This window comes from Thamnophis sirtalis, unplaced genomic scaffold (assembly GCF_051295495.1).
Source record: "Thamnophis sirtalis isolate CommonGarterSnake01/CBP01778 unplaced genomic scaffold, rThaSir2_p1.2 scaffold_7, whole genome shotgun sequence".
Taxonomy (NCBI): domain Eukaryota; kingdom Metazoa; phylum Chordata; class Lepidosauria; order Squamata; family Natricidae; genus Thamnophis; species Thamnophis sirtalis.
This window is the reverse complement of record NW_028261387.1, coordinates 11106274-11248030: the sequence shown is the minus strand read 5'-3', so window position 1 is coordinate 11248030 and position 141757 is coordinate 11106274. Positions and strand designations below refer to the sequence as shown.

The 141757-nt window shown below is 40.9% G+C and overlaps 2 protein-coding genes across 6 annotated transcripts; both read right to left on the bottom strand.

The window, feature by feature from the left end:
- Nucleotides 1–1459: 1459 nt before the first annotated feature.
- Nucleotides 1460–2488, bottom strand: GFI1 (growth factor independent 1 transcriptional repressor; the record flags this gene model as incomplete). The annotated part of the gene is given in 2 exon segments (XM_087720779.1): nt 1460–1651; nt 2353–2488. Coding segments are annotated over 2 exon segments (307 nt in total), but the record flags the coding sequence as incomplete, so codon positions are not given.
- Nucleotides 2489–44731: 42243 nt separating this feature from the next.
- Nucleotides 44732–129281, bottom strand: EVI5 (ecotropic viral integration site 5). 5 transcript variants are annotated; one of them, XM_087719304.1, is made up of 20 exons: nt 129107–129230; nt 113131–113348; nt 101920–102109; nt 101111–101335; nt 99115–99189; nt 97603–97728; nt 96779–96922; nt 96481–96570; nt 96288–96385; nt 95116–95176; nt 93680–93733; nt 89809–89841; nt 89137–89283; nt 82612–82746; nt 80354–80494; nt 78526–78684; nt 71135–71281; nt 67581–67676; nt 63167–63262; nt 44732–45983 (listed from the first exon to the last, which is right to left on the bottom strand). In XM_087719304.1, exons 2-20 carry the CDS (start codon nt 113277–113279, stop codon nt 45681–45683), a joined length of 2469 nt encoding a protein of 822 aa, XP_087575430.1. In that variant the 5' UTR covers nt 113280–113348; nt 129107–129230; the 3' UTR covers nt 44732–45680. The 5 variants fall into 5 exon arrangements, with proteins under 5 accessions (XP_087575430.1, XP_087575431.1, XP_087575432.1 ...); XM_087719305.1 differs by lacking the exon at nt 129107–129230 and adding an exon at nt 116714–117001; XM_087719306.1 differs by lacking the exon at nt 97603–97728.
- Nucleotides 129282–141757: the final 12476 nt, after the last annotated feature.

The following is a 141757-nucleotide window of genomic DNA, read 5'->3' as shown; positions in this document are numbered from 1 at the left end:
CCAAGACAAGGAGGGGAGAGGGAAACGGAGGGAAAAACGGCTTGCTAAGAGATCGGCCTTGGCGAGCGGCTTCCTCCCGCGTCTCGCCACATCAAAGGCCGAAGGAGCCACCCGAGACGGCGCTTCTCCGGAACGGTCGCCAGAAAGAGCCGCGGTCACCGTCGAGGCTTCTTCTGGGACCGGCGAGGGGGCGAAAGGAAAGACGCCTGTCAATCAGAGGCGCCTTTTTCTTTCTCACTTTCCCACCAAAGAGGAAAGTTGGGCTCTTTTCAACGCTTTCCTGATAGGGAACGCCAGCCCGTCGCTTAAACCCACCTGCACGCGTCTACCACCACCCCTCCGTGGCTTTGCGGCTTTCCCCAACCCGCCGGGGGCATTTCGCCAGGAGAGTCCGGTCCGATCTAATGTGGCGCAGTGGGTTCCAAGATAGCAATAGGTCTTAGATTTATATACCGCTTTAGGGTGCTTTTACAGCCCTCTCTAAGCGGTTTACAGAGTCAGCCTATTTCCCTCAACAATCTGGGTCCTCATTTTACCCACCTCGGAAGGATGGAAGGCTGAGTCAACCTTGAGCCGGTCAGGATCGAACTCCTGGCAATGAGCAGAGTCAGCCTGCAATACTGTATGCAGGGGCTTCGTTCATTTTTTTCGCCCCAATGTGCCTCCTCTTCTTTTCCCTATCCCCAACCATACCCTTTTCTTTCGAGGAGATGGGTTCCCACGATACACCAAAACTTAAGTATGTAGGCTGAGGGTTCTTTGAAGAAAGAAACGCTCTTGGGAACCTTTTGGGGGGCAACAAGGGAAAGCCTCGTTCCCTCCCTCGCGGTCCCTGGAGGACAGGGGAGGGCTTCTTGCATAAGGAGGACTCCAGGCACCTGAGGTTCAAACCCCACCCCCCCACAATTCCAGCCAGGCTCCTCTGGCAGAGACCCTCGCTGAACTCAACGACGTGGTCCTCTCAGAGGAAACCGAAGACCACCCTTTAACGTAGACCTTTAAGGAGCCCCTGGCCCAAAGACGGAAGCACCATTCATTGCGCATTTCAAAGGATGAAATGGATCGACGCTGAAGCGATCCAACTAAACCGCTTAACGACGACCAGCACGACTTGAGACATGGACTTCCACCAATTCAAGAACAACGGAGAAAACGACTACCTTGACATAGGACGCAGCGAAAAGTCGGGTTAAGCTCTTTAAAGCTCCCTCTCTTCTCTCTCCTCCCCACCCCCCAAATTGTAAAAAAGACCCATCTATTATGATTTTCTCAAAACAGCCCTCCGGGTGGCTTTTTCAAATATGCTAGGTTGGCCAGCTTTAATCACGGTCTTCTGAATTAACCCAACCGTCTCAGGTACGCGGATCGCAAGCGACTGGCTACTTCGGGGTTCATCCACCGGGAACGCGCCCTCGTTCAATGCGCCCGTCTCCCCTCCGCCGCCTCTTTCCATCCCTACCTGGGGAGGCCGAGGGGGAGGGCGGTCTCCAAAAATCCTCCATCTCGGCGGCCGGATCACAAACGCTGCTGCTTTCACAGCTGGGGGCCGAATCGGAGCTCCTGTCCGCCCCATCGGGCAGCTGAGAATCCGGGGAGAGGCGATCCGGGGGGAGACTCCGTTCGGGGAGAGCCAGGTGCGAAACCGTGCTATCTGTCCAGGAAGGAGAAAAGAAGAAACCGTTGGTATTTTTTCCCCCGCCCGAAGATCCTGTTGATCCCTGATTTGGGATTTCGTTGAATGGGAGGGGGGAGAAATCAAAGAATATAGCAATAGCAATAGCAGTTAGACTTATATACCGCTTCATAGGGCTTTCAGCCCTCTCTAAGCGGTTTACAGAGTCAGCATATCGCCCCCAACAACAATCCGGGTCCTCATTTTACCCACCTCGGAAGGATGGAAGGCTGAGTCAACCCTGAGCCGGTGAGATTTGAACCGCTGAACTGCAGAACAGCAGTCAGCTGAAGTAGCCTGCAGTGCTGCATTTAACCACTGCGCCACCTCGGCTCTTCGGAAGGGAATCGAAGCAGTTAAACTCGGGTTCCCACGACCACTTCCAACCCATGAGTCTGCTACACTAATCCTTAAAGAGGTCGGGATAGCAGGACGCGTGTGATTAAAATGTGACCGGCCGCTTGGTGGGTCAGCGCGTCGTGCCAACTCAGCCAGCGCAAGTAAGACGGGGCGGCAGATGCAGCTTCGCGGCTGTTCAGTCAACCGCGCCTGTCAAAACCCGGACCTTCTCCGGGATCTCAGCCAGCGGGAAGCAGGTGCCCGGAGGCGATGGCCTCGAGCCTCCCCAGGCAGGCGGCCCGGAAGGGAGAATCGTCCCCCGGAGGGCTTTTGCCTCTTACCTGCGCAGATCTGAGCCAAGACGCTCTCCAGGGTGCCGCCGTAGTCGCCGTCGGGGGCGCGGGGCTGGTGGTAGCTATGAGCCTTCTTGCTCTTCACCAGGAACGACCGAGGCATGGCGAGGGGCCTAAGGCTGGCCGCCCCCTTTCTCGCCTCCCCCCCGCCCGGGCTGGCTCTTGTCACGCCTTCGGACCTCTTCGACTGAACAGTCGCAGCGGCCGCCGCGCTGGTTCCTCTGCGCGCCACCAGCAGCCAAGCTCTCCAACGCCCCGGCCGCGCTGCGAGGGACCTAGGCGGAGGGGGAAGGAGGCATTGGTCACCGATCTCAGGGGGAAGGCGGAGGGGAGGAGCGCCGGGCCGGGAAGACGCCCTACCATCCACCAGGTGGCATTCACACAGGTGGCCCCAGCCCGACGACGGGAGCGCGGCTCCAACCGCCTGGCACTTTCTCAACCTCTCCCCCTGGTCGTCCCCCCCACCCGTTTCGCCGGCGCGGCCTTTCGGGCGGTGGGCGGGGTGGGGGTAATTTAATTCAAGAGGAATAGACGGTTCTACAAAAAAAAAAGAAAAAGCATGGCCCTCCTCCAGAAAGCCCCCCCCCCATGTCCCTCCAAGCTATTTCTTTCTAAGCAATCTAGCAGAGGGGACAGTATCCGGTCTTCTGATCCGCTTGTCATATTCCATCCAATACTGGACAGTGTGTGTGAGAGAGGAGGGAGGGAGAGGGAGGGAGAGAGAGAGAAAGGAGGGAGAGGGAGGGAGAGGGAGGGAGAGAGAGAGAAAGGAAGGGAGGGAGAGGGAGAGGGAGGGAGAGAGAGAGAGAGAAAGGAAGGGAGGGAGAGGGAGAGGGAGGGAGAGAGAGAGAAAGGAAGAGAGGGAGAGGGAGGGAGAGAGAAAGGAAGGGAGGGAGAGGGAGGGAGAGAGGGGGGGATTTCAAATGTCAAGCTTTCTTTCGCAGGTGAGCGAGATTTTCAACCACGTCCAACGTTAGTCCGTCCGTCTGTCTCCCCCCCTCCTCTCCCTCTCTCTCTCCCCCCCCCCACATACCATACATAAAAACGCACACCTCGAACGCAAGGAAAACTCCGGTGTAGGATGAGTTGCGCTTTTCTATTGAGCAGTGCGTTCGCGCACGTTTTTGGACAGCGGGGATCCTCGAAGTCGCCTCGGTCCGCGCCCCTAGCCGTTTACCTGAGAGGCGCAGGTATAACTGAGCACGCGGGGCTTGGATTCCCTTAGTGACGGCGGCCGCTCTCTAGAAGCCTCCTTAAGCCCTCGCCTTCCCCGTCCTACGACTCTCTTGATTAAGCATTGCTACCATGGATGGGCATTTCTAGGGAAACGCGAGCTTCTAAACCCCGCGCACGGCGCGCCATTCCTTGGAGAATCGTGGGCTCTTTTTACATCGCCGTCCTGGAAAAGGGAGGGACGCGTAAGCTTCTAGGCAGCTGGCTTGAGGCTTATTTCGGGGATATCCCCAAACGCCGCATCCTCCAAACCCTCCTCCCTCCCTCAAAGGTGGTTTAAATCCTTACAATCCGAGGCGGAGATGTAAATAAACTAAGATTGGAGAGAAGGACGCTTTAAAGTCGGTCAAACGGCATCCAGGGCGACAGGATTCGCTCTTCCGTTGTTGTTGTTTTTTAAAGGGAGAAGGTTAAACGGCGAGTCAATCTTCCACAGCTGTGGGTAATTCCAATATTTTCACTTCCTGATTTTAAAACCAGTTTCGCTAATCTCGGCCTTTGCAGGACAAATAGGGTTTGAAACTGCAAGCAACTGCACGCAAGGGAATCCCGAGGACGCGAAGATGGGAAACGTCGGAATGTCCTGTTTCAACTCAAGGACCATCAAACCATCGCCCAGCCGCCCAAGTATATCCGTGTTTAACCGAAATGTGTGGCTTACGCAAGTCACCCAATCTTCTGACTTTACAGGGCACTTCTAAACCAGCTTGTTTCAAAAATTGCTGCATTTCTTTAAACATGGTTAAGTCTGCTGGCTTTCATCGTGGCTACTGTCGTTGTTTTGTGATTTGGAGGAATTTATAGTGCGATGTATTGTGCCAATACAGAAATGGGTTAATGCAGTAACCAGGTTAGCTGTGTTTGGCTAAGGCATCCCTACAGGCATAAATAAAGCACAAGAATTGAATAGGTTAGTTTTAAAAATTTGAGGTATGGCTTAGTATGTCCTTTAAATGCACTGATTTCTCACGATGAAATGATAGGAATGATAGCAACCCTAACGGGGGCGGGGGGGGATTGATGGTGACCAAAATTATGCTAGATCAATTAATTTTATGTGTATGCAACTAAAATTAATTTCACCACTGACCTGGAAGGGAGTTCATCCGGTCCTTTGGGGCATACAGAAAGGAGAATATTTATAGCTCAGGATTGAAATGAGGGATCCTTGGTACTCTCTGAGCTTGGTTGCTTTCATTACCAATAGCAATAGCAATAGCAGTTAGACTTATATACCGCTTCATAGGGCTTTCAGCCCTCTCTAAGCGGTTTACAGAGTCAGCATATTGCCCCCAACAACAATCCGGGTCCTCCTTTTACCCACCTCGGAAGGATGGAAGGCTGAGTCAACCCTGAGCCGGTGAGATTTGAACAGCCGAACTGCAGAACTGCAGTCAGCTGAAGTAGCCTGCAGTGCTGCATTTGGTGTTACCAAACTAGGTAACACCATCAGTGCTTTAACCCTAACCCTAACTCTTGCTCAGAGAACACCAACGATCTCACATATCCGAGTACACATGGATAGAATTGCAATCCTAGTGTTTAAATGATCTTTCACACAATATATTAGATCAGAGGTCTCCAACCTTGGCAACTTTTAAGACTTGTCAAAGTTGTCAAGACAACTGGAGTTGAAGTCCACAAGTTTTGAAGTTGCCAAGGTTGAAAACCCCTGTATTAGTTTATTCTGTGGGTATTAGCGAGAGATCTTCTCAAAAGAATAAATCAATTCAGGGCTGAGATGGATTGTTAAACTGACTTAGGGACCAGCAAATCTTTAGCTCTTTTGCATTACCCCACTTTTCTCTCCTGTGTCGGAAATGGTGGTTGGTGCTTTGGACAACCAAAATTCTCCAGGAGGAAGAGAAAAACGGATAATTTAAAACGATATGTTTATTCAGTGCGGCCAAAATAAACCAAGAGCCTCAATGAAATTTTGTGGTCTTTTCGCTGTCTTTAGGGTTGCTGGATTTTAGAGACTAATTTATGCTAATTTATACAGTCGGTGTTTACTCAGCATTGGCTTCTGACACAAATTGTCCTTCATTGGAGGGAGGGATTAAAAATTGCATTCTAAGAATTAATACACTGCAGTGTCATTTTATCCTAACAGAGAATGAAGAAACGTTCACCTTCGCTTCTGAAAGCAGCCAGTAGTCCCCACAAGAAGCAAAATTCAGGAGCATTTGGAATTGACTGCTTCTTACCCCTTGTGGAGCACTGCATAAAATGTAGGAGGGTAGAATATTCTCATCCAGGGCCGAGTTAAACTTGGAAGTCATCAGATGCTTTAGAAAGTTGCTATGAATTCGGAAGAGCGAGGCTTCTTAGAGACAAAAATGAATCATTACCTCTTTTTTCTGTACTGTCCAGTCCTCTGCCAAAACTCTCCAATTGTAGGGATAGAAAATATTTTGGAAAAGCTACACATACACACACAAAAAAAAACTAGGGTGGAATCCTTCGGGTCCATCTCAGCTTTGCAGCAGCCCAAAGTGTGTTTAAAGCATTTAGGATTGCAAGCTAAGAGGTCAACGCATTGATATTTACTTAGTTATCATTCCAACTGTACTCAGAGGGTTAGATTCAGATTTGAGTCAAATCGTTTTCAGGCAGTTTTTGTTTGGTTAGCCTTCAGATCAATACGGATACCGTTTGTTTGTTTGTTTCTTTCTTTCTTTCTTTCTTTCTTTCTTTCTTTCTTTCTTTCTTTCTTTCTTTCTTTCTTTCTTTCTTTCTTTCCCTCCCCTCAGGGTTCTTTTTCCTGCATCCAGAATAAATAGAGGTTAAAACGCCCTTTGGAGATAGTAAAGGAGAACGCGCGTGCGTTCACCCAACAAAGTCAACCCACTTGCTGAATTCTGGATTCACACGTTAGGTCAACAATTAACTAAATGGGCTGAGCGTTCTCCCACAACCTGAGCCACCAGGTGTCTATGGACACTCTCAGCCATCCAGGCCACGGTTGTCCCAAAGGTGCTTTTTCAAGAGGCAACTGGACTTTCTGGCTTTTCTTTGAAGACGTTTTGCTTCTCATCCAAGAAGCTTATTTAGCTGCGAGCGGCTAAAAGTGGGAGGGGCTAAAAAGTTATTGGATGAGGTCACTTAACCAGAAATGAAAGATCCTGAGAATTACACCTATAGAATTCCGCTTTGAAATGTGTTTTGGTCTGTTTGTGTGCGTTGTTTCTGGCTGGTGGGTTGAATTTTACGCAGTTGAACTCTTAAGCCAACCAACTGGTTTTATCCGTTATTGAAATAAATACGTGTTTGGGAACTATGCATAAGCAGAAAGAAGAGTATTTCCTATTCCATTTACAACAAGAACTGAAGTTATTGTGGAGAAAATGCCTACAAAAATACCGTTGCACCCAGCATACTACTCACCTATATATCCTCTGCACTTGCTTTCAACACATACACATACACATACACATACACATACACATACACATACACATACACATACACATACACATACACATACACATACACATACACATACACATACACATACACATACACATACACATACACATACACATACACATACATATACACACAGTCCAGAGGTGGTATTCAGCAGGTTCTGAAGAACCGGTAGCGGACATTTTGAGTAGTAGTTCGGAGAACCGGTAAATACCACCTCTGACTGGGCCCACCCCCATCTATTCTCCGAGCCCCAAGCTGATCGGGATGAAATGGAAATTTTGCACTAACCCCCTGGAGTGGGAAGGGAAGGGAGATTTTACAGTATCCTTCCCCTGCCACGCCCAACAAGCCACGCCCACAGAACCGGTAGTAAAAAATTGAACCTCTCCAACCTCGGCAACTTTAAGCTTGGCGGACTTCAACTCCCAGAATTCAAAGCTGTCTAGGGAATCCTGGGAGTTGAAGTCCTCCAGGCTTAAAGTTGCCAAGGTTGGAGACCCCTGGCTTAAGCCAGTGTTTCTCAACCTTGGCAACTTGAAGATGTCTGGACTTCAACTCCCAGAATTCCCCAGCCAGCGAACGCTGGCTGGGGAATTCTGGGAGTTGAAGTCCGGACATCTTCAAGTGACCAAGGTTGAAAAAGACTGCTCTAGGCTGTGTTTTGAATCCAGGATTGGTTGAGTTCTCAGATGCCATGTGGTGTTGAGTAAAGGGCCAATATTATCACGCTTTAATCCATCTCCCTGGAGCTGAAGTGGAGAGGTCTTTATTATGTAAAGGGACTAGCTTGCCCTTCTTAATGATCCATTGACAAAGTGGGGCTGGGGAATTCTGGGAGTTGAAGTCCGGACATCTTCAAGTGGCCAAGGTTGAGAAACACTGTGTTAGGATCTTGGCACGTTTCCGCTCTGCGCGCTTTTACTCCACGCCCCCACCCTTAAAAAGGATGAGCGCTGCAGAGATGATTTACAGATCTAAGACGAACAGGGCAGAAAAAAGTGTGATGCGTGGCATTATCATTAAGAAGCTAATATACATCTTATCCACCCACCCGTGACTTCTCCCGCCTCGTAAGTCTAAGGGGGAAACGCGAGTGGGCTTCCATACAACAATCCACACAAGGAAAAAGCGCCCTTCCCAGCGGAGCCATCGCGCCCCCCTTTAGGGTCGAACGTCCCCCGGGATGCTTCTTGGGAGGAGGCCTAAGTTTTAATCAAAAGAGATGTGGCATAAGAGAGAAAGGTGCCCAGAATGCCGATATCTGAGGATCTGGAATGCGCTGGCTTGGAACCCAGCATGGAAATCGGCCGCGCTCGCCACCCCTTTGGATGGCGGTGGGAGAATACCGCCCGCCCCACACCTGCCGTCTCTTTCATCCTTGAGAAGGAGACGGCGTGGCGGAAAATTGGGAAAGGAAATCAAAGCGCCTTGATAGATTGGCTGCCTTATCTGGCCCAGCCACCCAGTCAGTCCCTCGGTCGGTCAGTCAGTCAGTCAGTCAGTCAGTCAGTCAGTCAGTCAGTCAGTCAGTCTCTCTCTCTCCCTCCCTCCCTCCCCCCCTCTCTCTCTCCTCACTGAGGAACCACATGAAGCAAGTAAGATGACAGAAGGGGATACGTTTACCTTTTTTATCACATGGTGTATCTTCTCTTTTTTTCATTTCATTTGAATCCTAATCAATTTTTTCATTCCCTTTCTCCTCTAGTTTTTTTTTCTTCATATATCTTATACATACTGTATCAAGAGTTCAGGCGTAGAAAATTATGGTGACAACATCAAATAAGGTGAAATATTGCAGGAATGAAATAAGTTGTTAGAATGATTGTTTTTGGCTCCTATCTCCTCCAAAGCTACTTTTAAAAGAACTTCATGGGGCTCTACCATAGTGGGATAGAGGCTCTTTTCAAGAAACCTCCCTCCCCCCCCCTCTCTCTCTCTTTCTCTCTCTCTCTCTCTCTCTCTCCCTCCCTCCCTCCCTCCCTCCCTTCTCTCTCTCCCCCTCCTTCTCTCTCTGTCTCCCTCTCACACACAAACACATCTTTCTTGACCTGTAATGGGCAATAATGACAAAAAAGAGATGAAAGTTTTCTAAATATCAGCGGGTCACAAGTTTAGTGCTCGAGGTAGACAGAGGACATAGGCTAGGAAACATGGATAAGATGCCCTCCCTCTCTCCCTCTCCCTCCCTCCCTCTCTCTCTCCCCATCCCTCCCTCTTTCTTTCCCTCCCTCCCTCCCTCCCCCTCTCTCTTTCCCTCCCTCCCCTCCTCTCTCTTTCACACACACCTCCCTCGGTTGAATTAGAGGAAGAAACTCGGAGGCGGGAGGGCATTCCAGAGGAGCGCCCAGCTCCGCCTGTTCTCTCCCGCCCCCGCCCGGTTTCCCCAGATGTCTCAGACTGTGTAGCAGCCACCCCCTCTACCCCTCCTCTGCCAAGGTTCAAAAAGTGAGAGGCACGTAGGCAGCCCGAGAGATGCCCTCTTCTGATGCTGGCCCGCTTCAACGCGAGTCTCTCTTTCTGGGGTGGCTCCTACTTCTCTTTTCCTAATTGTTGCCGGTTTGTAACAGAAGCTCGGGCTGAAAAAAAGTCTCAGAAGGTTCCTTGGGCTGGCTGATTCCGACTTGTTCAGCCGGAGCTTGGTGACTTTCGGGCTATTTATATCTAATTTCTCCATTACTAAACAGAAATTGTGTACGGCGTGTGTTCAACCAAGGGGTCGATTTGAGATAAGGGAGATGTGTATCTGCTTGAGAGACATTCACACACGGTTCTTAAAACCCACATTCGCAACACAAAATAAGCCTCGCTGAAAATAAAACCCTAAAGCTACCAGACCTAAAGTTGGTCTTAACTACTCCCCCCCCCCCCCCCGGGCGCGCTTCCGTGTACCAAATCTGGATTCTGTCCTGTCGTCTCAGGCTACCTTAAAATATTGGGGGAAGGGGGCGGGTTTGCGGGAAAGTGAATTTATATCGTCTAAATTAAACTTAAAACATTTGGATTAGAATAGAAATATACAAAATTGGGTATTTTAGGAGGCGCCCTGTTGCCCTCTTGTTGTTGAACCTTTATCTCATTATCACTCATCTCCTCCCACTTATGACTGCAGGACTGTAACTTTGTTGCTTGTATCCTTACGATTTATATTGATATTGATTGTTTCCTGATTGCTTATTTGTACCCTATGACTATCATTAAGTGTTGTATCTTTTTATTCTTGATGAATGTATTTTATTCTCCTTATGTACACTGAGAGCATATGCACCAAAGACAAATTCCTTGTGTGTACAGTCACACTTGGCCAATAAAGAATTCTATTCTATTCTACTCTATTCTATTTTCCTCTATTCTATTCTATTCTATTTTCCTCCATTCTATTCTATTCTCCTCCATTCTATTTTCCTCTATTCTATTCTGTTCTATTCTATTCTATTTTCCTCCATTCTATTCTATTCTCCTCCATTCTATTTTCCTCTATTCTATTCTGTTCTATTCTATTCTATTTTCCTCCATTCTATTCTATTCTCCTCCATTCTATTTTCCTCTATTCTATTCTGTTCTATTCTATTCTATTTTCCTCCATTCTATTCTATTCTACTCTATTCTATTTTCCTCTATTCTATTCTGTTCTATTCTATCCTATTTTCCTCTATTCTATTCTATTCTATTCTATTTTCCTCCATTCTATTCTATTCTCCTCCATTCTATTTTCCTCTATTCTATTCTATTCTATTCTCCTCCATTCTATTCTATTCTATTCTATTCTATTCTCCTCCATTCTATTTTCCTCCATTCTATTCTATTTTCCTCCATTCTATTTTCCTCCATTCTATTCTATTCTCCTCCATTCTATTTTCCTCTATTCTATTCTATTCTATTCTATTCTATTCTCCTCCATTCTATTTTCCTCCATTCTATTCTATTTTCCTCCATTCTATTTTCCTCCATTCTATTCTATTCTCCTCCATTCTATTTTCCTCTATTCTATTCTATTCTCCTCCATTCTATTTTCCTCTATTCTATTCTATTCTCCTCCATTCTATTCTATTCTATTCTCCTCCATTCTATTTTCCTCCATTCTATTCTATTTTCCTCCATTCTATTTTCCTCCATTCTATTCTATTCTCCTCCATTCTATTTTCCTCTATTCTATTCTATTCTATTCTATTCTCCTCCATTCTATTTTCCTCTATTCTATTCTATTTTCCTCCATTCTATTCTATTCTATTCTATTCTATTCACCTTTATACGCGTCTAAGGACGAATTAACACAACAAAGTATCTACCGCTGGTCAACCTACGGGTGACAACTCTCTTCCGAAGTCAGGCAACTTCCAGTCTAAAGCTGTTGGGCGGCTGAGGACTCGAGATCCTTTCCAAGGGGGTGAAGGAAAAAGACCCTCACATCACATTTCCCCCCCCCCCCCAGCCAATAGGAAAGGAGCCGAGGGGCCGGGAAACCCCGCTACTCCGCGGTTGCCTTTCGGGATTAATCACAACTCAGCTCTCTGCAGGGCCCCGGCCTTGCTCGCCCGCCCTGAAACGCTCCCGAAACCAAAGTTTTGATTTGGGGAGAAGTAGAAGTTTCGTCCGAAGGCGCGCTTGGGGAAAAAAACCGGCGCCGCTTTTACGCATGCGCGCGCGCAAAATCCCAAGCCCAGTTTTCGCAGGGATTTATTTCGAGGTGGGGGAAAACAACTACCGCCTTCTCCTTTCTCGTTTCATTCCGTAAATCCGATCGTTTAACCCCCGCGGGGGAGGCGAGTTCCTGGTAAAAGGCCGAGGACGAGGTCTGAAAGCGGCCGGGAAATATTTAACCTCCACTAGAACAGGGGTCTCCAACCGTGTCAACGTTTAAGACTTGTGGACTTCAACTTGCTGGCTGAGGGATTCTGGGAGTTGAAGTCCATAAGTCAAAGTTAACAAGTTGCAGGGGGTCTCCAACCGTGTCAACTTTTAAGACTTGTGGACTTCAATTCCCAGAATCCCTCAGCCAGCAAGTTGGAGTCCACGAGTCTTAAACGTTGACACGGTTGGAGACCCCCCTGCAACTTAACTTTAAGACTTGTGGACTTCAACTCCCAGAATCCCTCAGCCAGCAAGTTGTAGTCCACAAGTCTTAAAAGGTGACACGGTTGGAGACCCCCCCTGCAACTAGAAGTTCCCTACCCAAACTTCCCTCAACTCCACAAGGTTCTCTCTCCGTAGAGAACGTGGCCTTCCTGAACTCGCGTTTCCACAAAGAATCCTGCCTGTAGGGCAAGCCGTCGTATCTCGGGAGGTGCCCAAGCCGCCCGGAGACCCGCCTTCCCGACCTCTCTGGACTTTGGGCGAGCATAGGATCGTCCAGACAGAGCGCGGGTTGAGGGGATGGGAGGCGTGGACCTGGCACACACACAGCCCTGATCCGTTTCCAAGAAAAGCTCATCCCGGTCCGCCAGTTGGTTCTCTCTTATTTGCCCCCAATTGAGGGATTTAGAAAGGCGGGAAAAAATGGTGAAAAAAAATAAGCCGGCGGAGGGAAACCGGACGCCTCCTCTACCTCCGCCACCTCCCTGTAATCTAGGGCAGTGTTTCTCAACCTTGGCCACTTGAAGATGTCTGGACTTCAACTCCCAGAATTCCCCAGCCAGCGAATGCTGGCTGGGGAATTCTGGGAGTTGAAGTCCAGACATCTTCAAGTAGCCAAGGTTGAGAAACACTGATCTAGGGCAGTGGTCTCCAACCTTGGCAGCTTTAAGACCTGTGGACTTCAACTCCCAGAGTTCCTCAGCCAGCTTTGCTGGCTGAGGAACTCTGGGAGTTGAAGTCCACAGGTCTTAAAGTTGAAGGTTGGAGACCACTGATCTAGGGTGTGTGTGGTGGGGTGAAGTCTCCCTCCTGCAAGTGTAGGCTCGCATCCCAGCTAGTTTAATCAATGGGGAGGGAGTGGGGTACGTCCGTGGGATGGGGGGGAACGCTCTGGACCACATTAGGGTGTGGGAAGAGGGTCCCAAGTGCGTCACGGATACCTCAAAGGGCCGGAGTGGAGTCCCGCTGCCCTCGAGGCAGGACAGGTGTAAAAGGCCAATTTTTTTGCGCCCCGAGGCAGACAGCAAACAGTAAGAGAGTTGGAAGGGACCTTGGAGGTCATCTAGTCCAACCCCCCGAGACCTGCCCTAGGGATTCGAACCGCCGACCTTTCTGATCCACAAGCGCGGTGTCTTAGCCCCTGAGCCACCTATAGCCATGCTGAGCCAAACACAAACCAGACAAACAAGCCCCGAGACAGCATCGGAGGGGTGGGGTGGGGTGGGGGGGTTGAGGAAGAGAGGATGGTTTCATTTACCGTGGGGAAGGACGGTGGAAGGACGACGGTTTTTCTCCCACGGGGACTTAACTACATAAAGCGCTCTCTCTCCGTTTCCTCCAGACTGAAGAATGGCAGTATCTGGACTAGCCTCTTTTTAGTTCTTTCTCTTTCTTTCTACACACAACTTACTTTCAGAGCTCAGCCCCTCAAACCACAAACCTCATTTCCTGAGCGTTAAGGGTGCTTTTCTGCTGAAACACCAGTGACATTTGCTTTTGCTTCCCTTCCCCTAAAAAAAATAGCCTGGCGTTCTTCTTTAGTTTTATTCTATCCTTAGCCTGAGAATTCTTTTTAAAGGTATGAAGTTAACTTGGATTTAGGTACTGCGATGGCACACGGAAACCCATTTCTAAATCTCTCTGGCTGAAGACTAATGAGCAGAAAGGGCTAAAAATGAAAAAAAAAAATATGTTCAAATGCAAAAGCATCTCAACACATATTTCAAACATTAAGACATTGGGCTGATGTTTATTTCTTAGTTTAAGCCCATTTGGATTTCTACTGCAATTGAAAAATCTGGAGAGTTTTAAAAGTGAGCTGAATTAAGAATTGATCAGGAAGAATATATCTTTAGATCCAGTGCAGAGGTGGGTTCCTACCAGTTCGCACCTATTCGGTAGAACCGGTTCGTCAAATCTACTGAACTGGTTAGAAGAGGTTCCACCAGTGGACCCGGAAAGCAAGCCACACCTACAGAAGAGGTTCCAAAAATTTTTGAAACCCACCACTGCCACATACAGACAGACACACACACAGAGACTGACACAGAGAGAGAAAGAGAAAGAAAGGAAAAAATAAATAAAGAAAAAAGAAAGAAAAAGTGAGAGAGAGATGAAAGAAAAAAAGAAAAAAGGGACAGAGAGACAAAAGGAAGGAGAGAGAGAGAGAGAGAGAGAGAAAACACATGGCCGGCAAGCCACTCCCACAAAGGAGGCCACACCCACAGAGTAGGTTCCAAATTTTTTTGAAACCCACCACTGATCCAGTGCCAACATTGAGTATTATTTGGCATACTTCTGATGTTAAATATAACAGCAGATATGAAACCCTTCCCTTTTTACAGTTGCTCCAAAGCTGCCTCCTCAGAAAACTAACTTTGCTTATCCAAATAAGCATTGTGCATTTTTATCATAGATTTCTAAATAGGTTGGTGTTATTAAGAAGTATTCCTTTTACAGCTCACTTCTATGTATGTTTTATTCCATCTAGTCCCATGAATGTAAAGCCCAGATGCAACCATGGCTTTTTTTTGGGGGGGGGGGAACATGCTCTTGACTGGAACACAAAGATGTAACCCCGTGAATATAACAAAAAAAATAGGTAGAATCATGTTTTGAGGCTATTTTCGGCAGAATCCTTTCCAATCTGTCCAGACTTTGTAAAAATTGCTAGAGTTAGTCAGAAGCAGATGAAAAGATAAATGAAATGTTGGACCAAGAATTGGTACCTTCTGTAGAACATATCGTGTTTCCCCGAAAATAAGACAGGGTCTTATTTTCAGGGAGGTCTTATTGTTTTTGAGGTGCAGGCAGTGGTGAGCGTGGCCACCTCGTGGCTGCTGCTGTGCTGCAATGTTTTTGGAGAGGGCTTATTTTCAGGGGAGGGCTTATTTTAGCACATGCACTCAAAAGCCCAATTGGGCTTATTATCCAAGGAGGTCTTATTTTCAGGGAAACAAGGTATGTACCCTTAAATTAGAATTGTGTGTTTCTTCTCAGTGGATACAACTTCTCGGTCCCTAACATTCTTTATGGATAAGGATAAGGAAAAGTTAGATGATGGGAATGATATGGATGGAATGTGCACAAATAAATTGTTGTGCAAGTTTTAAAAAATCTTGCACCCTTGAATATACAAGCCTTCACAGTATAAAGCATCTTTCTAGCATCAAGTCAAACACATTCTTCTGGACTAGTTTGCCCAGTGAAGAATAGAATGTAATTCGGAAGCTAATCTCTCTAAATGGATTTCAGTCTTCCAGTCCTTATAAGAATCCTGTTTTGGGAAATGAACTGTTTGCAGTAAAAACCTTCCAAAATTACAGTATATTTGCTCAAAATATTAGATTGCTTGACCCAGTATATGAAACAGCCTATTTTGGGTTACATTAAAATGACAGTAATGCACAATGGATAATGAATTATTTTCAGCTACAATAGCTGATATAATAGAATATTCCTACTTGGAAGGAATGGAATTGTACTCCTAAAGGATACTTTTTTGAAGATGCAACCAAACAGATGACCACCCGATGGTAGCAAAGAGTTTTCTGCATCTCTTTGCTACCATCTAGTGGTCCTCTGAATTTTTGCAGCCCAGATATGTCTATTCAAATGGAATCACCTAAAATGGTATTCCTATAACCTTTCTTATTGTTTAAAATAGTAAAAAGTTATTGTTAACTGTTTAAACTTTAAATGACAGAATTGCTTGAAATTTATTTTAAATCAAGCCTTGTCTAGTATTTCCACAACTGACTTTTACACCCTAGGACCAGTGGTGGGGTTTAAATTTTTTTACTGCCAGTTTTGTGGGCGTGGCTTGGTGGGCATGGTGTGGCTTGGTGGGCGTGGCAGGGGAAGGATACCGCAAAACCCCCATTCCCTCCCAACTCCTGGGAGAAGATTACTGCAAAATCTCCATTCCCTCCCTATCCCACTAACCTGTTTTCCAGATCCGTTCTCCTGTTCAGGGCAACAAAAGAAAATCAGCTGGGAAGCAGTGGGGGCGTGGCCAGCCTATCTGCTGGTTCTCCAGAACTACTCAAAATTTCCGCTACCGGTTCTCCAGAACCTGTCAGAACTGGCTGAATATCACCTCTGCCTAGAATCCTTGCCTAAGCTTGCTACGTGCACATAATGCCATATTTAGTTCTGTCCCCCTGGAGTAACAAAAAGAGCAGTGAGGGATAAAATAGGGAACAAACGGTCTTAAAAATGTCTCTAGGCCTGTGAATTAGGAAGCTTGCAGGCAGCAATTGAAGATAACTTCCCTTCTGCTGCTAAATACAGGTAGTCCTCAACTTACGACCACAATTGAGCCCAAAATTTATGTTCTTAAGTGAAAAATGTATTGAATTTTGCCCCATTTTGTGCCTTTTTTTGCCACACCCACTAAGTGAATCCCTGCAGTTGTTAAATTATTAACATGGTGGTTAAATGAATCTGGTTTCCCCATTGACTTTGCTTGTCAGATCGCAAAATATGAGTCAGTTGTCCAGCATCTGAATTTTATTCATGCGATCGTAGGGATCTGCAACAGTCCTAAGTGTGAAAAACGGTCATAAGTCACTTTTTCAGTGCCGTTGTAACTTTGAATGGTCATTAAACAAACTGTTTCAGTCAAGGACCACCTGGAGCCAGCCAGGTTATCATGTCTCTTCTCTTAAAAGCTCTACTTTACAGCTCCCAGACCCCATTCAATATTTGCCACCAATTATCATTTTTAAGGTTTCAGAAGGGAGAAATTATTTAATCATTTAATTACACGAGCAAAATGTAATCCTAGTTATTTTTTATCGTATTTAAATTAAATCTCAAGGTTGACTCAGCCTTCCATCCTTCCGAGGTGGGTAAAATGAGGACCCGGATTGTTGGGGGCGATATGCTGACTCTGTAAACCGCTTAGAGAGGGCTGAAAGCCCTATGAAGCGGTATATAAGTCTAACTGCTATTGCTATTGCTATTGCTAAATGAAACCAATGGTTATTATTTCTCCCCATCCCCGTCTGACCTCTCATGGAAAAGCCAGGTTTGCACCCTCAACCAAAACAAATTGCACATTCTTATTTTGCAGGCCAAGGCTTTTGATACTGGCTCAAATTAAAACTAGCCTGCAATATTTTACAATTAGGCACAAAGGCCGAGATGGCTGTTATCTCCATTTGACACAGAGGAACCAACTTTGAAACAAATTTATTCACCGTTGGCAACTGGTTAGCATCCTCTTCCATCTATTAGTGCAGCAAGACGACTATCCAACCTTTTGGGGCTAAACGTATGATTTGGGAGAGGATGGGGGGAGAAGGGCATGCTGCAATAAACAGGAATACCTCAAAGTGATAGGTTGACTTATTATACTGTAGTTTATTTGGGTTTTCTCCTATGGAGGCAGGCAGGTTTTTGGTTGGAAACACTTGTTATAAAGCCCCCGTTAAGCCTTAAGCTATTTCAACACAGTAGTTCCAACCTCAGGATGGAAAAAAAAAATGATTATCAACCATTTTGACTGGTGGAGGGTGGAGGGGGCCTCTAAAAGAAGCCAAAAACCAACAAAAACCACCAACCCACACCTGGATGCAGCTCTAAAATGTGATGTTGTCAACCCCTGCTTTAGGAAGGCCAAGGAAATGTGGCAGCACTTTCATTCAACACAGGGTGGTGGTGGTGGTGGAAATCTTCCACCTGTATGGTGGGAAGTTGTATTAACCAAGAAGCAAAGTGAAGCAACTCAGCTGAGATCACCTGTGTGTTATTTTATTAAGTTGGACAACTATGGAAAACTTTCATTTGGATCCCCTATGTCAAGCAGGGCATCTTATCCACGTTTCCTAGCCTATGTCCTCTGTTTACCTCGAGCACTAAACTTGTGACCCGCTGATATTTAGAAAACTTTCATCTCTTTTTTGTCATTATTGCCCATTACAGGTCAAGAAAGATGTGTTTGTGTGTGAGAGGGAGACAGAGAGAGAAGGAGGGGGAGAGAGAGAAGGGAGGGAGGGAGGGAGGGAGGGAGGGAGGGAGGGAGGGAGAGAGAGAGAGAGAGAGAGAGAGAGAGAGAGAGAGAGAGAGAGAGAGAGAGAGAGAGAGAGAGATGTTTCTTGAAGAGAGCCTCTATCCCACTATGGTAGAGCCCCATGAAGTTCTTTTAAAAGTAGCTTTGGGGGAGATAGGAGCCAAAAATAATCATTCTAACAACTTATTTCATTCCTGCAATATTTCACCTTATTTGATGTTGTCACCATAATTTTCTACGCCTGAACTCTTGATACAGTATGTATAAAATATATGAAGAAAAAAAAACTAGAGGAGAAAGGGAATGAAAAAATTGATTAGGATTCAAATGAAATGAAAAAAAGAGAAGATACACCATGTGATAAAGAAGGTAAACGTATCCCCCTTCTGTCATCTTACTTGCTTCATGTGGTTCCTCAGTGAGGATTAAAAACAAAATAAAACAAAACAAAAATGAACACCTGCCTCAGAGACCCATGTTGGCTTTCTATCACACCCAAATCTAGAATAGAGTAGAAGAAGAACGGTAACTTTGAACATACACTAAACGGCGATACATTAAAATGAAATTTCATTGCATACAGTACAGCTTTCAAAGGGTCGCCACCTCTGTACTAGCTAATTTGTGTGAACCCTCCAATAAAAGTAGCTAATGAAGTTACTAGCCTACTAACACAATGGCGACTTTTGATATCACTCCCTCCTGCTTTTTCAAACATGGCTTATACTCTAAGCAAAGATTCTGTACCTTCTGGTGTAGCACAGCAAACAGGAGTTCTAGAGCAGAGGTCTTCAAACTTGGCAACTTTAAGACTGGTGGACCTCAACTCTCAGGATTCTCCAGCCAGCTCTGCTGGCTGGAGAATCCTGGGAGTTGAAGTCCACCAGTCTTAAAGTTGCCAAGTTTGGGGACCCCTGTTCTAGAGGAATAGCTCAACTCGGGGGCTCAGCCAGTTGATTTTCTTATACGAGCCTAAGTGGTTAGAGTGCAGTACTGCAGGCTACTTCTGCTGACTGCCGCCTGCCTGCAATTTGGTAGTTCGATTCTCCCCAGGCTCAAGGTTGACTCAGCCTTCCATCCTTCCCAGGTGGGTAAAATGCGGACCCAGATTGTTGGGGGTCAGGAGGCTGACTCTGTAAACCACTTAGAGAGGGCTGAAAGCCCTATGAAGCGGTATATAAGTCTAACTGCTATTGCTATTGCTGTAAAGGATTTCTTATTGCAGGAGATCGAGCAAGGTGAAGCGAAGGGAGCAACAGAGAGAGGGGCTTTGGAAGACCCGGATGTTGGTGTGCGGAAGGGGACTTTATTCTAGTGAGAGAACGCTCGCTCGGGCCACGCCCACCACAGAACTCTGGCAGTAAGTAAGTAAAAACTTTATTACGGTCAAAGACCAGCAATATACATTAGTTTTTACACTATATTAAAAAAATACTAACATTAAAATATAATTAAAAAGTATTGACATTAAAAATGGATAACAACATAATGGTCCAAAGATTGTTAAAGGTATGTCCAGATAATTGGTGCAAGATGGTACTATATAAGAGCCGAGGTGGCGCAGTGGTTAGGGTGCAGTACTGCAGGCCACTTCAGCTGACTGTGATCTGCAGTTCAGCGGTTCAAATCTCACCGGCTCAAGATCGACTCAGCCTTCCATCCTTCCGAGGTGGGTGAAATGAGGACCCAGACTGTGGGGGCAAGTTGCTGACTCAATTTGCTAAAAAAAATTGTAAACCGCTTAGAGAGGGCTGAAAGCCCTATTAAGCGGTATAGAAGTCTAATAAATAAATAAATAGATAGATAGATAGATAGATAGATAGATAGATAAATAAATAAATAAAAATACTTCTGTAGCCATTTTTTTTTCTTATGGACATTGCAGCAGCACAGAACTTTGCCAGTGCATACGTGGTAACCGGGTTAGTGTCCTGGAGGAGAAAGCCTAGATAAAAATGGTCTGCCCTCCCTGGCAATCTCTCTAATAAGGGGAGAATATGTGCAGACCTACAAGCTCTGTATAGCTCACAGTGTAATAGAACATGTGAATTATCTTCCACTTCTCCTTTACCACATACACAAACCCGTTCTGCTATAGGTGTTCTCTTATACCTGCCCTGGAGGAGTGCTGAAGGAAGAATGTTAGGTTCCACCACAAAACCGTGGAGGACAAAATCGCGCTCGACGAAAGCGCGCATTTGACATCATCACAGCGCGACGAAAACATCGCGCTGTGATCGAAAAATGTAAAAATAAAGCGAAAACCTTACCCTAACCCCCCCAAACCTAACCCTAACCCTAACCCTAAAGCTAACCCTTAACCTAACCCTAAATCTAACCCTAAACGTAACCCTTAACCTAACGCTAAACCTAACGCTAACCCTTAACCTAACGCTAAACGTAACCCTAACGCTCTAAACCTAACCCTAACCCTTAACCTAACCCTAACCCTAACCCTAACCCTAACCCTTACCTTTATGTGAATCGGCTTGCTTTAATTTTAATTTTATTTCAATTTTTAATTTTTTTCGTCACGCTGTGATGATGTCAAATGCGCGCTTTCGTCGAGCGCGATTTTGTCCTCCGCGGTTTTGACGGGTCACGGAATGTTCAACCTGGCTCTGAAGAAAGCTATTCTTTGTTTTGGGGAGATCAGGTCATTTAGATATCTTGCCGATTCCCACACACACCCTGTTTGATTCTGTCCCTACTGTGGAGAGGCAACCTATTTAGTTCTTCTTGGAAGAACTCTGGCAGTGATTGACGCGGAGTGGTTTCCCCCCCACCCCACCTGGGTAAAAAGTCATGGCAGTTTTAAAACAATAAGTAAATAAAATCCTCCAGGGCTGGAATTAACCGGAGGATGACCATGACCTCTCCCGATCTCTTAATAGCCTGTTGTGGAAAGCTGAAAATACCTTGACCCCCCCCCCTCACCCCACCCCGGTCTCCCAGCTTGCTCATTTCCCTCGGGAACTTAGGTCAGGGTTTAAATTTGGAAGAAGTGGGAGGCTTTCTCCGTCGGAGATCGGTGCATCCAGGGAGGGATTTTTGTCTGCTAAGAAAACAAGGGGTGCTGAGCCAAGGTGGCGCAGTGGTTAAATGCAGCACTGCAGGCTACTTCAGCTGACTGTAGTTCTGCAGTTCGGCTGTTCAAATCTCACCGGCTCAGGGTTGACTCAGCCTTCCATCCTTCCGAGGTGGGTAAAATGAGGACCCGGATTGTTATTGGGGGCAATATGCTGACTCTGTAAACCGCTTAGAGAGGGCTGAAAGCCCTATGAAGCGGTATATAAGTCTAACTGCTATTGCTAACTGCTATTGCTGAGAGGGGTGGGGGAGGCAGCCCCCAACCCCCACAATAAGAGAAGCCAGGGTCTATAAAAACCCAGGTCCCCTCCCCTCCCCTCCCCTTCGCCTTTCCGGGGCTTGCAAAGGACACGCTCTCTCTCTCCAAAGGTGGCTGCGGTTTGTGCAAGCCGGCCAAAATCAGCAAGGCTCTGGAGACAGAAGTTTGTGTGCGTGCGTGTGTGTGTAGCGTTGTGACTGCTCTCTCTCTCTCCCCCCCACCTGCCCTTAGCCCAGCTTTGGTTAAAAAACTGCATGAAATCACACCGCCTGTAAAATTAGCAGAAAGCTCCCAACCGCAGAGTTCACAAGAAGAAAAAAAACAGACGCAAGATTTTTTTCTCCCCCCTCCCATTAGCAGCAGTCGGTTGCTTCCCCACCCCCGTAGCCCAAGCTGAAGGAAGGATGGAGGGATGGGAAACCTGGGCTCTGCCCCCCCCCACTCCCAGCACCTCCTCTCTCCCCCCCTCCACCCCCATTATAAGAGCCCTCCAGGCACCTTTCAGCAGCAACCGGTCCTCACTAGTGATTTATTTATTTCCTCGCTGCGGTTTCCTAGCTCATCCAGCCATAGAGATGCAAAAAAAACGTAAGCATGTCCTCATTCTTTGGCAGGCAATAGCAGTAGACTTATATACCGCTTCATAGGGCTTTCAGCCCTCTCTAAGCGGTTTACAGAGTCAGCATATTGCCCCCAACAACAATCCGGGTCCTCATTTTACTCACCTCGGAAGGATGGAAGGCTGAGTCAACCCTGAGCCAGTGAGATTTGAACAGCCGAACTGCAGAACTGCAGTCAGCTGAAGTAGCCTGCAGGGCTGCATTTAACCACTGCGCCACCTTGGCTCTTACACAGCAAGAAGACAACAGGTAAAACCTCGCGAGCCAATGTGATAAAAGGACTGGATAGTCCTTGGTGTTTAATCGTGGTTTAACTACACAACCCACCGGGCCACCTTTGAGCCAATCCTTGTCTCTTACCCCCCAATCCATTTTGCAGGGGGACTTGGAGGCCTCTGTGTTAAGCATGATGCTACTTTGAGCTAATGAAAGAAATGTCCTTCTGGGTTCGGCTCCAAGTGGGGGAAAAAGACACTGGAGACATGGAGGCTGCTTGGAAAGATGGTTTTAATGAATTTGAATTTGAATTTACTTTATTTGTATGCCGCCCTTTTCCCTGAAGGGGACTCAGGGCGGCTCACAAGTCAAGGAGGGGGAAACAAACAAAGTTACAAAATATAAAGACAATACACAGTTAAAAACACAACAACCATACCATTCGAAGTGGGGCTGCAAGTCTTTAGCCCCAGGCCTGTCGGAACAGCCAGGTTTTAAGGGCTATGCGGAAGGTCTGGAGGGTGGTGAGGGTACGAATCTCCACGGGGAGCTCGTTCCAAAGGGTCGGAGCAGCCACAGAGAAGGCCCTCCTCCGGGTAGTCGCCAGTCGACACTGGGCGGCGGATGGAATTTGGAGGAGGCCTAGTCTGTGGGATCTTATTGGTCTAGTGGAGGTAATTGGCAGTAGGCGGTCTCTCAAGTACCCAGATCCAATACCATGAAGGGCTTTGTAGGTGACAACTAGCACCTTAATGGTGGACAGGACCACATGGCTTGAGCCCTGAACAGAAAAGGTGATCACATGCTTCAATGTTGGTGGAGAAGAGAAGAGAAGGGAAAGCAAAGAAGGAAGAGAAGCTGAGACCCTGGTTTTATGCCCCCTCTGGCCTTTGATCTTGAGCTTGTATTCTGATTGGTTGTCAGACTCCCATGGGCCCATGCAGGGGCAACTCTCTAGGCCAGTGTTTCTCAACCTTGGCAACTTGAAGATGTCCGGACTTCAACTCCTAGAATTCCCCAGCCAGCGAATGCTGGCTGGGGAATTCTGGGAGTTGAAGTCCAGACATCTTCAAGTTGCCAAGGTTGAAAAACACTGCTCTAGGCTGTGTTTTGAATCAAGGATTGGTTGAGTTCTCAGATGCCATGTGGTGTTGAGTAAAGGGCCAATATTATCATGCTTTAATCCCATCTCCCTGGAGCTGAAGTGGAGTAGTCTTTAGTATGTAAAGGGACTAGTTTGCCCTTCTTAATGATCCATTGACAAAGTGGGGATGGGCAGGAAGCTACAGGCAGCTATTCTGTCTTTTAAAACATGTTTCTTTCTCTTCACATCCAGAGAAATATTCTGCCTTTTCAATATTTCCTAGGATATTTCATTTTTCTGGGAGAGGGCTAGGTGATAACTTCCTATAGAGCATTCAGGCAAAGGGTGAGATTAGAGTGCAATGGAACTGGTTCACTAGTGCTTGGAAATTCTTGGCTGGGAGCAATTGTCATGCTCAATGCAATGATAAGGTAAAGGTTCCCCTTGCACATATGTGCTAGTCGTTCCCAACTCTAGGGAACGGTGCTCATCTCTGTTTCTAAGCTGAAGAGCCAGTGCTGTCTGAAGACATCTCCGTGGTTATGTGGCCGGTATGACTAAATGCCAAAGGCGCACGGAACGCTGTTACCATCCCGCTAAAGTGGTCCCTATTTTTCTACTTGCATTTTTTACATACTTTCGAACTGCTAGGTTGGCAGAAGCTGGGACAAGTCATGGGAGCTCACTCCATTATACGGGCGCTAGGGATTCGAACCGCCAAACTGCTGACCTTTCTGATTGACAAGCTCAGCACCTGGCCACTGAGCCACCGCGTCCCTCCAAACAATGATATTAGCAGATAAATAACTAGATTTAGGTTTAATCTACATGTCAATGTAGCAGGGAACATTTGATCTTCTGTCACTAGGTCTACCTGAGAATTTCAGGATTTAAACAGGATAGATTCTATGTGCCAAATATATGCCACACTATGCCATGGGCTTTTATTCCCCACTGCTTGTGCTATCCGCCATCCATCCCATCCCATCCTTGAGTCAGTGTAAAACTACACTCAGTATGACATTTCCATTCTCCATGACCAATCCCATCCTTAATTCATGAAGTCATCTCTCAAATAATGTGACTTAAAAAGTACCATGCTTCATTTCCTAAATGTATTATGTGGGTGATGATGAACATGATATATAGCAGAGGTGGGTTCCTACCAGTTCGCACCTATTCGGTAGAACCGGTTCGTCAAATCTACTGAACCGGTTAGAAGAGGTTCCACCAGTGGACCCGGAAAGCAGGCCACACCTACAGAAGAGGTTCCAAAAGTGTTTGAAACCCACCACTGACTTGCATGCTTCAATGGCAGAATTTCTGAGCCAACATGACTGGAGGAGGAATTCTGGGATTTGAAGTCCACAAGTCTTAAAGCTGTCAGGTTTGAAGACCCCTAGTTTTTTTTTCTAAAGGGTTAGGAGTGCAAGGATCTTGTAACTTGACAGCTTTAAGACCTGCATGCTTCAATGCCAGAGTTTCTGAATAGCTACTTGGACCGACCTAAGTACTAATTCATAATTTCATATCCAGTCACATGGGTGGCAAGCCACTCCCACCTGGTCACATGGGTGGCAAGCCACTCCTACAAAGGAGGCCACACCCACAGAGTAGGTTCCAACAATTTTTGAAACCCACCACTGATATATAGATATCATTTTGAAGGGACCTTGGCTTCTAATGGACTCTTCTGTTCTATTCCCAGGCCTTCTGGTTTCCCTGTTAAGCAGAGGTCTCCAGCCTTGCCAACTGTAAGACCTTTGGACTTCAACTCCCAGAATTTCCCAGCCAGCTATGCTGGTTGGAGAATTCTGGGAGGTGAAGTCCACAAGTCTTAAAGTTACCAAGGAGGGACAACCTGCTCTAAATGAACCTTAACAAAGTTGACTCATCTTCAGGCCACCCTCATATGCTGTCAGCATAAAGGAGAAAATGCAGATAGTCCTTGACTTACAATGGTCTATTTGGTCACTTTTCAAACTTACAACGGCCCTGGAAAAAAAAAGGACTTACGACCATTTTTCACATTTATGACTATGGCAGCATCCCCCTGGTCATATGATCAAAATGAAGATGCTTGGCAAGTGGTTCATATTTATGATGGGAAGAGTGTCCTGGGCTCATGTGATCAGCTTTTGCAGCCTTCTGACAGGTAAAGTCAATGGGGAATCCGGATTTACTTAACAACTGTGTTACTAACTTAACAAATGCAATGATTCACTTAACAACCGTGACCTGAAAAATGCGCGCCCGACAACAGCACGCTGACAAAACTGCGGCGATAAAACCGCGATGTCGACAGCGCGCCCACAAAGGCGCGCGGACAAAAGAGCGCCGACAGAAGCGCGATTAGGGTTAAGGTAAGGGTTAGGGTTAGGGTTAGGGTTAGGGTTTTTACGTTGTTTTCGCGTTGTTTGTTGATGGCGCGCTTCTGTCTGCGCTTTTTTGTCGGCGCGGCTATGTGGGTGCGATTTCAACATCGTGGTTTTCTCGCCGCGGTTTTTTTTTTTATTAATTTTTTTTTTCCAATGTATATTTTTTATTATGTTTTCATTCTATACAATCACATATTCACTGTGCTTGATCAGGGCATATAACATTGAATAATAAACACGGCCCTCACTTATATAGAAAATGCCCTCTACAATACAAACCCAGTATACCACCTTGGCCTGCCATACACCCTCTTTCAACCTCCTCCAACTTTCATTCTTCCTTCTCACACACCCCTCTACGCCTACTTCCCCTCCCCTTCTTTCTAACCCTATCACTCCCTCTCACCCTCTCCACCCTCCTCCTTCTTTCACTCGACTCTTTCCTTCGGTATCTATTACCTTCCAGTATATTCGGTTTGTACTATTTTCGCACTAACATTGAAAAGCCACAGTATACAAATACAATCATGGAATTTAACACATATTGTATTTCCCCCCTCCCCCCTCCCCCTAAATCCCCACCTCCCTTCCCTCCCCCCGACTTCCCAAAGACCATACATGGTATAATTTTTGAACAATCACAGTCTGAAATATCTCTACATTGAACTCAGCTTCTTACTGTTACCCAAATTTTAAACAATTTAAATTATTACTGATACTAAGCATAAGCTATCTGGAGTTTTTTAGTCCCATATTTACTTTTTATGTAATCAATCCACTTTTTCCAGTCTCTTTTGTATCTCTCGTTTGAATGTTCTTTGAGATATGCTGAGATTTTGGCCATTTCGGCTAAGTTCATAACTTTCAAAGTCCATTCTTGAATTGTGGGTAAATCTTTCTTCTTCCAATACTGCGCCACCAAGAGTCTTGCTGCCGTTATTAAATACAGGATCAAATTAGTCTCTGCTACTGTAAAATCAATGCATATACCCAGTAAAAACAGCTGGGGGGTAAATTTTATCCTTCTTTTAAAGATGTTTTGCAGGATCCACCATATTTTTATCCAAAATGCCTTAACATTACGACATGTCCACCATATATGAAAATATGTAGCATCACAAGAACCACATCTCCAACATTTAGGTTGAACATTTGGATACATAGAGGCAAGCTTTTTAGGATCTAGGTGCCATCTATAAAACATCTTATAAAAATTTTCTCTCAAGTTTTGTGCTTGTGTAAATTTCACATTTCTTACCCAGATTCTTTCCCATGTTTCAAGCATTATTGGTTCCTCGACATTCTGAGCCCATTTTATCATACAATCCTTAATCAGTTCCGTTTCAGAATCCATCTGTACTAATACATTATATATCCTCTTTATATGCATTGAGCTTTGATCTCTTATTTGTTTAAACAAATTATCCTCAACTTTTACAAAGCCAGTTTTTTGATCTGTTTTCCACCTAGCTTGTAGTTGACCATACTGAAACCACGTTTGAACTACCTTCTCTTCTTTAAGTACCTCTAAAGATTTTAGTTCCATCACCCCTCTTTCTGAGATAAGAAGTTGTCTATAAGTGGTTCTATCGTGTTTTTGTTCTACATTCATATTTTCAATTGCATGTCTAGGAAATAAAACCACGACGTTGACAGCGCGCCCACAAAGGCGCGCGGACAAAAAAGCACCAACAGAAGCGCGATTAGGGTTAAGGTAAGGATTAGGGTTAGGGTTAGGGTTAGGGTTCTTACGTTTTCGCGTTGTTTGTTGATGGCGCGCTTCTGTCGGCGCTCTTTTGTCGGCGCGCCTACGTGGGTGCGATTTCAACATCGTGGTTTTCTCGCCGCGGTTTTGTCAGCGCGCTTTTGTCGGTGAACCCTTAACAACTGTGGCAAGAAAAGTCATCAAATGGGGCAAACCCACTTTAAAAACGTCTCGCTTAGCAACATAAATTTTGGGCTTCAACGCGTGCTCGTAACTCGAGGACTACCTGTATTGATTTGTCAATGCAGAAACATGGCGCTTGTCTGACCTGGGCTGGGGATGAGATGAAGGGGACATTGTAGGTAAGGGAGGGTGTAAGGACATGTTTGTGCCATAAATATGTTGAGGACAATATATGACAATTTATGGCTGTGTCACAAAACACTGACTTGCAGGATTTATAATAAACACTGTAGAAGTTAAAAGGATTAGAGCTCTGTGCCCAGAAGATGGCAGAACCCAAGCAAATTTTTCACACTAATATTTTTCTATCTCTAAATTTACTCACAGGGAGGGGGGAATTTTGATTTGATTTGATTTTATTGACATTTGTAGGCCGCCCTTTTCCCTGAGGGGAATTATAGGGTGTGACAATAGAAAAGACTTGCCCAGCAGGTGCCATCCAGATGTATTGGGGTACAACTCCCATCAACCCCTAATCATGCTGATGGGGTGACCATAACAATCAAGGGCTGACAAGAATTGTAATGTTTCACATCTGGAGGACACCAGGATCTGCAAATGATGTAGTGGGATATGATAAATATTTTCCCTCAGGAAAAGAGCCGAGGTGGCGCAGTGGTTAGGGTGCAGTACTGCAGGCCACTTCAGCTGACTGTTATCTGCAGTTCAGCGGTTCTAATCTCACCGGCTCAAGGTTGACTCAGCCTTCCATCCTTCCGAGGTGGGTAAAATGAGAACCCAGATTGTTGTTGGGGGCAATATGCTGACTCTGTAAACCGCTTAGAGAGGGCTGAAAGCCCTATGAAGCGGTATATAAGTCTAACTGCTATTGCTATTGCTAATTTCATGTCAGAGCTCCCCCCCACCCCCCATGAAGCAGGAGTGCACGCATCTTCCCCTGGATTGTTGGTTGAGAATTATTTGTTTCTTTCTAAAAAAAAAGTGAGTTTAGGGACAGAATTCTGAAATAGGACAGAAAATATTCTGGTGAGCACCAGCATGTTCATAGAGCCTTCCTCTGTGCTCCCGGACCTATCTTTTTTTTTTTTTTTTTAAAGAAAACAAATATTTTAAATTTAAATGAAAAATAGAGTTCTGGGAGGGGGGGGGAAGGTGAGTCGCCTCAGGCTATTGTTTTGATTGCAAGTACATAAATGAAAGACACAAAGATAAACTTGGGCTTAACATAACTTCCAGAGGACAAGATCAAGTCTTAAGAAGCCATAGTCAATCTCCCCAATGGCAGCTATTTTCATTTTTAAATTCTACATGTAATTGTTTATCTTTTTTCCCCCAAAAAAGTTGATAAAAAATTATTTTGTCTGAATGATCTTTAAGAAAAAAAATAAGACACATAGGATTCTGTTGTGGCCCAGCAGGAGCCGTTGGAGCTGCCACCAGACTCCGACAGCGAGGGGCCCTATGAATCGGCTCTGGAGGATGTGGAGGACCCTGGACAGGGTTCCGACTCTGAGCAGGCAGACAGGATGGTTGGCCACCAGGAGGCGCCTGAGCCTTGGACCAGTGGGGAGGAGACAAGGGAGAGTGAGCCAGAAGCCAATAGTAAGTTGTTCCTGGATGCACACCATCGAAGAGCTACTAGGCGTCAGGAACAATTACACAATTACAGGAGGTAATTGCACTCAGCTGGTGGTCATTAGGCTCCTCTGCAGACTATAAAAAGCTACTTGTGCACATGACCCTCTTTGCAGAAGTCAACACAGAATCGAATGTTGGAGAACTTTGTATGAGCTTGGCAGGCTGGATTGCTGCCAAGCCTTATCTGTGTTTATTGCTGCCCAAGATTGTCTGTGCTGGATTGCTGCCAAGGACCTGTTTGTCTGTTAATTAAATGCCGTAATTTATCTCTGGCTCGGAGTGTGCTTTGGAGCAGGGCGCAGAGAGGCTGGTTGGCCACCAGGAGGTGCCTGAGCCTTGGACCAGTGGGGAGGAGACAAGGGAGAGTGAGCCGGAAGCCAGTAGTGAGTTGTTCCTGGATGCACACCATCGAAGAGCTACTAGGCGTCAGGAACAATTACGCAATTACAGGAGGTAATTGCACTCAGCTGGTGGTCATTAGGCTCCTCTCCAGACTATAAAAAGACTACTTGTGTACATGCCCCTCTTTGCAGAAGCCAACACAGAATCGAATGTCTGAGAACTTTGTATGAGCTTGGCAGGCTGGATTGCTGCCAAGCCTTATCTGTGTTTATTGCTGCCCAAGATTGTCTGTGCTGGATTGCTGCCAAGGACCTGTTTGTCTGTTAATTAAATGCCGTAATTTATCTCCGGGTCGGAGTGTGCTTTGGTGTGGAAGGAGGGGGGTCAGAACAGGATTCCATATACTAAAAAATCAGGGGACCAAGGAGCAGCTTATACTTTAGCAAATTGAGAACATATTTTACACTCAAGAACAAACAACAACAAGAAAGGAAGACTTCTATACATTCTGCTAACCATTGCTTAGATGACAATCATTTTAGATGACAAAATCTTTGTCTCATTCCCCAGCTCGGTGTAAAGATAGCTGAAGTTCATTTAGTTTGAAAATTATGAATTTTGTTTTCTACTGACACAAATCTTGATGTACAAATTATCTGGGGCACCTAATCCACAATCTTCTTGGTTACAAAGTCAGAGATGGCAACTGATGAGCTTCTGGTGGATTGGTTGAGGCTGCTGCAGATATGCCTTTTTTTGCCGGACACTAATCATTGCCCTCCATGCATGGCCTGCTTTTCACAGAAGCATCTGCCTACAGGTCAGGGGTGGGTTCCTGCCAGTTCTAACCTCTTCTATAGAAGAGGTTCCACAAATCTACAGTGCCGTTTAGAACCGGTTCCAGCTCCCCCCCCCCCCCGCCCGTCCGCACATCATCAAGATGAAGAGCGAGAGGAGGAATTCTGGGAGTTGAAGTCCACAAGTCTTAAAGCTGTCAAGTTTGAACACCCCTGAGGGTTTTTTTCTAAAGGGTTAGGGGTGCAAGTCTCTTGTAACTTGACAGCTTTAAGACTTGCACAGTTCAATGCCAGAGTTCCTGAGCCAACATTTTGGTTGCTAAGCAAGAGCGTTGTTAAGCGAGTTTCACCACATTTTACAAGTTGGCCACGCCCACCCAGTCACAAGGCTGGCAAGCCACTCCCACAAAGCAGGCCACATCTACAGAAGAGGTTCTAAAAATTTTTGAAACCCACCACTGCTACAGGTAATCCTCGAGTTACAACCCTGAGACAGTGCAGCCATCGTAAATACTTGCGGTTTGCCAAGTGTTCAAATTTTTATCACGTGATCACGGAGAAGCTGCAACAGTTGTAAGTGTGAGAAATTGTCAAAAGTCACTTCTTTCAGTGCTCTCGAAAAAGCCACTAAACAAATGGTTGTAAATTGAGGACTACAGGTAGTCCTCAACTTATGACCACAATGGGGATGATGCAGCAGTCATGAGTGTGAAAAATGGCCATAAGTCAATTTTTCCGCTGCTGTTGTAACTTCAAACAGTCACTAAATAAACTGTTGTAAATCGAGGACTACCTGTATATAAAACATAAAGATCTGTGCCTTACAAAATGCCATTCAGAAATCATGTGGGCTCCTTCTACACAATTCAAGTGCATTTATATACTTATGCAAAATTCCTTGCTCAGTAACATAGCTAAAAGTTAGTACAAGCTGAAAATACGTTTATTATAATACATAGTTAAATGATAGTAAGTCCTTTCACTTACAATCGTTGTAGCATTTCCACAGTCACATGTTCACCATTTGCAACCTTCCCAGATAGCATCCGGACAAACAAAATCAATGGAGGAAGTTGTACTTGCTTAATGACGATGTGATTCAAGTAACAACCGTGGCCATGTCTTCATAAAATTGGGCATGATTCATTTAATGACTGGTTCGCTTAGAAAGAGAAAGATCCCAATTGTAGTTGTAAGATGTATGGACTAAAATTCCCAGAATTCCCCAGCCAGCATGCGAGGGAACACTACATTAAGGTCAACTCTTGGCAGCTTCCTATGTCCACTTCGCACATACCATGTTCACAGTGGTGGGTTTCAAAAAAAATTTGAACCTACTCTGTGGGTGTGGCCTCCTTTGTGGGAGTGGCTTACAGGCCATGTGACCTGGTGGGAGTGGCTTGCCAGCCATGTGTTTTCTTTCTTTCTTTCTTTCTTTCTTTCTTTCTTTCTTTCTTTCTTTCTTTCTTTCTTTCTTTCTTTCTCTCTCTCTCTCTCTCTCTCTCTCTCTCTCTCTCTCTCTCTCTCTCTCTCTCTCTCCTTCCTTTTGTCTCTCTGTCCCTTTTTCCTTTTTTTCTTTCATCTCTCTCACTTTTTCTTTCTTTTTTCTTTTTTCTTTTTTTCTTTATTTCCTTCTTCCTTTCTTTCTCTTTCTCTCTCTTTGTGAGTCTGTGTGTGTGTGTGTGTGTGTGTCAGTGGTGGGTTTCAAAAAATTTTCGAACCTACTCTGTGGGTGCGGCCTCCTTTGTGGGAGTGGCTTGCCGGCCATGTGACCTGGTGGGAGTGGCTTGCCAGCCATGTGTTTTCTTTCTTTCTTTCTTTCTTTCTTTCTTTCTTTCTTTCTTTCTTTCTTTCTTTCTTTCTTTCTTTCTTTCTTTCTTTCTTTCTTTCTTTCTTTCTCTCTCTCTCTCTCTCTCTCTCTCTCTCTTTCCTTCCTTTTGTCTCTCTGTCCCTTTTTCCTTTTTTCCTTTCATCTCTCTCTCACTCTTTTTCTTTCTTTTTTCTTTTTTTCTTTCTTTCTTTCTTCCTTTCTTTCTCTTTCTCTCTCTGTGTGAGTCAGTCAGTCAGTCAGTCAGTCAGTCAGTCAGTCAGTGTGTGTGTGTGTGTGGTGGGTTTCAAAATTTTTGGAACCTCTTCTGTAGGTGTGGCCTGCTTTCCGGGTCCACTGGTGGAACCTCTTCTAACCGGTTCAGTAGATTTGATGAACCGGTTCTACCGAACAGGTACGAACTGATAGGAACCCATCTCTGCATGTTCAAATTTTGGTCTATGCATTTTAACTGGGGTTGACTGAAAAAGGGGCAATTGTAAATAAAATTATAAAGAGAACTACTTACAGCTTTTGAAGTTTGTTCTGGACAAAAAGGCGTGTGTGGGTGGTATACAGGTAGTCCTCAACTTGCAATCATTCATTTAGTGACCATTCAAAGTTACAACAGCACTGAAAAAAGTCACAACCTTTTTTCGCACTTATGACCGATGCAGTATTCCCATGGTCACATGATCAAAATTCAGATGCTTGGCAACTGGTTCATATTTGTGACGACTGCAGTGTCATCGGGGTCATGTGATCACATTTTGGGACCTTCCGATAAGCAAAGTCAACGGGATTCACTTAACAACTATGTCAGTAACTTAACAAATGCAATGATTCACTTAACACCCCTGGCAAGAAAAGTCGTAAAATGGGGAAAACTCACTTAACAAGTGTTTCACTTAGCAACTTAAATTTTGGGCTCAATTGTGGACATACCTTGAGGACTACCTGTATAAAATTGTATGTGACCTGTATAAAATGAATCACATTTTTTTCTTTCTCTCCTGTAACACTGGAAGTCTAGGGTGGGGAAACTGAATAATAGGGATTCAAGACAAAAGGAATTTATTTCCCCAAAAGTGTGTACAATGCAGAATATTCCGTGGCAAAAGTTTGAAATGGTTATCAATTTAGGCATCTTAAATGGAGAATTAGCCAAATGATAAGCTTAATGGTTGGTACTGAACATAATGGTTGTATATTAGGACAGTGCCTTATTTTAGATCAATCTCTCTCCACCTGACAACTTTTAAGATTTGTGGACTTCCAAGAATTCCCCAGCCACCATAATTATCAGTCAACAAATCAGTGTTTTAAATATTGTACCTTGCCAGAATCTCAGATCCTTGCACTTTTGCTGAGACAAATCTGGGATTTCTGCTTGTGGAGTTAGTTTGTTGAAGACAGAACAAGGCCATCATCTAGAGTTCTAAGAATAGGCAGAAACCCATAGGTTTATTGTGACAATGCTAGAAATAAGAGTGTTTGTGGCTACAAAGAATTCTAGAATAATTAGATGTCAGACAGAGAAGACTAAATGCTATTAGGATTTAGAAAAGCGCCTACACATGATGTCTTTGGATAATATTTATAGCCATTTATAAACCTAGTAACAACCACTTTCTTGTACTACAATATTTAGCAGGCCAGTCATTTGTAACCAATAATGAAGGCTGGTAGATGTTGTCCAACAACATCTGAAAGAACGTAGATGTCCTATCTCTGGACCAGTGGTGGGTTTCAAAAATGTTCGAACCTACTCTGTGGGTGTGGCCTCCTTTGTGGGAGTGGCTTGCCACCCATGTGACCGGATGGGAGTGGCTTGCCACCCATGTGACCGGATATGAAGATGCCGACGACACTTGTCAGAACCACCTTAAATTACCTCACACACAGCACTGGCATGCATAAGAATATGATGTAAACTTGTTTTTTAAAAGGCATCTTTGGTTTGCGTTAAAACAACTTCAACACACGCAATGTTCTGATTGCACCACAAATGCAGTAGTCATCCTTACCTTTCACAGAGGCACTGAGTTTTATAAATATGAGCATGATAGTGTAGAATAATCATATCCAAGGACCAGTGGTGGGTTTCAAAAAATTTTGGAACCTCTTCTGTAGGTGTGGCCTGCTTTACGGGTCCACTGGTGGAACCTCTTCTAACCGGTTCGGTAGATTTGACGAACTGGTTCTACCGAATAGGTGCAAACTGGTAGGAACCCACCTCTGCTCTGGACCACATTATTAATGTTTCTAGATTCTGTGGAGATAGAACAGAGCAGTTGTCTCCTCCTTTAATTAGCAAACTATCATTAAAAAAAATATTCAAAACAAGACCCAACCAACACTCAAGCGGATATTTTAGGCCTATGGCTTTTGAAGTCCGCAAAATGATGGCTAGAATTTTGTAGAATGGATCACCTATCTTAACTGAAGTCACGTGTTTGTTCAGTACATATTTCTTGGGAATAGTGCCCCAATTATGGAAGGTCTTTTCAGAGATTAACCTGGCCCACAGTTTGGAGTTATGCAAACTGTTGTGGCCCAGCAGGAGCCGTTGGAGTGGCCACCAGACTCCGACAGCGAGGGACCTATGAGTCGGCTCTGGAGGATGTGGAGGACCCTGGACAGGGTTCCGATTCCAAGCAGGGTGCAGAGAGGCTGGTTGGCCACCAGGAGGCACCTGAGCCTTGGACCAATGGGGAGGAGACAAGGGAGAGTGAGTCAGACAACAGTAGTGAGTTATTCCTGGATGCACACCATCGAAGAGCTACTAGGCGTCAGGAACAATTACGCAATTACAGGAGGTAATTGCACTCAGCTGGTGGTCATTAGGCTCCTCTCCAGACTATAAAAAGTCTACTTGTGCACACGCCCCTCTTTGCAAAAGTCAACACAGGATTGAATGTCGGAGAACTATGTATGAGCTTGGCAGGCTGGATTGCTGCCAAGTCTTATCTGTGTTTATTGCTGCCCAAGCTTGTCTGTGCCAGGTTGCTGCCAAGGACCTGTTTGTCTGTTAATTAAATGCCGTAATTTATCTCTGGCTCGGAGTGTGCTTTGGTGTGGAACGAGGGGGTCAGAACACAAACTAACACTAAACTTTTCTGTAATATCAATATGTGTTCATTGTTTCTTCATTTTTCATAATTTATTTCAAGAAACATTCAAAGGATTGTTATGGACTAAAATGTTACTAGGAAACATGCACTGTTTCTTTGAGCAAAAACTCACAGGCAGGGATGATACATAGGTTTAAAGTTTAAGGTTTATTCGATTTATATGCCGCCCTTCTCCCAAGGACTCAGGGCGGTGTACAACATTAAAAGAAACACATAATACAAAAGTTTAAAAAAATTAAATAGAATATCCCAAACCCAATTAAAATTGACAATGACATTTTTTTTAAAAGAATTCAAATTAAAATTAACAGTAATCAATAATTTGTTTCGTTTTGTTCAGGCCAGGCTGGCTTGCTGGAAAAGCCAACGTTATAGATAGACCTGTAGGTTCCATCTGGTCCCAGAGATAGAAAGCTTTTGGAACTGTAGGTTTCATCTAAATATTATCCCTCTGTGATATCTACCTAGGGGTGGGATTCAGCCGGTTCGGACTGGTTCAGGCAAACTGGATACTAATTTTACATCTGGTTCGCTGAACTGGTAGTTGTAAGACTGGCTGCCCCCCCCCCCTTCCCAGGAGTCTCCACATGGCCCGTTTTGGGTGCCAGGTAAGTGCAGGGCCTTCACAGAGGCTCTGGAAGGGCAAAACAGTGAGCCTCCTGGAAGTTCCCGAAGTCCAGAAACGGGCCCATTTCCAAACACTGGAGCCCAGGGGAGGCCATTTTTGCACTCCCGGAGGCTTGAGGAGAACCTGGGAAGGGCGAACCCCCACCACCACCGTGGTGCAGGGGGCCAAGTAGACCATGCCCACCATGGCCACTCCAGTGGTGGGTTGCTAATCCCATTCCAACCGGTTTGGTTGGAACGGGGCCGGCGGCGTCCTCGTGCACGCGCGCAGTTCACGCATGCGTCTTAGCGCCTGCGCAATGCTCCAGCTGCTCGCGGAGACTCGCGCAGGTGCTGTATGTGCCATCCAGCTGCTCGCGGAGAATCGCGCAGGCGCTGTATGTGCCATGCGCCTGCGTGGAAGCGCAGAAGCCTTCAAAGACCGGTAAGGAGCGCAGGCGGGCGGGTGGGCCCTTCGCCATTCCCGGAAGTTACTAACTTCCGGGTTTGCCGACCAACCAGTTCACGGGGACTGCCGCGAACCGGTTGAAACCCACCCCTGGGCCACTCCCACCCAGCAACCGGGAAGAGAACCGGTTGCTAAAATTTTTGAATCCCATTGTGTCGTAAGCGAACACAAACTTTAGGAATATTATTTGACAGCATATGTCAGTGTTGACTCCTGGAGACGGCATGGGTATTTCCCTGCAGTTTTCTTCGCAGGATTTCAAAGTGGATTGCCATTGTCTGCTTTCTAGGGCTGAGAAAGAGTGACTGGCCCAAGATCAACTAGCTGACTTCATTCCTAAGGCAGAACTAGAACCCACAGTCTCCCAATTTCTACGCTGAAGCCCTTCATCATCCTTGGATTCCATATTGTCAGAAAGTTACAAAAGGTGATCACATGACCCCGGGACACTGAAACCGTCATACATACCCCTTGCCAAGATTCTGAATTTTGACCACATGACCACAGTGATGCTGCACTGGTTGTTAGTGTAACAAATGGACAGTTTCATTGTAACTGCAAACGATCACTAAGTTAATGGTTATACTATACTCACCATAGTTGTCCCTATCCTATAAGAGCCGAGGTGGCGCAGTGGTTAAATGCAGCACTGCAGGCTGCTTCAGCTGACTGCAGTTCTGCAGTTCGGCTGTTCAAATCTCACTGGCTCAGGGTTGACTCAGCCTTCCATCCTTCCGAGGTGGGTAAAATGAGGACCCGGATTGTTGTTGGGGGCAATATGCTGACTCTGTAAACTGCTTAGAGAGGGCTGAAAGCCCTATGAAGCGGTATATAAGTCCAACTGCTATTGCTATTGCTATCCTGATATTCCTTTATTTCCACAAAGATGTAACCTATGAGGCTCAGTCATTAGAATGCCATCCCTCCTTACCCAACTTGTTAATTTTGGCCAAATGTGATGATTGTGGGAAAATACCATTTCAAGTAGAAAAGTTCAAGGTGAGTAAGTTTTTTATTCCTGTTTTCTGCTGGCACTCAGTGGTGCCTTTTGGTGAACGGAAACAAAAATACAGTCTTCCCTCTGGTGGATGAGAAATAATGGGAGAGAGTGAAGAAGAAGAAGAAGAAGAAGAAGAAGGAGAAGGAGAAGGAGGAGAAGGAGAAGGAGAAGGAGAAGGAGGAGAAGGAGAAGGGGAAACTGGAGAAAATGGCTCAAAACAAGGCCATGCTGTTTCTCACACTTTGGTTTATTTCTGCTCCAGATTGCAACTTAAAAAACCGAAATCAGATAGGATCATAAAGTAGTGTGACCCTGACTGATTCTTGCAGCGAAAACAACTTCAGCTTCCTATTCGTTGCACCTGGGCAATATGTCAGTTGCTGCAAGATCATTACACTTCACTGTTCAATGTGTTTTATGGCCAACTTTCAACTGAATTTCTCATGCCAGGGACTGAAGAGCTTTGCTTGTGCAAAAACCTGCAGCTGGTACCACCAACGACAGATATACAGATCCTTTCTTGAGAAGCTCAGCTGCCCATACCCAGGTGCCGAGAGTCACAGCTGCTTATAGTTGGATTCCCATCGGGGGTAAAATAAAGCAGATGCAATCTACAAAGAAAAGTGAGCAACAGGGTGTGTTATGTGTGTAAATATACGTGCACATGGCCCTGGTTTTGCAAACTGCATTTTACTTTTGAAGACCGAGTGCAACGTTCATCCTGCAGTCCAGGGAAATAACTTTTGTTGGAGAAATGGAGCTTAGATTCCTGGAGGCTGCTAAAAATAGTGTGCCAAGGAAAAACTGAAAGTTAGAGAAGCTCGAAAGGCTGTTTAAGAATTTCCTGGAGACCATCTATTTATGTGGACAAATCTATTTCTTCTCCTGCAATTTTCAGCTAACAAGGTTTCATTGTTTAGTGTACTAAAATACTGTTGTGGTTTTTAAAACTTGAAGCAATCAAAGATGCAGTTTAAAACCTGAATTCACATGCAGCACAAAGCTCTGCTTTTTAACTTATGCTCATTGAATTTATTGCAAAGAATCGTATAATGTTAGATATTTACTAAGGTATTTTTAAAATGATATAACTCTTAAGATGCAGGCTACTTGAAACCTCTATGCAGCTTCCATTTCTCTTATAATTTTCCAGGATCTGTGGAACTAATATTCTCAGACTCTGGTTGGTTGTTTCTAAGGGTAAACCGGGTGATTTAAGAAATTCAGTGTGTAAAATAGTATTTTATCTTAAAATTTGCAGATACCTATTTAAGAAGCTGACCAAAAGTGACCAGAGCTCCATATTATATATTCTTTCAAATCTTTATTATGGTCATAGACCAGCATTAGGATGGTGTGCATAAATCATATATAAAATTAAGCACATAAAAAGAAAAAAAACATATATAAAATTAAAAACTAAATCTATATATATATATATATATATATATATATATATATATATATATATATATATATATATATATATATATATATATATATATATATATATATATATATATATATATATATATATATATATATATATATATATTAGATTTTTTACAACCCCTGGTAAGCCCCAATTATGGGAGGAAGCTAACTGCTTCCATCATCTGTCCTTCGGCTTGTCACAAGAGTCCATCACGACAGAAACCCAATATTTTTTACTGTTGCCTTTGTTATATTTGTGTTTTTTTATTTGTGCTGATAAATAAATAAAGGGAGACTAGTATAGATCTATTTCAAGCTATTTAGCTCTCATCAGCTAGCCATACCCAGGTTCAAATCCCAGTAAGGGTATGGCTAGCTGATGAGAGCTAAATAGCTTGAAATAGATCTATACTAGTCTCCCTTTATTTATTTATCAGCACAAATAAATATATATATATATATATATATATATATATATATATATATATATATATATATATATATATATATATATATATATATATATATATATATATATATATATATATATATATATATATATATATATATATATATATATATATATATATATATCACAACCCAATATGGTATGCCCCAATTATGGGAGGAAGCTAACTGCTTCCATTATCTGTCAATCGGCTCATCACAAGAGTCCATCACGACAGAAACCCAATATTTTTTACTGTTGCCTTTGTTATATTTGTTTGGTACAGGAGAGCCTGTGGCTTAATGGCTAAGATGTCTGCCTAAGATGTAATATAGCCCTGGTTCGAATCCCAGGAAGGGTATGGCTAGCTGATGAGAGCTAAATAGCTTGAAATAGATCTATACTAGTCTCCCTTTATTTATTTATCAGCACAAATACCAAACAAATATGTGTGTGTGTGTGTGTGTGTGTGTGTGTGTGTGTTTAATTTGTAAAAATCTAATATATATATTAGAATCTAAAAGAAGGGGTAGAACATTAGATGAGCATTAGATGAGCATTAAAGATTGGTATGTGGAAGGCTATATGAAGTTACAAAGTATTGCAGTATAACAAACTAGGTGCTCATGAAATCTAGTTTTTAATATAGATTATTGTCCAATGGGTTTTGTGCACTGCTGCATAGCTCCATAACATTTGTTCAAATTTCACCTTGCTTAATCGCCATGTACCCATACTGCTTAGTTTAAAGGAGAGAACATTGGGGGCGAGGGGTCGTTTGTGGCTCCACTTGGGAATACTGTAACATGGGTAGGGATGTCACAAGGTGGAAACTATCTCCATAGCTACTACGGATATGGTTAGTTACAGAGCAGAGACAGTTTGGTTAAGTGGTTAAGGGTATCAAGCTAGAAACTTGGAAACTGTGAGTTTTAATACTGCCTTGGGCATGAAACCAGGTGGATAACCTTATGCCAGTTGCTGTCTCTCAGTCTTAGAAAGGAGGCAATGGCAAAACACTTCTAAAAAAAAAATCTTGCTAAGAAAACTGCAGGGATTTGCCCAGACAGTCTCCAAAAATCAGACTTGGTTGAATGGAAGAAGGAAAAAAATATACAACATCATTGACTATCAAGCAGATCTGATGTTGCTTTCAAATGCCTTCTCTAGTACGCCAGGATGTTCTCTGCTACACCTTATATTATAGTAAATGAGTTTGCAGTAGATTTACTTGCCGGACTTATTTAGGCTCTGAGGAAAGTTATAGTTATATGATTACATACAAATGGGACAGAAACCTTGAGAGGAATCAGAAGTGTTATCCACATGGGTGCATATTTTTTTCCCACTGTCTTAATAATTTAACAATTCAGTGTTTCCAGAATCGTAAGTTATCCCATTGCACGGCAACAATACAAACTAAAAACTTTCACCGCTGTAGACCATCCTCAAGCTTTTGCACAAATCTGCCGAAGATTTTGTATAAAAGTACGGTTTCTTTTTTTTTTTTTCTGTGCTAATTCAGCTGGAAAAGATTGTTCAGTGAAGCTTGTTCCCAGGTTCAGCCTGCAGAATTGCAACCTTAATTTTAGAACCCATACCACAGAACTCAAGTATGTAATTATAGACGCAGCCTGAATTCCCCTGATGAAATTGGTTTTTTCAGCTTATGCAGGAAAGATCATTTTTTGAAAGGTGAAACAAAAAAGAGAAGAAGCTAATAAAATAGCAACTACGACGTTTGCAACTGTTCATTCTTGGAATCAGCCTTTTAAATCTATCTTGTAATCTTGGAGGGAGCAGCCTTCCTCAACCTGTTTTCAGAAACCATGAAATTTGATCAGCAGATCTAGAGTGCTCCAAGATGGGGAAACTGACAAATTCACTCAGTGACTTTAGTCACTTACTGACAAGTGATTTGGTGTCTTCATAGTAATCATCCAGCCATTGTTCAAATGATACAAACCTGGTCCCCATTACTGTTATTTTGGCATAGCCATCCTGAATGACTGGGGGGCTGTGATTTGCTAGTGGGCCAATGACTGTGTTAACTATTTCTTCTATGGCAGTGTTTCTCAACCTTGGCAACTTGAAGATGTCTGGACTTCAAGTCCCAGAATTCCCCAGCCAGCGAATGCTGGCTGGGGAATTCTGGGAGTTGAAGTCCAGACATCTTCAAGTTGCCAAGGTTGAGAAACACTGTTCTATGGTCTTGCAATTCAGTTTCTCTCAAATCTCTATTTTTCCTGGGATTTTCTTTTTGTTGTGACATCTTCATGCTTTGCCTCACTGTTCTAAGGCTAATTATATCTTTCTCCTCTTAGTATCCTGTAGTAATCTTGAAATTAAGAGTTTCCTCCAGGAAATCAAGGTCTATATCATAATTTACCTCTCTACAGAGGTTGTATTGTACCCAGAGGTGGGTTCCTACCAGTTCGCACCTATTCGGTAGAACCGGTTCGTCAAATCTACCGAACCGGTTAGAAGAGGTTCCACCAGTGGACCCGGAAAGCAGGCCACACCTACAGAAGAGGTTCCAAAATTTTTTGAAACCCACCACTGGTCCTTGGATATGATTATTCTACACTATCATGCTCATATTTATAAAACTCAGTGCCTCTGTGAAAGGTAAGGATGACTACTGCGTCTGTGGTGCAATCAGAACATTGCGTATGTTGAAGTTGTTTTAACGCAAATCAAAGATGCCTTTTAAAAAACAAGTTTACATCATATTCTTATGCATGCCAGTGTTGTTTGTGAGGTAATTTAAGGTGTTTTTGACAAGTGTTGTCGGCATCTTCATATCCGTTCACATGGGTGGCAAGCCACTCCCACAAAGGAGGCCACACCCACAGAGTAGGTTCGAACAATTTTTGAAACCCACCACTGATTGTACCGGTTCGCCCAAACCAGTAGTGGAAATCACAGGTGGTCCCGGCCACCTGCCCCGGCTCCATGGAATCCCATTTAGGCCCTTTTTTCGCCAAAAGCACATGAGCGGAATCTGAGCCCATGAGCGAAGGTGGGTGGGCTCACATTTGCGAACCATTAGGGAAGGTAAGTGAATGCCACCCCTCCCTCTCTAGTTTGTGAGGCAGGCCAGGTCTTTCAGATCAAAGTCCTTCAGTGAAATTTATAGGACTGGATCTGAATTTGGGTTTCGCAATGCAAAATACAATCAAGGCAAATAGTTTATAATATAATCCAGATCTGTAGTGGTGATAGAAAAGTAACAATGGCTAAGTGATATATCAGTTCTATACAGGTAGTCCTGCATGACTTATGACCAACATTTAATGATGGTGCAAAGTTATGATAGCAATAGCAATAGCAGTTAGACTTATATACCGCTTCATAGGGCTTTCAGCCCTCTCTAAGAGGTTTACAGAGTCAGCATATTGCCCCCAACAATCCGGGTCCTCATTTTACCCACCTCAGAAGGATGGAAGGCTGAGTCAACCCTGAGCCGGTGAGATTTGAACCGCCGAACTGCAGAACTGCAGTCAGCTGAAGTAGCCTGCAGTGCTGCATTTAACCACTGCGCCACCTCGGCTCTCTCAATGATGATGACTTTGGGGGAAAAATGGGTTATATGGCCTGTATTTATGAACCCTGTACCATGCTTGAGGTTAAATGATTGCAATTTGGGTGCCTGGCAACTGGCTTGCATTCACAACAGATTGTAGCATCTTGGGGGTCACAGAATCACGATATGTGACCTTTTTTGTCGACTTTTGGCAAAAAAAAAATCCCCTTGGGAAAGTTGAGTTTGCTTAATGACCCCGTGATGTTTACTAACTGCATGATTTGCTCAACAAACTATAAAAATTGTCATGAAATCAGATTTAAACTATGACTAATGACTCACAGCAAAAAAAATCCAGTTTCAATTGTGGTCATAAATGGAGGACTTCCTGCAACTTTTTTTTTTCTTTTAGTGATTTCTGATAAGATTTTTTTCTTTCTTTTTCTACTTTCATCAGTTACTTTCTTTTTGCCTTGACCATGTAGTGCTTGCATTAGTACTATTTCTTCATATATTAATAACTTACCAGTGTAAGAGAATGGATTTTTTTTAAAATAGAAAATTGATTGTTTTAAAAAAGAATTTTGCTATATATCCCATCATGTTCCACATTTATACCTGATTTTTTTTGTTTGTTTCTTTCACATTCATTCTTGTTCTCCTTGTACAAATTGGTTTACATATGTATTTTTAAAGATTTTATTCTGCTTCCGTTCTCTTTAAAATATTCATTTTTTAACTTTTGCTTTCTGTATTTCCAGTTCTCTCCTTTCTAATTTGCTTTTAATAAAATGAAAAACTTGTCACACATTTTTATAAGCTTTTGGCAGCTACTAATTTAGATTTTGCAATACTACTTTAACAGACCTTTAACAATTGATATAAATCAGGGGTCTCAAACTTGAGGTCTGCGGGCTGGATGCGGCTCCGTGAGGTTGCCCTGGGAATAGCGAAGAACCGGCCTACGGTGCCTCTGCCAATGAAAAGGAAGCTCTGTTTTTGCTGGCAGAGCGCTTTGGCCACTAAGCCCCGCCCCCAACACGAGTGACATCGAGCTGGTCACGCCCACCCTGTCCCCTTGAGGTCAAACACAATGCTGATGCAGCCTTCAATGAAATCAAGATTGATATACATGATATATTAATCATTTAGAGTTCTCTTAGCTTTTTCAAGTAATCTTTGTATGTTTTCAACAATATAATTATTTGAGAGTATTTATTTTTCCTGGCTCAGCAATCCCTCCTTTTTTTCTTTCTGTTCTCAGGGTTACTATTCTAGCCTTCCTCTTTCTTTAGCAAATCCATTTGCATACATACTGAAATGTTTTCAGTTTCATTCCTTGAATGAGCGAGCTGTTTGGTTTAAATTATTTCATTAAAGCAGAATTTTTCTCCCATCTAGAATATAACATTTTCATTCTTATTTTCCCAACCTTTTAAAGAATCTATATACAAATATTTGAAGTAAACGAATTGAGAATTTTATTAATTTACCAAAGTGTCTTCATTCTATTGTTTTCTGCAGTTTTATCATTTTCCTTATCAATGAGTCCTCAAAGTTTGTGTCTGAATGTTTTCGCTGTTGGCTTTTTTCAGTCATATAATTCCTTCGTATTTGTCAGCTTCCTCATTTACACTTTTCAAGTGCCCCAATTCTCTTGTTTCTCTTTTTTTATTTATGTGCTTCCTCCCATTGACTTTCTCTTGTACAACCTGCTCAGCATCCTTATTCCTTTTCTCTGCCTGTTTTTCTTTCTAAATCACTGAATCAGCCTTACAACACACATCTGATTTTTTTCTTGCCAGTAGCTGAGCAAGCTTATGAGCCACCCTTTTGAGGAAGAGTTAAACTGTTTAGCATTTGTTAAATCATGAAAAAAGTTTTATTATATAGTTACATATACACAAAGTTAAAATTTCAGTGAATAGCATCATTTCAAACATAATTAAATGGGACATCAACTGTAGATCATCTGATACACAGAAGTCTCAGAACGAGAATTAGTGTTTTTTCTTATTTTTTCCCATACATCGCTCCCAATTTTACTTGCTTACACATAATTTCATGTTTCTTTTAAAATGCTAAGACACTCATATAACATTTACACATCTCATACAAAATTCAATATACATTTTAGGTAGGAGTACAGTTATACAAATATATACAAAATAGATATTATTTGTAGTTAACGTATTTGATCAAATTCATTAGCAACATGTCAAAAACAAATGCACATAAATGTTGACAAAAGTTTTCAATCCTTTAGAATGAAATATGACCATTAATTATATAAAATAGCACAAATAGAGGCTTTAGATTGGAAACTCTGTTAGTCTCCAGTAGTTGAAGTTAATTAAAAATAAGACACTCAAAATAATCAGATATTCCATATCTGATATTTCTGACGTACACACATCCGCCTTGATTGCAAATTGCTTATGGAACATAGTTGTTCACAGAGCATTAAACTATTGCACGAGATAGTTCCTTCTGAAGAGTAATGGTTTTCCATATTTATGAACAGCAGCTATGGTTTTTAAGAAGGCAGCAATTATGAATGCACATCTTCTAGCATGAGAAATATACAAGGAATAGTAATTAATACTGTTAGAGTTGTCAACCACCCTATATCTTCTCAGTCTACTTTATGGCAATAATGTAAAAGAGAAAGATTTGGCAAACACAGATGGATACAGGCTGTGGCATCAGATAAGATGCAAGGACCGAGTCAACTTGAGTGCTTAATGCTGATTTTCTTAATTATGGAAGAAGCTCTTTGAAGAATGAAAGCCAAACTTTTCACAGTGATCACACCGTAGTAGAATAAGACTCCATTCTTTTTTTATTGTTTTCCTTCTCGGTATTTGTGCTCAGTGATTCAGTGTTTTCAGTATCGCTGTCACTACTGTCTGCCACTGTTGGATTCCGCTCCATGTGACCAGTTCTGCTGTGCAAATGAAAATGGATCCCGTGTTCTTGAATGTGATTGGATATAAAATCTTCATCTGAAGAATGCAGTGATTCATCATCTCCTACCAAATGGTTCACGATATGAATCCCATCGAAAGTGTTTGTGCCTGGAAAAGTTTTCTTACTTTTTAAGCATGTGATCTGTTAAAAGAAAAAAAAGAAAAATTAACAGAACAGGGTCCATTGTCCTCTTTGTTTCTAATTTGTGGACCAATTGCTCTTGAATTATGGGCTGAAATTACAAGAGTAGAGTTTCATTATATGCAAATCTTTGCTCATTCTGTTTTAGAAGAATTTGAAACAGATGAAAATATTATATGACTGGTAAACTGGTCCTGAATAAATTTACAGCTTTCAAGAAAACATTCCAATGATAAACATGATTAATTAGACATTTGAGGCATTGGACTTCCTGAAATTGTTCATCATTGAGATGAATTTCAATCTCATCATTCAAGTTACATGTAAATGAATTATAGTACTGGGAAACACGAACATCAACAGACTTGACCTATACATAAAAATTACAAAAAAGAGCACAACGTTTTGTGGATGTAGGGTTGCATTTTGGCTTTGGTGCCTGATTCTCAAAAGCATTTGGGGGATTCAGGGCAAAAACCAGTTGTAATTTTGTTTACATTCAAATTGAGTTTAAAATTAATTTAGTTACATTAAGAATTATCATTTGACAATAATTTTGGTGACCTCGGGGGGGGGGACGGACCCCAGGATGTATTTTATACAATTGTTTTGTTATGTTTTGCAATGTTCTGCAAATATTTCCTCCTCGCACCTTTATAAAACCTATTTTTATTTTATTCTTATGCTTGATCACCTTAGAACATGATTGATGTTAAGAGTATTGTAAGGGAATCTGTTGCCCTTATTTAGAAAAATGCTTTGTCCTTTCCAATCTGCAAAATTAAACTTGAAATGCACTTGAAAAACACTGTAAAAGTCCAGACACGTCCATTAATATAACACGATTATTAATTAATGAGTAGGTTTAAAATATTTACAGCTTGTAGGTAATAGAGCTAATATTCCAAACAAAGTGCCTATTGAGGCACAAGAATAAGTTGTGTTCGAGGCATTTTTAAGTTCATTTTGCTGGCTTGATTCCAACAAGTATTTCAGTGCAAGAGTCTTTAGGAAATGAACTATGCCAACCACTAATTAGATTTAAAATGAAAAGTGTACACACTCAATACCTCATGCACAGGAACTTAAATAAGATGTTGAATCACAAATGGTGAGAAACCACTAAAAACATGCTTCAGATTTTAAAATCATAAAATGAGATTACAACAGACTTTGCACAGAATTACAGGATGCTCAAAACAAAATATTTAGCAATATGTGGCCATTTTAAGACACTTTGGCTTAGTAAGACACCCCATTATAGTGAGGAATAATTTTTGGGAAATGCCAGGAGGCTTGCCCAAATTAGATACTCCACAAACAAGATTGCAGCATTTTCAAATTCAAATCAGAATTTGGCAGACTATGCCAGAGTTTAGGAACGTCACATTATGGGACTCAAATTTTAACAGCTCCAAAGCCAATAGGAAATTGCAATTTAGCAAGATCTGAAAAGCCATGTTATCCATCTCTACTTTAAGCACTATCAAATTGACTTGGGACACTAATGTCAACTAAACTTTGTGAAGTTCCTCCCCCCCAACTTCTAAAATGGGAACACCCACTCACATGCAAATCATCCTTAAGTAACCTACAAACTATCTCAGTGTCATTTAATATTGGAAAGAAATTTAAAATAATTTCAGAAAGTCTTTGACTTTTTCTCCTGCTGATATTCTTCTTAAAGCCAAATTAAATCATCAAATTTTGGCAGAATTAAATACTAATCTTTCTGTATCCAAGGTACAGTGCAGTAGAGAAGCTCAGCCGTACCCTATTTGGTTTCAGTTACTGCACTGGAGACTGGAAATTATCCCGAAACAAGAAATAAAGCAAGAGACACATTTTTAAGCTGACTGGATGCTAAGTATTAAGATGTTTTTAAAAACATGTCCTATTGGCTGTTGATCTTTCAAATGTTAACTATGGCTTAACAGTTGAACCATAAGAAAGCTGTGAAAGTTGGACCATAAGAAAGGCTGAGGGCCAAAGAATGGAGGCCTTTGAACTCTGGTGCTGGAGAAGACTCCTGGCAAGTCCCTTGGACTACAAGGCGATCAAACCAATCAGTCCTAGAGGAGATCAACCCTGATTGCTCTTTGGTAGGCCAGATCCTGAAGATGAAACTCAAATACTTTGGCCACCTAATGAGAAGGAAGGACTCACTGGAGAAGAACCTAATGCTGGGAAAGATTGAGGGCAAAAAAAGAAGGGGACAGCAGAGAATGAGGTGGCTGGATGGAGTCACCGAAGCAGTAGGCATGAGCTTAAAAGGACTTCAGAGGATGACAGACAACAGGAAGGCCTGGAGGAACGCAGTCCATGGAGTTGCGACATGCTGGACACAACTTCACAACTAACAACAACAGTTGGACATGGAAGCCATCTTTTCCAGGGCAGTAAAGGAGATGATATTAAAGCAATGGTGGGCAGGAAAAGCTATCCATTCTGGAGAAAGCATGGCAACAGAATTGAACTGTTTTCTGCGTCAACAGCTGAAGAAATACATAGTGTACAGAAAAGGAAAGAGAACCAGAATTGCTCTTAAAAATTTCTTAGGGAGAAATGTGGCTGCGGAATAACTAAGGAAGAATATTTGGATATTTCAGAAAGCTACTATTGGCTAGAACTCTTGTTCTTGCAGTGCTAGCATAAATCTGAATTTCACATCTAAAGTGATGGTGGCAGATAGATTACAAGTATGACAGAACATGTGCTTTTGTACGTTTGGAATAAAAGGGACGATCCAGATGGTGTGGATAAAGAAATAGAAAGATTAACCAGTCAAGTCTCTTTCTTATCAAGCTTACTTCTGGATGAACTTCATAAATATGTTCCACGTGGTTTTCCTGACAATATATGCAACCGGTTTGCCATTGCTTCTTTTCAGATTTTTTTTTAAAGCTTCCCAATTTAGCCTCCAGCACTGGAATTCCATGGTGGCCTCCAACCTACATAGTAACTAAGTTTGATCTCACAGTACTTAGCTTTTTAAGAACAGCCAAACTTCACTAGATGCTGCCACTTAGCTGGATTGAGTGCCTGAACGTAAGCATCAGAAAGGTAGTTGGGCAAGGTTCCACCACAAAACCGCGGTAGACGAAAGCGCGCTTGACAAAAGCGTGTATGTGACATCATCACAGCGCGACAAAAACATCGCGCTGTGATCGATAAATGTAAAATTAAAGCAAAAACCTTACCCTAACCCCCCCAAACCTAACCCTAACCCTTAACCTAACCCTAAACCTAACCCTTAACCTAACGCTAAACCTAACGCTAACCCTTAACCTAACGCTAAACGTAACCCTAACGCTGTAAACCTAACCCTAACCCTTAACCTAACCCTAACCCTAACCCTTACGTTTATGTGAATCGGCTTGCTTTAATTTTATTTTTATTTCAATTTTTAATTTTTTTCGTCGCGCTGTGATAACGTCACGTATGCGCTTTCGTCGAGCGCGCTTTTGTGGACCGCGGTTTTGACGGGTCACGGTTGGGCAAAACCACAGGCTATTATTACCCCAATTATCTGTTGCTTAAATAATGTCAGCAGCAACGACAACTGATTTCTCTACCAATGTCTCCAGTCACTTTGGAAAATGCAGAATTAAGAAGTGAATCAAGGGACCTACAAAGCCGCATCTGCCACACTAAATCTGGTTATTTTCTTGAGAACACAACATAGCCATGCTCCAAAAAGACAGAAATTCATACTGCTTGAACTTTTTCACAACATGCTCTTCTTACCTGTAGTTGACTGTTACAGCCAAATATAAGCAAGAGGAAAAAAGATAGCAGAGGAAAAAAATTAGAAGTATTAAACCATTTTAATCTAAAATTTAAATGCAACAAACCAGGGCAGCTATTTAAGATTCGAACGCTCTAAAAATATTATCAATGGCCAATGGGTTACTTTCAGGAAAAATACAGCATAATTACAAAAATTCCTTAGTTCAAAGTTTTCTTTTGCTTAAACAACAGAAAGAATATATTGCCATAAAGAAATTTCCAAGAACGTATGGCAAATGACTGTTATCTGTATTATAATTGGAATTGCACCTTTTTGATGGTCCTGAGAATTGTCTCAAATCTGTGATTTTATAGGTTTAGAATTTAACCCACTGTCTGAGATGTTTCCACCAACTTCTCTTGCGTCCAGAACCAGAAAATATGCACTCTGGAATTATTTACAGTTTCTATTGCTCTGATGCACACTTGTTGCTCTAAAATTAAAACGTAGGCAATGCCAATTCCTGTTAGAGATCCACTACACCATATATCTTTTGGTTCTCTATTTGTGAAACATTGATCTTTCTCCTCCACTTTGTAAGTGTTGAGTACAGATGATGTAACCCAAAACATACTTTATTCATCTTCACTGTAAAAGCTATGCAATATGCAAGTTGTATGTCTATGTAATCTTTTTTTTTTTAATCTAAAGTTTGCATGTGAAGCTTACTTCCACAGCTTGTTTCTCTTGGTAGCAACCCAATTAGGAAGCATACTATTATTACCGAGAGATAAAACAGTACCCTTACCTCAGTCAGCATCAGAAGTACCAAAAAATACCTGATTAATCAGAAGGAGCCTGTTAGCACCTTTTAGACTGAGAAACTTTATTAAGAGGCAATCTGTGTTTGTGAACTGTGATTCACCTCAACAGGTGCATGCCTTTTAATAAATTGTTAAATCTCAAATCAAATCAAACTCTTATTAGGGGAAAATAATCTGAAATTGTGAATCTGAAAAGGTGCTAACCAGTGGTGGATTGCTCATCCCGTTCCAACCGTACCGGTTCATGCATGCGTCTTGGCGCCTGTGCGATGCTCCAGCTGCTCGCGGAGAATTGCGCAGGTGCTGTATGTGCCATGCGCCTGCGTGGAAGCGCAGAAGCCTTCAAAGACCAGTAAGGAGCGCGGGCAGGCGGGCGGGCCCTTCGGTGTTCCCAGAAATTACTTACTTCCGGGTTCACTGACCAACCGGTCCATGCGGACCGCCGCGGACCGGTTGAAACCCACCCCTGGTGCTAACGCAGTGGTCCCCAACCTTTTTATTGCCGCGGACCAGTCAGCCTTTGATAATTTTACCGTGGCCCGCTGAGCGCGCGCAGGGGTGGGAGGGCATTGTTCGCGACGACACATTGATTGTTTATATATCAGATTGTTTTGATTAAACAACTTTTATTTTATTGTATTTAAACATGCCTTACAAAATAAAATACAATTACATAAATATAAAGTGCAAGGCTATGCTACTAGCCCTGTCTACGCTAGCCCTACGTAGCTGCGCAGGCGCTCTTAGGTTTTTTTCAGGAATCGGCCAGCGCTGAAGCGCTGAAAAGGAATGAGAAGGGCGGCGCTGGACACAGGGGGGCGGTGGGCCGCTGGTGACGTCAGAGTGCCACCAGCGGTCCAGTAACACCCCTTGTGCCAGTTAGCCCTAATTTGCATACAGAAAGAAACTATGGCCCCCGGCCGCTGCAGCGATCATGGCCCCCGGCCGCTGCAGCGATCATGGCCCCCGGCCGCTGCAGCGATCATGGCCCCCGGCCGCTGCAGCGATCATGGCCCCCGGCTGCTGCAGCGATCATGGCCCCCGGCCGCTGCGCGGCCCGGTGCCAGGTACTCCACGGCCCGGCACCGGTCCGCGGACCGGGGGTTGGGGATCACTGTGCTAACGGACTTCTGTTAGCTGTTGACTACCATAATTAGCCTAAGACAATCTCCCCTTGCAATATCTATTCTTGATTATCTCAATAATCCTTGTCCCAGTGTGTACCAAAAGAACTAAAATGCTGAATTGGGCCTAAAGCAAACTGGACCAAATAGTAAAATAGCCCTACGTGTAATATCTTGTGGTGAGCCCTTTGCTGTTGTCTGAACCAGGGGTCTCCAATCCCCGGGCCATGGTTCACACCTGGACCGTGGGAGAGATGGGCACGCCATGAAAGTCCACTCACACAAGAGGTGGTAAGCGTGCACGCATGACGCTCCACTCGTGCAAGCAAGTTGTAACTTTGAAAAGTCACTAAATGAACTGTTGTAAGTCGAGGACTATTTGTATAGGCAATGTGTCTGAATAATTGGATTGTGTAAAAGTCAGTTTAATTTCTTTTAGCCAATGCCATATCTTGAAAGGAAAACTATTATACCCCATGATCTAAGAAGTGGTAACAAATATTTTTAGTAATGATTAATTCTCATGGCAAATGTCATACAAATGAGATCCAGAATCAATTCACACATATTATTTCAGGCAAAAGCTGCTATTAATGTGAGCCATTCATAATTACTGCATTTATTGGAAATAAAGAACACCTTTCTTCCCAAATAATCCACCTTTAAAAGGGAATAGTCAATTTAGATTTCCCGACAATATGATAATATGCATAAGATGTTGGTGGGGATGGGGTGGGAGGGAGGGAGGGAGGATTCTGTTAATTTTCAGGGTGGTGGGGGAGGAAAATGCTTGCCTTTCAGGCAAGTGCTATAAACATAAAACCTGAATATTTGTAAATGGTTCAAATGTCCACATATTATGCTGATGCAGTTTTGTTACTGCTGAGCATGTTATGACACTTCACTTTTACAGAAAGACCAAAAGTATAATTAGACTGAAAATTAAAGTTATGCATTATCTTGATTCGGAGTATATATAGTATATATTTATGTTTATGTTTAGGTTTATTGGATTTATATGTTCTAAACATCTGGATAATATATCTTTTTAAAGTCATGGGAGTAGGGTTTTTTCAGCTTTATCACTTATCTAAAGCTAAACAGCAAACCGGAAAAAAGATTTTTAACACTAAGATGTTGTATTGCTAGCTTGACAAAGATTAAAACTTGTGATACATTGAGAGCAAAAGATTTCAAGTAAGTCAGAACAGGAAACCAATAACTTCATCAGGCAGGGTCATGACTTTTTGATCACTGGGCTAATACCATATAATCAAAAGTTTTGAAATCTTAATAGAAAGTATGTGATTGAAATGATAATGTGCAATCAGAAAAACACGTTTCAAACTCAATTCTATAAGCAACTTTTTGCTTATTGCAAAACAGATCTTAGTGCTGTATTCTTTAGCACAGAGGCTCCAACCCCTGGGCCGCGACTACTGGGGCTGGGGCTTATTTGCAACCGGGCTGTGTGAGCAGCACTCGGGGGGCGCATGTGCACAGCTTAACTTGCACAAGTGGAGCTGCATGTGATTTCAACATATCGCTCACACAGCCCGGTTCCCCTTCCCTTCCCCTAGCTGCAAAGATTGGGGACCATTGATTTAGCAAGTTTGCTGCTAGTAGCAAGCATAGGATTCAACATAGGATGACAATCCATGGAAGCTGTTTCGGCTGGATATACCCAAGGGTATATCCTACAACCCTAGCCCAGGACCGAAAACAGTGGCGTCAAATTTCCATGGAAGTCGCCTATACCCACAATGGGTGAAGAGGCGTCAAGTACAAGTACAAGTACAAGGATGACAATCCTCAGCAGCCATCATAAATTTTAAAGAAAATAAAGACATAGTGACAAATAACCTAATAAAGAGGTGTAACATGAAAGATTGCTTAAGGTGATCAATTATGACCCCATTAAGTCAGATTGATAAACGAAATTTTGTTTCTTGTAAAATCAAGCTGAATTAAAGTAAAATCCCCATTCACCTATGATTCTTATCAGCATTATTTTTTTCTATTACATTTTTCTTATAAGTTCCTCTTTTCTTTATCTCAGTTAGTTTCCAAGAAAAATAGCCCTCTGTGTAACAACATTAACAACAACAACAACAAAAGAGATATGCTTATTTATTTAAATTCAATTTATGGGATCTTCTCCTCCACACCACGGAACTGGGGTGAATAATAATCAGTAAAAACTACCCTAAAATTACAAACAAAAATTAAAAGACACCATACTTGAAACAGCTTCCATAAGACTAAGTCAACCAGGCAATTTAACTATAGGAAAGCAATGAAAATACAGGTAGTCCCTGGTCACATGACATCTTACTTCATAACCAAGAAGTAGAGCCAAGGTGGCGCAGTGGTTAAATGCAGCACTGCAGGCTACTGCTAGATCAGCAGGTCAGCGGTTCAAATCTCACCGGCTCAGGGTTGACTCAGCCTTCCATCCTTCCGAGGTGGGTAAAATGAGGACCCAGATTGTTGGGGGCAATATGCTGACTCTCTGTAAACCGCTTAGAGAGGCCTGAAAAGGCCTATGAAGCGGTATATAAGTCTACTGCTATTGCTATAACCACTTTGCTCGGGTGGGCAAGGATAGTTGATGCGCAATATACATTGCAACGCTTATTGCAAAGCCTGTCAGCTATCAAACGACAACCCGGCCTTCACGTGGTGCCCCCCGTTCCCACCAATCGGGCCCTGTCGACCCTTGGGACTGGCGTCCCCTTGGGTATATCCAGCCGAAACAGCTTCCATGGATCGCCGTATCCATTCCAAACAGCCTGGTCCGACCTGGAAACGGCCAAAAGGAGGTGTTCGTCTAACCACTCTGCGTCACTTCAAACGGAAAGCCGAAGATGTGGTCATGCGCCCATTCAATCTTAGCCGAAAATCATATGATAGCGACTGGCTGCACCACCTGACAACCCTAGCCCAGGACCGAAGGCAGTGGCGTCAAATCTCCATGGAAGTCGCCTATACCCACGATGGGTGAAGAGGCGTCAAGTACAAGTACACTTTGCTCAACAACTGAAGATCCCAGGACCAATTGTGGTCCTAAGTTGAGGACTACCTGTAGACTGAAGTTTCTACCGTGATGGTGTCAGAGGGTGGGGAGGGGAAAGGAACTATCCAGCTGGATATGAATTACATTAAATGTTTTTGCCGATTATCTTAAACACAGAGCGCAGCATGTAAACATTAAATGTGTAGGTTACACCTTCTTTCAGACCATTCTGGGGTTAAAGTAGAAAACAGCATGGTTTTTTTTGGATTCAATTTGGGAGGAGTGCTTCAAAATGCACAATACCACAAACTCAGTTCCTGTCTGTGATTTATTAAAGGAGCTGCATCTGTTTCCAGCATCATCCTGTTACAATAGAAGTCTCTCTCTCTCTAGCAGCCCTGCGATCCTAGAAAAAAGGATGTGGCTGTTACAAGGCGCAGACCGGGTGCTGTGCGCTCTCATTCCCTTCTTTCCTGAAATTGAACGGAATCCGAGCTCCTAAAAATGGCACAAGAAGGGAGACTCTCTCTCTCTCTCTCTCTCTCTCTCACACACACACACAAATGCTATTAAGGCCTTGAGTTTAATAGCTATCTGGCAGCTCTATTTTTCAAAAATACACACACCCTTCAACATATCACAGTGAATAAAGTTACTTTAAAACCCAGGGTCCATAAAGCTGCTGTTTTAGATTGGGTATTTACTAACCACATGACCTCACAAATGCTATCTTATCGCATCACAGTTTCCTCAGACTGACCACAATCACTGAAAATCTAGACTCCGCCAGCATAAGATGCTCAGAATCTGACACGTAATAACAAAAAGAGCAACTTTTAGTTGTCCAATAACTTTGCTGTTGTGGGAGGACAAATCTGGTGGTGTGGTCTTGCCTTACTGCATCTGCAAGATACCGTACAAGGAAAGCACATGATTTATTGTTCTGAAAGTTTTTTTTGCCACAAGTTGGAACACTCACATTTTTAAATCTGAAAACATTTCCCCACTCCTCTCTTTGGTGTCAGAAGATCATGGAGCAGAAGAAGTTTATGTATTATTTATTGTGTGTTATCATCATTACAACCCTATGCATAAATGTCAAAAGTTTGTATTATTTATTTAGGTTTATGTGACCATCTATCTCAATTTCATGATTCTGGGTGATGAACAGCAGTTAGAAACTTAAAGTTAACTTAAAATAAATCCATCCAAGCCATCAACACAATCATCCTAAGGGCTCTGTCACATCTCCAATGGCATGAACAACATCTTCAAAGATGGCTGAAGGCCACCAGGTTGGGGCTAATCTAATCTTTCATATGGTGATACTCCAAGACGCCTCGGAGGAAAAGATCTCTTTCTGGGCCCTGCCAGATAGCCCTTTGTAACAGAGGGGATCCATGATGTAATTCTTTGGCAGGATCTGATGTAGAGAAATTGTTAGAAAACAGCAGGCTCAGATACCAAAATTATATTAACAGCCAGCTTCTAGACCCTTTATTCAAAGATTAGCCACAATACCTTTGTACTGAGTCTAAGTAAAAGATGAAAGCTAACGGTGCAATTGGTGTAATAATTGAGTCAATCTCCTATTAATAACGCTTATTTATTTATTTTGGGATCAACAATTGGTTTTTGGATCTTTTCCTAGGAAGTCATACGACGTTATTCAGTTGTAATAGAACTAAAACACGTATAAAAACAACTGGGTTTTGTAGTTTTAAGAAAGTAAATTTAACATGTTCCTATTATTTAGCACGGGGGTATCAAACTCGCGGCCTGCGGGCCAAATGCATGCTGGCCACCCCCAATGCCGGGTTAGCGAAGGGGTAAAAAAGTCGCGATACATCACACGATAACATGACGCCGTGAGTTTGACACCCCTGATTTAGCCCTTTTTTTTCTTATTTAGTCTGAATCATTTATCAAACTAATTATTTAGCATTTACAATTATCTAAAAGTAGAACATTTCATCTGTATTAAGCCCATTTTGTTTCAACAGAAACATGATCTGAAGAAGAGACAACAGATCTATCAGAGAATCTTCTACTAACTGCATTAGGAGAGAAACACCAGAAGAGTAATAGTACAAGGTTCAATGGGGATAGGAAGAAAGAATTTTTAGCTTTCAAGTTTAAGAAAAGGAAATGAGATCCTCTATCTAAATAATCTCTGCAGGTATTTATCTGAAATGATTTAAAAGCCATCCATTAAAGATATTCTAGATATCAATCAAATGTTCTTCAGTTAAGCATTTCCTTATCAGGAGGATAACCTGTATCTGAGCAATTCTGGCTCTAGATTTTGCTTACTTGCAGATCCACAATCAAAAGAATAGTTAAAGTTACAATAAACTAAAAACTTTTTAAAAGAAATCTAGGCTTATTGCTTGCAGAGATGAAATATGGAAAGGTCACATAAGATTAATATCTTTGAACTACTTTTCACAACAATTAAATGCAACGTACCTACAGATATGACTTTAAAAATAGGGTATTACTCGGTAGTCCTCAACTTACAGCTGGTTGTTTAGTGACAATTCAAAGTTATGATAGACACTCCAAAAGGTTCTTATGACCCAGTTCTGAAGTTGTGACGGATGCTGCTTCCCATAGTCACATGACAGTATTTTGGGTGTCCATCAGTGGTGGGTTTCAAAAATTGTTCGAACCTACTCTGTGGGTGTGGCCTCCTTTGTGGGAGTGGCTTGCCGCCCATGTGACCGGATGGGAGTGGCTTGCCGCCTATGTGACCGGATATGAAGATGCCGATGACACTTGTCAGAACCACCTTAAATTACCTCACACACAGCACTGGCATGCATAAGAATATGATGTAAACTTGTTTTTTTAAAAGGCATCTTTGGTTTGCGTTAAAACAACTTCAACACACGCAATGTTCTGATTGCACCACAAACGCAGTAGTCATCCTTACCTTTCACAGAGGCACTGAGTTTTATAAATGTGAGCATGATAGTGTAGAATAATCATATCCAAGGACCAGTGGTGGGTTTCAAAAATTTTTGGAACCTCTTCTGTAGGTGTGGCCTGCTTTCCGGGTCCACTGGTGGAACCTCTTATAACCGGTTCGATAGATTTGACGAACTGGTTCTACCGAATAGGTGCGAACTGGTAGGAACCCACCTCTGGTGCCCATCAACTAGCTTGCATTTATAGCTGCTTGCAGTATGCAGTGGTCATGTGACTGTGGGTTTACCTTTTTTTTTTGGCTGAAAAACAACATTTACTTTTGGAGTTTGCTTAACCACCAGGGATTCAGTTAACAAACATGGTATTCATTTAACGAATGTTGCAAAAAAGGTCATAAAACCAGGTCAGACACATGGCACCCTGCTTTATGACTGTCACGACTTACAACCATAATGGGAATTCTCCAAGATAGTCTTAAGTTGAGGATTACCTATATATCAATTTCATATTTTTATAGAAAATATCTATTTTAAAAAGAGGCTTAACAATACTTCAAACCAAGGAACATGTAAAACAGAAGGCATAAATGATTTATACAAAACAATACCACAAAACAAAAATGTCTGTTCTAATAGAGATGATTGGCATTAGAAATCAGATGTGGTATTGCTACTGCATAGAAGCCTACTGCTATTACTATATAAATTATTGCCTGAAAATTAAAAAAAAAAGGAGAGGATCTAAAACACTTCACAATGCAACTGTCACAACCTGCAAATCCAGGATTTTTCTTCATTCTATAACTGGAAACCACTACTCCTTCCTTCTCTTTCCCAAGAAACTTTGTGGTTTGCCAATGTAGCCCGTAGGCAATCTTATCCATTCTAATCTTATATACCACTCCTCTAATCTACACGACACATTTGTTCCTTGGGAGTATCCAACAGGAAGCCGAAACAACTGTTTGGGAATGTTCAAGAACACATGTAAGTGTCACTCACTCCAATTAAGGCAGTTGATAAAATTGAGAAATAGTACAAATGAGAAAATAATTAAAAAAAACAACATAATTTTAAATTTGGATATTCTATTTAATTTTTTTAAACTTTCGTTTTTGGATATTCTATTTAGTTTAATTTTTTTTCTATTTAATTTTTTTAAACTTTTGTAATATTTTATTTTATTTATTTTTTTTATTACATAAACAACACATACACACAACAATAAAAAAACAAAACAAAAAAACAAAAAAAATCATCACACACAGCATGTCGTTTGGTTACAGGTGTTTTAACATCCATATTCTCGAATAATATTTACCATCTCAGAATTTTCATCTAGTATAACTAAATACCTCACTTTCATTGTACAGTATATGTTCAGTTACAATTAGTATTATTTTTTTCCAGTAAATCATGATTCCCTTACATTCTTGATTATCTATTTGATAACAGTATACCTTTATATAATCCCATGTAATAGAAATTTTTTTTAAAATCTTTTTTTACCATTTATATTTGTATATCACTGTTTTCAATTATGCATAATTCCACCAATCAACTATCAGGTATGCTTATGTTCATTATTATCCTTGTACATCATCCATTCAAACAGAAATCTTATTCCTTCATTTTTCAACAGAATATTCTAAATAGTCGCTACATATATATACCAATTTTCAATTTTTGTTTTTTTTTAATGTTGTATTCCGCCCTGAGTCCTTGGGAGAAGGGCGGCATATAAATCCAATAAACCAAACCAAACCAAACCTAAACCAAATCTTTTCAAGAGCCAACTCAATCAATATATCTTCCTGAAGAGGCCTATTTTTTGTATCTGGTTCATGCTGGCTCATATTAACATTAATGATAGTTAGCAGCATATTCTTACAGTAAAAAAAATATGACTGTCCACATATGGATGCAGGTCATTAAGCTAATCCTTTCAGAAAACTGCTTTGCAAAGGTTCCCAACTAATGAAATGCAGGCACTGTGGCTTATGTTATAGTAACTAGCAATAGCAATAGCACTTAGACTTATATACCACTTCATAGTGCTTTTATAGCCCTCTCTAGGCGGTTTACAGAGTCAGCATACATAGTTTTGACATATTGTGGCATTTACTGAATGCTGGAAAAGCAATGTTTGTTTCAACAGTTTCAAGTCCATAGATAGTTCAGTTATTTTACATATCCTTGCTGCCTTCATGTCTCAGCAGGCGACACCACCTGACTGGCCTTGGCTGGGTTCAATATACCAGTAAGTCAAGGCCTGATAGTACTTATAGGTGGGGGGTGAATTTCAATTCTGGCTACTATTGTCTTATAATGCAGTCCTAAAATATTCCTCCTTCAGGGATACTGACTCCAACAGATGCAGTTTTCTGAAATGGATTATATACTGTTTAAGCATTTGCTTGTTTCTTCCCAGAATTTTGGCAAAGTCTTCATTGCTACCTAACATTACTTTGCACCTGTTAACACCCAATTTGCTATGTTAGTTGATGCAACAATGACTTTAAGGTTAACAATATGTTTCCACTCCCTTTCTCAAGGAGAAACATTTGAGGTGCACACATACAGACTTACTCTAGAGAAGCTCATATTTATTTTCCATATGATTATATAATCATCTATGAATACCAAACTGGTTCCAAAACCACCAAAAATGTTGCCATTTTGTGCATCTTAAAGGCAGATGACCTTAAATTAGATATCAATGAATGTTTTGAAGAACATGGCCAAAGTTGGGGAAAGGAAGGAAATAATTGTTTCCTTTCTACAGTGGTACCTCAGTACTTGTTGTTAATTGGTTCTGGGTGGTGGGATGAGTACTAAAAACAACAAGTACCAAGCAAACCACCTGACTTACCATGTGACCCTTTGTTTTGGCTGGGAAGAACTTTCTGTCTGTCCCCTTTCCTATATCAATGACCAGCATGGCTGACTTTCTGTCCATTTTCTATGGCTGTTCCCCTCTTCCTATTGCAGAGTGTCGAGTACCAAATAAACAACAAGTACTGGGAAAACATTTTCATGTCAAAATGCATTGAGTACCAAATTCAACAAGTTTTGGAGCAGTCAAATACCAAGTAACCTGTATCAATTATCCTGTATTTATTACTCAGAAATTTATATGTCTCATTCTACTTCTGCATTGATGAAATCCTGTTGCTGCATTTAGCAAACATAATATATTTACTTAAGTCACACTTAATCTATAAAATCTGGTTTTCACTGAACAACAATTTTGGGAAGATTTACTATTAGAGGAATTAAATCCATATGAAAGAAAATGTTATGTCAAGCTGCAAGGTTCCCTCATAGTACATCTTATTATATTTCTTTTGTAATTTCCAAAGAGAATCTATATATGTCTATCTCTTCAGAAAAAGTAGGGCTGCTACAAACCCAATACGCTAGATCAATGTTTTATGAAATAAACTTTTTGAACTTCTTTTTAAAGAGAAATGATTTCCAGGTCAAATTATTAGACACATGTTATCATCCTTCCAAGTACTCAAAGGAGGAAAAATCAATCAGCAATTGGTAAAAACAAAACTTTTTGCCCAAATGTAACTTTCACAAACTATCCCATAGGATAGCATCTCATTATTACTGTGTGTCACAGAAGCAGAACTTTAATGGCACAAACAGATAATCAGTGCTAAAATCCAGGCATACTTGCCAAACAGTAAGCCCCACTAAATAATGGAATTATATCCAAGAACAAAGTCACAAGACTAGTTAATTATACAATTATTTCCAAGCATAAATAACCAAAACAGAAACAACAACAACAAAAAAGACTTGTCTCCTTTTTATTTTGGAGCTTTCTATAAGGTCTCTCAAAGAATATTAATAAAAAGTTCTGATTAATATCGATAAAAGTCACTTTTCCCACCACAAACTGGTCTTTGTTTTTTTTGTTTTTTGTTTGTTGCCTGGATACATGCTGCAATGCATATTCTGCTCAATGTAAGAACACGTAAAAAGAACTGCAGATGTAGAATGAGGCAAGTGCTCTTCAGACACACATCTGAATCAGTGGAGGGATTCAGCCAGTTCGCACCTATTCGGGAGAACCGGTTGGTAACTTTCTAAGTAGTTCAGAGAACCGGTTGTTGGAAGAAATCTCCTTTTGTTTTTTTTCCACTTTACAGAGCTAATCCTGTAAGGAAGGCAGGAAGGAAGCATTCTAGTGTTGTTTCTAGCCTAATCTTTATTGACCTGCTTACAGAAACTGCCTCTTCGTTAAACCTTATTACATTGTAGCAGCTAATGTGAAGCGCCCTTCGACCTGAGTGACCTTGAGTTGGCCACGCCCACCCAGTCACATGACCACCGAGCCCCACCTACCCAGATGGTCATTAGTGCAGAGAACTGGTTGTTAAATTATTTGAATCCCACCACTCATCTGAATCTATACCATGACCATTGTTTCCAGTCTGACCAATTAAACATATACTTGTAAGCCAGGATATTAGTTATGGGAGTTCCTGTGTGGGAGAATATGCATTGTGTATGATATGAGGTTTTTTTGGGGGGGGCGGCGGCGAGAGGTTTCTCAACTTGATTGGGGGGATTGTATGGATTATGTTTTTATTCTATTTGCTGGCCACAGAGGGGGCCATCACATAATTTTGATTAATAAATAATAAAAAACGTTTGTAGCTGGACTACAAATTAATATAAGATGGTTCCATACCAATTTCTCCTGAATGAATTTAGCAATCATAAAAAGTACAAAAAAGGTTATGGGTAATATTTTGGCTAAAGTCAAAATAAGCTTTCTACTGTCAGGCAACTTATAAAAGGTCTGGGTATTTTATATTCTTTATCTGATTTTCTAAAAATACATATCAGGAATATTACATGTGAAAATATATACTTTCCACAGAAATATTTCAATCTCTTACCATTCTCTATTTATTAAGACTGAAATTCAAATGCCCATACTTTTCAACATTTTATAGTTGCATTAGTTAAATATTTCCAATTGACTAAAATGATCCTATCAATTTAGCTGAAAGTAGCATTTATCATGAGGTTCCATACCAGAGGTGGCATTCAGCAGGTTCCCTCCAGTTCAGGCGAACTGGTAGCGGTGGCTACGGGAGGTTTCGCTCACCCACCCCGACATAATGCGCGAACACTGTGCATCCGCTCACATTTGCGAACTGGTAGGGAAGGTAAGTGAATTCCACCTCTGGTCCATACTTCTACAAATTCTGCTCCCAGAAAGAGGACAATTTCAAAACCAAGTTTTAAAAGTCATCTGCCACAGTGTTATTGATGAAAAAAAATATCAAAAGTCTAAAGAGGCTGTACAGAAATTTTACAAATTAAGCACAAGCATAATAAGTTAGATTTTATCAAAAGGTCGTTTCCTCATCTGTTACACAGCAAAATTATCTATGCTTAGCATTTTCTTCTGACTAAATGAAAAATGTAAAAATTCTGAAAAAAAACAAGTTACTTGGAATCAGCAAATAGAAAAAAAAAGCCAAAGTACAAGTTACAGAAAAGGAATTTAAGTGAGCAAAAATGATAGCTTACCTCATGATTCAACTCTGCTATCTGATCTTTCAATTCTCTAATATACTGACTGGAGTCAGAATTATTAAGTTGCCCTTGAATTTTCCCTTCTTCTTTCTATTCAGAAAAGAAAATAAGTATATCACATCAGATCCAAAAAATTTTATTGGCAAGTTTGATTTAATACAATATTTTCCAAAATGGATTCAGAGCTTTCTACAGATACATTACGGAGATTTGTTACAATTCTAATGATTAATGCCTTAATTCATAGTGCATTTCAATGGCTGATATAATGTCAAATGAAATTGACTGCAAGGAATGAACAGTTTTAATTCTTATATGTGAAGATCTACTGTAACAAGACTCACACATTCTCTAAATGGGACAGCTGTCAGCCAGCTACATATAACTTGCCTTCCATACAAATGGTTAAATGGGTAGCTGTTGTGCCCAGCAGGAGCCGTTGGAGCTGCCACCAGACTCCGACAGTGAGGGGCCCTATGAGTCGGCTCTGGAGGATGTGGAGGACCCTGGACAGGGTTCCGACTCTGAGCAGGGCGCAGAGAGGCTGGTTAGCCACCAGGAGGCGCATGAGCCTTGGACCAGTGGGGAGGAGACAAGGGAGGGTGATCGTGATGTCAGCAGTGAGTTGTTCCTGGATGCCCGGCACCGAAGAACTAATAGGCGTCAGGAACAGTTGCGCAACTACAGGAGGTAATTGCACTCAGCTGGTGGTAATTACGTTGCTCTCCAGACTATAAAAGGACTGCTTGTGCACACGCCCTTTTGCAGAAGTCAACGCAGGAACTAATGTTGGAGAACAGTATTGTGAGCTTGGCAGGCTGGACTGCTGCTACGGCTTATCTGTGCTGGATTGCTGCCCGAGCTTGTCTGTGCCGGTTTGCTGCCAAGGACCTATCTGTTAATAAATTGCGTAAAGTATCTTTGGCTCGGAGTGTGCTTTGGTGTGGAACAAGGGGGGGTCAGAACTCTACACTCTTGCAATTTAGTTTTCCTAACAACTGTTGCCATTTCATTAAATCCATATGAAAGTACCCTCGAGAGACAAAATAAAAGAACTGCTATTTTCAAGTTACCCATTTCACTGAGACGGACAAAAACTATGAGCCTAGATATACCTCACAAAATATGCCTTTTCTATATGGATCTGACTCCTATGTAGTAAGTATTTGCATTCCAAACTACAGTATATCTGATCAGATTTGCTACAAATAATATGAAATAAAGTCAGAATAAACAAGTCAGAATAAGTAAAATCCAAATACATTCCATTGAATTAAGAAGAAAATGATGAATAAGTGTTAGGTTTACAAAGAAGTGCATTCTCAACAGGAAGCATAGTACTAAAATTACAGTATTATTAAAGATAACTCGAAGATAAGAATGCTTTAGAAGGGCATGTTCATCAATTTATGGAGGCCACAAACTAAAAACTAAAGTAAGTGTCATCTCATGTAAGTAATGCAATAGGGATTGAAACCAATTATACCATTAGCAATGCACGCAAATTCCTTCACAACGTTACTGACATTAAGCTAAAAATAAAATGACAGATTAAGGATATTCTAAGGGGTTTAGCAAATGCTTTCTATCACTAACGTAGAATCCTAGCTTTTTCTAAGAAATCAGGGTGCCTAGCAAAACCAAACATATATAATTAAATTATTAACTTTCACGTTCCTTATTGCAGAATGTGAGGAGATTAATATTTGAATTCTAATTCTCTTTCCTTCCATTTTTATTGGTTTTTATCCTTGAATTAACTTTTAAAAACTTTTTAATGTGGATGGATGGATGGATGGATGGATGGATGGATGGATGGATGGATGGAAGGAAGGAAGGAAGGAAGGAAGGAAGGAAGCAGTCTCCTCAGTTCAATATCAGAGACATCTCAATTACCCCTGGAGTATAATACTTTTCTTATGTTGAATTCTATTTTATACTTTATGTTATGTTCCAAGTATTAAAAAAAATATTTGGGGAGGGGAACCTATTCTAGATGTTTGATATAGCCTGCCTAACCCACACTCCCTCAACTTTTACTACAGAGTAATGACATTTTGTACTGAAAAACTAATTAAGTTTATTCATCAGTGCAGTTGTGTGAGATTTGTGGCCTTTTTGTGACTGTGATGATTCATTCTGTACTTTCAAAAAAAAACAACACATCTAACATTAACAGCTAGAGAATGTTAAAAGTTTCCTGTAATAGTGAAAATGGAAATTCTCTTTTTAGATATACAGGTCATTTAAAATGTTTTTGTGGGATTTATAATATTAAATAAACATGTTCATTCAGCATCTCTGGAGAAAGCACTAAGGGCGAATACCACAGATGTCAGTATGGCATGTAATAATGCCATACGTATAAATGCAAAATGTGAATGATGATGTCACTACACATGTTTCTGTGATTACATCATCATGGTTTGTTGCTTTTACTAAGGAAGATTCCATGAATTTTAAAGACAGACTGATTTTAAAGTGTAAAACTATAAAATAACATTTATTCTTGGCAAAAATAGTTTCGCAACTAAATGGATTTTTTTGAACTTATTAACATTCCATAACATACTCAACCTTCATGCAGAAGAAAATAGATTTCTCAGTTAAATATTAATGTTTTCTAATGTCAAGGGCAGGAATATCATATGGTCAAATATGGGGAAAGTAGGCATCAGCATTAACCATTAACATATAATCCACATTCTGATAAAAATATTTATTCATGCAAAAAGTCTAGACTGCGATCCTAATACAGGTTTAAATGCTCTCAGATGGGCTGGAGATCTATAAAGCAGAAGAAACAATTTGGTCTAGTGGTTAAGGCACCAGCCTAGAAACTGGGTGACTGTGAGTTCTAGTTCCACTTTAGTTATAAAAGCTGCTGGGTGACCTTGGCCAAATCACTCTCTCTCTCAGCCCAACCCAACTCAAAAGTATTGTTGTGAGTTGGAGAAAATACGGGAAACATGTGTTGGATATATTTGCTGCCTTGAATTATTTGCAAAAAATAATAAAAGCAAGATACAAACAAATAAACATAAAAAAGAATGCAGAGAATTCTGTGGGAATTCATCAAAATAAATGAAAGGAATTCAAATGACTTAGATGAATGTGTTAACCAAAGATTCGAACATGTGTTATTTTGGAAAGGTGCTTTTATTTCCTTGACAGTGGCCCCAACCTGATTTTATCTAGGAACTGGCATGTCAGAAATTTCATAATGTGGGTATAGTAATAACCAGACAAACTATACATGTTTAATGCCAAACGCATCTTACAGGTGCACCCAGTCATTTCACAGAAAACTGTGAAATAGCTTACTGTTGTGGCCCAGTTTTGACTTGAAAGGGAAATTCCTGAATTCTGAAATAATTAAGAATTATCCTGAAACAGAAAAGCACATCCTGATTTATAACTGATCCATTAATATACTAATTAGCCTTAAGAGATGGACCTATGTAAAATGTATTATGGTTCACTTTGAACAAAGCCATACTTTAAACACAATTCTTGATTACTGTAAAATATAAAATTTAAACTGCCTTCACAGAACGTTCATTTTTCTGGTGTTGTTTACTGCTATATAATTATTGTATCACTATCTTGTAATCAAATGCTTTATCTGAGAGTTAGTTTCGTAATTTCTTTGAGCAGCACAGCCACAGCTCTGCAAATCAAGTCCATTTAGTGTGAACTGTCTGTTTATAAATATTTTAAAGTGGACAGTTAGGCTTCCTAACCCAGGAAGCTGTTGCAATGCGTACACAGTTGTGCTTATCTCAGTGCCACAGGCTTGCACAAAAACTGAGCAAATATATATTCCCATCTTGTACTATAAAACTCAACTAAGGACTCAATCCAAAAATAGATTTAATTTTAAAAAGAAATCCAGAGACCACAAAAAGCTTTCTATCAGTGCCCCAAAGCGTACACATACAAACTTTAAAAAACAAAAAACAAAAAACAAAAACAGAGTTCTGGGTTAGAAGCAAGGTTTAATCACTACAAACCACAACTATTATGGGTGAAGCACAGTAATGATGTTCACACACGATGGGAAAACTAAGGTTAATATATCTGAGCTGAGAAGGTGTGTGCAAGAACCAGATGGCAGAAGAGATATACATACTGTAACTATTCAACTCTCTGCTCCCACCTAGTGATCACCCAGCAATTTACAGTCCTAAGGAACAACTCCAGTGACTAATTCTATACATGGGTAGGCTATTTTTCAATTAAAACTGTATGGCTGGATAGTTACTAGTCAGGAACACGGTTGCTGTTTAGTAGATGGTTTGCAAAAAAAAAGTTCTAAATTTATAGTTCCATAAACTAATGTCTATGTTGAGCATTTTGACTTAAAACTGGAGGGAAGTTATAAAAGAGGAATTGTTTTCATTCTTACCTGGATTTCTAGTTCTGCAATATGCTGCTGGAGTTCTGCCACAGCTGCTATGCTGTCAGCCTCTCGGAGTCTTACAGCCATTACTTCTTCTTTATTCTAGCAAAAAGAAGTGATAAGTGACAAGCTGAGTCACATTGCAGGAAAATTGATGTGGAAAATGAATGGATGGATATTTATATTTAAATCATTTTACACTTAGTGTAAGCAACTGGGCTCTTATCAACATTTTCTCTATAAAAATGGCCATCTTACAGGTTGTCCTTGATTTAGGACCACAACTGTGTCCAGGATCTTCCTTTACTAAGCTAGGCAGCTGTTAAAGGAATCATGCCTGATTTTGTGACCTTTTTAGTTACAATTACAAATCAAATTACTACAGTGAACCAGGCTTCCCCCATTGACTATGCAATATTGGAAGCCCGGAGCTAAGGTTGCAAATGGTCTACAGATTTCTGCAAATGTTGTAAATACATACCGGTAGCAAGTGCCCAAATTTTGATCACATAATCATGGAAATGCTGCAATGGTTGTAAGAGTGAGGACAATTGTAAGTCATTTTTATTTCATTTTATTTTATTACTGTAACGCGCTCTACATGGGGCTGCCCTTAAAGAGCGTTCGAAGACTTCAGTTAGTTCAGAATGCAGCCGCGCGAGCGATTGTGGGTGCACCTAGGTACACCCACGTCACACCTATCCTCCGCGAGCTGCACTGGCTACCCATTAGTCTCCGGACCCGCTTCAAGGTGCTGGTCGTTACCTATAAAGCCCTACATGGCATCGGACCTGGGTACCTGAGAGACCACCTCCTGCCGATTCCCTCCCTTAGACCAATCAGATCTCACAGGTTAGGTCTCCTCCGGATTCCATCTGCCAGCCAATGTCGGCTGGCGACTCCCCGGGGGAGAGCCTTCTCTGTTGCAGCTCCAGCCCTCTGGAACGACCTCCCCGTGGAGATCCGGACCCTTACTACCCTCCCGGCCTTCCGCAAAGCCACCAAGTCTTGGCTGCTCCAGTAGGCCGGTGTGCTTGTGAAACATCCAGCCCCACGGAAATTGTGAATGTTGCGTTTTTTAAAGTGTTGTCTTTGTCTATTTATCCCCCTTCCCTTGTCTATTGTGAGCCACCCGGAGTCCTTTGGGAGTGGGCGGCATACAAGACAAATAAACTAAACTAAACTAAACTAAACTATTTTGTTGCAGTGTCTTTGTAACTTGGAACGGTTACTAAACTAATGGTTGATTGTAATTTGAGGATTACCTGCGTATTAATTTTTCTCAGGATTATATTTTTTTCAAATAGATTCTTAGTGCTGAAAAAACAGACTCTGCTCATTTCAGTGACACCATTGGCTTGTCCACTCTAGCTCTTGATCATGTCGCCAATTAAAAAAACTGTAGTCTTTGGCTACTCTATAAAATTGACTGGCTTTGTTGTAAACCACAAAGATCCAAATACATTCCATTGAATTAAGAAGAAAATGATGAATAAGTGTTAGGTTTACAAAGAAGTACATTCTCAACAGGAAGCATAGTACTAAAATTACAGTAATATTAAAGATAACTCAAAGATAAGAATGCTTTAGAAGGGCATGTTCATCAATTTATGGAGGCCACAAACTAAAAACTAAAGTAAGTGTCATCTCATGTAAGTAATGCAATAGGGATTGAAACCAATTATACCGTTAGTAATGCACGCAAATTCCTTCACAACGTTATTGACATTAAGCTAAAAATAAAATGACAGATTAAGGATATTCTAAGGGGTTTAGCAAATGCTTTCTATCACTAATGTAGAATCCTAGCTTTTTCTAAGAAATCAGGGTGCCTAGCAAAACCAAACATATATAATTAGATTATTAACTTTCACGTTCCTTATTGCAGAATGTTAGGAGATTAATATTTGAATTCTAATTCTCTTTCCTTCCATTTTTATTGGTTTTTATCCTTGAATTAACTTTTAAAAACTTTTTTAATGTGGATGGAAACCATCATCAGCACCAGAATGCTGAAATAAATGACTGTACCTTCCTTCTCACAATCTGTGCTCTCTTTCCCCATAGCCCAACTAGATAAACATCTGTCGCATATCTGACCACTAAGCTTTCTTCCCTCAGCAAATAATAAACAGGAAGAGATTCTGATGAGGATCAAAGCAGGAATAAGTGGTTAACATAGAGAAAACACCCCCTTAACTCATCAATGTTGATTATTTATGGAAAAAATCCAGATGCCCATATACTTCTATTCTGACCCAAATATTATTCTATATAAGATTGTCCACAATTTGAAAACAATATTTATTGCACAATTCCTACAAGTGATTGAACTATCTAAACACAAGAATAATATGCTTATTTAAGAGAAGCAACCTCTATCCAGCCCCTCCATTTCTTAAATGCATCCCTATCAACAAGAATTTTATATCTCTTCTGTCACCAATCCTTTAATGTTTATCTCATATGTGGGTTAACATACAAGAAGCACAATAAAGCACAAACGCAAATAACTGACACAATCAGAAATTTGGTTTAGCATTTGTCCAGATCTAACAACAGAGCAATTGTAGGCAAATGCATGGGATACACATACAAACAACAAATATTGCAATAGCAATAGCACTTAAACTTACAGTATATACTTCACAGTGCTTTACAGCCCTCTCTAAATGGTTTGCAGAGTCATACACTCTATTTAATCAAAACATGATTTCTGCATGGTGCAGAAAAGTTGCAAAGTTTTCTCCAAGCCCCGAGAAGGAAAATGTCTGATCTTCTCTATGAAATAAACCCAGCACTTTAAGTTAGTACTTTAATCATTGAAAACTAGGAGATTATATAGAGCATCTCAGTACACTTCCTAGAAAGCTATACAACATATGTATAAAATAAATGTATAAAAGCATGATAAGACACATGATTTTCTAAAATTAAAATCTTCATCTAATGTACAAATGATCTACTATTTGATAACTATAAAGCCCTTCATGGTATTGGACCTGGGTACTTGAGAGACCGCCTGCTGCCAATTACCTCCCAAAGACCCGTTAGATCACACAGGGTTGGCCTCCTCCGGGTTCTGTCCACCAGCCAATGCCATCTGGCTACCACCCGGGGGAGGGCCTTCTCTGTGGCAGCTCCGGCCCTTTGGAACGAACTCCCCGCAGAGATTCGGACCCTCATCTCTCTCCAGGCCTTCCGGAAAGCCGTCAAAACCTGGTGGCAGGCCTGGGGTTGACGAGTTCCCCTCCCCTCTCGACCTGTGTGGCTGTGTGATTCTTGGTTATTTTAATCACTTGTATTGTGTTCTATGTTCCCTTTCCCCCCTTGAGTTGTTCGCCGCCCTGAGTCCCTCCCGGAAAAGGGTGGCATACAAATAAAATAAATCTAAATCTAAACTTAATAAATGCCAACCAATATTAATAATTAGACATTAAATCTATCATTCTTCCTGAAAAAAATTCCCAGTAATACTAATGCAATTAACGTAGTTATTTTTTTTTAGTTTACAAATACAATATGCAATGCAATATAATTCATTTATCCATTGTCCATACCTTACATTCAATCTCTGCTTGCTTTCGTTTTGACTCAGTTAACTGTGCCAGGAGCCCTTTGTTTTGTGCCGACAAATACTGGACCTTTCCTTGAAGGTTTGTGACCTCTTGCTCAGCCCTCCGTAAATGGTTGCTATTGATCTGGTTCTGGTGAAGAATGAGGCAGACGAATATTAGTTGCCATCCATACAATATAATGCTTTGAAATAGAGCATAAATCAATACGGATGATAAGAGTCTGGAGGTAACAGTGGTGAAGGCTCAAAAATAATGCTCTTAAGTTCTACACACAATTCTGAATTACCTTAAAAACATCTTCAATGAGCCCTCCTTCCAAACACACTTCAAACTTGCCTGCCTACAAGTAAGATATATTCCCAAAACTAACATTCTAGAACACGGATGTCAAACCCGTGACCCGTCAAAACCGCGGTCCACAAAAGCGCAGTCGACGAAAGCGCGTATGTGACATCATCACAGCGCGACGAAAAAGATCGAAAAATTGAAATAAAAATAAAATTACAGCAAGCCGATTCACATAAAGGTAAGGGTTAGGTTTAGGGTTAGGGTTAGGTTAAGGGTTAGGGTTAGAGCGTTAGCGTTACGTTTAGCGTTAGGTTAAGGGTTAGCGTTACGTTTTCCGTTAGGTTAAGGGTTAGGTTTAGGGTTAGGTTAAGGGTTAGGTTTAGGGGGGTTAGGGTAAGGTTTTCACTTTATTTTTACATTTTTCAATCTTTTTCGTCGCGCTGTGATGACGTCACATACACGCTTTCGTCGACCACGCTTTTGTGGTGGAACCGTCAAACCTGCCATGCCATGTTGCTGTCATGTGATATTTCATGATGTTTTTTCCCTTTGTGGAGCTGGATTGGGCGTGGCCTGCATGTGGTGCATCCAGCCCATGGGCTGCAAGTTTGACACCCCTGTTCTATAAGGTTCTGAACACCTGGGGGCACAAAACTCAGCCTGTTATTTTTTGACATGAAACTCCTAATATGATAGTAGTTGATCAAACACCCAAATCTTAATACCTGGAATATTGCCTTGTGATGGTATGGACTTGAATACTTGGTGAAAAAAGCTGCAGGAAGCCAAACTAATCAACTCTGCAGTAAAACCAGGTTTTATATGGTTGAAAATGATGTAATTTCTCTTAGATTTGCACTGGCATCACCACAAAGGAAAAACTAGAGTTCTTATTACTCAGGTCATATTCTAAGATATGTTGTCTTCTAATGTCTATGGAGATTCTCAGTCATCCAGCTCATGGCTGTCCCAAAGGTGCTTTTTCAAGAGGCTTTCTAGTTTTTATTTGAAGACGTTCCACTTCTCATCCCAGAAGAAGCTTCTTCAGCTTCAACTGGATGAGAAGCAAAGTGTCTTCTAAGAAAAACCAGAAAGCCAGTTGCCTCTTGAAAAAAGCATCTTTGGGTTGCCTTATAATATTGTTTTAGTATGGAAATTTGTTTTTTTGTCTCGTTTAAGCAAAGGACCAGGTTTTTTTATAAACAACGAAAACTTTATAATCATAATAATATAACAACAAATAACATGGGATTAGAAGCTCCAATGAGATAACATGGGATTTATATTGCTTCATGTCGGTTTATAGACTCATAATTTACTTTCTTGCAAGGACCACCTTTCAATATATACTGTCTCTTTTCCCCCTATAGCTGTTGGATCCCAAGAACCAAAAATGACTCACATGGAATTACAGGTAGTCCTCGATTTACGACCGCAATGGAGTCCAAAATTTCTCCTGCTAAGCAAAACAGTTAAGTGAATTTTACCCCATTTAACAACTGTTCTTGACACCATTGTTAAGTTAACCACTACAGTTGTTAAATTAGTCACATGGTTGTTGAGGAAATCTGGCATCTCTATTAAGTTTTAGTTTTGCTTATCAGGAGGTTACAAAACGGGATCAGATGAGCCCAGGACACGGCGACCATCATAAGCCCTACACGGCATCGGACCTGGGTACCTGAGAGACCGCCTCCTGCCGATTACCTCTCTCAGACCAATTAGATCGCACAGGTTGGGTCTCCTCCGGATTCCATTTGCCAGCCAATGTTGGCTGGCGACTCCCCGAGGGAGGGCCTTCTCTGTTGCAGCTCCGGCCCTCTGGAACAAGCTCCCTGTTGAGATCTGGACCCTTACTACCCTCCCGGCCTTCCGCAAAGCCACCAAGTCCTGGCTGTTCCAGCAGGCTGGGGGGAGCTGAGAAGCATCTACCTCCACGGAAATTGTGAATGTTCGTTTTGTTTTTAATTTGTTGTCTTTGTCTCGTTCCCCCCTTTCCCTTGTCTTTTGTGAGCCGCCCGGAGTCCTCCGGGAGTGGGCGGCATACAAGACAAATAAATAAATAAATAAATAAATAAATAAATAAATAAATAAATAAATAATAAATATATACCATTGCCAAAAAACTAAACTTTGATTACGCGATCTTGGAGATGTTGCAATGATCCTATGAAAAATGGTCATGAGTCACTTTTTTCGGTGCTTTTTCACTTTTTAAACCCTTTTCCTGCTAACCAACCTGCTGCCTCTTTACCCTCTGAAAAGCAGACCTTCATCCTGGGACTCCAGACTACATTCCACCACAATAAACCACCTTTATTACTACTCTCACTATTTTCACAATTTTATGCCTGCTTCCTTATAAGTAAGTACCCAGTAAACCTTTCATTTATTTTACTATAGTATAACACAAACTTTATTACAAGGCATAATCTTTCATGAGCACAGCTCATTTGATCAGAGGGTGACTGTTTATAACTTTTAATAAAATGTGTCGATTGGGGTAACTACTATAAGATTCCTTCTGATTTGTTTGCCACATTTTTCTAACATTTTCCTTCTCCCACAATTTTTAGCAGAATCAGTCGTTTATCATTCTATCACATATGCTCCATTTCTCCTTCAAGTTGATAAACTTCTAAGACATTGTGTATTAAGTAAAAGACATTTTTCTGCCCTAAAATATTAAATACATTCTATATACATAGTATTTCCTGTTTGATGAAGCATTACCCATTGCATTTTTATCTTTTACTTTCACAGAGGCTGCTTTCTGCTTTTTCTGTCTTTTTCTTTCTTTGCCATCTCTATTTCTGTTAAACGCTAACAGTAGAATCAATTGATGATTCTAGTTTAGCATTCATCTTTCTGTTGAATGTTTATGGTTTATTCTGTTTTTCCTAAAAAGATGGCGAAACCTATAGTTTCACAGACTCCACTTAACTGCAGCTGCTGAAGTTATAACATTTGCAGGTGGGTTTTCGTTTTTGTAAAAGCTTAAAAGACCCATGCTAAGAACTGTTTTTAGAACTAGTTCTGCCAACTTTACATTCTTTTGAGGCTTCTTTGAAATTTCTAATAGTACCTTTAGTTTTTTCTTCATGTGGTTATGGAACTGAAGATAATGATTTCAATTGACCTTAAGAGGACTTTCCATTGTTCTTTATTTTTCTGATTCATCATTTCTTCCTTTGCAATACTTTTCACTTTCTTGACAACTTTGTCTTGACTGTTCCAATTTGCCTGGTAATTCTGCTTTCTTAGTAGTAGCAATCACTAACTATTTCTTAGCTACTGCTTCAACCTGACATTTTTACTAATGCCTCTTGTTGTGGCCCAGCAGGAGCCGTTGGAGCTGCCACCAGACTCCGACAGCGAGGGGCCCTATGAGTCGGCTCTGGAGGATGTGGAGGATCCTGGACAGGGTTCCGACTCGGAGCAGGGCGCAGAGAGGCTGGTTGGCCACCAGGAGGCGCCTGAGCCTTGGACCAGTGGGGAGGAGACAAAGGAGTGTGATCCGGACATCAGCAGTGAGTTGTTCCTGGATGCCTGGCACCGAAGAGCTGTTAGGCGTAAGGAACATTTGCGCAGTTACAGGAGATAATTTTACTCAGCTGGTGGAAATTAGGCTCCTCTCAAGACTATAAGAGGAATGTTTGTGCACACGCCCCGTTGCGGGAGTCAACGCATTGACTAAAAGTTGGAGAACTTTTGTGGCTAGGTTGGCAGGCTGGATTGCTGCTAAGGCTTATCTGTGCTGGTTTGCTGCCAAGGACCTGTCTGTCTTTTAATACATTCCTTAAAGTATCTTTGGCTCGGCGTGTGTTGGTGTGGGACGAGTGGGGTCAGAACACCTCTATTACTAATTTTTCTATTGTTGTAGAATAGCAGTTCAAATGACAAACTCTTTTACTTTTTTATCTTATCTTCTCTAGCTTCTTGCTTAGCATTCTTGCTTCTTCTACAACAACTCATTTTTATAATATGCCTTTCTGCCTGCTTCTGGATCTTCTCTTTTTTATTAGCTTTCTCAGGTGGCCTATCTATAATCAATTCTTTCTTAACAGCAATGTTCAATTTCTTCAATTTTATCACATTTTTTAATCCAGCTGTCACGTTTCCATAATATACTGTACATTCCATGCTTTTGAGTAAGCCTCATACATATATAATGCTTTTTTCTCTTCTACACTCTACAGGAATTCTTGTTGCTGTTAATGTAAAAAGCTGACCATTGGAACTTCAGAACCAGGTCATCAGTACGCCTAGGAAGGTCAGTCGTGTCTCTGAACAGTTGCTAAACAAACTGGTTATAAATTGAGGATTATGAGTACTTTGCTCCATCTTGCAATCAAGGCTGATTATAGTTTTTCCTTGTGTTTAAATTTAGGGTTGTTGTTTTTTTCCTCATTACACTCTGGCACCACCTCTTCTTGAATGAGATGTAATCTAATCTCTTCAAATTTAGTAGCTCTCTTAAATGTTGACAAAAATGCGTGGAGATCTTTTGCAGCCGCGTAAAAGATAACGTGTTTCATCTGGATCTTAAACTGCAGTATTTCCTTTTCATGGTATTTTTATCAATCAATTTCATGTGCCTTTTTATCAATCAATTCTGTCTGAAATGTACCTTTCTTTCATCTTTAATTCCCTAAGGCTCTGCTGTTTTCTTAACGTATCTAAATATCGGAGACCTGGCTGATCTGGCAGATTTGACACCTAGGGGTACTTTTGGTTTTATATGCCTTTGTGTTGTTTAACATGAAATTGGTACAGTAATCAGGAATAGCCTTGTCTTCCCAGTGGAGGCTTATAAGGCTTGAATAAGTAGGTTGTTTATTGTTTATGCTTCTGAGAAAAACAGAAACCTTCTTTTAAAATATGTGGGAAATATCTCTAAATAATGTTTATTGGTTGCTCTACGGCAGCGGGGTCAAACTCAAGCCCCCGTGAGTCAGATCCGGCCCACGGGGCCGGCATGGAAATGTCAAAGGACAGGCCCGCGGTACCTCTGCCAGCCAACCTGTTCAGTATGGCCGTAAGTCTAGCTGATCCTGATGAAAGGTTCACCTGTTTGAATAAACTATTATTTCTCATAAACAAGACACAAATCAAAATGAAACAGTAAATTAATTGAAATCTGAATATGTTATATTCATTAGGTTTTGCTGTTTTGGATTATATGTGACAATTCCAGTATATCAGCCAGCATATCCAGCATCGATGACTCCAGGAATTGTAGTTCATGAATTTCCGAAGAACTATAATCTCCACAACTTGTCTATGAAGTGTACATACAATTGTTCTTGTGTATATATGTGTGCATGTGTGTGTGTGTGTGTGTGTATTGCTTATATATGATCACACAGAACACCTATACCCCCTACTGGCTGAAAAGGTTAGAAAAACTGCTGCTTAAACTAGGAAGCATGATAAAAGTCATAAATGGATTTAAATTCACACTGCTTTTTAACATACAGTACTATTATATCATAAGATTGCTCTGTGTTGCTCTTTTTTTAGATCCTGCATCTTCAGTAATTGCTTTTTACTGTTATAACATACGAGGCCCTATTGGACCAAAAGCAAAGCAATCTACACTTTAACAAAAAGCTAGATGTTTTAATTTAGAACATATATTCTCAATGTGTGTTTTCTGGATCTAAGTATTCATATAGATAAAACAAACCATTTAAAGATCTACTTGTAAATATCCAACAGTAAACCTTTGGGGGGGGAAATGCCCATATTGGTGGTGAGGAGAAAAATAAAATACTCTAGGCAATACCTATATGGGTGTTATCCCAACTCAGGCTTCGTAAGGTAGTGTGTAAACTTTTTGAGTCTTCATAAAACAAGATAAAATAAATACGGTATGTGATTAAGTTGTATCTGCCCTTAGAATTTTGGGAAGATTACAAAGAAGAAAAATGGGTTTTATTAAATTCTAGAGGAGGCATGTCAAACCTGCTTGCATTGTGCTGTATCGCTATGTTTTTTGCCTTTGGGGAGCATGGGGTGGGTGTGGCCTGCATAGACTGTATCCCGCCTGCAGGCTGCCAGTTTGACAGGCCTGTTCTAGAGTGAACCTATGGCACCTGTGCAAGAGGTGGTACGAAGAGCCCTTTCTGTGGGCATGCCGCCGTCACCAGCTGCTCTTCTGGATTTCAGTGCGCCAGCCAGCTGGTCTTCGCAGGTGCTGGAGCGCTGGAAAACTGCTGGAAAAAGAGCCCCCAAAACAGCCAAAAACCAGACTGGTTTTTGGAGCCATTTTCAGGCCATTTTCTGGGCATTTTGGGGCTGTTTTTCAGGCCAAAAACAGCCTGAAAGCAGCCCCAAAAATGGCCCCAAAACAGGCATGCAAACGCTGGATAGCTGATCTTTGGACTTCCAGTGCCCCAGCATGCGCACATGCACGCATGTTCCAGTTTTGGCACTCGGTGCCGACAAGGTTCGCCATCACTGTTCTAGAGTGTACCAATAACTCTTCAGAAGAAAGAAAAAAAGACTCCAGTAGGCCCACATTGGGGCATACCACCTGCAACCCACCACTGATCCTTATAGTCACATGATCAAACTTTAAATGCTTGTCAACTGATTTAGATTTATGATGATTGGAGTGTCCTGAGGTCATGTGATCACCTTTTGTGACCTTCTGATAAGAAAAGTCAATGAGAAAGCCAGAATCACTTAAAACCCGAGTTACTAACTTAATAACTGCAATGTTTCTCTTAACAACTGTGGCAAGAAAGATCGTAAGATGGGACAAAACTAATTTAACAAATGTCTCAGTTACCAACAGAAATTTTGAGCTCAATTATGGTCAGAAACCGAGAACTACCTGTATTTGTTTTTGTCCTCCCATCAAACTTTTAAGAAATTTTATTTGGAGGGGAAAAAGGGAACATAATCCAGAATCACCTAATGAGTGTCACAGATGGAGGGTACCTTAAATTATAGCATTATGATCTCTCCTGTCCCCAAAACACTAGTAATTTCATCTATGCTTTTCAAATATTGCATTCTCATGGTTCTGCTATACCACACCAGATATTTAATAATTTTTGAATGACTAAGTTTCTTACCTGAGTTTCCATTTCCATCATCCGTTGTTTTATTTCTTTTAACTCTGCTTGAGTTTCTGCTTCTCGGAGTCTGACTGTCATTAGCTCATCTTGAAGTTCATTTACAGCATTTTTCTTAGGTGGGTCTTTCCATCTTCCTGAAGTGCGAATTAGATGACGCTAAAAAACATGGCTATATCTTAATATGTTTCCATAGATTTTGTTATTTATCTTGCAGTGCAATATTAAGTGTCTCCATATCTGCTGCTGCGCTCAGGAGTTGTTTTTTAAAATTTTACATTTTAGCAATAGAATAAAGGTAATGGCTCCCCTCGCATATATGAGTTAGTCGTTTCTGACTCTAGGGGGCGGTGCTCATCTCCGTTTCAAAGCCGAAGAGCCAGCACTATCTGAAGACGTCTCTGTGGTCATGTGGCCGGTATGACTAAATGCCGAAGGCGCAAAGAACACTGTTACTTTCCCACCAAAGGTGGTTCCTATTTTTCTACTTGCATTTTTACATGCTTTCGAACTGCTAGGTTGGCAGAAGCTGGGACAAGTAATGTCCACTAGGAATTCGAACAGCTGAACTTTCTGATTAAGTGTCTTAGCCACTGAGCCACCACGTCCCTAAAATAATATAAGATAATATAAGGCTTTAATTTCATTCACAGTTGTTCCCACCAAACTATATTCAACAGCAGTTCCTTCTGAGAAAACATGTTTTGGAGTAGGCTGCCTTTCACCCAGGAGGTTTAAAACCACATCAGCTTTAATAGATATACTGTATATGTATCTGTATCTATATCTATATCTATCTATATCTATCTGTTCTGATCCCCCTCGTCCCACACCAACACACTCCGAGTCAAAGATACTTTACGGAATTTATTAACATATAGACAGGTCCTTGAAAGCAAACCAGCACAGATAAGCTGTGGCAGCAATCCAACACAGATAAGCCGTGGCAGCAATCCAGCCTGCCAAGCTCACAATACTGTTCTCCAACATTCGTTAATACGTTGACATCTGCAAAAGGGGCGTGTGCACAAGCATTCCTTTTATAGTCTGGAGAGGAGCCTAATTACCAGCAGCTGAGTGCAATTACCTCCTGTCACTGCACAACTGTTCCTTACGCCCATTAGCTCTCTGGTGCCGGGCATCCAGGACAACTCACTGCTGAGGTCATGATCACACTCCCTTGTCTCCTCCCCACTGGTCCAAGGCTCAGGCGCCTCCTGGTGGCCAACGAGCCTCTCTGTGCTCTGCTCGGAGTCGGAACCCTGTCAAATATCCTCCACATCCTCCAGAGCCGACTCATAGGGCCCCTCACTGTCGGAGTCTGGTGGCAGCTCCAACGGCTCCTGCTGGGCCACAACATCTCTATCTATCTATCATCTATCTATCTATCTATCTATCTATCTATCTATCTATCTATCTATCTATCTATCTATCTATCAATCAATCAATCAACCAACTATCTATCTATCATCTATCTATCTATCTATCTATCTATCTATCATCTATCTATCTATCTATCTATCTATCTATCTATCTATCTATCATCTATCATCTATCTATCTATCTATCATCTATCTATCATCTATCTATCTATCTATCTATCTATCTATCATCTATCTATCTATCTATCTATCTATCTATCTATCTATCTATCTATCATCTATAAACTCTTGTTTGCTAAATGCAAGAGCTCAAAATAAATGTTGGGCTCTCCCAATCATAACATAGGGTTCATTTACTAACGCATTTGCTCTCTTCATGGAATCCACCATACACAATTTATTTCCAAATTAATTTAGGGACTTAGTGTTGATCTGCACAGAATTACCTGCCAGTGTTCTTCTAAATCTTTAACTTGCTGCCGAAGTTCTTTAAAACCCATAAGAGCTTCTGCTTCTCTTAATTTCACTGCAATCAATTCTTCTTGAAGTCTGGCAATGTTATTCTCATCAGGCAAAGAGCTGTTCCGCTGCAGAAAACGACAAAAGGCACAATATTGGCACAACATCCACCTCTTGCAGCTAAGGAAAATGCACTAGCAATTGGGGGTCTAACAATTCAGAATATAAAAACCATCCCTCCTCCTCAAATAGGGAAATCTTTCTTTTTGGAAGGAGCATATTATTTATTTCTTCACTGTAGTGATTAAAGGAACTGTAATGATGACAACACGGAAGTTCTAAAGAAGATAGTATCTCTTTGGCTGACCTTATTTGGGCTCAGAAGTATTGAGTGGGAGAACTCCAAAGATCTAGGCTTAAGCTGGGAAGTTGAAAAGACAACCCAGAAGAAAGTAACACCAAGCCATTCCCACATTGAGTCATTGTAGCAAGGTGGTCACCGTGTTGAATCAGGAGACCTAGATCCTAGAGGAGACCTAGATGAGTCCACCCTCAGCCCCAAAAGCTGTCCTAGTGGCTTGAGCCAGTCATCTTCTCATCTCAGCACGATGTATTTTACAGAGTTGTTGTTCTAGAGGGAAAATAGGAGACAGCAGTATATACAGTGCTATGAACTCCTAAATGAAAGATGGAACATGAATCAAATAAATCAAGCAAGGTTCACCAACAAATGCACACTCGACGAAAGCGCGTCGACGAAACCGCAGCGAGAAAAGTGCGAGGTCGAAATCGTGCCGACGAATGCGCGCAGAAGCGTGCCGATAACAGCGCGCCAACAAAAGCGCGCCTTCAACAAACAACTAATAACAACCTAATAACCCTAACCCTAACCCTGAACCTAACCCTAACCCTAACCCTTACCTTAACTTAAATCACGCCTTTGTGGGCGCGTTGTTGTGGGTGCGTTTATGACATCACGATGTTCTCGCCGCGGTTTTGTCGGCGCGGTTTTGTCGTGTGCGCATTTGTCGGGTCACGATCAAGCAAGCAAGCAAGCTGCCAAGAAAACTATGTGGACCTTCCCATGAAGCAACCAATTATGAAGGGTTGACTTCAATTTGAAGATGACTTTTTTTTTTTTACTGCACTTTCAACTATCATCTTCCTGCATAGACAACAGTTATGTCTGAACTGCAGGGAAATGGCAGTTAACCAATACTCAAACAAGTTCACCCATCCAGTTCAGGATGCAATTAAAAAAAAACATAAATTACAATACATTTTAGGTATTCAAAGTTAGCTTGACTGTTTTTATATATAGAAAAGAATCAAAAGAGACAGATCCTCAGCCTTCATTAATAATTTAGGGGAAGGGTCAAAATTCTATACAAAGGATTGTCCATAACTTGGGTGCTTCAATAGAAGACTTCTCATCTCCCCACAGTGGTACTGAAAATAACTGGATACACAGTAATGCTCCTGATGGTAAATATAATGCACAGATGGAAATATATGGATGAGACAGTCCTTCAATATCTTCAACTAAATCTAATTATGGACATCAAATCATTTCATGAACAAACATTTCATTTTAAAGTAATAATTAAAACTGGCCCGTATTTATTATGAACCTTAATTCTGTTCAATTTCAATGGGAAATAAAATTTTCCAAAGCACCAAAAGGCAAGACAAGAAACAATCGTTGTAAATTAATCAAGGAGAGAAGCAATCTGGAACTAAGGAGAAATTTCCTAATGGTGAGAGCAATCAACCAATGGAATAGCTTGCATTCAGAAGTTATAAGTGCTCCATCACTGAAGACTTTCATAAAAGAGACTGGACAACAATTTGTCTGAAATGACAGGGTCTCCTGCTCGAGCAGGGGGTTGGACTAGAAGACCTCCAAGGTCCCTTCCAATCCGAGGTGGCGCAGTGGTTAAATGCAGCACTGCAGGTTACTTCAGCTGACTGCAGTTCTGCAGTTCGGCTGTTCAAATCTCACTGGCTCAGGGTTGACTCAGCCTTCCATCCTTCTGAGGTGGGTAAAATGAGGACCCGGATTGTTGTTGGGGGCAATATGCTGACTCTGTAAACCGCTTAGAGAGGGCTGAAAGCCCTATGAAGTGGTATATAAGTCTAACTGCTATTGCTATTGCTATCCTATTCTTCTATGTTATGCAAAGTATGTAATGGTCAAAGGATTTGGAAAACTTGGATTCTACCGAGCATTCATAGTCTGACTTACCTTTTCCATCTCAAGAACCTTATCTTGCATTTCCTTCAGGGCACTGTGTGATTCAGCTTCACCGAGTTTTGCTTCGATCAACTCCCTTTGCAATTGCAGCACGAAGTCTTCACTGTGGGGGGAACTGCTCTTATGCTGCAGAGCAAGGAGATCCAACATCGGTGTTAACAGAAGGAAAGGAGATATCTTAAAATGTAAAATCGTGCACACAATAAAGCAGACAAAAAGACTTTTTTTAAAAGCTGTAATGTTGGAAACAGTAAAGCTTTTTTTCTTTTAAAATATTTCTCACCAGACCTACAGCATCACAACAAAGACAATGCTACTCCTTTCAAAAGTTTGAAAAGTACACCTTTGTTTTTTTTCCACTGTGATTTTTCCTTAACCCAAACATGTAATTAAAATTGTTTCTAAAAGCTGAAGGAATGCTGATCTAGTTTTCTTAAGGTCTAATTAAAAAAACTACTCAATTAGTAATTAACAATTAACATTTTGGGGTAGTGCTACAGTTTTGTTCCATTTGACTAACAAACCACTCAGTTCTGAAGATATGATAGAAATATTTTAAGAGTAAAAGGTATGTTTAATTCTCCACTTAGCCAACTAAGTCAGTGTTTTTCCAATAATAGGCAAACTGAGTCAGTCAGTCTGCAGCAATGACTAATAGAATTCAATCTTTTATTTTCACATTTTTTATTATAAACAAAGCAGATAGAGCCGTTCCTTTCATATTGCTGAAAATATGGTAAAGAGATCTACCCATAGCGATCAAGAGTTGGTTAACAGATTTGTATCTGTGCCATTGTCAAACGTCATTGACAGTCTATCAAGGAAATAAGCGACCATTTGCCTATGCGCCCCCATTACTACCAGCGCATTTACGATTTTACCTCCGAGTGCAATTGCAGCCAACAAATCACAGGAGCATCAAATATACTCTCTCATCCTGTCTTTATCTAAATGTCAAGTGTATTTAATACATTGGCTTAACTGGCTGCAACTATGCAGCTGCACAATGGATAATTGACCCTCTTTTGGACAAGATTTTGTCACTGTAATTTATTGCGAATAAAATTCCTATCCTCTGGGCAGCTTACATCTTATAACAGCGCTCCCCCAAACTTTCTGGACTGGCGGACCAGCGGCGGTGGGGGTGGTGGGGATGGTTTCGTGTGCACGCTGCTTTCACAAATGCAGATGTGCCTGCACATGCACACACATGAGCGTTCTCCCACCCCTTCTGCCACCGGGTTCCAAATAAGCTGCGGGCCATGGACTGGGGGTTGAGGACCCCGTCTTATAAAAACATAATACAAGTCATTAAGTTACAAGGAGTTTTAAATACTGGTCAAGTGTATGATGACAGTTTTTTAATAGGCAAAAATCTGTGATTCATTGACCTGGGAAAGAAGATATACATTATATAGTATACACTTAAACCTGGAAAACTGAGACTCCCTTCGCTAAAAATTTAAACTTTCTAAATGAAATAAGGAAAGGAAGAGATAATTTCCCAAAGCCTCCAAAATGGTGCATTGACTTTCCGAATCATTTTATGTACATAGAGAGCAAAGCTTCTTAACTTATGAACTATGGGTTCCATAAGACTTTACAGGAGTCTCTGAACCACCACAATTTCAATTTCTTATTCAAACCAAAAAGGAATGAGCAAGTTCCTCAATGAAATTTACTTTGGGGCACAATTAAACTTTTTTATTTGTGCAATCTAAATTTATTTCAAGGTTTTAAGGAACCGGCCATTAATTTTTGCATGAAAAATGAGAGGGTACATTTGTAATGATTACATTTATATTCTGACTAGGGAAAGAAAATCCACTTCCTGTGCTATAAAATTAACCATATTAGATATTTTGTGTTCTTATGCATACTTTTGTGTAGCAGAAGGTACCAGCTTTTCAAACATTCTCAAAGATTAGGAACCATTTGTAATGAATATGTGTTTTCAAAATACTGTTACAAATATTAGGTTTAAACGAGGCCCAAGTATTGTTTTTGAGAGCAACTAATTTAAATTCAGTTTAATTATCTGAACTTTATGTCGTTATACTCAACTGAATAATATTTATTTGGAACAAAATCAAATATGTTATTTTTTTTTTTGACAAAACAGTCCTCCTTCAAAGACATTTGATTTAAAGTAAGGGTGTCAAACTCACGGCATCAAGTCATCATCACATGACATATCGGGACTCCCCCCCCCTTCGCTAAACTGGAGGTTGGCATGGCCAGCAGGTGGCACATTTGGTCCACGCGCCACGAGTTTGACACCCCTGATTTAAACCAACCAAGGTTTAAAAGGGACTTTAAAAAAGCCATTCAGTATGGAATTTTTTTTTTAAAAAAAATCCACAATTAATTATAGCATACAAAATATTCCAGAACATCCAAGATTATTTTTTATATTACCTTAGAGCCTTGTTTAGGCAGGAATACAGCATACAACATTTAAATACACTTAGTTAGAATGCTACCGATACAAAATTCTAAATGAGGCCATAAGGCAAGGAACCAATCTAAAATAGAAGACACTCAGAAAAATAACCTTGATTTTAAACAATACACAATGAGGGAGCGACAGTGGACAGGCTCTGGATATTATTTATTATAAAGTTTTCACTGAAAGGAAATTTTAGGTCACAGAACTTGAACTGAACATGTGCAGGCAGCATCTGATTTAAAAATAGGGAATGCTTTATATAGCATTCACTTCCTTCCTGTGGCATCTATCCAATACTTCTCACCACATTCTTCATGACTACGAAGTCAATGCTAAAATCTTGCTGTACTCTTTTTTTAATTACCTCAGCTGAAATGAATTTGTAATCCACTTATCTATTCAAATGTTCTAAGAAGTCTATATTCTTGTCCAAGGCTATAGAATTCAATGATTTATGTCTGATGGCTGTCTCGGATGATTCCCAGAATCTATATACATACCAAGCAATTTGTAATTCTTTTAAGGTTATGCAAATCAATTAGAACTAGAATGTAGCACCTAGCCCAAATGCTGTGTCAGGATCTGAAAAATATCACAACCTACCAAAATGCAAATTCAGAAGAAGAAAAATTGTTTTGCGTATATTGGACACCTAAAGAAGTGGAATATTATTTCATCTCATATGAATTTTGTCTTTTATTGCTACAATTTGGGCTGAATCACCAGGATTGTACGCATGAGATTGGACTAATCCTGTTGTATAAATCGTGTGCCAGGTTCCGAAGAGTTAATGAAAACAGCCAAACACGGAAACGGTTTGAAATTTAGTTTATATTCTTCCTTCGGCAGGAACTAACCAAGAAAGCACTAAGGCAATGAATAAATTGTCAAAGCTGCCACCTGGTGCTCCCCACCATCTTTTATAGTTACTTAGTAATTAGGATAACCTGCACCTCGCGCATGTGCACACCCCATCCCCTCGTAACCCAAAACAAACACCACCCGGCAATTAATCGCGGATTGTTGTCAGTTATCACTAGCTTTGTAGATTTACTCAGCTGTTTGTGTAGGAGGGAAGCCTGAGGAGTCTTGGCAGCTGGCCCCGGTTTCTCCCCTGAATGGCAGCTCCAGGCCTCTGGGCTGGCCGGAGCTGACATCATGCATATGCTCTCCTTGGTTATATTTCCAGAATTTAGAATTTATCAATGCATTAAGTGAGAACTTTCAGCTGAGGAAGAGGAACTGTGATGATAAATCTACACCTCATTAAAATAATGGACTGTGAATATATACTGTCAACACTAAAATAAGCATTTTTTCCCCCATTAAAGGGGCAAAAATAAATTTAAAAATATTCAGAAAATGGGCTGATGAAGAAATTAAGCTTAAATAATGTTTTACCAAAGGAACAATTATATTGAAAACTTTAGGCATTTATGTTTTAACAGAACATATTAGTTGTGTTACACTATTCCAGTAGCCATTCCCTCTCAATTGAACTTATAACAGGTCAGAGAGAGATATAACAAAGATTAAAAATTAACCTAAACCAACCCCTAAAATGCTTGCATAAACATACTAAGAACTTTTTTTTAAAGTTTCTAATGCTACTATTTATATTATTGATCAGAATGTAATCCTTATTTTAAAAATAAAGCACTTTTATTAAACAATAAACTGAACCATTGATTTTGCAATGCAAGAATCACAGTAGCAGGATTAATGATTAATGTAAGAGAATCTACTACAATCTTAAAAATTCTGAAAGTGCTCACAAACAAAACTTTATTATTGGAAATAACTTCTGAAAAGCCATCTTCTATACTTGGAAAACTATAATTAGCTCCAGAAAGCTGTATTTTCTTTGTGAGTCCTATCCCATCTACGCTTCTACATTGTTACCAGTAGACAGTAACAATAGATTTAATCAGTGGTGGGATTCAGCCAGTTCGCACCTATTCGGGAGAACCGGTTCTTAACTTTCTAAGCAGTTCGGAGAACCGGTTGTTGGAAGAAATCTCTTTTTGTCTCTCCTCCCTCACCCCACTTTACAGAGCTAATCCTGTAAAGAAGGCAGGAAGGAAACATTCTGGTGTTGTTTCTAGCCTAATCTTTATTACCCTGCTTACAGAAACTTTCTCTCCAATTAACTCTTGTTACATTGTAACAGCTAAGGCGAAGCGCCCATCGACCTGAGTGATGTTGAGTTGGCCACGCCCACCCAGTCACATGACCACTGATCCTCGCCTACCCAGCTGGTCATCAGGGCAGAGAATCGGTTGTTAAATTATTTGAATCCCACCACTGGCTTTAATGTTGCAGTCCAACATTTGCAATCGTAGGTTGGAAGACAAGCAGCATGGCAGAAAGAGCTAGTCTCCATAATCTCTTTTTTTCACACATGAACTAATCAAGAACAAGAACCTCTTTCTTTCACAGCAAGCTAATCATCCATCTGTTCCACAGAATCCATAAGATTATAATCAAGTCTTGTACTTCTGCTTTCTTTGTTATTACCGTAGTTCTGCTAAAACTTAACCATAGTAAAGCTATTCTTATGGAAATGTTATTTTTCCTTCTGCTTCCGTAACCCCACATTATCATCATTTGTTCTAACCCAATCTTATCAACAAAAGTAAGAGGCTGTAAGATATTTCTTAATTATCAATTATTTGCTAATGAACAAACAAAACAGGTTTAGTAACATTTCAAAGTTATTTTCTTCACAGTAAAGCTGAAACCAATTCTAGTTTGGGAAAATCATCTTCCAATGTTTTTCAAACAGTACAGACAAAATGAAAACGTTTCTATGTACAGGTAGTCCCCGACTTACGACTATAATTGAGAATTTATGTTGCTAAATGAGAAATTTGTTTTGTCCCATTTTATGACTTTTCTCGCCATATTTGTTAAGCGAATCACCGCGGCTGTTAAATTAGTAACACGGTCGTTAAGTGAATCTGGCTTTCCCATTGACTTTGCTTGTCTTGTAAAAGGTGATCACATGACCTTGGGACACTGCAACCGTCATAAATGTGAATCGGTTGCCAAGTATCCATCCGAATGTGAATCACATGACCATGGGGATGCTGCAATGGTCATAAATATCAAAAACGGTCATAAGTCACTTTCTTCAGTGCAGTTGTAACTTCGAACGGTCATTAACTGAACTGTTGTAAGTTGAGGACTACTTGTATTCAGATACAAAACAACAATATTTTTGTTTCGGTGAAACTCATTTGATCCAAATTTGCATATGAAACTAATACATTTAAAAAAAACTTCTGCAATTGAGGTTTCTAACTTTATCCAAATATATGTCCTCCAAATGGGCCAGACTCCCAAAATTGCTAGCTGGAAAACTGGAAATCGCAGTCTATCATATTCGGAGGGCATTCAGCTGATAACAGCTAATAGCTTTTAATGGTAATTCTGACACATTACATTGACAACTTAATGATGCATAGTAAAATGTTTTTATCATTCTCTCCTAAGTGCTTTTTTAAATTTCGCAAAAATTTGTCAAATTATATATCTAGCCACATAATACTGTGTGAATAGAAAGAGAGAGATATGTAGGCATTCTGTAATTCAGAGCCCTCCCCCCCCCCCAGCCTTTTGGGTACCAGGGTCCGGTTCCGTGGAGAGTTTTTTCTGCAGACTGGAGGTGAGGGTGTTGCATGCTTCCTGCATCCCACGGATGGGGCTTCGCTTGTTTGCGCGGCATGCCGCAGCCTGATTCCAGTCCACCAACCAGAGGTTTTTTTTTGGGGGGGGGGCTGCTGCAATTACACTTTATAGTCATTTGCTTATGTATGCCAGATGTGATCATAAGGAAATATATTAGGAAGTTGGCTCATTAAAATCAATAGGTTTTTCTTTGCAGTAAATTAAGATTCATATGGGATACTTCACTCACTTTCAGTTTCCTTTTATCAATGAAGATTCAACCATATTCAGTGTATTTGGAAGAACAGGGTAGGACAGAACAGAAACCAAGCCACGATGGATACAAATACGCACAAGTAAAGGAGGAAGACCAGAGATCAAGGTGCTATCAGCCTTACCCATTGTTGCTGTTGCTGGAGCTCTCTGATGGTATTCTCAGCTTGCTCTAGTTTAGTAATGGCCTCATCACTCTGTTGTTTGATGGTGGCTAGCTCCCGTTTTGTAAGATAGTTTTCCTCAGCTTCCTGGGCCCTCGTCACTTGTCCCTTAGGACATAATTTTCTTTTTAAAGCAATTGGAAGATCGATCCAGGGAAGACCGAGAATTTTACATATTTATTCTGCCGTACGGTTAAGTTCTTGCAAATTGTCACATAAGCGTTAACAAGCCAATACATCAATTTAGTAAATTAAAGCAGTTTAGTTACTGCACCACCTTAAAATGTTTAGTATTCTTAAGCATGGTCAGTTGTGTACCTGCATTCAGTTGAACTCTGTTCATGCATTTATTACTTCATTTGTGCATGCACACGTCCGTTACAAGTTCATAGTAATCTACAGAATTAGTGGCAAAAGATGAGAGCCCACCAGTGATTAAGAATCCTGGATGTTATTAGAAGTAACATGCAGGCATGTGCTTAGATATTATCTGATATGGCACAATTGCTCAATTAATTACAGTAAACATTTCATGTGAAAATGCATGTAGTTATCCATGCACTAAAAATAGAAAGCTAAGGGCTTGTTTGGTAGCAGAAAAAATAATTAGTGTGAAATACTAAAGTAGTATACCTGTATCAATCTATCTGCCAAGGAAGCACTTTCCTACAAAAAGGGGAAAAAATTCAGACAGAAATAAGAGAAAGGAGAAATAAAGCAACAGAGTAAAAACAGGGAATTATGCTCAAATTTTACCTACTTTCCCAATACAATAAAGCATGCATTTTCCCAATAGTCAAATCTTTCAGTAGCATAGGCTAATTGATTTTGAAAAATAACATATTTTTACATTTTTCTTTAAAGTTCAATAGTTCCTTGCATAGAGAATTCTGCAGTTACGTGTAGAATATATTTAATCGAAGTATTATAAACTGAAAGGAGGCATAATCTGAGCATATTTTAAAAGTGTGGCTACCCAAGAAAGGTGGAACTACTTTTGCTAAACAGGATTTAAGGAATAAGGATTCAGTAATGAAAAAGTATGAAGACTTGAAGTATACAAATGAAATATGGCTAATTTTAGCCAATCTGGCTAATTTATCATTTACAATAGAAGAGAACTTTCAGAGTAATTCAAATAGTCTGTCATTTTTTAATTCAGAAACATCCACCTTAACCACAAATGTATCAGACATTTCTACCTGTAAATACAGCAACTCGGAACAAGATAAATCAGCAGAGCCACAAATTTGCTTTAAGGAGCAAAGGACACAACTAAATGAAAATGTGTTTGTACTAGCAGATTAGATTAGATAAACTTCTGGATATGTACAGATTAGGGAGAATTCATACTGTAGACCAGTGGTTCCCAAACTTGGCAACTTTAAGACTTGTGGACTTCAATTCCCAGAATTCTCCAGCCAGCAGAGCAGAGCTGGCTGGAGAATTCTGGGAATTGAAGTCCACAAGTTGCCAAGTTTGGGAACCACTGCTGTAGACAATATATTCAAGATGATTTGAGATCTTAATCTTTTTCTAAAGTGATATGATTTAGGAAGGCAATTTCCATCTACTTTGTGAGATCCAAGACAGAAACTTTTAGTAACAAGTAATATTTCCTCAGAACATACTAAGGACGGTTCTCGTTATGGGGAATAGCCATATCCTAGGGAAGAAAAACGAAGTTTTGGGATCAAGAACTAAACTTTTATGGCTCTTTTACTTTTTGAAATATATATATTTTTAAAGAGCTGTGATTAAGTATCAGAAAAAAGGAATCTTATCTATTCCCACTGAATATCTATCAGAGAAGGAAGGAAGGATGGGTTATATTTCATGCTATGAGTGGCAGCAAGCTTTCTACAGCTGAGGAGACAATGACAATGATGTCATATTGATAAGACACCAAAATACATTAAAAATATTCAAAGAAGGTACTAGCTAATCATTCAAGAACACTTCCTGAATCATAGCCTTTCCTAGGGATATTGACTTACCTAAATTTAAAAGCTAGGCATAATAAGATCTATCCTAGAAGACAAGCACCCATACTTACTAGGCCCTCGTTACTTTTCAAGCTTTCCTAAAATGGAGACGGATCTCTAAAAAGCTTGTAAGAATGTAGCATGACATAATTTATACATAGGATGCGGAAAAAAGAATATTAGCCCCTTAGATCAGGGGTCAGCAACCTGCAGCTCTGGAGCCGCATGTGGCTCTTTCATACCTCTGCTGCAGCTCCCTGTCGCTGGTCAGCACCACAATTTTGAGAGGAGCTACGGGGTGGAGTGGGGGGTGGGGAAGCACAGTGTACCAGGAGGAGATGCTATGACAAAAGGTGGGTTTTCCAGTTGGCTCCACAATTGATAGGGCTTTCAGTTAGGACAGGTAGAGGAAAAAGGATGCTGGGCTAGGAGGGGACTCTATGGGGGAACCGGAGTTGAACGAGGGGCTTTCAGTTAGGACCTTTGTGGCTCTTTGAGTGTTTAAGGTTGCCAACCTCTGCCTTAGATCCTTTGGGTTCAGCTTTGTAAGAAACAACAGATTTTCTAAATCTGAGACCATTCAGAAATACGCCAAATAAAAGAAGTTCAAGAACATTTCAAGATGAACGGCAGACCCTAAATTCTACTTACTGCTAGGATTTTTGGATATATTTTAGGGGCTGGGAGCAAGATTTGATTAGACTGAATTAGGTATTTCCATCATATATTTAATCTGATAACTACATTTTTGGATATTATAGAAACCTTAAGAACAGATGTGTGAAAACCACTTCATTCTACTTTTAAAACCATAGTGAGCCATATCTTCATCTTATTTAGGACAAAATAATAAACCTCCACTGCTAATAGGAAACTGAATCATCACTGCTTAGGCATAGAGCAGAAAATTAGGATAGATTCTCTAATTCTTGCAGTTATTGCTGCCTCTACTAGTAAGAACAAAATAAAATTCTGCCCTAAAAGTAAACATTTGAAAAGTGATGATAGCCTTATAAAAGCAGGAACATTGAAGAAACAGAATATTTTTGACCATTTCTTTATGCTTCAGATTTTCTGCTGTTCTTGATATAAGTACCAGGCCAATATGAGCTATTAATCATAGCTTTCACCCCTGGGAAACGTTCAGTTTATTTCCACATTCCCAAGGAAAGTAGGGTTTTTCAGATTGCCCTCTCATTGGTAAATATTTCCCACACCACAAGTTTATTTGCAGTACCTTCTGCAGATTAAAATAATGGAACAAATTGAAATGGAACAAATATCCGGCACGACACAACCCAATTATGTGCATTTTAATCCATATTTTCTAACAATGCTGCATCGAGAATTTAAATGATATATACAACACTTCATTTTTAAAAATAAACTGTTATCATTGCTATTCTTCACCTCACTGTTACATAATTATGCTAGGTCCAGTTATTTCTGTTTAAATACATTTTCATCTTCACCATGCAACTGCCTGACACAGTTTTTTCCTTCATTAAGAACTTGATTCTGACACTATTACTTGCACTTTTCTCTCTCCCTCCCCGCCTTCTGAAAATTAATGAAACAGGCTGATTTTGGAACATACTTGATCCTCTAACTGTCAAGAGGAAAAAAACATGGCTCATAGAAAAGGATCCAATTTTCTAAAATGATTACATGTCATTCTTTATATGTCTACAGTACATCTAGGAATTAAAGGATGAGGCAAAATGGGAGACAGTTATTTGATCTTATTAGAAATTACCGATATTTGGATAGAGACATAATTAATTTGGAATTTGACAGAAACTCCATTCTTCACAGTTCTTCAAAGGAAAAGGATAACGATAGCTATTCTGGTCTTAAAAATCTGGAAGTGCCTTGAGTCGCCATGGGCGAATAGGCGGCAGTATAAATTTAATAAATATATAAATAAATGCGTGAGTATATTTGCAGCAGTATGAGGAGGAAATAAAATTCTTCATTTGATTTAAGCATAACTCAAGCAAAGATTTAATGAACAATTGACAAATGACGTAATTCGCCTGTGTTTTACTTTCTGTGATAAGCTTGGAGCAAAAACAAAATTTCTAAAAATAATTCAAGTTTGAAAAAAATAGACAGCAGCTAGACAGGTTGTCATATTTTCTCAGTTAATTGTAAGCACCAAATAAATGGAAAATATAGGTGGAAAAATCTATTACACAAATGCGAAGAATTCTTTTCTTAATGCACAGTAGAAAATGACTTGGTTTCCTTTTTGTACCTGAAGATGCCAACTGTTGAGTGTTATCCATTGTAAATATACTTTAATTCCCCTCTCCCAGTGAATTCCATGATACCCATGCTTACGTTTTCATATAAAATGGCAACTACATGTATACTTTAAAAAATCAAATCTTATTATGAAAGCCCATCAATACAAAGAACAGAAATAACACCACATATTAATCTTCATGCAGCTATTCTCTTATTAATAAAATATTTATAACTAACATAATTCAGGCTTCAGTTTCTTGGCCACTTACTTTTTCCAGCGTTTCAATTCGCTGTTTTAAGAGTCTGTTTTCTGTTCTCAATCTCTGAAAATCAAGCAAAACTGTAAAGAACATTATCTGAAATATTTATCAAATAACTTCTATCTTCTGAAACTGAAGGAGGTTAATGTTTTTTAAAAAGAATATGGGTCGTTCTGTAGACTGCAAGGCTTATAACAGCTGTTAGACTCAAAGCTAGATGCTTCTCAGTATTTCCTCAAAGGGGAAAACAGACTCCTGATGTATCTCATACCCCGCTCCTTTCTAATGGTGTAAAGTTATAACATTTTGTAAGCCTCCCAGAGCTGCTTCAAATAACAAGATGGGCGGCATATAAATTTAATAAACAAACAAACAAATAAATATGGAAGCTGATATGTCAGTGATCATCAGAGAAGTTACAACTTAATTCAGAATTGCTTACAGCTACCGTATTTTTCAGAGTATAAGATGCACCTTTTTTCCTCAAAAAAGAGGCTGGAAATCTGGGTGCATCTTATACACTGAATACAGCATTTTTTGACTCCTGAAACTCCGCCCCCTTCACCAAAATGACCATGCATAGATTGAAGGAGGCTTTCAGAGAGCTCCTGGGGCTGGGAAGGGCAGAAATGAGCAAAAAACAGGCCATTTTTTGCTTGTTTTTGCCCCCCCCCCCCCCAGCACTCTACAAGCCTAAGGGCTATTCGTGCCCTTTTGGGGGGGAATCGGTGCCGTTTTCACAAAAAATGGGCCGTTTTGGGGAGGTTTACAGAGTGCAAAAACTTTTTTTAATAAATTTGCTTCTTCAAAACCTTGGTACGTCTTATACTCCGAAAAATACGGTAGATTTTTAATATGGTACTCAAAACCAACACTGTGGATGCTGCTTGCTTTCTCATTAAAATATATTCAGATGTGCATGTATTAAATTTAAATGTTAAATTTTCTATTAAATTCTGGCATATAGTAGAAAGATATTTTGCTTTTGCTAGAGTCCTTGTTTATTCATCTATGGCAACTGTATTCACACCTTTATTCCAAAGGTCTTAAAACAATGGATTCTTGATTTTTCCTTTTACATCACATCTCGCACAATATTAGTTTCAGTACTCTTCTGGCAGAAGATAATTTTGAACTAATTCAAAATGAAACCTAATATTCAAACCATTTATAAAACACTGATTCTGAGAGCTACTTCTGAATTAGCATAATTCTATTAACTTCTGTATTTCCTGTTATATTCATCAATTTTTTTAAAAAAAACTACAACAGAATCCTTAAAATGGCTATATTAAAAAAAAAACAAATAAAAATAAAAATAAATGAAATAAACCCCAAAAATATATATTTCATATTTTGTAATAATAATCCCGTCCAATCTGTTTTTTTTAATTACACAAGTAATAAAAATTCCTATTACTTTGCTCAGATAATTAACTACTTACCTTAATTTCAACTTGTTCTTCCATTTCCTTTGTTTTTATAGTAGTATATTCTTTTTCTAGCCTAAAGAATATTGAAAAAGACATGATAATCTCTTTTTAATAATATGTAACTGTACTTACTAGTACTTATTGTTCATATTAATTTGTATGGGGCATCAGTGGCTATGGGGAGGCAGGGGTGAGAAAGAAATGAAGGTTAGATAATGGGTAGGCCAGAAGAATAGGCCCTATAGAGAGAAAATGAAGGTGCCTACATTTTCTATCTAGGGATGAGAATAAACTTTTGTTTATATGACTGGCAAATAAATTGATTTTCTAGAAACATCTATATAATAAAATCCACATATTTATGTAGAAAGTGAATGACATAATTCAATGATTCACCTCTTTGTTATAATACCGTGTTTCCCCGAAAATACGACATGTCCTGATAATAAGGCCATGCCACATTTTTCTGGTGGGCAAAAATATAAGCCCTCCCCCGCAAATAAGCCCCCTGGACAACCTCCCACCTGCTGCTAGGCAGAGCTCCGCTCACCAACCTAGCAGTGTCCCGAAGGTGCAAAGCCATGGGAACCAGGCGGGGAGGCAAAAGTGATCGCATTGCTTGGCGCCTTCGGGATACCGCTAGGTTGGTGAGCCGCGCTGTGCCCAGCTAAAGAGGGGGGTTGCCGGGCAGCTGCTCTCTTGCGAGTGGGCTCCCAAAGAGCCGGGCACAGACTCAGGGGGGAACAGCCATGAAGCGACCATGCTCACGAGCAGCCACCCAGCAAACCCCCTTTCCAGCCGTGCAGAGCGGCATTCACTGGCATTTCGAAGGCGCTAAGCCGCAGGAGCCGCGGCTTGGCGATACCCCTAGGTCAGTGAATGGCGCTGTGCCCGGCTGGAAAGGGGGTTTGCCAGGTGGCTGCTCATGAGCATGGTCGCTTCATGGCTGTTGTGTTGCGCTGCTGCGACAGCGCAACACAGCCATTCGCCCATGAAGCTGTGCCCGGCTCTTTGGGAGCCTGCTCACGAGAGAGAGCAGCCGCCTCGCAACCCCAAAACAATAAACCCTCCCCTCATAATAAGGCCCAAGCCATATTTTGTGAGTAAAAAGAAAATAAGACCATGTCTTATTTTCGGGAAAACACGGTAGCATGGTGGCATTTTTAAAGAAAAGAAATACTTACTTTTTCATCTTTTTTGCATTATATTTAACTTGGTAAGCCATTTGGATTAACTTGTCTGGTCCACCATCAAATTGATGTGGAACAACCTTTTGAAAGTGCTGGAAAGAAAATGAAAGCATAGAGTCAGAAGTGAGAAATATGGATTTATACTCCATGTGTCAAGTAATACAATACAATGGTGTATTTAGCTTACCTGTAACATCCCTTCCATGTCAAGTTGCACTAATTCTACTTGATTCATCTGAAGCAGTGCCACGCCAACCCGAAAAACAATCTCTAAACCCTGTGAATAATATCATTATTTTTTTTCCAAATTCATAGCTGCAATGCTTATTATTTAAGAATTTTTAAATTAGCCTTACATTGATCTATTTATTGGAAAATGACACTAAACTTAATTAACAATCCATTATAAATGGGGATTTGAATTCAGCTTCCCCAGAAACACAAAATGTTAGCCATCATCTAATTGGATAGTCATGATAGCTTACCTCAGACATAAATATATCAAATATTCTTGTTGCAATTGGTAGTGGGAAAGATGTAAGAAAAATAGTTAAGAACCATGAGGACGCATACATGGAAGTATGGAAACTCTGGGCCTGGAAATGCATGAAAAGTTCTGGAAGTTGCTCCTAAAAGAAGAAACAAATCAAAAAGTTGCTTTCAATAATGTTTCTGAAATAAGTATTTTAAAATATTTTACATAGTTAGACATTGGAATTTGAAATCCAATCTGGAGGACTTCATATGTCATTAGAGATTATTATTAGAGATTATTAGAGATAAAATCATTAGAGATTATTTAAAAGTACATTAAACCATTTTACGTCATTATAATTAGAAATAGCAATAGCAATAGCAGTAGACTTATATACCGCTTCATAGGCCTTTCAGGCCTCTCTAAGCGGTTTACAGAGAGTCAGCATATTGCCCCCAACAATCTGGGTCCTCATTTTACCCACCTCGGAAGGATGGAAGGCTGAGTCAACCCTGAGCCGGTGAGATTTGAACCGCTGACCTGCTGATCTAGCAGTAGCCTGCAGTGCTGCATTTAACCACTGCGCCACCTTGGCTCATGAAGCAGTGTTATCTCATTAAAACATTTTACATAGAGAACATGCTCAAAATACAAAAAACAATGTCTTAAAAATCATAGATAAGAGTATTATTGCTTTCTACATTCTATGCTTTGGCATTTTTCTGCAATTATTGAATCCTTTTTGCAATTGATTAATGCTTATACGCTCATCTTTTTAAATCTACTGCTTAACAACAATATGGGCGAGAGATAACAGATTTTTTTTTCATGTACCTGTATCATGGATTCAAATTGATACATACAAAGGCCCAGCTCAGCCATACTTGGTTTGAAGAGTTCTCGAAGTCGATAATCTTGCATTAATTTAAAAAATACACAGAAGGCTTCTTCCTCTGGCATCTATTTTGAAGGAGATTACAATCACAGCTTAACCATCTTACTGTAGTTATAAGCACTTCAAAAGTTCACAAGACGTTTTCAACACTACTTAATTGCAGGTGTAATTCAAGAGATGCATCTGGAAAAAATTACACCTGCCAAGCCTTTAACAAGCTGTGTTAAACTGCAGCACTATATATTTATTGCAGTATCTAAAGAAATGAAGAAATAATACTGTTGGTGTTCTCAGGTCCTTACAGCCTCCCTATGTATGGTAAGCAACGTGGCATGACAAAACCGCGGTCCACTAAAGCGCGCCCGATTAAAGCGCGTACCTGACGTCATCAGCAGCGCGACAAATACAACTGCGGAGAAAAAAGGGCGCTTTAAAAAGCGCTTTTAAAGCAAGCCGATTCACGTAAAGATAAGGGTTAGGTTAAGGGTTAGGTTTAGGGTTTCGTTAAGCGTTAGGGTTAGGTTTAGGGTTAGGTTAAGGGTTAGGTTTAGGTTAAGGGTTAGGTTTAGGGTTAGGTTAAGGGTTAGCGTTAGGTTTAGCGTTAGGTTAAGGGTTAGGTTTAGGGTTAGGTTAAGGGTTAGGTTTAGGTTTGGGGGGGTTAGGGTAAGGTTTTCACGTTAATTTTAACTTTACCGCTCACAGCATGATGTTTTCGTCGCGCTGTGATGACGTCAGGTACGCGCTTTCGTCGAGCGCGCTTTAGTCTACCGCGGTTTTGTGGTGGAACCGGTAAGCAATACAGATGTGAACGAGGCTCCTCTTTCTTCTATCAATTTGAGTAAATATGTTCTGCGATTAACATACAATCCTGGGCCTTTCTACACTAGACTTCTAACATTAATAATTTCTGGGCAATAAAAAACATTGTGACCAATCTTTCTACTATTATCTAATACAGTGCTGGCATAAAGCACCATTGGAATTGGTGTTATCCGTGACCTCATGTTAGGGGAAAAAGTCCCTTTGATTTATAATCAAACCACATACAGTTATGGTTTAGTATCTTTCTGAATGAGATTATATACGTCTTGCTGGAAGATGTTACAATTCTCTAGAAATCTTCTCCCATGGAAGACCTATTTCTATATTCTAGAACAACCCTTTAAAGAAAAAAAGAGTCAGATGTAATGAGATTTTCTCCCTTTTAGTGAACAAATATATAGTTGCCTGCAGAAGAGAAATGAACATCATCTTCAAACCTTGACTCAACCCCAACAACTGAAGAGTGTGACTTGAAATATATATACATCTGTGATAAATTATGACCACTCCCAAAATAAGGGTGTTCTAATTTGTAAATATTGCCCCTCCTTTTATTATTACTATCTTACTTTAAATGAAGTAGTAGAATTTCAAGATAACGTTTGCAATAGGGGGGTCTTTCTTCCTACCTGCATAAGGAGCAGACCAACAATAAAAGCACTTCCTTGGCAGTAACCAACCTCACGATCCACTAAAGAATATGCCTAGAAAACATTAATAAGAGGGTAACATTTAGAAAGAATAATGAATAACCACGTTGACTTTCCCAAATAACCTTAATGCTTTCTATCTTAAGAAGTGAAGGTGCCAATGCCACTAAGGTGCTGTAAGCAGTGGTGGGATTCAGCCAGTTCGTACCTATTCAGGAGAACCGGTTGGTAACTTTCTAAGTAGTTCAGAGAACTGATTGTTGGAAGAAATCTCCTTTTGTTTTTTTCCACTTTACAGGGCTAATCCTGTAAGGAAGGCAGGAAGGAAACATTCTGGTGTTGTTTCTAGCCTAATCTTTACTGACCTGCTTGCAGAAACTGCCTCTCCGGTTAACCCTTATTACATTGTAACAGCTAAGGCGAAGCGTCCATCAACCTGAGTGACCTTGAGTTGGCCACGCCCATCCAGTCACATGACCACCGAGCCACACCAACCCAGATGGTCATTAGGACAGAGAACCGGTTGTTAAATTATTTGAATCCCATCACTGGCAGTAAGGTATCAGAATTCCCCAATATTTCCGGGTTGGCAGCCTGGAGCGGGAGGAGCGGGGAAAGAGGGGAAGATTTTGTGGGAGGGGCAGGGGTATATGTGTTTAGTGTGCGCACGTGCGAGCAAGGGCCCATGACATTTGTGATGACGCTCATGCAATTGGGCCTGCGAGTGTCTGCAACAAGGCTCGAATGAGTGGGCCCGCAAGTGTCTGCGATGACACTCGCGTGAGTGGGGCTGAACAACCCACAATGCTTGCAGTGATGCTCACGCGAGTGGGGCCGCTCCATGCTCCATGGCAATTAGACTACGACCCTGTAAGACCCAGTTTCTAACTTATTATGAGATAAATAACTGATTACAGTTTTATACAGATAATATAATAGTAAATTACATATTTACATTTTGAAGTATTTTAAATAAAATTCGTTTTAATAACTTTTAAAATTTATTCAATAAAATTCAGAAAAATGTCCATGTCCCATGAAAAGCACCATAACTAATTAGGATCCCAAGCACCATTATTCCTTATATGTCAGAAAAGAGACAACAGTATAGAACAAAGCTTGCTCCACCCTACCCACTCTCATGGCCTTCCGAAAGGCTATTAAGACCTGGCTATTCCGGCAGGCCCCGGGCTGTTGAACTCATGACTGAGTTCCAGCCCCGATTAGACTGGGTGTATGTTGTGGCTTTTTTTTAAATCTATGTGTCTGTGTTTTTAACTTTCTATTTTTTTTTTTTAATGTATTGTAAGCCGCCCGGAGTCCTTCGGGATTGGGTGGCCTATAAATTCATTAAACCTCTAAACCTCTAGTTGCTGCTTGTCCGATATGATCCATCAGTGTCCACCTTCCACCAGGTAGGATCCAAAAAATGAGCCCACTGTATCACAGAGACTGACCCCTGGAATGACATCTTCTTAGTACAGTGTTTCTCAATCTCAGCCCAGGAGAATTCTGAGAGTTGGAAGTTCACACTTCTTGAATTGACACGGCTGAGAAACATTGCCCTAGAGATGTGTACATCCTGCATCTGACTTTAGTTGGATGAGCACCTAACACCAAGCAACCTTTTTTCTACTCCTGGTCCAGTACAATTACCGCCTCATTTTTAGTGAAGTTTAAGGAAGTCTTATAATAATGTCCCATAAATACTTTCCTTAGCTATTACCCACATGGTACAGAAAAGCAAGGCAAATCACTGTGCTTTATTAATTATACACCCTAAAACAAGAATCCCTCAACAAGATTGAAAGATTCTCAAATACTGCATCAGCAAAGACTGGGTATTAGATTTGACAAAGCCTTTTCCTCATCTCCAGCATCTAATATTCAGAAGTAAATGAGCATTAACAATAATATTTATATGGAGGAAGTAAACCTCTTTATTATTCATGAAGACATTGGATTGCTAACTTACCTTCATGACATTAAATAAAACTTCCTGCCCAAGGCTATCTTTTTCTTTAAAAAAGTCGTGTTCAGGATATGTTCTAGCAATATCTCTTCTTATGAGCTTTTCACAAGGCGAAGTCATTTTCAAGAGTTCTGAATATTGATCCTTGATTGTCATATTTTGAGCTGTGCACAAAAGTTGCCACACTATTGCTCGGAAGTGATGTGGTATCCCTTTTCGAACAAGTTCCTAAAGCAGTAAAATATATATGTATTTAAAATTCTGATGAGCTTTCCTTATGGACAAAGTTTGCAACTCTCTACAAGGTTGTGAAAATTGAAATCTACCCAATAATCCTAGATTTTTTTAAAAAAAAAACCAGCTAAATGCAAACCAGATAGCAATAGCAATAGCAGTTAGACTTATATACCGCTTCATAGTGCTTTCAGCCCTCTCTAAGCGGTTTACAGAGTCAGCATATCGCCCTCACAGTCTGGGTCCTCATTTCACCCACCTCGGAAGGATGGAAGGCTGAGTCAACCTTGAGCCGGTGAGATTAGAACCGCTGAACTGCAGATAACAGTCAGCTGAAGTGGCCTGCAGTACTGCACCCTAACCACTGCGCCACCTCGGCTCTCCAGATGTAAATCCAGATGATTTACTATAGTTAAAATTATTACATTACTGTTGTCTCATTTATTTTATTCTTCTTTGCATCCCGCCTTTATTATTCTTACAAATCATTGAAGGCAGCAAACATAGCCAATACACCTTCCTTCTACTATTTTTCCCATAACAAAAACCCTAATACTGAATAACAACACTCAGCAAACCTTAATCTGTTTCTCTTTCTTTTTGCGTACATCATCCCATTCATTTACTATTCTCCCCCAGAGGATCCAGGAATCTTCTTCAAGATGGCTAAGATTGCTAGAAGCCGATGAGCTAGACACAAGTGAGGAGCCACTGTTTCTTCTTGATCCATTTACTGATCTCAATGATTTGCTGTCAGTCTCCAGCAACCTGGGGGGAAAACCACAAAATGGCTTGACTGTCAAAATATTCAACACATTGAATTGAATTGAGAGACCGCCTGCTGCCAATTACCTCCAATAGACTGATTAGATCCCACAGATTAGGCCTCCTCCGAATTCCATCCACTGGCCAATGCCGATTGGTGAACACCCAGAGGAGGGCCTTCTCTGTGGCTGCTCCGGCCCTCTGGAACGAGCTCCCATTGGAGATTCGGACCCTCACCACCCTCCAGGCTTTCCGCAAAGCCCTTAAAACTTGGCTGTTCCAACAGGCCTGGGGCTGATGAGTTCCTGTCCCCGCTCGAATGGTGTGCCTGTTGAGTTGTTTTTTAAATTGTGGTATTGTTTGTCCATGTCTTTTTTCCCCTATTTGTATCCCCTATCCCCCCCCTGACTTGGGTTGTGAGCCGCCCTGAGTCCCTTCTGGGAAATTCAATTCAATTCAACACATTGCTCTTTCATTCATAGAAAATATGACTGCAAGACAAATTCTATTTTCTTGCATAGATTTCATTTGTTATATCTTGACTGTATAACAGAATTTAACTATGTACAAGGCGTTTCTCAAGCTACAACCATATTTAACTTTTTTTTTAAAAATGAACTTTTATGCCTTTGATTTAACAGAACAAAAAAAAAACTTTTTATGCATGTATTTATAAACTACTAAAATTGTTGTCTGCTTGTAACCTTCAATTAGCTCAAGCAATGCATCATAGGACAAACATTTCTGAATCAAAGTACTGCAAATCTATTAAGTTAAACAATGCATACACAACATTCATGTTACTCCTGGGTAATGGAAATGTTAAGGCTCTTCAAACTAGTTGTATTCGCAAAGTTGTGACGGCAGCAGGTTTCTGCAGTTAGTTGCAGTGACATGATCATGATGTGCGATGTTCCCTGCCAGCTTCTCACAAGCAAAATCAATGGGGAAGTTAATGTTGTTCCTATTCCCACTGCTTTTTTGGCTTCCCATGATCATTCTATTTCTTGATATAGGTAAGGAAATATCTCTGAAAGATTGACCTAATGGCTCATAGGTTGTCTAATTATATTTACATGCATGAGATGCATATTACATATTATAATATGTATTATAAATTCTTCACAGAAATTTCAATGAAATATGACTATATTTAATTGTAATCATCATCTACATCTAAGTTAGGTAAATATGAGTCACTTTGAACTGCAAGATAGGTGGCAATATACATTTAATAAATAAGTACATAAACAAAAAAAAAACCTTGTTCATAAATCGCAAGCAACTTCAGCTTTCTAATCTGAACAATCAGTATTGGAAAGAACAAGCATATGATGAATTCTCTAGCAATAAGAATGACATGGGAGAATCAATTTGCATCGCCCAGCCATCAATTCCCATATAATAGGTAAATAGTTCAAAACAACATGATCATGCAAATGAAGTCAACATTATTTCTTCCCAGAAATATATTAACACATTTATAACATCTAATAATTTTAGGGCATTGCAAAAATATATGTTTTAATGAGCTGCCCAGAATTGTTGGGAGTCAGGTGGCATTCAAATCTAATCAATCAATCAATAAAGCATGATACTCACTGCATTCCAACAATGGTGATTTATCTTTTCATACAAACATACATAATAATTCAGTAAATCCAAAATATCATTTATGTAAAAAAAAAAACCTATAGTCTAAGAACTTCTGACATTTTTGACACCAATGTTAAAGTGCTTTCCCACCTTTAGGCAAATACACTTTTTAAAATCACTGCATTAAATTTATTGATAACAAATATTTCTAAAGACTAATTCTGGGCTTTTTTTTTTTTTTAACCAGAAAGGATTTGGTGATCACTTCTAATAATTTAGCTGTATCTGGAACTGAAAGTGCTGCTGGTCTAAACATCAACAGATGTTATAGTAGAAAAATTGCATTAACATAGAAAATGGTTAAAAGACACCCATCACCCAATGATTGATCTAATGTAAAGATCACAGCTTTTATTGAATTCTTCCACCTCACCCTTGAGGAGCAGGGATGAAATGCTCTGAAGTCTGCTACCGGTTTGCTTAGTGCGCACATGCGCGCATGCACACAGCGCAGCGCTGAAAATGGAGGATTAGGAAGCCATTGCAAAGACAAGTAGAAACAACGAGAGGGGGGGAACAGCTTTGCCACGTGATTTACATTCACTAGGAAGCAGGAATTTCCCGCTTTCTAGCGAATATAAATTGTGCGGCACAGCTGATGGTTGTACAGCTGGCTCGGGCAAACTGGTAGCATTTTTTACTACCGGTTCGGGTGAACCGGTCCCAACAGGTAGTATGTCTCCCTGCTTAACAGCCAACATAAGGAAAGAATGTTTTGAAGAGGAAGAGGATTAAGGGTTTTACAGGGGGCTGAAATCCTGGATGGGATGGGTTGTCTCAGGCAAGCTGTAAAATAGAATTGTGTTGGAGAGAATAGTTATTTTATTTTATCTCTTTTTATATTACATGCTGAGTATGTAGAACCTTATTCACTTTTGTCACTTTTAATAAAGTTGATTTGGGTGTGTGTGTTAATCCTAGAATTGCCTGGTTGCTTCCCAGACCACATAGCTAAACCAGTGGTGGGTTTCAAAAATTGTTGGAACCTACTCTGTGGGTGTTGCCTCCTTTGTGGGAGTGGCTTGCCACCCATGTGACCGGGTGGGAGTGGCTTGCCGCCCATGTGACCGGATATGAAATTATGAATTAGTACTTAGGTCGGTCCAAGTAGCTATTCAGAAACTCTGGCATTGAAGCATGCAAGTCTTAAAGCTGTCAAGTTACAAGGTCCTTGCCAGTGGTGGGTTTCAAAAAAATTTTGGAACCTCCTCTGTAGGTGTGGCCTGCTTTACGGGTCCACTGGTGGAACCTCTTCTAACCGGTTCGGTAGATTTGACGAACCGGTTCTACCGAATAGGTGAGAACTGGTAGGAACCCACCTCTGAGCTAAACTATACAGACTCCAAAAAGTTCTGTTCGGTTTCCCTTCTTGTAGCTGAGCCAGAGCTAATGTGGACAATGATTTCCTCTTCAATGGTCAGCTGCTTTCTCCAGAGCCCTGGTGTGGAATTGAGAAACTGGATTGTGATTAAGGGGTGGTGGCAGGAAGGAAACCTACTTTTTTAATCTCTGTTCATCCACACAGGTAGATTACCTCTAAACCGTATGTAGAGATGGGTTGGCTTGATCCTTGTGTTACAATACAGGCAGTCCTCGACTTACAACCATTTTTCAGTGATTGTTTGAAGTTACAACAGCACTGAAAAAAGTGACTTCAATTTTTCACACTTATAACCATTGCAGGATCCCCGTGGTCACGTGATCAAAATGTGGATAGCATGGCAACTGGCATGCATTGAATTGAATTGAATTTATTGGTCTTGTATGCCGCCCACTCCCGAAGGACTCCGGGCGGCTTACAATAAACAAAGGAAGGGGATAAATAGACAAATAGACAAACAACAATTTAAAATACACAACATTCATAGTTCCCGTGGGGCTGACTATTTCAACAGCCCCCCAGCCTGCCGGAGCAGCCAGGTCTTCGTGGCTTCGTGGTATTAATGTGGTTGCAGTGCCCCGAGATCATGTGATCATCTTTTGTGACCTTCTGACAAGCAAAGTGGATGGGGAAGTCAAATTTATTTATCAACCATGTTACTAATTTAACAACTGCAGTGATTCACTTAACAACTGTGGCAAGAAAGGTCGTAAAATAGGGCAAAACTCACTTAACTACTGTCTCACTTAGCAATGGGCTAATTGTGCTCACTTGTGGTCATAAGCCGAGGATTACCTGTATACATTTTTACCATTTGCTCTGTTTAGTTGAAGGATCTGCTGGCCTGCTCCAAGTTCATTTGGTGAAGCTATCAGTGCATGATGTGACAGAGATTTCTTTTTCAGACAGCTTCTCATAGAGCCTAAGACCAGAGGTGGGCTTCAAAAATTTCAGCAATGGGTTCTCTGCCCAGTTGCTGGGTGGGTGTGGCCATGGTGGGCGTGGCCTAGTCAGCCTCCTGCGCCATGGCCGGGAGGGGGGGGCGTTTTTGCTTTCTTCAGGCTCTGGAGGCTTTCCTTGAGCCTCCGGGAGGGAGAAAACTGCCTCCCCTGTGCTCTAGGGGCCAGAAACAGGCCTTCCGGAATGTCCGTTTTCCCCCTCCCTGAGCCTCCGTGTCGGCCTTCCACTTACCTTGCATCCAAAACGGGCCGCGTGGAGACTCTTGGGAGGGGTGGGGTGGGAGGAGCCAGCTAGGGGTGGGATTTGGAGGTTCTCAGACCTGGCCATAACATTCGCTACAGGTTCTTGTGAACCCATAGCAGCCTACTCCTGCCTAAGACGGTTTCTTGAGCCGAGGTGGCGCAATGGTTAAATGCAGCACTGCAGGCTACTTCAGCTGACTGCAGTTCTGCAGTTTGGCTGTTCAAATCTCACCGGCTTAGGGTTGACTCAGACTTCCATCCTTCCGAGGTGGGTAAAATGAGGACCCGGATTGTTGTTGGGGGCAATATGCTGACTCTGTAAACCGCTTAGAGAGGGCTGAAAGCCCTATGAAGCGGTATATAAGTCTAACTGCTATTGCTATTGCTATTTTGAAAGTAAAAGAATAAGAAGTTCAAGCCCCCAGACTGCTTTTTCAAACCTCAGGGAAGATCCTTTTGAAAGTATTTTAGGACTGAAGAACTCCATAAAAATGTAAGGAAACAAATACTGATTTTTAAAAAAAATGTTTTCCAGATATGTATTTGTATATTCTACAAAAAATATATATAATTTGTTTTTAAAAGATCCTATCTCTTCAGGTGAATTATAATTCCCAGTAAGAAATTTTACTTTGAGAACCTGGGAAGAGTTCAAAAGGAGCATAAGCACACCATACATTTCAATACCTTTCTCAAGAGATTACATGGACTATGGCTTGAAAAATTTAGCCTCTCTCCCCAGGCACAGGGGAGGCACCATCTGTCAGGGAAACTGATCAGGAATAGAAAGAAATTAAACATCTCCCCTGCCATTTATTCCATCATATTATTGTGTCTCCTCGCTGATTTTGACTTCCACACCCATTTTAAGAAAAGAAGTTCCTGAAATGAAGAGTTATCGACTGAGACAGGTGGTCCCAGGAACTGAATAAATACATAAATAAATAATCGTATGTGTGCTTCTACAGGATTCATGAAAGAGCTCCTGCGTATATTCTTTCAATTTTCAAATGACTTAACAAATACTATGCTAGTTCTTTGATTCTAATAATATAGGTGTGAAATTGTGATGAACCTAGCAAAATTGCAAGGCACTGTTCCAAGAAGCTGTTCTTTACAAGCTTCACAACAAACAAGTCCAAATTCCAGACTAAGCTTAGAAAATGCAGGATATATTCTGAAAGAAAAAAAAAAACAACCCAAAATACTTTTAGCTCTAATGCTATAAAACCACAATGTAAAAAAACACCCATACTGCAAAATATTGATCATTATTCTATTATGAAAATCTTACCTGAATAGGCTCATAGCTTTTTAATTGACAAGATTGAGTTTAATGCCATAAGCACAAGGTACTGTAAGCCATTTCCTTTCCATTAATGATTTACCTTTTGCAAATAAGATTAGTTGTTCACTGGGACTGAACCAAATCAACTTTGAAGGAGGGGAGGGACTTAACCCATTCTTTAACCTGATAGTTGTATAAAAAGTATTTTATATTACGTTCCCCAGAGAAAATATGTTACTTCTTTTTCATAAACATATTTCTGTAAACACAAGAGCTGCGCAACACAAGGTGGCGCAGTGGTTAAATGCAGCACTGCAGGCTACTTCAGCTGACTGCAGTTCTGCAGTTCGCCTGTTCAAATCTCACCGGCTCAGGGTTGACTCAGCCTTCCATCCTTCCGAGGTGGGTAAAATGAGGACCCGGATTGTTGTTGGGGGCAATATGCTGACTCTGTAAACCGCTTAGAGAGGGCTGAAAGCCCTATGAAGCGGTATATAAGTCTAACTGCTATTGCTATTCTACATCTGCTCAGATCCAAGGATTCCCCCACCAAATAAACGAAGTAATCATTTTAGAATTCCATGCATTTATCAAATCTAGGCCAATAGTTCCTGTAATTTGCAAGGGAATACGTTTACATTTATAAGTGATGACAGCAGCCAATTCATCCAACTTGTTAAGAATATTCCTTTCGTCCCTATATTAAACAAAAGATGGCTATGTTTAAAAAAAAATAATCTTAATTTATAAAGTACAGACCAAAATCTCAGAAACTTTCCCCAAAAACCCACAACTTATTATCCATGCGTGAAAGCGGGTGAAACTAAAAAATTGCTGGTTGGGGGAAAAGTAAGCTTGAACATGTAAAACAGGCTCATTTCTGAAAAAGAGACTGTGAAACCAACCAGCTGACAATGGAGCCGAGGTGGCGCAGTGGTTAGGGTGCAGTACTGCAGGCCACTTTAGCTGACTGTGATCTGCAGTTCAGCGGTTCAAATCTCACCGGCTCAAGGTCGACTCAGCCTTCCATCCTTCCGAGGTGGGTGAAATGGGGACCCGGACTGTGGGGGCAAGTTGCTGACTCAATTTGCTAAAAAAAAATTGTAAACCGCTTAGAGAGGGCTGAAAGCCCTATGAAGCGGTACATAAGTCTAATAAATAAATAAATAAAATGGTCTAAACAAGAAGAAAAGTATTTTAACACAGAAAATGAGGACAACCTATAAAGAACTCAGTGAAGCACAACAAGGATAGGAAACTGCCTACATTGCCTTTGCTGTCATTTATCATTAACTTATAAGGTAGATCAGATCTAGATATAGAGACAGACAAGAAATAAGTCTCTTCTCAGTGATTTAAACCCAGAAGCAATTCTTAATTATATGTTGGACTAAAGGAAGCCCGGATCACCATGTAAAGATTTGTACAGGTGTGATGAAACCAGGTTAATGGTCGAAACAGCATCATTTCTTCTAAAATTATTTTGGAAATAAAACGTACTTTAAAATATTGCTGCCAACACCCTATTAAGATACTTAAGAGTTATTATACTGAGCTGATTTGCTGTCTTAAGAATTGTTTCCCTAGTAGCTTAGCCAGAGGCAGCAGGGAGTTGTTATAGTCTCTCATGATTTGGAGTATATAAAGAATCAAAATTCTATTTAATTATAACATTGTAGGGATAGGTATTTGTTCTGACCCCCCTCGTCCCACACCAACACACACTCCGAGCCAAAGATAAGTTACGGCATTTAATTAACAGACAAACAGGTCCTTGGCAGCAAACCGGCACAGATAAGCTTGGCCAGCAATCCAGCATAGATAAGGCTTGGCAACAATCCAGCCTGCCAGGCTCACAATAATGTTCTCCGACATTAATTCCTGCGTTGACTTCTGCAAGAGGGGTGTGTGCACAAGTAGTCTTTTTATAGTCTGGAGAGGAGCCTAATGACCACCAGCTGAGTGCAATTACCTCCTGTAACTGCGCAACTGTTCCTGACGCCTATTTAACTCTTCGGTGCCGTGCATCCAGGAACAACTCACTACTGGCGCCGGCTCACTCTCCTTTGTCTCCTCCCCACTGGTCCAAGGCTCATGCGCCTCCTGGTGGCCAACCAGCCTCTCTGCGCCCTGCTCGGAGTCGGAACCCTGTCCAGGGTCCTCCACATCCTCCAGAGCCGACTCATTGGGCCCCTCACTGTCGGAGTCTGGTGGCAGCTCCAACGGCTCCTGCTGAGCCACAACAGGTATTATAGATATATATTGTTTTTGTTTAGAGGTACAGAACTCCATACTTACATAAAGAAACAAGGTTCCCTTTTTTCACAAGACCTACCAATATTTCTTTTCCGTTCACATAACTGTCTCCCTTTCTTTTATGTCTTTTTTTCCTTTAACTGTCCATTTCATTTTTGCATGACTTTGGACCAGTCGTTCTCTCAGACTCAACTTCTACCTCAGAAGTTGTTATTGTGGAAAAAATGGAAGGACAAAGAGCTGTTTATGATACCTTGAGGTCCTGTAGAAAAAAAATGTGATCTAAATCTAATAAATGAATAATATAAATCATGCTCCTGGTTTTGAATTATTAGAGCCCTTCATAAAAATTAATGAAAATATTTAAGTGGCTGAAAAATTTTATATAGTCAATGTTTTTCAAAGGATATCAATGAGATTATTTTTCCAACATCAGAATGTCCAAAAACTGGGCATGTACAGAAAGGCAAACAATAAATGATACTGCATACAAAATAATCAAAGAGATTCCTTCTCACGTAGGAATAGATGCTTTGAAGAATAACTGGTTAGCTGAAGAGAAATTTTGGCTCCCTGTATTCATAATGTGAAGGATTTCATAGATGTGGAAGTAGTACTTAAAACAGCATCTTGTGTACTTTTTTCACAACACAGAATACTTACTGCAAGATTAAAAGAAACTACATTTTTGTAATAATTATAATGATCCAATGCATTATTGTATCTGTTGGAAGCACCACCAGGTGGCACCATATGGCAAAGCTCATCTGGGCTAAAAAAGCTAAGGAAAGACTTGATTGAGATGGGAGACTTCGAGGAAACCCCAAGGCTTAGTCTATTCTAAAAAGACAAAACATGCTGATATAAGGCCAAGTAAGACCATTTCTATGTTGATGCCAAGAAAGTTCCATGAAGTGTTCCTGTAAAGGAAGTTTATCTACCTTACCTGAAAGGGACATAAGATGATCTTCTCCATTCATTAAAGGAACATATATTTAAGAGATTATTTAAATCAATGTTTATCAAACCTGGCAACTTTAAGATGCATGGACTTCAACTTCCAGAATTGTCCAAGAATATTGCGCAAACTAATTATAAACAACAAAACAGCACTGTTCACTGAAACGATTCACTGGAATGAATTATCATGTGCCGGTCGTGAAAAATTGGTGGAAACATACCTGTTCTGTCCCGTGATTCTAATAAATATGCAGACACAGGCTTGGTTGTCTGCCACGACTAGTTACGGAGATAAAGCCACCCCTTGGCTAGAAGCCTAGAACGCTATCTTCAAGAAACCAAGATTAGACTTACGGAATGCTTTCTCAATGGCTAGTAAAGTGGACTGTTGTTTCCTGCAAAGATTCCCCTCCCATCGCTCCACCTATAAGCTCTTGGGAGGGACCACAACAGTAGCCACCTGTCCCTATTTCCTTCTATGACATCTCCACAGCTGCTCCCTTCTCTTCTCAGCTCTACGCACAGGGACAACCTCCCTCTGTTCCTCCTCACTGCTCCTTGACTCAGATGCCACCTGGTGGCCAACAGGCCTCTCTAGTCTCTGCTCTGACTCCAAACACCCTCCAGAGTCTTCTTCATCCTCCAGAGCAGTCCCATAATGGTTATCGCTGTCAGAGTCCACCAACAGCTCAGCCAGCCGCTACTGGGCCACAACACTACCGTTGAAAAAGTAGTTGAAAATGACCAGGTTAAAATATTATGTTATTTCAGAATACAGACTCATAACTCCCTTTGTTGGGGCATAACTCCCCTCTTCAGTTTACCTTATGCCACTGTCAAACCCAATGAAGTTTTTTGTCTGCTTTTTATTTTCCACCTTTTCTACCCCTTCATTATCCCCCCCCTTCTTCCTTCGCTTCCTGCTTCTTCTCAATATCTAACTTCAAATTTCTATTTAGACTTGATTTTAATGATTGATGCATATTTTTAATAATTTCACGTAGTTCTTCAAATTCCCACCTTTTCATAATGTCCAGTTCCAAAATTACAGTTAGTTATACAGTTCTTATTTCAGAGTTCTGGTCCACCTTAAATTTAGCTAATTCAGGTAATTTGAAGAGGAAGAGAAGCGGGAGCCATCTTGATCCTTTGTTCTCCCTCCAGCAAAAAAAAAACAAAAAAAAGCACCTTCGTATTTTCCCAGTTCTTGATTTTATTTCCCCCCCCCCTTGTTACCTTCCACCTCTCATTAGTTAGAGTTGTTTAAAATATATTAATTGGAATGAACTTGAACACAGCTAATCTCCTTGATATGTTTCTCTTCGCCTCCTGCTTTTTCCAAATTCTGGTTAATTAAAACTTCCTGCTCAGGGTTTCACATTCCATTCGCAGGTTTTTCATCCCATCTCCTACATGCTCCTGTTCAGTTGCTTTGGCCAGAAGCCAGCTCTTGTGCAGCCATGTTGCCATGCTGCCTTCCCGACGCCAATTCAGAAAGCAAATCTCGGATCTACGAGGGACCTGGGTCTGATGAGATGCTGCCCCTTCTTCACCCCCACCCCCACGGAGGTTCTGATCCAAAAAGATCTCAGCACTGGTTAGCCAGACAGAGTTCATGTGAGGCTCTTCTGAGCTCACACCTCCCTCGTCTGTCCAGCTGGAGAACTTCCGGTCGAATCACATGTATATTGTTGTTAGTCATTCTGAGCCAGACCATTACAGATATTGATTAAATAAATAAATAGTTTCAAAATTGAATAATGATGGTGGGACAAAGGAAATGAAACTTCTCTCTGACAGGACAAACCCAGTTAATTTATTTTATATCTTCGGAACATGCGGAAGCATTTTTAAATAAATATCTAAAAGAAGCTTTTACAACCACGATTGATCCCAAAATTTATGTTGCTAAGTGAATATTTTGTTAAGTGACTTTTGCTCCATTTTATGATTTTTCCTGCCACAGTTGTTAAGTCAATCATTGCAGTTGTTAAGTTAGTAACCTGGTTGTTAAGTAAATCTGGTTTCCCCATTGACTTTGCTTGTGAGAAGGTTGCAAAGGGTGATCACGTGAACCTGGGGCACTGCGACTGTCATAAATATGAGTTAGTTATTAAGCATCTGAATGTAAATCACATGACCATGAGGATACTGAATCGGTCATAAGTGTGAAAAATGATCATAATTCACTTTTTCCAGTGTCGTAACTTCACTAAGTCACTAAGTAAACTGTCGTAAATCAAGGACTACCTGTATAAATGTCAAAGTGATGATCACCTACCTGTTTTGTTCTTCTAATTTAGCCAGTAGCTCTACCTCATCAGGACTCAGTTCTGCTGGCGATGACGGAGACACTGCTGGCGTGGAGTGTGTGGTAGAGGAGGATGTAGTGTGTAATGAAACAGATGGACTTGCCACCTGGCTGGCCATTTGACTCACAGTGTTCTTCACCCATGAGAGAGTAGAACTGAATCTCCCTGCAACCTTGTCTGTCGCCACCTGTAGGAGGGGAGGAAAAACATTTTCTTTAATACTCCTGCAACAAGTCATGTAAGTATATACTCGAGTATAGGCCGACCTGAATATAAGCCGAGGCACCTAATTTTACCACAAAAAACTGGAAACGTAATTGACTCGAGTATAAGCCTAGGGTGGGAAATGCAGCAGCTACCGGTAAATTTCAAAAATAAAAATAGATACCAATAACTTTAAAAGTACAAAAACCTTAGCTCATTCAGCAACCAAGCTAAAACACAAGAGTTAAAATCCTTCAAAACTGGATTCCTCCTCATCATCGGGACATCACTATGTGGCTGCTTGCCATAACAAGGAGGAGGTGGGACATCGTTGCAGAGCGGCAGGAGGGGGAGGAAGGGGAATCGTAAGACAGCCCTGCATTACATTAGAACGTGAGGAGGGGGGATGGTGCGGTGCGCGCTGCGCGGCAAACTGACACAGAGGGAGGGGAAACTCACAGGGGCGCCGGGCCATTCACGAGCGTCACCCAGTGGCATGGCCCCACCCCTTTTTCTCCTCCATTTCGGGCAAATTTTTCACTGACTCGAGTATAAGCCGAGGCGGCTTTTTTCAGCCCAAAAAGTGGGCTGAAAAACTTGGCTTATACTTGAGTATATACGGTAAGTTGTTCCAAAGGTGCTTTTTCAAGACGGACTTTCTCGTTTGTTTTTTTGAAGATGTTTCGTTTCTCATCCAAGAAGCTTCTTCAGCTCTGGCTGGATCTTCCCAAGTGAATTGGATGTATCTGTCCAAAGTTGGTATGTTTGGTGAACGTTTCCAATTCCTGTGTTTTCAGCCAGAGCTTCCAGCCAGAGCTGAAGAATCTTCTTGGATGAGAAGTGAAATGTCTTCAAACAAAATCTAGAAGGTCCAGTTGCCTCTTGAAAAAGCACCTTTGGGACAACCATGACCTGGTTGATTGAGAATCACCACCGACATAAGTGCAAATTTTGATTATGCAACCAATGAATTCTTTAAAAAAGAACAGAAATCTCTAACTTACATATTACAAGTATTCCCTTAGATCAGTGTTTCTCAACCTTGGCAACTTGAAGATGTCCGGACTTCAACTCCCAGAATTCCCCAGCCAGCGAATGCTGGCTGGGGAATTCTAGGAGTTGAAGTCCGGACATCTTCAAGTTGCCAAGGTTGAGAAACACTGCCTTAGATTTTATGATGTGATTATGTGTGTCAAACTAATAAAAGCACAAAAAGCTTTATAGAAAAGTCTGAAAGTTAATTGAAAGTACCAGATATGGCACATCATGGAGAAAAACTATCTATGTGAGCTAATTATTTCAACTACCTGCTCATGTACTTCAACTATACCTTTGCAGAGAACTAGTCCTACCTCAGTTTCAGAGTAACTTTTCCTCATACTCTTCTAGAGGTATGTTACCGGATAGAAAAGAACCAGTTTGTATCTATTTACACAACAGAAACCTGACAAACAATAGCAACAGGTTTTACTGCACCTGGTGGGGCTGAAGAAAGAAGAATCACTAAGGCACAGAAAAGTAACGGATGGGACATACTACAGGTGGGCCCTCAATTTATGCTCACAATTGAGCCCAAAGTTTCTGTTGCTAAGTGAGACACTTGTTAAGTGAATTTTACCCCGTTTATATATTAATATTTATTGCCACAGTTGTTAAATGAAATCACTGCAGTTGTTAAGGTAGTAACATGGCTGTTAGGTAAACCTGGTCCCCCATGGACTTCGCTTGTCAGAGGTTGCAAGTGATCACGTGATCCAGTGGCGGGCTTCAAAAAATTTTCGAACCTACTCTGTGGGTGTGGCCTCCTTTGTGGGAGTGGCTTGCCGGCCATGTGACCTGGTGGGAGTGGCTTGCTGGCCATGTGTTTCTTTCTTTCTTTCTTTCTCTTTCTCTCTCTCTCTCTCCCTCCCTCTCTCTCTCTTTCCTTCCTTTTGTCTCTCTGTCCCTTTTCCCCCCCATCTCTCTGTCCCCATCTCTCTCTTACTTTTTCTTTCTTTTTTCTTTTTTTATTTCTTTCTTCCTTCCTTTCTTTCTCTTTCTCTCTCTGTGTGAGTCTGTGTGCGTGTGTGTGTCAGCGGTGGGTTTCAAAAATTTTTCGAACCTACTCTGTGGGTGTGGCCTCCTTTGTGGGAGTGGCTTGCCATGTGACCTGGTGGGAGTGGCTTGCTGGCCATGTGTTTCTTTCTTTCTTTCTATCTTTCTCTCTCTCTCTCTCTCCCTCTCCTTCCTTTTGTCTCTCTGTCCCTTTTTCCCCATCTCTCTGTCCCCATCTCTCTTACTTTTTTTTCTTTTTTTATTTCTTTCTTTCTTCCTTTCTTTCTCTTTCTCTCTCTGTGTGAGTCTGTCTGTGTTTGTGTGCTGTGTGTGTGTGTCAGTGGTGGGTTTCCAAAATTTTTGGAACCTCTTCTGTAGGTGTGGCCTGCTTTCCGGGTCCACTGGTGGAACCTCTTCTAACCGGTTGGGTAGATTTGGCGAACTGGTTCTACCGAATAGGTGCGAACTGGTAGGAACCCACGTCTGACGTGATCCGAGGACCATCATTATAAATATGAACCTGTTGCCAAATTTCTGAATTTTGATCACGTGGGGATGGTCCAACAATCGTAAATGTGAAAAACGTCCATAAGTCACTTTTTTCAGTGCCACTGTAACTTTAAGCAGTCATTAAACAGTCACTAAGTTGAGGTCTACCTATGTAAGAGACTATTAGTATGATTGGAACCCAGGATAGGAAAAAGATGTGCCAACTTTGTTGACACACTGAACATTTTGCATTCCACATTGCATATTAAAAAGTTGACTTCTCTAAATGTAAATAGGGCAGCAACCAGCTGATCCTGTTGGATCTGAAAACCCTAAGTGAGGAGCTTGCTTGAAAAGGAAACAGCAGGGAATTCCATGGCTGCAAGTTAGACTGGAAAATCAGGAAAATATCCCAGGATACAATGGCAAACCACTTTCACATTCCTGCCCAAACTCTGACATGGATATCTCCAATATTACATCCATGGTCAAGCTCAACTCACAGGATCATTTACCTTTTTGTGTCTCACCAAGACTAAAAATAATTTTAAAAACTGCCTGTACAAGGAAACTGTTGTGGCCCGGCAGGAGCTGTTAGAGCTGTCGCCAGACTCCGACAGCAAGGGGGCTTATGAGTCGGCCTTGGAGGAGGTGGAAAACCCTGGACAGGGTGCCGACTCCGAGCAGGGCGAGGAGAGGTTGGTTGGCCACCAGGTGGCGGCGGAGCCTTGGATCAGAGGGAGTGTTCAGGGAAACACTCGTGAGTTGTTGCAGGATGCACCCCGTCGAAGGGTTACTCGACGGAAGGAACAACTGAGTACTTACAGGAGATGATTGCTAGCAGCTGTTGCTCATTGGGATCCTCTCCTGAGTATAAAGGGAACTGTTTGTGCCAAGCCCTGGTTGCAGAAGTCAACGTTCTCGTTCACAAACCGAGAGAAGCCAACTTGGATAAGTGGCTTGATCAGAGAAGCCGGGTTGCAGTGCTGTGTGAGTGTTTTAGGACTTTTTGCCAGAGCTATTATCTTTGTTTATTTGGGCTTGCAGCCAACAAGAGCCTGGACTGATTAAAACATTCTTTTGTACGTCTGTGTTGGCTTTCGTTCCTGGACGGAGAAGGGGGGTGGTCAGAACAGAAACTATTTCACATAAAAGTCAACTTCCCAAAACAAGCTACTTTTTTAGACTTTATGAGGGCAAGAAAAAGTACAGATAGTCCTTGATTAATGACTTGCTTAATGACAGCACTGAGCAAGGAGACTGACCACTGGTCTTCAAAGTTGCCGCCATCACTTGTGGGATCGCAATTCAGGGACTTGACAACCAGATTGCAATTACAATGGTTGTAGCATCCCACAGTCAAATAATCACCATTTACACGTTTATTGTTTTTACATTTTTTTGCTGTACATTGCCTGGTGTCACTCCTTGTGAGATGGACAGCTATATAAATTCAGTAAATGAATGAATGTGTGTGTGACCTTCCCTGCCACTTCTGACAAGCAGTGTCAATGGGGAAGCTGGCAAGAGATCATAAGTGACAATCACATGATGTCACACTTAAGAACACAGTCACCTCAGAGGGCAGGTGGGCAGCATAAAACTTTAATGAGCAAACAAACTGTGTGCGGTATGCTTAACGACGGGAATGGCTGAAACTGCTGTTGTAAGTCAGTGCGGGCATGTAGTCATATGACATCATGCTCTATGACTGGGTTGCTTAGAGATGGAATTCCCAGTCCCAATTGCCTGAGGACTATCTGCATGGATTGTAATCCTTTCAGTGTCCTTTGTGATCTTAGCCAAAGTAATCCACAGCATAGATAGGAAAAAGGCAAATTAAAAATCGGAAATAAAAGGTGAAGTAAAGCACACACACACACACCCAATATTCTGTCATACGCCACCTCCATCTCTAAGCTGCGTAATAAAACCAGGAAATACTGTATGCCAGCAATTAAAGGAGAAGCAAAAGAGAGCATGCAGATAATTGGGATCCATTTCTCACTTTCAGAAAGAGAACAGTATCAGCTTCAGAGCAATGAAGAGCAAAGCAGACATTGGTTATGACTAAGTCCAAATAAGTGCTTAGAATCTTTGCTTTTATGAGAGAGAAATTTAACGCTACCATGAATTTCACAGCCATTAACCTAACCTGAAAGAAGTAAATATAATTTTAGTGTAACAAAGCTTAATAGCTGAAGCCTTTTACAGAAATAGGGAAGCTGGCTTCCTATCTTCTTAGCAAGTTTCCAGAGCACTCGAAAAACTCAAATATATTTGGATGTTTGTAGAATAGTAAGCACTTGTTAAGATCAGCAATGGTCAGCACTTCTGCTTCTTGTGTATTACATCTCTACATTTAGTCAGAGTAAGAAACTGCATTGTCAAGGAAAAATCTGGCCTTTCTAGCCTGCTTCAACTGCTGAGCACCAATATATCAAAATTTCAAGCCATAACACTAGCAATTTCTTTTATTAACAATGTAAACTTAATGTAAGGACTTAACTTAGACAGATTTAGGAACAACTGCAGTGGATTATTTATAAAATTGTTTAACACCATAAAACATGGTAACGTTTTCAAAAAAGGGACAGACAGATCTAGGACTTTACAATAACTCCCATCTACTGTCAGTTTGCACTCGAGGTATATCGTGTGTCTGTCTGTGTATGTGTGTGTGTAAAAATAGTGCCATTAAGATCAGGGGTGAAATCTACTTACCTTTGCTACCGGTTCACAAATGTGAGCGCACGCGCCAATTCCGCACAGGCGCAGAACCTTCCATGCATGCACAGAGCGTCAAAACGGATGTCATGATGTCTGGGCGGAGCCTGCTACCGAGCATGCCTGGAAGGTAAGTAGAACAGCGGGGGGGGGGAGGGGGGACCGCTGTGCCACATGATTTAGATTAGTATATAATATAAATCGTGGGTCACAGCTGATCGCCAGAAATACCAGTTCACCCGTACCGGTAGCATTTGTTTTTACTACCGGTTCAGATGAACCGGTGCGAACCTGTAGGATTTCACCCATGATTAAGATGTAAAATAATCTTTACTGAATTTATTCTCCACAAACTAGTCATTTATCTTTAAATCATCTTACATGCTGCCATTTTAAGGCAGCCATGCATTCAAACCATACATTGGACCTCCCAGAAACCAAATCCATAGCGGTAACCTAAAACAACATCAATGTATTTTCAAAAGCTGGATCATATTAAAAGATCTTCATCTAATCTCGGGGACACACACACACACACAAACACACAGAGAAAGTGGTTTCAGCAAGCATCTCAAGTAAAGATATTTCCAGAGACTTTTCCAATACATGGTGGGAGGCAGAAACCCATTTTTAACTAGTTGATTAACATATTTGGAGAGAAATCATACGACGAACAGCTATGGGAATGGGTATGTTTAGTCTATTAAAGAGAAGGGCCAGGAGAGACATAAGTTTTCCAGTCTTCAATTACTCTAAAGCACATAAGGGCAGGTCAAGAAGTAACAGATGGAATATATTAAAGAGAGGTCCAACTTAGAATTATGGAAAAATTTCCTGATAGAGAGAACAATTCCAGAAGTTGTAGGAGCTCCATCACTGAAGGTTTTCAAGAAAAGATTGGACAGCCATTTGTTCGGGATCGTATAAGAACTCCTGCCTTAGGGAGTGGGTTGGGCTAGAAGACCTCCAAGATCCCTTCCAGCCCATATGATTCTATGATTATATGACTTCTGTTGCCCTAAGAACATAAGCATTCTTTTCCTTAATCTTAATCATTCTTGACTTCTGAGTTAACTGATTTTGCTGCTTTCTGCAATAGAACCTACTAAAACTCAACATACTTGGTACAACTAATTTTTGTTTCCCCCTCATGTCCCTATGATTGTATCACCAGAATTCAAATGAAAATGCTGCAAGTTAATTTAATTATATCATTATATCTCCTACCTACCGTCAGTTTGCACTCAAGAGGTGTAGTGTGTGTGGCATACAGGTAGTCCTCAATTTACAACCATCTTTAGTGAATGCAGGAACAAAGCCAATTAGAGCCAATTGATAGAGTGATCTAAACCTAACTAGGAACTAATTTCTAAATATCTTTTGGAGGAGAATTATACGTGGCACGACAAAACCGCAGTCCACTAAAGCGCACCCAATTAAAGCGCGTACCTGACATCATCAGCAGCGCGACAAATACAACCATGGAGAAAAAAGGGCGCTTTAAAAAGCGCTTTTAAAGCAAGCCGATTCACGTTAAGGTAAGGGTTAGGGTTAGGTTAAGCGTTAGGGTTAGGGTTAGTTTTAGGGTTAGGTTAAGGGTTAGCGTTAGGTTTAACGTTAGGTTAAGGGTTAGGTTTAGGGTTAGGTTTAGAGTTAGATAGTTCGGGGGTTTAGGTTTAGGTTTATGCTTTAATTTTAGCTTTACCGCTCACAGCGTGCTTTTTTCGTCGCGCTGTGATGATGTCAGGTACGCGGTTTCGTCAAGCGTGCTTTAGTCGACCGCGGCTTTGTGGTGGAACCGAATTATAAAATACGTCCAGTCCTGATCGGACTGAGTCTAAAACTGGGAGGAGTCACCAGTGGTACCAGTGATGTCACAGCTGTAGACTCAGTCTTATTGGTCAGCGGAGAGAGACAACCCATCCTGGCTGCTGTCTCCACCAACTGGGGAGAAGGGGGGGGGACTTATTTGATTAACGATTGCATGATTCACTTCACAACTGCAATGATGTGCTTAAAGACCATAGCAAAAAAAACAAATAAACCATAAAATCAGGTGCTTAGGAACAGAAATCTGAGCCTGAATTGCAGTCATAAATTGGGGGCTACATAGAACACTCAAAGGATTTCACACACTAAATGTGATTTACAGAAGATTTAGACCACAAAGTGAAAGCATCAGATCTTACAGGAGGCAGTTTAATTGAATGCGCCAAGGTGGCGCAGTGGTTAAATGCAGCACTGCAGGCTACTGCTAGATCAGCAGTTCAGCGGTTCAAATCTCACCGGCTCAGGGTTGACTCAGCCTTCCATCCTTCCGAGGTGGGTAAAATGAGGACCCAGATTGTTGGGGGCAATATGCTGACTCTCTGTAAACCGCTTAGAGAGGCCTGAAAGGCCTATGAAGCGGTATATAAGTCTACTGCTATTGCTATTGCTATTGAATGAATGAAAGGTGGAAAAAGGATGTCTTGCAGAAAAGGCACACGACTCCAATATGTAAAGGAAAGCAACAAAATAATGTTGAAGATTAACATTAATCTTGTACTTCAAAGATTAGTAAGAAAATGCTTTCTGTAGATTCCTTTCAGAGCCTTTAGAAAGCCCTCCACAAGTCAGCAAAATATGCCCCCGTGTTGCCATTCTAAATATAATGCAATCACAGAATGTAGGGGGGGGGGGGAGGAAGAGAATTTTTGAGATCATTTAATCCAACTCCCTGCCCAGTTCAGGAATCTGCTATTCCAGCATCCGTGGCAGATGGTCATCTATACAGTAGTCTTTATTTAAACACCTTCAAAGAAAAACATCCACCAACTCACAGGGTAGTTTCTACTATATTGAACAACTCTTATTTTAGGTGTCAAGAAAAATTCTAGTTCTTTGTAATTTATAAACTGAATAAATCCATTCTGCACTTAACATCGACAATAAATATTTGAAGATTGCTACTGTATGTCATATACAGAGCTGTACCCCAGTACTAAAACTAACAAAGATTTGAAAATGACATACAAACACAGACATATCCACAGCTTTTGATAAGAGGAGCTAGTGACTTAATAAGGCATCCTATGGGATGTATTTTTTGCATAAAGCTATTTCCCACTCTGTTTTTATGCCTTGTGCGTAATTAATATTTGATATGCAATGTCAAACTGTAAAAACCTGAAGACTCATTACTGAATGGGGAAAAATATATAAATATCCCCAAACAGAAACAGTATAATCTATATTTAGTTAATGACCCTACTATAAAATGTATTAATAGTAACTTTACTGAACTTTAATTTTTTTAAAAAAAATTAAAAACATATATATGCACCAAGACACTTTCATTCTGAAAGTTTGAGATCATATACTAATTAGAATGTCCAGAAATAAGCAGATCTCAAAGAACAAACTTTTCTTTCCTTCCTAGCATTTTCCTCAAAAGCATGGTCTGCTTTTTTTCAGAGAAATCAAGCGCTGATCCATTTGGTTGCGACAAAAATTGACCAACCACATTGTTGGCTAACGGTGACTGGCCCAAGTTTCCTAACTAGCTAAGGAAAATGATACTCAAGTCATAATTTTAAAAATAAGCTGAAAATTTCAGAGTTTAATATTGTAAATTACATGGATACAAGATATTTTAAGCAACTCAGTTAATCTGTAGAAATAAAAAAGTTTGTAATTCATATTGTCCTAAAGGGATTACAGTAGTGCATCTCCTTTAAATTTGCCACTACATCTAGGTACATGACTCAGGAGAAACTAGCATGCATTCTTGAGCTTCTAAGCAATATACACAGATTCGACATGCATTTATATGATTTTATATTTTCCACATAGCATGTACATGCATGTCAGGTAAAGTGTTTAAACATTAGAAAATGTAAACACATCTAGCCAAACAAATTTGGAAATAGATTTATTAGTTTTTTCTACTTAAATTCTTAAAAATACAGGTTTTCCTTGACTTACGACCACATTTGACTCCAGAATTTATGTTGCTAGGTGAGAATTTTTTTTAAAATAATATGTATTTATAACAATTTTTCCCTACTGTTGACAATATACTTGAAGATTGCTTTTTTAACATCCCATAGATACATCTTATCTTACAACGGTCCTACTTCTTCTTCCCTCCCTCCCTCTTTCCTTCCCTCGTTTCTTCTCTCCTACTCCCCTTCCTTCCCTCCCTCCTTCCCCTTCCCTCCTTCCCTCCTTCCTTCCCTCCTTCCTTCCTTCCCTCCTTTCTTTTCTCCTTCTCTCCTTCCTTTCCCCCTTCCTTTCCTCCTTCCTTCCCCCCTTCCTTCTCTCCTACATTCCCTCCTTCCTTCCCTCCTTTCTTCTCTCCTTCCTTCCCTCCTTTCTTCTCTCCTTCTCTCCTTCCCTCCCTCCTTCCTACCCCCCTTTCTTCTCTTTCTTCTCTCCTTCCTCCTCTGCTAGGTGAGAAATTTGTTAGGTGAGTTTTGTCCCATTTTATGACTTTTCTTGCCACATTTGTTAAGTAAATCTCTATAGTTATTAAATTAATATCATGGTTGTTAAGTGAATCTGACTTCCCCATTGACTTTGCTGCTCAGAAGGTCGCAAAAGATAGTCATATGACCCTGGAACACTGCCGCCATCATAAATATGAACCGGTTGTCAAACACCGGAATGTAAATCATCCGACTATGGGGATGCTGCAACCGTCATAAGTGTGAAAAGTGGCCATAAGTCTCTTTTTCAGGGCCATTGTAACTTTGAACAATCACTAAACAAGCTGTTGTGAGTCACTACAGAACTATCTGTAATGAAGATTCCCTCAAGCTAAACTAAACCCTTAATATGACTTCATAGATGCATCTATGCAATTTTCCTTGAAACAGCATAGAAATGATTTTATTTTTTATTTTTTTTAACACACAAACAAAATTTAGACGTATACCACCTTTATACAATACAATACGAACAGGAACTTCCTGTTCTTTATAATAGCAATCATCAATCGATACTGCTCACCTTATATTACTTCCCCTTCTATTGTATTTCATTTGGATTTCACCAGTCTTAACCCTCTTATTTTACTCATAACTATTGTTTTTTGAGTTTTCTTATATTCCTTCATTGATTTTTGTTTCTTTCCTCCATCCACCTATACCATTTATCCCATATCTGGTAGAATTCTGATTCTTCTTTTCCCTGGATTTCTTTAGTTAGTTTGTCCATTTCGGCACAGTCCATAACCTTTTTTATTATTTCATTTTTGCTTGGAATTAATTTGTTTTTCCATTAGCATAGAAATTATTTTAATTAATTTCTGCATTTTTTTCCTAATGCCGGTCTATCGCCAGCCTTTAGATTTCTTAGTAACATCCTACCTACTACAATCTCAGTCCAACCGTGTTTACTTTTTCAGATTAACCACTATCGACTAGGTACTACAATCTACGTAGTTCCCAAGTTCTTAATTGTGCTTTATTTTTCTGCTCTTGGAAATTAATCTCTTCACTTTCAAGGGAAATACTGAAGGTTAAATGCTAATTCAATTACTTCATTTTGTTAAAATTAAGCACTATTCTTGTCCTAATATCAGAGTCCTGACAAAGATTTTGACATTTTCATTTCATCCTATTAAAAGCCTATGATTTGAACAAAACTGCCTAAAACATATGGCAAACATATATAAAAATCAAAACGTATGACAATCTACTCATATGTCTTTCTTCCAAATAGAAAAAGTTTTTAAAATAATTTAAAAATATTAAAAAGGAAAAAAATATAATTATTTGCACAAATTTGTAACCCATGTTTCTACTAATCTATAGTTCAGTGAGTTCTATTCTTCTATGTTCCTTCAACTGCCATTTGAAGTAAAATTAATTCCTAATTGTAAAAACTTAATATAAGCCTATTAAATATGTGTAGAAGACACAACAATTCAATCTGTAAGATATCTAAGGTACACTATGTTTTATATCAATGCATGCATTTCACTTTCATTTACAATCATTTTTAGGACCTTCTCTGCTCTGATTTAAACTCCAGACATAAAATGTACTCTAGAAGTTATCTAAAGGCAAAGACAGAATTAAATAAACCCTTAATTAAAATGACTATCTTAAAAAAAAAACCTTGTTTTTTCTGCTCTGGTAAAGAAATAAACATTGATGCAGTAAAGCTACCTTTATGCAAAGAAATTCATGTTTTCATCTTATAATGTTTGTGTTTGTCTGCCTTTATTTTTTGAAGATTTATGTTTGAACATTTATTTACAAGTCAAATTCCATCACAATTGCTTCAGAACAACAATGACAAATGAGAATACGCGAGAGAAATAAGCCTTCTCTTAATCAAATTAACTTCTCTCCTTTCAACTCTACAGTATTAAATTAAAATTGAAAAAGTGGATTAGTTACAAATCTCCTAATGCTATTAATTCCGTCTACCCTAGATCTAGGGTGTTACCTTATTCAAGGTCAACTTTTCTTCCTCGCTTTCTTCACAATTTCTTCACAATAGTCGTAAACAAAATAAAGTCACACCCTTGTCCTGATGATACTCGGGGGGGGGGGGGGTCCAAGTACCTACAATTTGCAGTTCTTTGCCACATCCTCTAGGAACAACAAATTTTAACAAAAAAACAATTCATTCTTCTTAAGAGAGTAATGTGGTGAGAAAATACCTATATCACGACTCATTTTGCCCCCCCCCCATACAGAAGTACCAAGTGGATTCCATAATAGGAATCCAACTATGGCTTAGCATGAAATATGAATCAGTTTTCAGCTAGATTGATGAGGAATATAAAAAATGGACAGAGCAGAGATGGAACAAGGCATAAGAATAAAGTCAAAAGAATTTCAAGCAGAAGAAAGGAACTAAAGTTGAATTTCTAGAGCAGAAAGGAATGTAGATTTTAAAAATGGCATGAAGTAGAATAAGAAAAAGGGGGAACTAATAGGGATTGAGGATAAAACATCTATTTTCATGTGCAGAAAAATAATTGACATAAAAATCTTTAGATATTAAAAAGTTCATTAATATTCTGTGCAATTAATATAATTAAGTCAGAATAATTTGAGCTGCATCTCTGTTTTTTTCAGTATAAAATGTACTCTGATTTCATTTATTTTGACATGCTACCTATGTTTTTCTGAAGGGAATTTTCAGGAAGAATTTAGACCTTCCACAAGCAAACTAAAGTTCCTGGAAAGCTGTCCTTGGATAACTTACATCATGCCAAGGATAACAGCTGACTTAACTATTTTTTTCTTGCAGAGAATATGTTTTGCAGAAAGGAAGCTTAATCACTAATTCATCCTCTTTCTTATGCAACTTCCTTGTGATAAATTAAGAAATCAATTTTTTTCCAAACAGAATACTAGCAGATATATATATGTTTGACATCTAAAACTATTTTTATAGAAAAAATGCCTGTCTAAAACTAGAGACGTATAGATTAAAATCAGTACTCAACTATAAAAAAATTACTAAATGACTTTGGGGCAGTCCGTCAGTATAACCTTCCAAAGTTATTAAGAGAACAAAGGTGAATAGGGAAATAATGTTTACACTGCCTTGAGCTTTGGGGGATAATGTCATGGAACAAATATAATTAACACTAATGATTGCAATGGCTTAGATTAGGGATCTTTTCCTTAAAACTGTCTCAATAAAATATTCAGAAATCTTATGAAGGACCACCTTATTAAAGAAGAAATAGGTATAAGTTACTATCTCTCAGACAGCAATTTGCATTTCAATTTAATAGACATCAGAGCCCAATGAAAGCAAGGCCAGCACAAGATCGCCTTCTCTTTCTGAGACAATTCAAAATAAAATAAATTGGTTAAATAATTCTTTTAGGCAAGTTTTGAACCTATTAACGGGCTTCTTTTAGTTATTCAGTTTACAGGCTGTATATAAAGTTGGGTTTGTAACCTTCAGTATTGTGGATTTTTTAAATTATAAAACCCAATCATTTACCAAGTTGCAGGCTTAGAATATTTAGGAGGAGGAGGAAAGTTTATTTATAGGCTGCCCTTTTCCCTGGGGGGACTCAGGGCGGCTTACAATCCATAGGGGGGGAACACAAACAGCAAAACATATAACAATACATAATTAAAAATAAAACACAACATTCATTCATTCGGGTGGGGACGGATTACAATCTTTCCCTTGTTAAAGAACTGCGATTCCAGTATCTTTTATCATTATAACCATTTAGAGACATAGGAAAATACAGTTATGTCTGATGATGGGTAGAAGGTCTAGCCCACATTACTTTCTCCCAATTTCACAATGTACTAAACAAAGAAAAGTCAAAAGACCAGGTTTTTTTTTTTTAACATAACAGCAGCTCACTCTCCTTCAACTCCTGATCAGGCCAGTAACCCACCCCTTATCCAGGCATCTTCCTCCTATCTCAACTACCTTGTTCTAATGGAGAGAATTAAGGGATTGTTTTATATATGCTGAAGTCAAGGATGCTATATGACATGCAGGATAGATAGAAGCATCGGATCCAAAATCCTCCAAAAGAAGTATGCACAGGAGGCACATGGGGAAGTAGCTGGGGGAGCAAAACAAACAAACAAACAAAAAAGAAAATAATGGGAGGGGCCCACTAAAGAAATAATCATTTGTAGAAAAAGTAAGATGAATAGAGATGGGGATGGGACCATCGAAACCCTAGTTTAAACCAGTGTTTCTCAACCTTGGCAACTTGAAGATGTCCGGACTTCAACTCCCAGAATTCCCCAGCCAGCGAATGCTGGCTGGGGAATTCTGGGAGTTTAAGTCCGGACATCTTCAAGTTGCCAAGGTTGAGAAACACTGGTTTAAACAGCCCCTTCTAGTTAAAGGGGCATGTGTAAGTGCGCCAGCATGCCTAATGTCCCTGTCCTACTGTCCCCATTGATTTGGATTGGATTTATTACATTTATATGCCGCCCTTTTCCCTGAAGGGGATTCAGGGCGGCTCACAATTCAATCAGGGAAGGGGGTACAGACAGAGTTAGAGTTAGAGTAATTTATTTATATGCCGCCCTTTTCCCTGGGGGGACTCAGGGCGGCTTACAACTCGAAAAGGGAGGGAAACAAACAATTGACACATAAGACAATACATCATTAAAAGCATGACATTCATACTATTCGGGTGGGTTACAGTCTTTAATCCCAGGCCTGACGGGATAGCCAGTTTTTAAGGGCTGTGCGGAAGGTCTGGAGGGTGGTGAGGAAGGTCTGGAGGGTGGTGAGGGTACGAATCTCCACGGGGAGATCTCGTTCCATAGGGTCGGACTGCCACCAAGAAGGCTCTCCTCCGCGTAGTTGCCAGTCGACATTGACCGGCAGATGGGACCCGGAGGAGGCCTAATCTATGGGATCTAATTGGTCGGGTGGAGGTAATTGGGGGATAAAAAGACGAGACATAACAATACAAAATTTAAAAACACACAACCACCACGCCATTCGAGAAGGGGGGCAAAAACTCTTTAGCCCCAGGCTAAAGAGTTTTTGTACCCATTTCCCATGTTCTTATTCCTGTTTATTCTTATTCCTGTTATCTTGTACATGAGTGACAAACTAAATAAATAAGTCTGAGAGCTCACGCAGAAAAGCAATAATAAAATGGAACCGGGTGGAATCTCAAGAGGAACTCTTGCCATAAGACATTTCCCAGGAAAAGCTGGGCAAGGGGCGCGGAGAGAGGTGGTGCAGTGGTTAAATGCAGCACTGCAGGCTACTTCAGCTGACTGCAGTTCGGCTGTTCAAATCTCACCGGCTCAGGGTTGACTCAGCCTTCCATCCTTCCGAGGTGGGTGAAATGAGGACCCGGATTGTTGTTGGGGGCGATATGCTGACTCTGTAAACCGCTTAGAGAGGGCTGAAAGCCCTATGAAGCGGTATATAAGTCTAACTGCTAACTGCTATTGCGGAAAAAAACTTTTTTGGGCACTCAAGACTTCCTGGGAGTTTGGCCCAAGCTTTTCTTTTTATCCGCGCTCCCTGCGGGAACAAAGGGATGCCATCACAAGAGTGGGAAACCCCACCGCCGACGCCCGAAGGCATCCCCGCTCCCTCCACCACCCCCAGAGAGGGGGAAATCCGGTGGGCCGTGGGCGAGAAGGCAGAGGAGGAGGAAACCCCTTGGAGCGTGACGCCAGCCTAAACCTATGAGGCAAGGAACTAATACAGGCAGAGCAACTCTACTCCAAGGTTTCTACATGCCACAATTCGTGCTCAAAGGACGCCCAAGCAAGAGACTTTCTCCCCCCCCCCCCAAGGCCAGGAACAGGCCCAAGAACGTGGAGAGAAGCTGGGAAGGTCCTTAGGAGAGGGTCTCCCACCCACCCACGACCAACGCGGTGGGTGGGAGACCCTCTCCCAACGCCGGAGAGGTCTCCCCCCCCCACTCCCTCCCTCGCTTTTCCCTGCCTCCTTCGGCAGAAAAGGCTCCCTTGGGAGTGGAAGGTTAAGAAGGAAAGGCGCGCCCCCCCCCCTACTCCGCGCGCTCACCTTGGAAGCCTTGGCCGGGGAGGCGAGGCGTTGCGTGCATCGGGGGTCCCCCTGCAGCCCGGCCCGGAGCCGCCGCCGCCGCTGCTTGCAGCTCTGCCCCTTCTTGTCGGTCAGGCCTCTCTCCGCTCGGACGGCGTCCCGCCTTTCCACTCCTTCTTCTCCCTTCCTTCCTTCCTTCCCTTCCCTCCCCGCCCCCGCTCCCTTCCTTAGACCCCGCGAGCCGCTGCGCTCTCCAGAAACGGGGCCATGTCCCTTGGCGGGGAGAATGTATGTGTGTGTGTTTGCGTGTCTCTATGTGTGTGTCTATGTGTGTTACACGCGCGCGCAGGCGCAATCCCGGTGTGCAAGGCCAGCGTCTGCCGCCGGGAGGACCCCCCCCCCCCGCAACCTCTCAAATCTGCACCGGAGACCGCTGACAAAATAAAGCCCGATGATGAATGGGGGGACGCGGGGATAAAGGGGAGGGGGCGAGAGAGACGCGGAGCCGCAGACACAGGCCTAAAGGGTGCAAGCCGGAGCGCCCGTGCCTGAATTGCACGTGTGTATTGCTTGCAGACGATCCTTAAAAGGGAACAACGAGCCCCCGTCTGGGACGGCGAGGTCGGCTTCCTTAGAAACCTGCGAGTTGCCGCCTGGCTGCCTTAAAAAGAATCCGGCGCCAGCTACAGAAGATCGGGTCAAACTAAGGAAAGGAGTCCTTTTTAAAAATAAAATAAAACATTAGCTGAAGAACTAATCCAAAAGCGTCGGGTTTCATTGAGGTTGAGCGTGTGAACCCGAGGATTGGGATTTTGATCGTAACGTTCGGGGGAAAACTAACTCTGCGATTGCCTTTTTCTAGCTAAACATTGTCAGCAGTAATTTCGCTGTTGTTATTAAACTATTTTAATGTTTTTTTTACTTTAAAAAGTGTATTAAATGTTTAATAACAATTAAAAAATACTTTTATTAAATTGTTATTTTTAATTAAATTATTTTATTACATTATTTTTATTAAAATTACTTTTTTACTATTATTATTATCATCGGTCTCTCAATAGCATCAGCTCTATCCTAGTTTGTGGATAGCCTACAAGAGAGAGCCTCATTTCCCATGCAGAGAAAACTGCCCATTACTTCCCTCTACTGTTAAAAGCCAGGAAGGAGGGGAAAAAAAGTCTTGTCCTCACAACATTGTTATGATTGGTAATGATGGTTAGATCTATGGTTTAGCCCAGGGGTAGTCAACCTTTTTATACCTACCGCCAGAGGTGGGTTCCTACCAGTTCGAACCTATTCGGTAGAACCGGTTCGTCAAATCTACTGAACCGGTTAGAAGAGGTTCCACCAGTGGACCCGGAAAGCAGGCCACACCTACAGAAGAGGTTCCAAACTTTTTTGAAACCCACCACTGGTCCTTGGATATGATTATTCTACACTATCATGCTCATATTTATAAAACTCAGCGCCTCTGTGAAAGGTAAGGATGACTACTGCGTTTGTGGTGCAATCAGAACATTGCGTGTGTTGAAGTTGTTTTAATGCAAACCAAAGATGCCTTTTAAAAAAACAAGTTTACACCCTATTCTTATGCATGCCAGTGCTGTGTGTGAGGTAATTTAAGATGGTTCTGACAATTGTCGTCGGCATCTTCATATCCGGTCACATGGGCGGCAAGCCACTCCCACAAAGGAGGCCACACCCACAGAGTAGGTTCGAACAATTTTTGAAACCCACCACTGCCCACCACTAACACACACACACACAGATAAAGAGAAAGGGAGGAAGAAAGAAAGAAAGAAAGAAAGAAAAAGAGAGAGAGATGAAAGGAAAAAGGGACAGAGAGAGACAAAAGGAAGGAAAGAGATAGAGAAAGAAAAAGAAAGAAAAAACACATGGCCAACAAGCCACTCCAACCAGGTCACGTGGCCGGCAAGCCACTCCCACAAAGGAGGCCACACCCACAGAGTAGGTTCGAAAAATTTTTGAAACCCACCACTGCCTACCGCCCACTTTTGTACCTCTGTTAGTAGTAAAATTTTCTAACTGCCCACTGGTTCCACAGTAATGGTGACTTATAAAGTAAGGAAGTAACTTTATAAAATTCATAAAGCAGAGTTGCAGCAAACCCCTACCGCCCACCGTGAAAGCTGGAACACCCACTAGTGGGCAGTAGGGACCAGGTTGACTACTACTAGTTTAGCCCGTAGTGTCAGAATTCCCTCCTTTGGGGCTGGATGTTCCGCTGTGGGGCTGGCAGAGGGAGTAGGGAAAGAGGGAAGCCAGGAGATTAGGACCAACCCAAATAAGAGCCTGGGGAAGGCTGTTGTGTAAACCCTACTCTTAACCTCTTCAGAACACCACTACTTATAGAACCTTACTCAACTGCATCCCCAAAGATAGCTGAAGGGCATGCAGAAGATTGCACAGGCCAGCTTTCCCGCACTCTATTGTGCAGCCACCCCCACTTATCAATTGCTGACCTTGATGCTTTTGAGATAATAAGGCTTCTCTGGAACAGTCTAAATTCTAAAGCAGCTCCAGGTGCTGCCAGATGTGGTGGGAGGGCCTGCTAGAAAAGTAGAAACTCACTTGTCTGAAAATGTGTAGGATTCCCCTGCTCGAGTAGGTGGTTGGAACTAGAACTGTGATGGCAAACTTATGGCACGCGTGCCACAGGTGGCACACGGAGCCATATTTGGTGGCAAGCCAGCTTTTAGCTCCGGCGCGCATGCCAGCTGATTTTTCGCCCTTCCAGAGGAGCAAGGGAGACTGTTTTCGCCCTCCACAGGCTTCAGGAAAGCCTCCGGAGGCTAGGGAGGGCGAAAAACAATCCCAACAGGGCAAATTGGAAATTCGTTCCTGATCTGGCCCCAGGCTCTTCACAGTGCAGCTGCTAGCTACAGGAGGCTTCTTCCCCAGGTTGTGCATGGTGATGTCCTCATGAAACCTGGGGAAGGAAGCTTCACATGGTCAGCAACTGCCTCCTGAAGGGCCAGGCTACTCATGCTTTGTCTGCAGTGGGACCAAGAAGATGGCAATGGTCAACTAGGACAACAGAGCACAGACAGCAGGGACTTTGGAGTGCCTGGACAGCTGCAGGTAGGATATAGGCTGGGTTGGGTGGGGCCACCAGAGGCAGTGAATAGCCCGTTTGTGCCACACTGTTGAACCAGGCTGGAGCTGGACTTAGTTCTGCGCTGCAGCCCCAGTTTCAGTTTCAGTTTTGGTTTATTTGTATGCCGCCCTTCTCCAGGAGGGACTCAGGGCGGCGAACAACTCAAAGGGGAAAGGGAACATAAACAACAGTACACATAATTAAGATACACGAAAATCACACAGCCATACCAGTCGAGAGGGGAGGGGAAGGGCGGCCTATAAATAAACGCAACTGAACTGAACTGAACTGAACTCATCAACCCCAGGCCTGCCGGCACAGCCAGGTTTTGACGGCTTTCCGGAAGGCTTGGAGAGAGGTGAGGGTCCGGATCTCCGCGGGGAATTCATTCCAAAGGGCCGGAGCTGCTACAGAGAAGGCCCTCCCCCGGGTAGTAGCCAGATGGCATTGGCTGGTGGACGGAACCCGGAGGAGGCCGACCCTGTGTGATCTGACGGGTCTTTGGGAGGTAATTGGCAGCAGGCGGTCTCTCAAGTACCCAGGTCCAATACCATGAAGAAATATGATATGTCAAGAAGCCCCTATGTGCTTTTCAAGGCACTGCAGCCTTGTGCCATTCTGCCAGGGATTCCTGGGGCATAGCTGCTCTGCTGAGCTGGGGTGGCTGTGGCTTTGTGCTGTGATGAACTTGGGCTTCTGGCAGCCCTAGAGTCACAGCGAGGCAAGAAGCCACTAAACCAGTGCCCCCCAACCTTTTGCGCAGCAGGGACCAGTTCCGTGAAGAAAGTTTTTTCCCGTGGACTGGAGGGGGCATGGTTTCGCATACTGCCTCCATCCCGCAGTTGGGGCTTCGCTTGTTTGCGTCAGAGGTGGTTTGCTCCTGGTCCTCGTCCAGAATGCAGCCGCGCGAGCGATTGTGGGTGCACCTCGGTACACCCACGTTACACCTATCCTCCGCGAGCTGCACTGGTTACCGATCAGTCTCCGGATACGCTTCAAGGTGCTAGTCGTAACTTATAAAGCCCTTCATGGTATTGGATCTGGGTACTTGAGAGACCGCCTGCTGCCAATTACCTCCCACAGACCCATTAGATCTCACAGGGTTGGCCTCCTCCGGGTGCCATCTACCAGCCAATGCCATCTGGCTGTTACCCGGGGGAGGGCCTTCTCTGTGGCAGCTCCGGCCCTCTGGAATGAACTCCCCGCAGGGATTCGGACCCTCACCTCTCTCCAGGCCTTCCGAAAAACCGTCAAAACCTGGCTTTGCCGGCAGGCCTGGGGGTGATGAGTTCCCTCCCCTCTCGACATGTATGGTTGTGCGACTGTTGCCTACTTTTATTATTTGTATTTCGTTTTTATGTTCCCCTTTTCCCCCGTTTGAATTGTTCGCCGCCCTGAGTCCTCCCGGAGAAGGGCGGCATACAAATAATAAAATTCTATTCTATTCTATTCTATTCAGATTGGTTTGGCTGAACCGGTAGAGGTAATTAGGCCTGGGTCGCTGAACTGGTAGTGACGGCTGGCTGGCCACACCCCTGAACCGGCCCGCTCCAACACTCATGGCTAAATTACCCCTAGGTAAGAATTAAACAAAGATAGCTTACCCAATTGTTTAGTGTATCCACCCAGGAACTAAGTTGCTTATCTGGAGAAAATAATGTCTGCGGCTCCAGAATTTCGTAAGCATTTTATTCTGGGAATAAAATTTAACTTTGCCAGTTACGCACTTCCTTCTTCGAGTTAGGCATCTAGCAAAATTTTTTGCTGACTGTGGCACTAGATGCAAAGGCAGACATGTTTGCAGCATAATAAAGAGGAAATAAGACCTTGAAAGTGGCAACTGGATAAACAAAGATCAGAAAAAAAGTATAAATTGCCTGTTTTAACTGGGATTGTAGAACTCAGTTTTTAAATGATGCTGGAATTGATCCCGTTCTGACAATATTGCTGTCTTTTTAACACTGATTGAAATATGTACCTTTCATTTTGTAAGATTGATTACATTTGCTTATGCAAAATTAGTCCTACAGAATATCTCTTTACATTGTTTATAGATAACGTTTTTATATATAGAAACTGTAATTTTCACTGCATTAATTACAGGGTTAGTACTTCTGCGGTGGTTCTCAATATTTTTAAATGAACTACACAGCTCTTCAGACTGGTCTCATAACACCTGATTCACATAATGACTGCAGTGGAAATTGTTTTAAATAGGACCTGAACATGTGATGACTTATTTGACAACTGTATCACTTACCAATCGAAACTCCAGCCTCAATTATGGTCATAAATCAAAGACTACTATTAAATCCATGTTCATTCACCACCCATTCATTCTGGACTCTCTTGACGAATTTTACTATATAGATTTCTTAGGTACCGCATTTTCCCCAACAGATATGCTTTGCAGCTGGATCTATTCTATCAACTCACATAATGTTTTTTTATATAATGTTCTCCTGATATACTGTAACATAGTGTGGCTTTTTTTTTCTTTCTTTTTATATAAGAATTTTTAATTTTTGAATAAACATAAACAAAACATAAAAAACACCACAAAACCATCTTCCATTACAAATTGTAGAAAGTGTGTCAATTGGTTACAAAAAGCTTTCCCTTCCACAGTCATCACCTACAATTCACATCAAGTTATATATTTTAAATCAAATATATTTTATATATTACTATCATCATACCTCAACCTTCATTTGACTATAATTGCTTTTACGTCCTTTTATATAAAATATTCCAAAATTTAAAGAAAAAACCATATAATGGCATTCCGTTAACTGTTTCCATTATCATCCGGTAACATTACGTCTTTATGACATGTTCTAAATAAAAAAATTGATTATATTTAATAACAAAGCTTCTAGACCTCCATTCTTAATCACTGTTTACAATTTATATCCAATTTCCTTTTATCAAACCAGTACACATATATACATTATTTTTAACTAAATTTGACTTAATTTTTTATTATAAGCTTTCATATATAACAGAATTTCTAAACTTCCTTTCGTAGTCACCATTTGCAGTTTATATCAAATTTCCTCTTATCAAACCAATACATATGTATACATTGTTATCATTATCAATTATTTATCTAACTATATCCATTATCACTTTATTTTTTACATAATGCTCTAAATTTAACTAAATTTGACTAATTTTTTATTCATATATCAACCTGTCTTTCCAGTAATAGTGCAGTCTTATGTCTTTTGCCATTTGTGGAATTAGTCTTCTGGTTGTTTCCTTAAAATGATTTGTATGGACTTCTCTTCACAACTTGTTGCCTGTTGCATATCTTATATACGGTAATCTCAAAACCCTCCATCTGCTTCTTTAATCGGCTTATTTTTGGTTATCAATAGTGCTTTTAACAAAATTTCTCTCCTTAGGTCCATCAATTCTTCTCTTTTTTCTTCTTCTATACCTTGAAATCTGGGGTAGAGCTCCTGTCCATCTATATCCCCTTTTCATATTCCACTTTTTCCATTTCCAACCACACTCATTTCACTGTTAGTATCAACAATTATCTTGCCTCTTTGTTCATTTTTCCCTTCAGTTTTTACGACTCTAACCTCTATTTTTTCCATTTGATGAACATCTTCAATTTTTCCATCAAATTTTACTGTTTTATAATCTATGTTTTCCAATCTCATCTCAATTTTCTTTGTTACTTCTAATAATTTTTGAATTTCAAACATAATCTTTTGCAATGTTAAGGTTTCTTTTTGATGCTGTGGCATTCTTCCAACTGGTAAACACTGCCACTCTAGCATTCAAAACGTTTTATTAGATTTGACGCAAGTTCATTTATAATCTTTCAAAACAAGGCTTTGTTTTCATTTCTCTCCAGCTGCCAATGAAGCTCCCAAAGAGCACCTGTATAAACAACCCATGCTCTTCTCCTTATCACTCTCTATAAACAAGCTGAAGAACCTTGAAGTGCAAAGTCAAAATGATCAAAGCGAAAAAAGAAAGGGCAATGTTTCCAGGACTCAAGCCTCCAGCCTCCAAGTGGCAGTGTTACTTCCTTTCCCTCTGATATTACAACCCTCTTTGTATTCCTTTTATATCTTCTTTATATTACAGGCTTAAAAGAAACAAAATTCTTAAGTGAAGCATAATAGAAAAAAAAAACCCATCCAAACTGGTATTATAAAAATAAAGAAAAAGATTTTAATCCATAGGTGAAAAAAGAAGTAGTAGAAGAAAAACTAATCCATTCACTTTAAAAAATAGGAAATATTTGCAAAAATTCCATCCTTAAATGAAAATTAAAAAAAAGATAACACACTGTCCAATGTAGCTTAATTTTGCTGCTTATTTTCTTCTGTTTTCAAATTTAATTTAGCTTTAATTTTGGGGGGGGGCAGTCTCTTTTATAACAATAAGATTTCCTCACCAGATGGACACACTTTCTCTTTCCGCTTTCCTCCCATTCTGGAGCTGTCCCAACTTCAACAGCTTTTGGCTGCGCTTCTGTCGCCGGCAAGAAAATATTCTCAGGACTTTGCGGTGTCCCTGAGATCAGCAAGACGTACTCTTCCCTGTCACTGTCTCTTCAGGATGGTTTAGGTCCAAAAGGACCATCCAGCGGCAACAGTATCAACTGTGATCTCGGAGCTCTGAGATAGCACATCGTGTCGTTGCGACGTCAGCTCCTGTCTCAACATAGTGTTTATGTTTATGTTTATGTTTATGTTTATTATGATTTATAGGCCGCCCTTTTCCCTGAGGGAACTCAGGGCGGCTTACAATACATGGGAAGGGGGGTGCAAAACAAAAACACAAGACAGTGCATAAATAAAAATAAAACAGTAAAACACAACTTTCATTCAACATTCGGGTGGGGCAAATTAGAATCTTATCCCCAGGCCTGACGGGATAGCCAGATCCTAAGGGCTGTGCGGAAGGTCTGGACGGTGGTGAGGGTGCGAATCTCCACGGGGAGATCGTTCCAAAGGGTGTGGCGTTGATGTGGCGGTTTTGGTTTGTAAAGTGTGGTGTATGGCTTACAATGTTATAAAAATATAAACATGCTTTAGTTTTAATCTTAGACTACTCTCCCGCATATTTTAAAGATTGAACAGGCCATAACAGCCGGATTTGTAAGCACAGGTAATCCCGGAGTCCTTCGGGATTGGGCGGCCTATAAATTTAATAAATAAATAAATAAATAAATTTAATAAATAAATAAATTTACAACCATTTCTTTAGTGGCTGTTCAAAGTTACAACAGCACAATTTTCACATTTACAGCTCTTGCACCATCCCCATGGTCATATAATCAAAATGTGAGCATTTGGCAAATGACATATATTTATTTATTGCATTGTCCTGGGGTCATGTGATCACCATTTGTAACCTTTCCAGCTGGCTTCCAACAAGCAAAGTCAATGAGGAAAGCCAGGTTTGCTTAACGACCGCATGATTCACTTAGCAACTTCAATGATTTGCACTGGCAACAAAAGTCACAAAATCAAGGCAAAACTCACTTAACAGATGCCTTGCTTAGCAACAGAAAACCGGGGCTCAACTGGGGTCGTAAACTGAGGATTACCTGTTTGACTAAACCACATTTTTGCTTAGGATAATCTATATACTGATCCTTTGTCAATTATTTCTTTAAAGACAAATGAATATGCTACCAGTAGAAGCATTTCTGATGTCACTGGCAGTCATACTATAATTATAATGCATATTTGCTGTCTTGCAAATTTGTTTTAATCAGTTTTATGGATTACTATTTAACCTGAATATCAAAAAAAAATTCAGTTTGAGATACAGAGCTGTGTAACAAATTAAAAAGTTAGCACCTTTATACGCACCCCTGATGCGAACAAAGCAACAGTATATTGTACGCTTATTTGCTTTATTATAATTCTATTGAAGCCAAAATCATTTCTATTATTTAAAAATGCTCTAATAACACTATTTTATCCCCAGGCAAGCAGCTGATCTTCAGTATGAATGATTTAGAGCCAGCTTGAATGTCAGAAAGAGCAAGGGGGAGGAGGAGGAAGATATAAATGTTTTTATTATCTGTAAAGCAATACATAGCTTGATAACAAAACTATCATATATTTGTATAGCTTCCTATTATGAGAGTTCTTTTATTAACAGATGTTTGCCATGCAACATTTAGGACAGTGTTTCTAAACCTTGGTGACTTTAAGTCCTGTGGACTTCAACTCCCAGAATCCCCCAGCCAGCGAATGCCAGTGAATGCTGGCTGGGGAATTCTGGGAGTTGGAGTTCAGACATCTTCAAGTAGCCAAGGTTGAGAAACACTGTCTTAGAAGGTTAAGAACCGGTTCTCCCCGAATAGGTGCGAACTGGCTGAATCCCACCACTGGTTTGTAAGTACAGGTTGTTGGATATTCTTAACTCAGGAATTGTCTGTAATGCAACGTGTGATCTCAATGATATCGTTCAAATTTTGATTTGAATTGCAACTTTAGCAGAATCTGTATTTTGAACAAGAAATAGTATTTGAAAACTCCTGGAAGAAGAGAAGCTTCTGAAGTATTTCTAAACATCAAACATATAATGACTGCTTCCTATCTTGTAATTGGCATTGCAGGTAGTGCTTGAATTACTACAGGAATTGAGCCTGGAATTGAAATCATAACTGGTGCCAGTCATAAGGCAGATCACCATAGAACTGCACATGATTTGATTACCTTTTTGTGGTGATTGTTAAATGAACCTATTATACTCGATGGGTGGGGTTGTTTTGCCATAAACTGAAAGTGGGATGGCTGTAGGAACTTCAAAATTGGGTCATAAGTAGCTCTGACGAGGACTGCTGAGCAACTGGTCATAAATTGAGGACTACCTGTACATAGATGGAGTTTAATTGATTACAGTGTACATTGACTATGCACCCTTGCATGAAGGAAAGCATTGTAGCTGATGGAAATACAGTTTCAGTTAAACTAAATGAGGTATGGTATTGTTATAATATTGTGACTTGATTGACACGTATGATGTATACACTTTATAGTGAATAAGATTGAGGATAAGATCCTGTTTAGCTTAGTCTGGATCAGTGTCATTGTGGCTACATCAGGAGTGATCCTGTTGGAATCATCTCTTCAGGTATCATAATTCTTGTGAAAGTGCAAAATGAGGTAAAACACATTTGAGTACAAAACATGTTGACTCATGTCACATTAATCTTCTGCTTAAACCTGCTGAGACTATACTGTTTCTACACCAGGGGAAGTTTTACTCATTTACTACTCAGTGTAGCTCTTGATAGATTTAAGTTCTCATAATTCCCAGGCAGCAAGTCCATTTGGAAACTGTGAATTGAAACTTAATATATGACAGAATGTATAGCAGCTAAACTTTTTTATTTTATTTTAATAATAGCAGTAGCAATAGCAATAGCAGTTAGACTTATATACTGCTTCATAGGGCTTTCAGCCCTCTCTAAGCGGTTTACAGAGTCAGCATATTGCCCCCAACAATCCGAGTCCTCAATAAATTTATTTATTTATTTATTTATTTATTTCCAAAACAAACATATATTGTAAAAAGTATATCAGCTGGTTACAAAAAGCTTTTGCGCATCTCTTCCACCATCATCAAATATAATTCATGTTAATTCAAATATCTTAACTCAAATATTTACTATGTTAACATCATCATACCTCCACTTTTATTTGACTACAGTTATTTAAACATCCTTCATCCTTAAATATACCAAGATTCAATCCATAACCAGATGCTGGCATTTCATTTACTTATTTATAAAATCCTCCATTAACATTGTCCTCATATCCTGTTTTAGCTAAACATCCATAATATTTAATACCAGTTTTATAATCCTCCATGTATATAATTTATTATCATTATCCTTTCTTTATTTAACTATATCCTATATCATAGCATTTCCCCCTATTAGTTAAAATTTAACTCCATATAGTTTTGTTTTTTATGATAATTATTATTGTTATTAATAATCTTTATATATAGTCCAAAAATATTTCTAACTTTCCCTTCTCATATCCAATTATTACTTATCATAACAACTCAACATTGTATACATTACTATCATTATCAATTTTTATTTAACTATACCTATTACCAATGGATTTAACTAAGTTTAGCTAATTTTGAATTATACTCTTCCATCTATCAACCTGTATCTCTCCAATAACAGAACAGTCTTATATCTGCTGCCATCTGTGGATCCAATTCTCCAAACATCTTTTTGAACGACTCCATATGAAGAAATCTTTGCACCTTCTTGTTTGTGGTATCTCTCATATAATGTTGACGCCAGCAGCTAAACTTATTTTTATGCTTAGTAGAAGTTGAGGATTTGGAAAACACAAAGAGTTGGTAACCAAGAAACAAATAAATAGAGAGAACAAATACAATAAATAAAAAGAAGTCTCACTTGAGGTACAAATGAGCAAGTTCCAATTATAGTATCACATTTTGGAAACATCATGTGAAGATCGAGCTGTCTTAAGAAGTTTCTAATGCTGGGAAAGGAGGAAGGAAAGATGGAAAGACGAAGACAGCAAGATGGATGGACATGGACTCATTCACAGTGGTGATGGAGGCACCATTAGAAGACCTGAAGAGAGAGGTTGGGGAATGAGCATCCAAAAGAAAATATATTTGAGTAGCAATTAGTACTCAATGTTAACTTGATGACGCAACAGCAATCAAGTAACTGCTTGCCAACATGTCAAGTTTATTCAAATGCCATATCAATTTATGGCAGAATGCAGCCGCGCGAGCGATTGTGGGTGCACCTTGTTTCACCCACGTAACACCTATCCTCCGCGAGCTGCACTGGCTACCTGTCGATCTCCGGATACGCTTCAAGGTGCTACTCGCCACCCATAAAGCCCTCCATGGTAGTGGGTCTGGGTACTTGAGAGACCGCCTACTGCCGATTACCTCCACACGACCTATTAGATCTCATCGATTAGGCCTCCTCCGAATACCATCCGCTGGCCAATGCCGACTGGCAACCACGCGGAGGAGAGCCTTCTCGGTGGTAGCTCCGACCCAATGGAACGATCTCCCCGTGGAGATTCGTACCCTCACCACCCTCCAGACCTTCCGCACAGCCCTCAGAATCTGGCTATCCCGTCAGGCCTGGGGCTAAAGATTGTAACCCGCCCGAATGGTATGAATATTGTGTTTTAATCATGTATCGTTTATATGTAAAAGTCTGTTTTTTTCCCCCTTCCTTGGATTGTGAGCCGCCCTGAGTCCCCCCAGGGAAAAGGGCGGCATATAAATAAACCTTAAACTAAACTAAACTAAACTAAACTCATTCTCAGTGTGTTGACTATTTCGATTTGACAGTACGAGATGGTCCAGCACAGCTTCTGAGCATCGGTTGTGGAAGATTGCTCTAAATCAGTGTTTCTCAAAACTTGACAACTTTGTGGACTTCAATTCCCAGAATTCTCTAGCCACAATGAAGAGTTGAAGCCAGCACGTCTTAAAAGTCGCCCAGTTTGGAAAAAAACGCACTGCTGCACGAACCCAGGCAGGACCAAGCTGAA

Bases quoted from the DNA above. Each gene is read 5' to 3' on its own strand.
- EVI5 (XM_087719304.1), bottom strand. From the start codon at position 113,279: ATGGCCAGCCAGGTGGCAAGTCCATCTGTTTCATTACACACTACATCC. The intron at 93,734-95,115 runs GTAAGTAGTTAA...CTTGATTTTCAG, and splicing joins AAGAACAAGTTGAAATTAAG to AGATTGAGAACAGAAAACAG. The intron at 45,984-63,166 runs GTAAGCTATCAT...TTCTTTTAACAG, and splicing joins TAGCAGAGTTGAATCATGAG to ATCACATGCTTAAAAAGTAA.